Consider the following 144,179-nt stretch of genomic DNA (forward strand, 5'->3'; position numbering starts at 1 on the left):
ACCTTATTTTCATTCAAGTGATTTCTTTCCCAAACTTTTTACGTCCTACCTACGACAGGTGCATTCTGGATATGGACAACCGACTTGCTTATCAGGGACCCCCTCAACCTTCATATAAAAAAAGGGGGGGGGCAAGCAGCAGACATATCGCGTGCGCGACGAGACAGTTTCGAACATCGGGTGTGGGGGGTGGTGGATTATTTGGTAGTTTTCTTCCAGAAGACAGGTTAGGAAGGTACATGAACAGTAGCGTGGGAAAAGAGAAAAACTTTTTAACTTAAGTTTTTTAATAGAAGGGCCAAGGTCCCCGATAGGGTCACATGAAGTCACGTGGTCATGGGTATATATTGGATAGTGGTCACGAGAGGGGGAAAGGACCCCGACGTGTGTGTTTATTTACATGAATGTGAGTGGCAGCAGAACAACGCCCCATTCGATACAAAATATCACGATTTAGAGTGACAGTTTTTGACAGAATATCTCTGAGTTTTGAAAATGGAACAAATTTTCTTTGATACCTGAGAATATCCGGTGTGGATACACTGTAAAAAAATTTTTGGTGCATAATTGCCGCCATTTTTGGTGCTGTGGTGAACTAAATACATTTTTAAATACGTAACTGTAGTTTGCAACTGAAAGAAGTAGAGCGAATACATTGCTGAAAAAGTGCTTGTTTTTTAAACGAAATGTTTTTGCAATTAAGCACTTAAAGCGAATCTAATGAGCATGAAAAAGCTTGTCGTCAGTAAATAAACAAAAAATAAATAAATAAAATTATTTAAAGGGCAAAAGTAAATAAAAACTGTGACTATATGCACTGTAAAAAATTTTTTAAATTACCTCAGCACCAAAAATGGTTGCAAATATGCAGCAACATTTTCTACAGTGTATGACTAAGATATTTTTTTTCGGTATGCCAATTTGCAATCCAATGACCTTTAACGCCTCCCTCTCTTCTTTGGAGATTTTTCTTAGCTGTAGTTGGTTGCAAATATAATCCATGGTTTTAATTCTTTTAAAATTTGTTACCTAAACTTTAAAAAAAGAAATTCTTTTTTTTTTTTAATTTATTTATTTAGTTACTTATTTTTCATTTTAAAAACGCCAAACAGGAGAGGGGGTAGTTAAAAGCTGCTGGTTTGGGAAATCGCTTTCGGTACAGGTATGATTATGAAGATGATGCGGATCGAATTATTTTTTAGGGTAATATAAACCACTAATCTTTATATCGTTAATAAGGCGGTTTTTAATCTACCACTTTCTATTTTGAAAATGCAACAAATCAAGAAAACTCCCGACCTGTGGACTTACATACGATGACCAGAATTCTTACTACCTTTCTTGACTAAATTTTTGAAATAGAATTTTCTACACCGCATAAGGGTTAACTCTTGAGAAGAGCAGATACATTTGTATGCATATACTTCTCACTTTCAATCGTTGTCTTTAAAAAATAAATCGATATGAAAAATGAATAAAAGAGCATTGTAGCACTAATAAATAAATAAGGCTTATTCTCTACGTCACAAGTAGTCCATGCTCAAACTCAGTGCTACCTTACTATTTTTAATTACAATGAACCCTGGTACACATTGGTATCTTAATATACCTCTTGACTGATTAATATTTAACTTTAAAAAAACGTGATTGTATGATGATATTAATAAATTGTAAACATATCAAGCTTTTGAAACAATAATGAATGTCAAGAGTCTACTACAATATGTCAACAACAATAATCAACGTCAATTTTGAGTACCACCCATGCTATACCATTAGAATTATTAATAGCGCTCGAAATTTCCACTCGCCATTCAATAACAAATATTTTGAAAGACAATTTTTATTATTATCATTATTATTATTTATTTGCGTGAAAGCTTATATTAAAAAAAATTAACAAAATGCAGTGGCAATCTTTAAATTCGTATTAAGAAATCTTTGATGTCGAAGATAGTTTCCTTTTCTTCTTCTTTTGTAAAGTCGAGATGAAAAGGAATAACTTGTTTTATATAGAGGAAAAAAATATAAATATAATGGCAAGAATGCGTATTTGAACATGATTTTAAAATATGATACGCTGTAAAAAATTCCTTATCAAATTACTTCATGAAGTACCGTCACTTTGGGTGCATGATCTGTAAAATCCATTTTTACAGTAAAATATTATACTGTCATTTTTTTACAGTAGTATTTATTTAATTAAAATGATTATGCTATTTCACTGTAATTATTTCTGTAAAAATCACGTTATATGAGATTTTTTGTGTCGTAGCATTTTCCGGTAAAAATGGATTTTACGGTATAAAGTACAGACACCCTGAGTGCCAATACTTTTTAGCGTAATTTGAATTAGAATTTTTTACAGAGTAGCCTTTTTTTGTATTACGCCCAGAAATGTTAGGAATTTTACAAGGTTTTTAAATTAAAATTACTGAAGAATTTAGGCCTGGACGTTAATGGGTTAAACTGTTACGTAGCGGATCCCTATGACTTACATATTTACAGCACAAATTTCCAATACCTTACATTCTTAAGACACATATTTCACATAACTTTCTATTCCAAAATCCGAAGTTCATTCGCCTTGAAATAAAGAAGACAAATTTAAAAATAAAATATTGTATCAAAAGTGAAACCATCTGTAAAAAAGCGATCAGGCAGCTGTGCACCACTCCGGAAAAAGTGACCACCCCACGAAATGTCAGAAATTCCGACCTTTCTTTCTGGACGCAATCGTGACGAAGTTAACAAATCCATCGGATGAGCCTCAAGAGTGAATGAACAAGACCGGTAAACAACAATCGAGGAGAAGATATCGTTATCGATGAAAGGTGATAAAGAGCGTTATTAAAGGTAAACTTTCTCTCTGTTTTTCTATAGAGTTACTCTGGACAGCTCGAAACTCTGGCCGGTATTGATTCCTTTGTTCCTATCGGAAGCCGCTTCCTTATCATTCTAAACAGCTGTGAGAAAGTTCTGCAATCGAACAAGAAGATGGCCCCTTGGGCAATGTTCTTGTAAGCGCCATTGGGCATATCTTGGGCAACTTTTTTTCCGATCTGTTGCGTGAGCTGTAACAATGCCAGCAGATATCAGACACTCAAGTTGCTTGGGTCTCAATCTGATATGGTAAATACCGCCATATTTGTCTCGGTCAATGGTAAATTAAAGATTCGACGGAGCACTCCGGTAATGAAAGCTTTGTTTGAATTGACACTGAAAATGGACGCGTTGCTGGAATGATTATTCTCTTTAAGTCATAATGCTTGAGTTTCCATTTTTCATAAATACATTTTAATCTTTTCTTTTCAACAGATTCCGTGAACAAAATATAATGAACATTACTTTTGCAGCATGAATTTACAGCATGAACAGAAATTTGGCAGCGTGTTGTAGCATATCATTTAAATTTACTTCAACCTGAATATGGCGATAAGTTGAATCACACTTATTTAGCCTCATTATGGTTCAACCCAAATGGAAACTTGATTAAAAGCCTGATTGCAAAGTAAAATAAAGCATTCCCGTAACAACCAGTTGTGGACCAGGGAATGGCAGGGGTCTGTTCAGACATTTTGTGAAAGGTCCGTTTTTGTAAAATTGTGAAAAAATTACTCTTAACTTGTGAATATAAAATAAACGTTAAGTCACATTCTTTCAACCAGGGTCCGCTTCTGTGAATTTGTGCAAATAGGGTTCGTTATTGCAAAAAAAAAATTTCAAGGAATTTTTAAATTGTAAAGACATACAAGATTATGCTTAAAACTGTAAAATTATAATTAGAAAAATTCAATTTTAAAAAATAAACAGCAATTGCAGCTACTAAATTAGCGATGCAACATATAAATATTTGGTATTTAGCCTATACTGCCGAACGCAGAATATTCATTTCGGACGAATAAAGGAAGAAGTGTCTGCCGAAGACAAAATTTAGTTCGTTTACATCTGTCTTTCTTCCCCGCCCCTTCCTGGAAAGGGTTCATTCGATTAATAAAACAATAATGAAGATAAACAAATTTGTGAAGGGTCCGATTAAAAGATAAATTATTTTGTGAAGGGTCCGTTTTTAAGTTAAAATATTTTGTGAAGGGTCCGTATTTATGAAAAGATATTTTGTGAAGGGTCCGTTAACGGACCCAAATTTCTTCTAAACAGACCCCTGAATGGTCATAAAAGTTATATTTTCGTATCCAGTGGCATAATAGTAGCAATATAATTGTAATATTGCGCATCGACCGTCTTTACTTCCCAAACTAACCTGGTACCCATCCCTCTGAAGGTGTGTGACCTGCAGGTATCGAACTCCGGTTCTTTACAATTAAGTTTCGTACTTAAACCACTGAGCCATCGCAACTCAACACTTACCTATCAAAGCTCCAGTAAATTTGCACCAATGGTTCAACGTTGAACAGAATTTTTCTGAGAGTGCACTAACATTGCTGGATATAATCTTAATTACAACAATCGGTTTCAGAATCAGTGAAAGCTATTTTCTTTTATGATTAACTTTTTATAATTATTACAAACAATTTCCTATTCACTTCTTTTAATGAAACTTTTTTTAACTTCAGTTTTCAACGCATTATGATTAAGCGACGACCTTGTATTTCGCGTGGTTTTAAGTATTCTGCCAAGCATATTGAATATCTAACATTAATTTATTTTCGTGGAGACGGGGAGGGAAAATTCTAAATATGCTTTTAATCCTTTTCATTTAATTTTCACAAATAAAGTGAGGATAGACACTTACTCTACTAGGCACTATCTTTCTATACATAAAATATATAAGTCCGTCATCCAATCAAAATTTAAGATATAAATCCTGCTGTATTTTAGATTTTCCGTAAATTTTTCCTCACAAAACTTAGCCAATACACTTCTGCAATCAACAGTTTTTGAGAGATATTTAAACAGTAAACTGTTCTTAGTTCTTAGATTTTTGATAAGTTTTTGTTTTTGTGCAATTTACGTTAAAGGAAATTTTCAGTGTGGATTAGTTTTTAAAAATCTAAAAACTGAGAAACGTGCAGTTTTAAATTATTTACCCAAAACCACAAATCGGGTCATTTAATTGTTTTCTAGTTTTGAGGAAAAATTCAGAAAAAAAAATTATCAAATCTAATAAAGCGATCCCTTTTCTTCGGACCTTTTTTGAAAGGCATTGTGTTGTCTAAAAATATTACATCATTAATAGTTAAATACAAGAAAAAAATATATCGAGGGCAAATACCGAGAACTCTAAAAATATTGAGGACTTTTAAAAACCTATAAGGGTTTTTAAGAGGCCTTCATTGTCTCACTATTTTACAAACAGACCTACAGATGTACAAATGGAAAATAGCGGAAATCTTTTCTTCCTCATATAAAAATATAACTGTGCTAATTACAAACAACAAGTCTGTAGAACTTTGTCAACATTTACAAGCCATTGTTTCGAAAACTATTCTCGTTTACGTAACTTTTTTTTAACGCGGCTTAATTGCTTGTAATCGAATATTAATTACATCCATAGTAATCAACCGCAATCAATCTAATGATGGTCTTTCTATGCAAATGATCTCAAGGACTTAAATTCTCACTGGTCCTGTCTTCCGGAAGATATAGTTTAACATGTTAATTAATTGTTAATTTATTCATGTCCGATAGAGAATGACATGAATCATTCAGTCTCATGCCGATAAAGAGATAAAAATAATTTACTAATTGAGTCGGTAAACTATACATCAGACTCTTAACTACCTGTCTGTGAAATCACCGTGGAAATTATATCTATAATGTCGTGGGATATTTATATTGTACTTGATTTATATATAGAATATGCTTGATTCTGAAATGTATATTTTTTAAGTTTAATAAAAAAGGCAATTTTTAGCAGCTTTCAAGTGTACAATTTATTTGTATTCAGTGCATAATTTATTTGTATGATTTCTTAATGCATTTCAGTTTCTTGTAATGACAATAGTCATGATTTTTCTTATTATACACTGAATGGTCAGCTAATCCCAGGGATGGCAGAATCCCAGATCGATATGAATTCCGCAACCGTCTCACATCGACCACAGTGCTGATGTAAAATATCCTTAGTCGTAGACGGATTATGGGTTCGAGTCCCCTTGCTGTCAAGATAATCATGAAAGATTTTCATGGTTTTTCTCTCCTTGTAACGCAAATGCGGGTTACTTCCATCAAAAAAGTCCATCAAAAAAGTCCTCCAAGAAGACATATTTATCCCGCTATTTGATCCAGGAGTTCCCTTGTCTTTTGGATTGGGTTCAAAATTACAAGGCTACGGAGTTGAGCATTGGTAATATAATCTCAAAACATAAATTCAAAAAATTGTGTTGATTGTTCGATGATGTTTATAAAATAAAATAAAACCGAGTAAAAAAATTTTTTATAAATATATTCAGAGTGTCGTAAAAATATAAAACGATTTTAGAAATTAATTAAAGATAGAAGTTTACGGTTTGCGGCAATCTGCTTTGGTAACAAGAAAATTTCTTTTTTCCAGGTTTGAAAATTAGTTTCAACGTTCTGCAATGGATGGCGCTGTTAACTAAGAATAATTATTCACTGATACCATACCACATAGATTCAGAATCATAAACTATATCTCCTTATATAATATATATTAAGATCAACAAATTGAAGAAATCAATAAATCATTTAGCCAGAAATATAGTTATATAATAACTTTTTTTCTAGTAGAAATTTCACAAAAAATATTTTTTGAAATTATTCACTTCTGTTCTAATGAAGAGCTCATTAGTATAAACTAATTTAAATTAATTTTTTTAATTGGTTTGGGAAAAATCACAATTTCAATTTAATTAGATTTACGTAATTTTTTTTAAATTTTAGGAAATTTTATATTTTACTTTAACACGCGTAACGAATAATCATTTTCAGAGATTTCAAATCTCTGTAAGAGCTGTGATGCAGTCACTATATATTGGACGAAATCCTTCCTGTACCATAAGTATCCAAGAAACATAAGTACCCAAACAAATATTTCCAAGAAATTTTGGCAACCATTCTCGAGCAGCAGAAGACCCATTCCTCGTACCTTATTATACTCAATAAGAACATTGCTGAGCTTACGTGTTGCTATGCAACTAATATCCCAACGTCGTGACAGAGGATTCAACAGATAATTGCCGATGCATCCTTTTTTTTATTGCGTATTCCCTTTTTCAATACAACATCCGTAGCGTCACATTCCTAAACAGTGGAATCAGGGACCTCCCTGGCTTATGCCGCCTCGCAATATAATTAAATATTGCCCTGACTCACAAATAAAGTATTTGCCTATAAGGGGTATTGTTTTATAACATCTTCCTCCAACTGAATCTAATATTAAATAAAAATGTGGGTTTTATGTGACACAATCATTATATTTCTGTTTTTGCGTGAGAGATTTGGTTTCTAACTGGCTTTTGACAATTTTTTATTGCCAATCGTTATTGTACATTTTTCTTCGAATGAATTCGAACGAAATTATCATAATAATTTGTGAAGAATAGTGATGTTCGTTCCTAGGAGTTAGTAACGCAATGTCACAAAACGATTGTACATATAACGTTTTTCTTAATGTATTCCATTCTTATTCCTTCGATTATACCTTGTAGCGGCATGGTCGTATAAGTGACATGACACTTTTCTTTTCTAACTCTAATGCCGACTATAGGGCGTCAAAAATCACTTATTTTTATCACTATTATTATTGACATAATTACAATATTTTCAATTATAATGAATAACATAATTCTTATTAGTTATATAATGAATGTTGTAATTAATTAATAATTGCAAAACGTTTATTAATTACAATCTAAATTAATGCATTTTTACTAAAATGAAAATATTTTTTTCAATTGTTAATTTTCACTTTGTAGGAAAAATAGCTTGGACCTGGCATGAAGTAAGCTTAAAATACTTAATAGCAGTAAAAAGCTACAGTTTTTTTTTTTTTTTTTTTTTTTTTCTTCTTCAAAAATAAAATATTGCTAATCCCTTATCCTCCTTCCTTTCTTGAATAAAATTTTAAAGCTAGAGCATTTCTTTTCTTTTATGTTTTTTTTTTAAATTTTTAATATTGGTGAATGGTTATAGAGAAAAACGTCAAGCGGTTGTTTCATGATTTTATTCTAATAAGGTGGCAGGGAAGTAACATCAAGGGTAACGTAAAATATTGATCCTAAACAAATTTAATCATTATCGATTTTGAGTAGTTAAACTCGAATATATTTTTTATATCCGTCGTTGAACTGCCAAACCAATTTTCGGGTTTACGACTACTGATGTTCAACTCCATAGCCTTGTAATTTTGAACCAATCCAGAAGACAAGGAAACTCCTGGATCAGTAACCCCAAAGGTATTGATTTGTTATGGGAGCATGAAGGACTTTGCGACTCGACGGATTTAGCGTGCATCAGTCACCATTTACACGGGGAGTCTTCGGCCGATGGGGATCAAACCCACGAAAGCTTGAACATGGGCCCAGTGCCCTACCAACCAGACTATCCCAGCCTACTCGAATATATTATTATTTTGTGTCCACTGCGTTTTTCCCTAAGTTATTTTCGAAAATAAAGCAATAAATAAATAAAAATAAAAAGAATTTCTGCCGCACGACAGGGAAGAAACAATGAAATCATTGTAATGCAACGGTAAACGCGTGCTGTTCTCACAAAATGTTAAGAGGACGCTAAGCCGAGGGAGAATCTCTTCATAGCGAATTCTCTTTTACCAATATACATTATAAATTATTGGAAAAGTGAATCCAAGTATCAAATGTTAAAAAAATGTTTTCAAAATATCAAAATGTGAACAAATTAAGGCATTTTATGCAGACTTTTTGGCTACCAAATCTCTTTTTTTGCCTTTCATTCTCGATTTCGTGTTTAAGGAATTGATCAAAATATTTGAGATCCAGTAGATTTGATAAAATATGTTAAGACTTTTATTGTATTTTAAAAATGAAGAGACGATAACAGTTAGTAAATAATATTGGGGGAAGAAACATCGAATCTTACATAATTTTTAGGTTTTGATACTTTTTGAAATTTTGGGTTTGGATTCTAAGATTGAAATAGATAAGAGATTATTCAAATAAAGCAATAAGTTCAAAACAGGATTTTTCTAGTATAGATACAATAATGAAAGAGACACTTTCACATTTTTTAAAATTTTTTCAAGAAATATTCAGAGGATTATTTTGTAACTTCAGAGTTGTTTAGTTTATGCTAGTTCTCATACTTTGCAATAAGGTTTAGAGATTTCAGAGGTTTGAGGGGCCGACAGTAAATTACAAAAGAAAATTAGTATTTTTAAACACCCTAAGCCAGAAATCAAGCAATAAGCTTGTATCGATTACTTTAATTGTTATTTGCTACAACTGCATAAAATTCGAAATTCTAGTTTAAATACTTATAGACATTTTTGTAAAAAACTAATTTTTTTGTCTAAAGTTTATTTGCTGCAACTTTAAAAATATTCAGTGAAATGTTTGGAGCAATTTAAAATTAAATATATATGTAATGCTTTCTTTTCGAGTCTTCTGTTGTACCATAATATTGCAGAGGTAGTTTATTATCCTTTTTTATACAGAGGACAACATAATTTTTACTAAGCATTTATTGAGGAAAAGAGTAAAGAAAAGCTATTTACAAAATTTACATGGAGCGGAGCTCCTGGACACAAATTCACTGTACCATTTTCAAAAGACAAGTGTGCGCTCTTTTCACATGTAGCATATAGTTATTCTTTCATGTCATGTGATCTATAATATACAGACTTCTTTGTTGGAATTGACGCCGTAAAATGTAATCATACGACCGGATGACGATGAATTAATATCTCAAAATATTTGCTAATTTGAACGATTTTCTGCTTCATAAAGGCATTTCACTACGCAGTATGGACTCATTTTATAAATAAAGATTACATTTCTATTCAATTAAAGTTAATATATACGCGAAGAGTTTAGTTTATTATGTGAAAGAGATTATTTAAAGTTCTCAACAATCAGAAAGGCTAGTCCGAAATTAAAATATAATTATTTGAAGTTTAGTTTTAAAATCCTTCTAATTCTATTAAGTTGTAATTTTAGAGATTTATATATATATATATATATATATATATATATATATATATATATATATATATATATATATATATATATATATATATATATATATATATATATATATATATATATATATATATATATAATATTTTTTCCCACGCAAAAACAAAAACAAATCAGAATTGTTTATACCGCACGTTTTTAAAATGCGAATAGCAAACACAAAACACATTTGAAAGTTAAACGTCAAAAGCACATCTAATAGCGGTCGTATTCCATTGTAATCCGAAATCCTATTTTTTTTAAAAGGGAAAAAAACGCATAAATTCCCTGCTTTATAAGGAATGTAAAGAAAAAGTAATAAAAACTATGCCAATTGAAGATGAAAATGATGCAGATATATTTTTACGACAAGAATCGAACTCGGTTTATCATCATCAGTTCGTCGCTTTTGTTGATGACCATCAACTTCTGTGTTACACCTTCTTCATGACTTCCTGGGCAAAACGGTTTCTTTTCAACCGAAAACTGAAATAATGGAAAATATGATGAAAACTCCAATTTGGGTGATTCACCAGAAGTCCAGATCACGAAAATTCAAGCGCAGTTATGAATTTTGTGAATCTCATATTCCAATTCTCACGCCGAAACGTGACTTTGTGCTGCGCTGACCTCAGTGCTAAACAATGCTCTCATCCAAATTCATTCTTCATTTTCGTTGCTATTTAGCACCTAGCTACTTTTATTTATTTATTTCAGTTACTTGTGAATAAACTTAAACATTCTTGCAGAGTATTGTTTCCACGAAAAAGATTACTTTTAATAAAAGTAAATAAAATATCAGATAAACCGAAGTTAACTTAGAGTAATGCAGAAATATTATCTTCCCAAAGTTATTTCATGTATTTTAAAAGACATTGAACTCTGTATTAACAAATTTTTTAGTTCAAAAACGCAAAAAATCCCAACTTTTTGAGCATTTTTTTTTTCAAAATAAAGTGTTAAAATTAATGTGAAAAACTTTTTTTAAGGAGATTATATAAAATTTAGAGATTTTAAAAATAAATGCAGTTAGGAACAAAATGCGAAATAAAAAAAATAAGAAATTAAGAATATTACTGCTCACAGAAATGTAACTTTTTTACCACCTATAAAATATCAAAATCATTTTACAGAAGTAAAAAAAATAAATTAATAAATAAACATTAATTGAAAATTCAAGTAAATAAGAATAACAGAAATAAACAAATATTTCAATAAAGATAAATAAATCGTAAGTCTTTAAGATTGTGATTATACTGATTCATAATACTGATTGATAAATACTATCTTTTGGTAAATAATAATACTGATAAATATGATCTTCTCAAATTAATTTCCCGTATTTTAAGTGGTAATACGGTTTTAGAGTATAACAAAGTAAGCTAAAGTATAATTAATTTTCTATTCTCATTAATTAGAATTAGTTTATAAAAACTCCAAACACTGGAGAATAGTGACCAAACTTTTGCCCAGTATGCACTTCCAGTTTAATAATTCATCACCATCTGATGACTCATTCTAAAATTCTCATTTAATTGGAGAAAAAAAAATTATATCATTTGTTTAGTTCATGTGAGAAACAAAAACAAAAATTTTGCGACAAAAAAAGAAAAGAAATTTTTTTAAAATTTATGTTCACTCTAAATAGTTTTCTATAACCTTTCTCTAAAATAAAGCTTAAAAAATGCACATTAGAACGGAAGTCACTACGGAAATCAATCGAACCCCATCGATAAAAACAGTATAAAAACAATAAAACAGGTTTCATTGTCAAATGAAATTTAGAAAAATTTCCACTAATTAACTGTCAATACTTCTTTGTTATCTCAGTTAATCGAACAGATTTCATTGTTTTCTGTCTTCTTCTTCAGTAATAATTCGCTAAAAATGCTTGAAGCTGACCAAGTTTCAGATCGATTAATACAAGCTTGAGGTCGATTTATACAACCTTGAGATCGGTTAATACAAGCTTGAGAACGATTAATACAACCTTGAGATCGATTAATACAAGCTTGAGAGCGATTAATACAAGCTTGAGATCGATTAATACAAGCTTGAGAGCGATTACTACAAGCTTGAGATCGATTAATACAAGCTTGGGAGCGATTAATACAAGCTTGAGATCGATTAATACAAGCTTGAGAGCGATTAATACAAGCTTGAGATCGATTAATACGAGCTTGAGAACGATTTATACAAGCTTGAGATCGATTAGTACAAGCTTGTCTGGGAAGTAAGGACAGTGTCAGTGAGCAATGCTGACGACATTGTCTCCGAAATTTTGGAGAGCTTTAACCAGGGTCGTACTCAGGGGTGGGTGAGCTGGGCAACGGCTCACCCTGAACCAGAGAACGATCTATCGCCAATTCAGTACCCCCAGAGGTTTTGATTTGCTATGGGAACATGGGGGACTTTGTGAACCTACAGATTTAACGTGCAACAGTCACCAATTATTACACGGGAAGCCTTTGGCCAGCTGGATTCAAACTCCCGTTCTCAAAAACGTGAGTCCAGCTCCCTGCTAACCAAGCTATCCCGGTCTGGACTGATTAATAGTTTCATTGCACGCTTTTCTTTATATTTGCTAAATCTTGAATATATTTTTTCTATTCCCTGGAATTGAAATATATTTATATTTCCAAATGTGTATTTCATTTCAGTTAATGTTCCTCTATATGAGGAGTATAATTTTTAAAATATCAACATGGAACTTTTTCACGAATTTCAATTTTTATGTCACAGAAATTAATTGTATTAAAAATTTCATCTGTTGCTAATTTCCGAGTGTGCGTAAAAAGCAATCCCTAAGAACTTCTGCCAAAAAAATAAAAAAGCAGGGTTGGAATAATTTAAAAATATTAATTGAAAAAAAATCATTGATTTGAATCCCATTAATTTTTTTTAAATTCTGGATTTATCTAAAAAAATATTATTTATACAGTGCTCCATTAACTAATATATTATACTAAAGGCTGTGATAATAAAACATAGGTATCAAATCCCATTGATAATAAATGTTTTATTCATAGAATCAAGAAATAAGTTAATAAATTAAGAAAATACCTTTCTTTTTTTAAAGAACTTAAATGTCGATAAGAATGTAGCTTTTAAATAATAATTTTTCATTATTCATTTCATATCATTTTCCTTTTTTAATGTGTTTATTGTAGTCTGTAATATAGTTTTGCTGCTCTATCATCAATAAATATATTTCAATTCTGTCTATTTATATTTTATACACATTTATTTTACTTCAACTAATTTCAAAATTTATTAAATATCTACTTATAAATAAAGACTTGTTCTGCCAAAGATAATTTAGTTTCAAGAAAGTTTTTTGAACTAAATTTTATTTATTTTTCACGTGACAAATTGGCTCTCTATCTTTGCAATTTATTAATATCTTTAACTCCATAAAAAAAATAACTGACTTTATTCATTCAGCAATTAGTTTACAGTAATTAAATAACAATATTTAGTTCTCTATTATTATTAGAGACATTAAGAATTTTACTTGCAGTATTATTGTTAAATGGTATTGATTATTATTTATACATTTTGTCAGATCGTTCAACTTCAAAAAAAATTTTTTTTTTAAAATATGATTGAAATTTTAAAAAAATCCGATGTTTAATGTATACTTTATTAAACAAAATATGATATATATTAACCATGACAAAATGCCTTAATGTTCCTCCCAGGGTCGCTGAAACCCTAAGAACGCCCTTGCCCTTAACCTCCATGACCCGCCTGTCCCATAGCAGGCTAATTAGCTTTTTTTACCATATGATTATAAAGTATAGGGAAACGGTACACGGATTGTCTAACATTTAAAATTAAAGGTAAATTTAAAGTTAAAGTAAATTTAAACCTTACAAGACTTATTAATTTTGAGTTAGCAAACAAAGCAATCGTAATTTTTCTAACAAACTATTTAATTATCTATTTTCCGCAATATTGTCTCCAAAAAAATTACAGGAATTTTTAATTGATTTTTTCAATTATGAAAACCAAATCAATGATTTGGTGTGTCAGTAAAGTGTCGAATCAGTTTATTAGAAAATAAATAAAAATTGTTATAAACCTATTCTTTTGTTACGGCAGTTAACAACTACGATTCACTTATTTGCTGTACCATATTCTTTCTAAGACAAAACATGTAAGTAAAGTTCTATATTTTATATAACATTATTCACCCTTAATAACTAACCACCCAACCGTATTATTTACTCAAGTTATTTTGTCCTGTGGGCAGCTTTGAAGGGTGAAACATAACAGTCTTAAGTTATAAAAAATTTATAGTAAAGAAGATAGAGTATGGATAATAAATAAAAAATTTTAAAATTATGTTAGAATTAAATTCTATTCTTGTTATGCGTAATGCGTTAGTAGTTAACGCCTAATAGCTTTATCAAAGGAAAGAAATCCAATTCGCTTTAGATCTATGTTTTCTTTATCCCTTAACTCATATTTCAATAAAAAACTGAAAAAATAAATAAATAATCATAACTGTAACCTTAAGAAACTTTTCAGATAGCTTTATGATTATAATTTAGGTATCACTTGGTCACATGGAAGCACAATATCCCTTTCTTAATAACATTTTTTTGTTGATTTGAATTTGTCGGATTGAAGGTAAAAATCGAAATTTTATTCTTATATTATTGAATCCAAAAATAATTTTTTTTAATTTTCAGATTAATTTGTTTTGTTCAAAATTGTGTTTATTGTGTCATTTTATGAAAAAAAATAATAAATGATCCATAGAAATTAAATTTCCTAATTTTCATTTAATGAATTACTTAATTAGAATCATTTTCCTTTTCAGTATAGAAGTAAAGTTTTTAATATTTTTAAAAAATCATTAGTACATTATTTAAGAAACATAAAAAATTTGCCGTGAAATTTCCCCATGCCTTTCTAACGGCGTTTATTAGAACCGTTTCTCCAATTTCTGTGAAGCGCCATCTATTAACAAAGTACGACACTAAATTTCATGGCAGTATTTGAGTCATTAATTACAAAATTAGTAACTTTTTTTTAATAACTCTCTTCACTGTGCTTCATTCAGTAAGCTTTTATTTAAATATATTAAATCACAAAATAGTTCAGAATATTATTTGGCAAGCTATTGTTTTTTTTTCATTTAAAATACATCTTAAATAAAGTTTTTTAATTAATTGATGCGTCCGTCATTATTTTCGTTGTACAATGTACAAAATATAAAAAAGGAACGTCTTCATAACTTTTGATTTAATGATCAGAGTTTCACGTGAAGTTTCAATAGTACAAGGATCTAACCTTGTTTTCTATTGTAATTACAATAAATAAATAAATAATTCATGAACTATTTAGAATTATGTAGTTTTAAAATACGTACTTCCAAGTTTATCGATCATTATTGAATTAAATAGTAAAAAAAATAACATTAAATTCTAATTAATTATATTTTGTGTGAATAACTTTTGAACAATCGAATTTTATGCAATATTTTGTTTTAATTCATATAACCCTTTGACGCAGAAATTTTTTTAAACATATTTTTCGTACTTTTTTCATTATTTTGTATTAATTTATGTCAAAATAAGTGAAAAATATTGTGTTAAACATTTTAATAATTTATGGTTTTGAAATACAGCTTGAAACATCAGTGTCTTTTTCTGCGCTAAAGGTGAAATTTTCCAAACAAGGCTCGCTTCCAAATAATAATTTTTCGAATTTGCAGTTATTTAAATCTAAGAGAAACAGTTATTCATCATTGAAATTTATTTAATTTACAAAATCAATTATTGATAACTTCTTGAACATGAAAGGAAAGAAAAAAAATAATTTTTAAACTACTTTTTTCTGGAATTGATATATTAGTAAAAATGTAGTTAGTTCCAATAATCAAACAGATTTTTTAAAACAATTATTAGACTGTTAATTATTAAAAAATACCAAAATATATTTTTCATTAATTAAAGAATCAGAAAAAAATATATATAAATAAAACACTGGTGTCCCATTAGCGTCAAAGGATTAAAGGGTCTAACTAGCAATAGCAAGGCAGTAATTATAACCATGCCCTTAATAAGTATGACTCTTAATTTTGAACCATATGATTAATAAGGTTATCCCAAATAATATGTTAAATTGAGCTACAATGCCATTCAAAGTGAATCATAGAATAGCATAATAAAGTTTAAGATGTACCATAATAAAGTTCAACTTACAACCATATTAAGGTTGTAAGTTGAATCATAGAATAACATAATGAAGTTTAAGATGAACAATAATATAGTTCAACTTAAAACCATATTAAGGTTATAGCAAGTTTGATAATATTGTGGTTCAAAAGTTCTAATAGCATACTGATATTTTTCCCTATATCTTTAAATGTGAAACAGTAGGCGTACATATATTATTTGTACGCCATAGTGCAGCAAAGGTTCAATTTCATTAAAATTAAAGAGGAATTCTGCAGCTGTTGGTATCAGAATATCAAAACTTATATGCATAAAAAGAAAGAAAAAATGTAATGGAAATTTCCTTTTTATTCCCGCACTGCAAGGTGCGAACCTTCCAAGCATTGAATTATCAAAAAAAGACAGATAAACTTTTTAGGGCTCTTTAAAATTTGGCGCCAACAAAAAAAAGATGGGGTGCTATAACCTAAAGGGTCAAGTACTCTGAAAGTAACAACAGATGCATGCGGCTCTCCAGTACACAGGAAAGATGTACTTTCAAAGATTAAACGCAGATGGCGCCAAAGTTATTACAATGATGCCGTGTTTGATGTATGAAGTAATAATCGTATCGAAGGTGAGATATCAGGCTGATTTGATTTCTGAAGAGTTGAGGAAAAATGGCTATTACCGCTTCTCTTGTTTTTTTAACATCTAAAAAAAAATAGGTGAATGGGGGCGTTAAAGAGCGCCCACCGATCCATTCAGGTTGAAGTGCTACTTCACTTGCGCCGATGTTGGATCAGGATAAAGGTTTGATAGGATGGTACTGATTTATGGCACGTTTTAACGCTTCTGTTCAGATACCTATCTTGTATATCGTTTTCATTTCAATAAAACTGCTGAAAATGCCTCTTTTATTGAAAAAAAAATCTTCGCATGGTTTTAAACCTGTCTCAATCCATTTTCAGATGTGTTATATCAGTGATAATAAGCATCAATCAATCAATCAGAAATTAAAAGTTGAGTTGGCTTTATCTCCCCTCGTATTTCGGTAAGGACTTTGATTCATAATTATTTAAACTGTTAAAATTATTTTAATATAGATTGTAAAAGAATTGGGTCAGTGCAGGCGAAATGGCTGGAATTGACCATTAAGTGGCGATGACTTAAAATTGATACACTAAAAATTGATGTCTTTGGTATCTACACAAACTGTAGCTAATTGCTTTGAAAGAAATTGTTTTCAACAATGAATATCATTAAATCAAAATATAGATCACGTCTTACAGATGAACACCTTGACGATTGCTTGCGAGCAGGAATTTCATCATATTCTTCTAATTATGAAGCGCTGGCTAGTGAAATGCATTGCCAAAGATCATATCGACTGTATTTTATATATTTAATAAAATATTTTTATACTTCGTATGTTTTGCAAGCAATTTAGTGATAATTTATTTTACACAAGAATATTAATACTAATTATATTCATATGTTAAATTAATTTGTAAAATTACATTTTTCGTTCATTATATGTAGTGTGTATTATAATCTATGTCTACCAACTATAAATTTATCTTGAAAAATTAAATGGTGCCCGCCATTCGACCGATATTCTTGTATTTGCTCTTAGGTGCAAAAAGGTTGGAGATCTCTGATCTAAAGTTTGTTAAATACAAGAATATCCAAATCAAAAATTTAATTTAAAATCCAAAAAGATGAGGGTAGAGGCCGATTAAATAAGGTTGCGATTTCAATCGGAGGTCTAAAAAGAAGGGATAAAAAATAAAAATAAAAGCGTCAACAAATCACAGAAAAGTCTACATGTCAAATAATTTTAGAGAAAACGACACGTTAGGTATTTTAAAAGATTTTTTTTTTCTCTTAGCCGAGAGGAAATTTTATTAATGTCTAGGTGAAGGTCGGTACCTGTATTTAGTATTCGAATATACACCTAAAAATAACGGGCGAAACAAGAAAACAAGGTCAGTTTGTGATCGTAAATGCGGGTGCGGACATCTGTGACTGTCTACAGTTGGGCGGTGTAAAAAAAAAATAACTGTCATGAGGGCACAACAATTTAACACCAAAAAAAAACCTCAAAATAACAGTTTTTAAGAGGAGATATTATTTTAGAACGCAGAAGACGTAAGAAAATGGTGTACGTAATTACACAACATTCAATGCTTTTTCAAAGAACACATAAATTTAATTTTTTACTTTTTTTAAGAACACTAGCTGAATACCCGTTCTTCATACGTTGTGGAAAAAAATAGTGCGTGGAGTCCCTCCGCGCGGAAGAAGTTAAACTTCGCAACCTGTGACGTTAATTGTAGAAGGATCACTAGTTCTATTCAACGACTCTTTTTCCTGCTCCTTTCGCTTCCGTGCTCTGTAATCACGGTAATATTGTGCATTTTTCCCTCGTGGACCTCTTGAACCAGTGGAAGTGCTTGTGGTTGCCTCACCGTCTCGCCCTGGAAAATGTATTTGTATTAATAATGTATGTGAATGCGTCATAATGTAATTTCAGAAGAGAAAATCTAACAATCAATTGATATTCACAAGAGACGTACCTTGACATAACCTAAAATCCGTCGCATTATCCGTGGGATTGTTTCCACTCATTTTTTGCAATTGTTATAATTTGAAAACTAACTAAATTTGAAAATAAAAAATACTACCCTATTAAATTATATGTGTATCAAAACAAACTAAAAAAATATTTATAGAAAAACAATACTTTTATGACTTTTATTATTTTTATGCTAGTGAGAACCAAAACAATATGGAAATGAATAAGGGAAAACTGGATCCCACCACGCGATTTCCCGGCCAATAAAAATGTAGCGTTAAACGTTTAACGCAACCTTGTTGGAAGTCGCATAAGAAGTATAACTTCAAAAATATAATCAATAACTGAGTACTGAACAAAACTGAAAGACATAGATCAATGCAGTTACTAAAGCTAAAATAATTCCAATATTTTTTTCATTTTTTTAATATTATTTTTATGCCTTCCCGATGACCTCCGGTACTTAGCCCTTCTCGAAGAATCTTTAAAAACATCTTTCCACAGAATCTATGATAAAACCGCATCAATTACCATAATACCAATAGTATCTATTACTAAAATTAATTAAGCATCATTGGCGTCGATTTGTAACATGGTGATTTCTTTTACCTCTTTCATGAACGAATTAGTATCATTTCTCTAAAAATTTTACATTTAGCATATAGTTTTTCTTTGTTTTAATTATTACCTATAACTAAAATTAATTAAGCATCATTAGCGTCAAAAATAGTATGGCTTTTTTACTTTTCTCCTAAATGAGTTATTACCTTTTATTAGTTTTGCTTTTCAGTAGATAACTTTTTTTTTCTATTAATACCTATTACAAAAATTATTCAAGCATTTTTCGCGTCAATAACAGTGGGGCAATTTTTTACCCTTCTTCCAAACGAATTAGAAATATTTCTCCAATAATTTTGCTTTCAGCACTTAATTTATTATTTTCTTGTTTATTATTATCAGATGATTCTTTAAAAAAAAGTTATAATTAAATATAACGGAACTTGCAATAAATTCCTATTATGATCAATAAGATCTATAAGCTAGAAAACATCACAGATGTTATCTTTAAAGCCTTTAATAAAAGAGAATCGTCTGAAGTTTGATATATCAGTGTTACTACATCAATGGCGTGAGCTAAGTTTCTCCATATAAGTTAGAATGTTGATTAACGCAAAGTTGAAATTGATTAAACACAGCGCCTTTTCGCTCATAGAATTCGTTGAAATATTATTCTTTCTTTGGAAGAAAAAAACGGGAGGACGAGAATTTATTTTTAAAATCTTCTATATTTTTTTCCGAAAAAAAGCTGATATTAATAGGTCGCCTCTTGTTTTCCATGACATTTTTATTTTAAAATGATAAATTTATTAAAAAATTAAAATGTGAAAATTTTCTATTTTTGATTGAACTTTTATAATGAATAAAATAATGAATCTGAAAATATAATAATTAAGTAAATATTCACCTTATACTGATTTTTTAGTAAAGTTTTTTTTTAATGGAGATAGTATACCCAATATATTATTGCATTTATAATGCTTACTTGAAAGAAATGGCAGCATTTCAAAATATATTCAAAAAATCGTAAGAAATACATTTAATCTAAATGTATATTTATTGAACTTGTAGCACAATGCGATTTCTTACTGCAAATATCGTTAAAAAAAACTACTAAAAATGTCTTTTAAATTAAATAAAATTAACAACTGTACATGTAGTCAATATGTAAACACAATTATTTTACACACTGAAACAAAAATGCATAAAATTCTCAACCATGTGAAAATGCTAACCGTTTGAATAAAGTATGTAAAAAAAGAAATAATGGAGTTACTTCAGTCCATATTCGAAAACAATTATGAGACTTTTAAGTAATTATAAAGTCACTCTTTCTTTTATTAACCGCTAAACATACATTTATAATATCTACTAGGGAGAAATGTCAGTATTTAAAAAACATATTTACAAAATCAAGAGAAACACATTTAATCTAAAGTAATACTTATTGAACTTTTATAACAAAACCATTTCTTACTGCAAAGTTTGTTAAGAAGATTACTAAAAATGTCTTATTACTTAAATGAAAGTAGCAACTGAAGCTGCAATCAATATGAATAAAATACTAGCAAAAACATGTTTTTAAGCGAAAAATAAATTTGAAAACACAGTTGTCGTATATGGAAATTATGAACTTTTATAGTATCGAAAAGAAGCAAACTTTATTTTTAATAAATTATCTTTTTTAAGGATAACAGAAGACAAAAGAAAATTTAATTTTTAAAGAAGATAATCTTTATATCATTTTCATTTCTGTATCATTTTCATCAGTAAGTGAATGAATTAGAGTAAGTAACATTAATTCATACAATTCAATAAAATATTTTAAATCAAGAAGAAAGGAATTTTAGAACGAACGTATTTATTTAGAAATAAAAAAATAAATAAATAAAATGAAAAAATTTGAATTTACTCTGAATTTTGGACAATTATGACAGATGATATTTATGAGCTTATAAGAATCAAAAAATTGTCAAATACTTCACTAAATGTGAGAGTTTGAATTGTGCAACACAAGGCACTAAATGTGAGAGTCTGAATTGTGCAACTATAATTTTTTTTTAAAATAGAAATAAGCATTACAAGAGAAATAAAAAAAAAATTAAAACTTTGTTTCATAAATCCTTATATAGATAATTAAATTCAAAAATATTTAGGTTTTATGAAATATAATCGATTTTATTTTTTAATTATCTTCGGTGCTCTTGATTCGCAGCTTCTAAGGGTTTCTTCAAAATTTGGGGGTAAATTAAACGATATTTTACGATATCACTGAATATTTACATGCTTGGCCGGGTTTATAAGGGTAAAAAATGCATGTCACGGGCACGTCGGTCAATTTAATATTCGAGGTGTGTTCATAACAGTATTTCCCAAACTCAATTTTAATTTTACGCTTTCATATTTAAGGTGTGCACTACATTGATAAATACAAACTTCAGAGACCAAACAACCAAAATGTCGAATAAACTAAACTCTTATAACGAAAAAAAAAGAAGTCGAAATTGAAATAACGAGGAACACTAAGAAATATTCCATTCCATTCTTTATTTTAATTCAAACATTTGACTAATATAGTGACAGTTTAGATTGAATTTAAGAATATTCATAGTTTATTATACCCTTTTATTTCTCCCTTATGTATCAATTATTGTATGATAATAAGTTTCTCTCATAAAAGTTTTAGCTTTTGAGGATTTTAATATAAATTTTTTATGACGATATTTATTATATTGAAAGATAAGGATTTTATTTCTTCCCAAACATCTGTTAGGTTATTCTTTCTGCAATTATTATAATTATTTACGCCCTATTTTGCTTTGATTCAACTTCTGAATTCACAACATCTATTAACTAACGTTTTATCCAGTTAAAATTAGTAAGTATACCGGTAAAAATGACTAGCTAAAAGAGGTAACTATAAATATGTAAACTAAAATTATTTTTCATTACCAGACATTAATGTAGTTAATACAATTTAAATAAATAATTTTTCTGTAATCTTAAAATAAAAATATTTCACTTACCTTAAGAGAAATGCAATTTTTTTCTTAAAAAATGGGGAAAAAAAAGAAAATTTTTAAATGGATCTTTTTCTTCTTATTAAGAGTGTTAAAATTCATATTCTAAATGAAGCAAACGATCTTGTTTTGAAAAACTAAACTTATGGACGAGTACATTTCCAGAAAATGGGAGCATTACCGAAGTCTTATAATTAATAATCAACGATCCCTTATACCCTTTTTAAAAAATGACAGCTATCCCCTTCACCTGTTTTTAAAAACAGCTGCTTTTACCAGCACCCACGAGATAGTTCATGGAACAAAAATACCATAAAAGTTTCTTGAAGCAAACGATTATTTAATAATTTAAAATCGCTTTCTCTATTTAAAACTGACCTTTTATGTTTGATGAATTCCAACTAAGTATTGAAGTCAAACTAAGTAAAAATAATAATATTAATAATAAGCGGGAGAAGATTTGAATAGAAAAAGTGGGATTGAGGGAGCACAAATCCCCTTCCGACACTACGCCTATATTCTCTTCTGCATCTTTTACTTTAGATTTATTAAGTGTTTTCATATTTTGTTGCAATCGTAATATAGTTTTGTTTTGTGTACCTGGCAACTTCGATTCCTTATTACTTTGTTATGTTCTACATTGCTTCGTACCTGTCTTTGTGTTAAGTAAGAAATATATAGTGAAAGAATTGAAATCTTTGTGAAAGAATCTTGAATGAGTTACTTAAGATAATTGATACTTGACGAGCTTGGCTTACTCGAAATATAATGGAAAGAACAATTGCTTTGTTTTTAATTTTCTCTCAGTACATTATTTCTTGAAGCCATTTATAAAATAATTTTTTAACCTATTACCTATTATTACTTCAAGTAAATTAAAATTTCGTGTGACACGGAACTGTGCTAAGTCGTCCAAATTTAAAAATGGACGAATGAAAAACACAAAAGGGAAAAAAAAATCAATTTTTAGAGGGGGGGAGAATAAGAGATTAAAGTACATCCGTACAAAGAGAGGGAGTTGTGCATTTCCAATAACAATAGAATGATATCCCTTTTTCCTTCTAAAAAGTGAACCCCGAATAACAAGTGGGTGGTTTTCAGACCATCTGGACTTCGAATTAATTCTATCCACGACCTCTGAATTAAGGGAAAAAAATTGACATCGATCCATTATTCCTAATATCGATTCCCGATATTTTCCTTTATTTAAAATAAAATAGGAATTTTCCTTATGTGGCTTAACACTTTTGCCTCAAAATCATAAAAATATAATATTCATAATTTTTAATTCATTTAGAACTAAAGTGCTATTGAATAACATTTTTTACATAATCGCCTAATCATATTTATGCCAAATTTAAGTTCAATTAACAGAAAATTCACGTTAAAAAATTTAAATAGAATTAAAAGGGGATACCAATGTGGCGGACTCAAATAAAAAACTAAGGGGAGTATTGTTTCGATTTAAATTTATTGATCACTTAATAATAAATAAATATTTATTTGTTGTATTATTATACACGTTTTAATTGTGCTTAAATTAAAACGCGTATAATAATAAAAAAATTAGTTAAACTGTAAAAAACTTGCAAAAATTTACAGCCTATTATCAGAGTAGTTTTCGTTGCATGTAAAAATCTCTTTACTTTTATCTTATGTCGCTAGATAGAAGAATGCCTTAAAAGTTAGGATTTATAACTGATGAACTGAGCTAATAAAGTTTCTAAAAGATATTTTAGTTAATTTAAATATATTAACTTTTAAGTTTATTTATTGACAGTAGAAAATAAAGATTATGCCTGACCTTTGTTTGAATCAGCAAACTTGCATACAGCAAAATCTAAAAACCTCATTAAAACCAGAGCCGGATTAAGGTGTCTACTGGGACTGCAATCTCAGACCCCGAATTTTTAGGACCCTCCCCTCCCAAGGATTCTGCAAAGTTTATGACGGTAAATTAATTTTTGTGATTTTCGAAAAATTTATTAGATATTTTCAAGTATGGTTTAATCAATCAATCAAATCAATACCTCTGGGGGTACTGGATTGGAGATAGATCGTTCTCTGATAGATCGTTCTCTTTGGATGAATGAATGGTCCGCCCTATAAACGGGTGTGACAGAAGTCGAAATCTTGGCCATAGATGGCGCCACTGGAAACCAGGAACAATTGCACCCCTCAACCTGTACGTCAACAAGTATGTTTTACTATGTTCCTTAATCATTAAAAATTTATAATTTTTTTCTTTATAAGTAGAAAATAAAAAGAAAAAAAAATTACATTTAATCCTTTCCTTTTACTCCTCCACTCAACTCTCAATTTTATCATTATTTTCTTTTGCTTCAAGTCAAATATGCTCGAAATTTCTAACTCATTTTCTATAACTGTTTCCAAAATATGTAAAATTTCCTGAGATATTTGTTTAAAAAACATAAAAAGTTTAGTAAAAACGAAGATTTCTAATTTGTGTCTTTCTATTTTTAGAGTTGCTTATTTTATAGTTACTACTACTACTTAACATTCATAATTTCGAATAGAACGTTCTTCCTGATATAGACGCTGAATCGTATTTTAATGTAATTATTTTTGTAAAAGACAAGTTTCAAAAGGGTTTTTTTTACCATAAATTTCTGTAAAACAAGCTTATCTGCAGGGATGAGATTAGCCAAAAGGCAAAAAAGCTGAATTTCCACGATAGTAAATTTTACGCAAGCGCAACCCTTTAATAATAAATTCCAGACAGTTTAAGGTAATAAATAATGTGTTGACATACAATTGTGTACTAATCTATTATTATATAAATGATTACATTGATACTTAACATTTAGTGAAAACAAAAATTACCATATGAGAAAATAAAGCTGGAAATTATATTTTTCCTCAGTTCACATAAGAGATAATTATTACTTGAAAAACTACCTGGTTTAGCAAATTAAAACTACTGAGAATATAGATTAATATTTCATTTCTTTTAATAAATACTGTTATGTGATTTATAGCAAATATATCAGTAATATTACTTTTTAAATTATATTGGAAAAAAAAGTTTAACAATGGACCGAATCATTATGTTCATATTATAGTCTAATCTAACTAGAGCCCTTTGAAACATATCAATAACAGTGAAGTAGAAATATATAGTAACTCCTTAACATACTGAAATTGCTATTTTAGTTTGAAAAATTACATGACAATCAGCAACTGTTTAGATAATTGTTTTTTATTTGATAAGAATTTTTTTCCAAAAAGAAAAATTAATTAAATCCCTTTTTAAGTGATTGCTTTTGTTTGCTATATTTAGCCGTTAGTCCATCTTCAAACATCTTGTGACAAATCCTATTTTTTCTTCTTTGCAAGCATAGAATGTAAGTTTTGAATATATTCCCTTCCAGTTTCTCTGATGTTGTAACACTTACATATATTATTAAATCGTCGTTAGAAAAACAGTCTTCTTTATAGTAACTAATTTAAAAAAAATTTACTTCTGACAAGAATCGCGATAGTTGATCTTAAAATTGCGTGAATATGAATAACAATTATGGATTTTGAAATCACATGAATATGAAACTAGATATACGATTTTGAAAATGTGAAAATACAAACTGGGATATAGAATTTCTAAAACGTGTAAATACAAATCACGATTGATAATTTTTATATTGCGTAAATACGAATCATGCTGTGTAATTTTTAGATTGCATAAATAAGAATCATGATGCATAATTTTTAGAATGCAAATCTTAATGCCTTATTTTAAAATCACTTAAATACGAAAATCAATGTTTGATATTATAAACCGCATGAGCAAATCAAGGCATTGAATTTTAAACTTTCGTGAATACGAATCGCTACATAGGTTTTTAAAAAGGTGTAAATACGAATCACAATATCAGATTTTTAAATCTCGTAAATAAGAATCGCAACATACAATATTCAAATTGCGTGAATAAGAATCGCAACACGCAAATATGAAAAGCTATGTTTGATATTAAAATCGTGTGAATAAGGATCGAGATATTAGCAGATTCCAGGCTTGGGACCTCTAAAAGGCTTGTCAGAAGCAGTTTCGTTTGAACTACAAAAATCGGATCTATCTGGAGGGCGGGTAAAAAATTCGGAAAATCTTATCTGCTGCAAGTAAAAGGGGAGAAAATAGCTAAAATAAGTAAAAATGAGAAAGGATTGGTAGCTATGTAGTTTGAATTTTCCGTTTCTCTTTGAAAATCGGTGATTTTTCTGAAAAAGCGGCATACTTATGAAAAATAAGTGAAATTTTTAGAAAAATCTGAATTTTTGATTAAAAAAAAAGCTGAAATTCAAGAGATAAAAAAGAAAAAAGCGGAAATCCGCTAAAAAGAGGAAAAATCTCATCCCTGTTATCTACACTTGAATTTCATAAAGTTTTAATATATCTTTAGTATAAGTTACTTAGGCATGCAAGTTACACATCAGCTCCAGGATCCCATCACCTTAATCCAACCCTTATTCAAATTGTCAGCACCCTAGTATTCGCACTCATGGCATTGAAATTGTAGCCAGCAAGATTAGGTTTGTGATTTCGCGACGGTTTTTCTGCCCAATGCCTTTCTTCCACTTCAAAAGTATTTTAGAGATTATCACTTATTACCTTCATCCACTTAAATCTCCAAAATTTAATAATTTAGCAAAATATTTAGTATAATGTTTCCTAAAGTTACTATTTTCCGACAGATGGCATTGTAGCTCTTTTTTAAGATTGTTGCGTTTCGATGCATGCAAATTTCATTCTTCGATTACGATATGTAACAGACTACTGGTAGCCATCTTGATTTCATTTATTGATTGCGACAATTTTAGTAAAATTTGTGAACTAAAAGCACAAACTAAAGAAAATTTATGTTCTGCCACATGAACTTCCTGCGAGCATTTTTTTTTCTTATCTAATTTCAAATAATAAATTTTTAAAAAGTCAGTCAGTCTATTTTAGGATCATTAACGTAATCACTGCTGCGGGATCCCAAACTCACTCGGACAACATTTAGAAAATTGAAGTTAAAAATATACAAAAAAAAAAAAAAAACATTTCCCCTCCCCATTATACTGTAAAGATGTATTATTATTTAACGAAAACTCAATGTTACGGTAAATCATTTTCTCTGGGATAATTGAAGCACAAAATTTATTTAAATTGTATCCTACTGGCTATGTCACTGTTATCATTATGATATAAAACAGGGGTTTCCAACTGGCGGCCCAAGGGCCGCACCCGGCCCGCGAACTAAAATAGATTAGTTGTAGTTTTTTTGCTGACAATTTTCGTAAAAAATCTATATGGATTTAAAATAATTTCTTCGTTTCTGTAAAATTTAACATACCAACGGTGCAAAAAAAAAAATTATTTCTCGGGTTTTGCATCCAAGAAAATATTTATTCAATTACAAAAATAAACGTGTTTTTTCTTTTTTTTAATTTCATCTTTTGTATATAAAGTTGCGGCATGCCATTTGATTTGTGGCCCCCGGCTTCATGCAAGTTGGAAATACGTGACATAGAATATAAATATTTTTCAATATTTAACCAAAAAAATTCACGCTATGTAATACCAATTGGATTTTTTCTTTTTTTAATGTTTTATATTATTTTAGATTTGCAGTGAAGAGACAGTTGTACTGTCTTCAGGTACTAATGTTCAGTCAAAATTTACTAGTTTTATTACTTTGTGTTATTTAGTAGACTAGGGCTATTTTTGTATTACCTTAGCAGTTACAATTAACAGAAATCTGGATTTTTGTAAGACTAAATATTCTCAGGCATGTCAAATCTCTGTGAGAAATGATTAACATTGCCAATACGCTGTATTTTTTTTCTTGTACCTACTTAACATATTTTGTCCTGGTTTTCTTTACCGCTCTTTTGGTATCGATTCTATCAAAAGAATGTCTTTGTATTATAAAAAAGCACATAACTGTTTCTAGAAAATCAAAAAATTAATTTTATCTTTTTCAAAACACACAGAAAAATTCATTAAAAACAAGTTTGTTAATGCAGTGCTCTGTATATGCCTAGTTAAAAGCAGTATTTAGTTTGTCACACATTTAAAATTTTCATTGTTCTGACTTTTAGGCACTCCAACGTATTATTTTCTTATTATTTTGTTTTTACCCATTTTTGATCAATGCATGTTTAATAATGAGTGACATGGCATTAATATCATAAATTAAAAAATTAACACAATACACAAGATTCAATTTTTATCTTTATTTTTTCGTACATAAACTGAAATTCAAGGAGGTAATTAATTTTAAGTAACCAAGTTTAAACATATCGAAAAAGTATTTCAAAGTGAAATCATTATGATTCTTTTCACTTCCTACAAAGTAATTTAAAATCTGATCTGTTTTTTTTTTTTCAATTTTGAAAACAGACTCATAAGACCAATAGAATTTTAATGAATAAAATTCACAGTAAACTTACGATATGATTAAGCTGGAAAAAAAATAATAACACAAGTCGATTTAAAGAGGCAATAAATATTTACATCACTATAAAAAATTATTCCAACTAATTAGCAAATACAATCATGCAATTATGAAGAAACATTGCTAGTCTTTATTTAAGGTTTTGAATAATTCAATTGACACAGTAAACTACATTAGAAGACAGTAATATAAGTAATAAAAAAATGGAATATGTCACATAACCATTCAATGTTAAAAATATTCCTACATAAATTTAGACCAGTGGCTCCCAAAAGGTATTTAATAGAACCTAACTTCGGAACAATTTGCAAAAAAAAAAATAATTTTTTTTTTTTTTTAAATGAACAAAAAATTGCTTTCAATAGCTGATCTTACATACACTATTACCAACACAAAGTTCTGTATAAGGGGAATCGAAGAATTTTTCAAAGCAAATAGTTGAAATTGTTATCAATCAACACTCTTTTACATCTATTTAGAGATTCAAAATTTTAATTTTAACCTTAGCATTAACTTTTACTTCTTAACTACAATAAAGATGTACAATAATAATTATAAGTACAGATTATTGCATAGGAATTTCATTACATAGATATTATTGGGAACCACTGATGGTAAATAGCATCAAAGATGCAATGAACAAAATATGATACATCCAGGTGTTAAAATAAAACCAAATCAATTTTTATCATCAGCAGAATTGCTAATATCATCATCTTTTTGAACTGGGGAAGGTGAGCGTTTCTCAGATGACTTTGAGCGAGATCGAGACGGACTCTTGCGTGATTTAGATCGGCTGCGGCTTTTGCGATCATTCCGATCTTCACTTGGGCTTCGACTACGACTGCGAGACTGCTTTCTGCTGAGGGAGCGGCTGGATCTTGCTTTAGTGGGAGATTTAGACCGTGAATGGGATTTGGAACGGGACTTTGACCTTGATCGTGATTTAGACATAGACCTAGACTTGCTACGACTGCGACTCCTGCTCCTACTTTGAGAACGAGAATGGCTCTTGGACCTAGACCTTGAACGAGAACTGGAAGAAAAAAAAATTAAATAAGTTTAATTCCTTGATTAATAATAGATTCCACAAAGATCAATGGGTATCTTTCCATTTCACCAGCACAAGTAGTTTCAACTATTTCATAATTAAAAAAATAATAATAATTAAAAACTTCCCCGATTATGCTGAGTGAACTCTGGTATGTATATATTGCAAATATTTATAATCCCGAGTAAACTCACACAGCAGAATTCATCAATATGTTTTGTTTTATCACATTTTTACTTTGTCGGTAGCAAAACAAAAAATAATAATTTGCCGTCATTGTAAGTTTGCCAATTTTTGTTTGGGAGTTTCATTATTTGTGGGACTGCAGGCGTGTTTTGTACAATTGGATATAAGACTGTTGATGAATTTACATAGGAAAAAGAAAAAAAAGTCAAAAAATGGCATTTGCAAGCGAAGGTAATACAGATGATTTTTCAGATTATGAAGATGAAAACAAACAAAGACTAATATTTAATTTTTTTAGTTTGCCTGAGATAATTTGGGATAGTAAACTTATGGTATGATAACAGCAAAGCATGTATAGAAGTAAATGGAGAATTAACTGAATTCTTTTTGGTAAAAACTGGCGTAAGACAGGGATGTGTTTTATAAGGATTTTTATTTATACTGGTGATAGACTGGATTATGCGAAACAGCTTTGAAAGATGAAAAAAGAGGAATAAAGTGGAATTTTACAACTACTTTAGAAGACCTTGATTTTGCTGATGACATCGTACTTATTTCATACAAATGTACAGACCTTCAGCTTAAAACAGACAAATTCAACAAATATTCAAATAGTGTAGGTTTATTCATAAACAAGAAGAAAACTTAAGCAATGAGAATAAATCAAAAGAAAAATGACAAAATTAAAATCGAAAATCACAAAATAGAAGACATAGAGTCATTTAGCTATTTAGGTTCTATTGTAGATAAAAAAGGTGGAAGTAGTGAAGATATTAAACAGAGAATAATCAAAGCAAGAACATGTTTTAAGGGATTACATAGATTTTGGAGAGAGTCAAATATTGAAATAAAGACAAAAATAGTTGTTTACAAAGCTATTGTTAGAGCAGTACTATTATATGGCGCAGAAACCTGGAAACAGACTAACATCGAAATACAAAAATTAGAAACCTTTCAAAACAAATGTTTAAGATTTATTTTTAAAATTTTCTGGCCTTACAAAGTATCAAATCAAAATCTATTAAAGAAAGCTAAAATAAAAACAATAGAAGATGAAATTAAAAAACGAAGATGGAGCTGGCTCGGACATATCCTTAGAATGCCCAAAGAAAAAATTACATCTGTTGCTCTTACATGGGCCCCTGATGGTAAGAAAACAAGAGGAACACCCAGACTTACTATCCAGGGCATGTTTTTGGGCGAATTAAAAGAATGTGGAATATCTGGCTGGGAGGAAGCAAGATCTATTGCTAGAGACAGGAGGCGTTGGAGGGATATGCTAGAGGCCTTAAGTGCCCAAAGGCACGTAGAAGATAAGTATAAGTAAGTACACTGATGGTAGATAAAATATATTTTACACACACAAAAAAATTACAATCTCAACCTAGAACTTGTGTATTATGTTTTATTTTAATTCCTTGTATTTATTAATAAAATACAAAAATATGCTGATTTTTGCATTTTTTTCTCTTCAAAAAAATTGGTAAGGGAAGCGGTTAATTTACTTGCACTGAGTACATTTGCATTGGTGACTTTATCACCTGCGTCAGTGAAAGAGATAATCACTGAATAATGAAATGAAAAACTATACATATAATACAAGCCAAAGATGAAAGTTCATTATATACGTGCAATGATTGCTCAAGAAATAAAATTGCCAACTAATCACCTGTGGTAACCAGCTTAGTCAACCTCAAAACTTAACGCATAATACTTTTTTCTCAAAATGTGAACTAGAATCGTCAAAAAATATGACAATTCAATAATTAAAAGGAAAAAATTATAAGTGTGACCAGCATGATTTTTAACTGCTTTGAATGTGGTCACTTATTCTTGAATTTAAATAACAATAAAAAATCATGAAGCTGCCAGAATGATAGTCACAAAGTGGAATGAAAGAGTCAAATCTAAAAGTGGCCTGGAAAAAAAAGGGGACAACAATTGGCAAAACGTATAAGACTTCTCTTTGCTACAGCATATGCATACCAAACTACTTTCATAAAAAGCAAAAACAAACTTAAAAAGAGTACAATTTTCACTTCTCAAGTACAACAAAGGCAGTTTTTAATCCAAAAGTTTAATAAAATACACAATTTTCCATTTCCAAGTCACTTTGGTGAGGAACTAAAAATTTTATGCTTTCATAATAAGTTTATTATGAAGCATTGCACGACTCAATTTTAGATCAATATTTTAAAAAAAAAAAATTATAGTTCAATATTGGTTAAAATTCTTCCATTTAATTAAAATTTATATTTAAAGCTCCCTTAAAAAGTTTTAAAGCAATGTCTAGTCATAAAATTTAAACAAAGTGAATATGCCATATTCCTTTAACATTTTTGTACAAAAGTAATTTTAGTGGATGATCTCTTAATTCAGCATTTAAAATTTTTCTTTGATTACTGCATTGTAAATTGGGATTATATTTTTACTAATATTTTTAAGATCAGATAATAGATTTGAATTAATAATGATTTAACAAAACAATTCTACCCTATAAAATTTTATACCATATTTGTTGGAAAAAAAATCAGCCTTTGTTAATTGAATTACTTTTTCATAAAATGATTAAGTTCTAAAAAGTTAAAAAACAATGAATCCAGTCAATAAGTTAATATATCCGAACCCAGTTTATAATAATTAGACAGTTCTAAGATCAATTACTGAATTTTACGACATTATTAATCGAAATTAATGCAGGACCAAAAATTTAGATCTTTCATTTCTTCAAATTTATTCTTTTAAAATGTGCATTTGCATTTATTAACCACATACAAAAGAAGGAAAACTATGATAATTAATTTTAAGGAGAAAGCTATTTTACTTTTTTAATAAAGAAATAGAGAAAAATAATCATAGGGATTCTAACATATTTTAGAAATAAATAAAAAAAAAAAAATAATGAAATTAAAAAAAAAACTATGGGGACAATAATTTAAAGTTTGAAAACAAAAGTTTAAGCAAATGACAAACTAATTACGACAAAATGTGTTGGAAAAACAATAACTTTCAACTATGACAAATTTTGCACAAATAGTACTAGCATAAATTCTACTTATTTGCATACTAGTAGGATAGAAATCATACAGTAAATTTCTTAGCTCAGTAATTTACTTTATTTTTAATACAATTCTTTCAGTTATAAAACCCAACATTTTTCATAAACAAGCAGATTCACCAAAAAAAGTTTTTAACTCACGCGTAAATTCTCATAACATAATAATATTGCACATATTTAAGCCCTGCTTGCTATAGAAATTGCATAATAAATTTTTAAAAAAGAAACATCATGGGTGAGTGATTAATCAGGGTAAGTAATCAATCCAAGAGTACTTTCTTTTAAAAGTCATTAGAAGTAATTTTTTAAGATATTGCACAATTTTACATTCAAGATTCCCTTTAATAATTGACATCAATCCTTTGCAATTTTTGCATAAACAAAGTATTCAATAGCTAAAGCTTTCTGCAGCCCTTTTTTTAAAAAAAAATCAATTATTGATTTTTCTGAATTGACAAAGACATGCAGTGACTTAAGCACATAATAAAAAGCTAAAAAAAATAATAATTTACACGGCCCATGTTGAAAATTAAATTGTTTATTGGATGCAATTACAATCATTAATTGAAGACTCAAAACTGTAAAAATTAGAAAGTTAGGATATTTCTAGATAAAAAATGCATTATTTAATTATACAAAATTATTAATTTCAATATCTTTAGGTATATGGTCACTCAATTCAGCACTTGGACATATTGGATGGATAGTTTCAATTGTTTTTAATATAATTATAAAAGATATTAATCAGACTTTTTGAAGTGATAAATCTAAGTAATCTTAATTAATGTATTAGTTATTATGTATTAGATAAGTGAAGGGTTCCTCAATTCGTACTTTTTAAAAATTTTCATGAGTACAAATTATGTAAGCATAAAGAATTCAATAGTAATTAAAACCCTGTTTAATCAATTAAATAAAATACTTCGAAAAATAAAATATAACTGGATAGGATTGACCTCAGTGATTAATAATTTTTCCCATTTCTTTTTGTATATTAATTTTGCAAATTTGTTATAAAAGTAAATTACCGCTGATCCTTTATTATGAAGAAAAATAAAAACATTAACATTACAGAAAGAAAAACATTAAAGATTTATGTCTTTACAATACAAATGTGCTCGAAACAAGAAAATTAATTTTAAAAATAAAAAGAAACTAAGCCCATTCGATAGAAAAATTATCAAAAACCTAAGCTGTATCATCAAATTTCACCAATAGGGCATACATTAAAATATAAAATAGATAACAGAAAACTAGAATAGAATATTTATTGTCTACAATAATTTTTAAATCAACTTAAGAGTTACTATCAATGTAATCTTCTTAACAAAGGATGTAATCTCTCAGCAATGAATGTAATTTTTCAAAAGTATAATTTTATAAATCATTACAAAAAATTGTAAGGATTTTACACAATATGAAACACTTCATAAAAACAACGTTTTTTTTAAAAAAATACACAATAAGTCCAGGGTTTGAAAAAACCCGGGGATTTTCGAAAAAACCCAATTGGGGTTTTATTTGAAAAAATCCAGGGAAAATTGGGTTTTTTCATTTAGTGCTCATAAACTACATACTGTGAAAATATTTTTATGTATTAAATAGTGATGTATAAACTTAAAAATGGAAGTAAATCCAAAAAAGTTTATATAAAATACATATATTATAATTAAAATAAGTTTAAAGAATGCACTATCCCTAATACATATTTGAATCTTTATTCTTAAATACATAACTTTTCACAATTTTTAACTGAAGCACTATAAAATATAAATACAACAGTAATATAAAAGGAACAAGTTTATTAATCTTTTTGCTTTCGTCTGTTGTTTATGTTTATATATACATATATTACTTATTACAAATTTATAATCAGTGAAAACTAAAATTTCATCTAACTTTTACCTTAAATAAAATTAAACTGGAATACATATTTAATGTTCTTCCATGTTTTTATAATACGATTAATAGAAAGTGAAATTAAAATTGCGTATAATTATAAAGAGTATCAGTTACTTGTCCTATTTTTCAAATATTTAACCTTAGATAAAAGACTGCATTTTTAGATAAATTTTAACTTTATAATTTTAAAAAACAAATCAATTTAAAAATTACAAAAAAGCATATATAAAAATTTTTAGCTTATTTTTTTAAAACCAGAAAATAAAACTTTGAATTTGTTGATTGTTGTTTAATGTATCACTTAATAGAAAATGTTTTTTTCATTTGTTTTCAATATTTTTAAACATGATTAAAAGAAAAGATATTCAAATAAAATCTTGAAAATAATATTTAAAAAATCTTAAAAGTAATATTTTAATTTTTAACTGTTTTTTAATTGTGATAAACTTCCTCCAAATAGTTAAAAATTGTCACCAGATGTTAAGAGTTAACTTAAAAAAAGATCCATTTCTCTCTTAGATGGTGATACTTTTACGAGTTTTGTAGCTTTACCTATTCCTAATCTATTTCGTAGTTTACTCTACACAAAACTGAAAGTTGAAAAGTGTCTTTCGATAGAGACAGAATGCTGGTGCTGAGTGTAAAGAAATTTCGTGGAAACCTGGAATTTTTTTATTTATTTATTTATTTTTTGCCGTAATCTTTCACTATTTTTTGATGAAAACTGTAGAATAACGGTGTTAAGCATCATTGATTTTGGAAAGTATTCAGGATTCGTAATTTTGAATGCCATAACACCTGGCAGAAACTCTGGATGATGCTTACACAGTTTTCTGCTAATTGCTCTTGTTCATCATTTAAAAATTGTTCCCTTATTTCGGGATCAAGGATGCATATGCTAATAAATGAGGTAGCTGAACAGCCTGATGGAATCTTTAAACAAAATGTTTATGGGGTTCCAATTCATCACACGATAGTAAGTTAATTCATAACAGCTTCTGAAATTGAAAGGTTTTCTAATTTAAGCTTTTTTAAAGCTTCAGAAACAATTGATATCTGTTTTTCCAAATTGATAGTTTGGTAAAGCCCAACATTATTAAGTATTTTTGACGTATAGTTATTAGATTCATTTTGATGTTCAAGAGCAATCTCTTGATATTTATGATAATTATTGGCAAAAGTTTTTACGCGGTCAAACTAAGAACTCCACCTAGTATCATTTGGTAAATGGGGCACCAAGGAGTTTTTTTCATTTGCCCATCCATGTGCTTGATGCATATTTCTAAAATATTTGTTAACTTCCACGATGTGTCCAATGACAGTATTAGGAGATAATTATTTTTCAACCAAATTTTAAAAAAACAATTTGAGAAAAAACCCACCAAGTGGGTTTTTTCTAGGTAGGCCCACCCAATTAAACCCGGGCGGATTTTTTCAAAGTGGGCCCACTTAGCGAACCCTGAATAAGTCACAAACATGCATTAGCCTATAGATATATGTTACCGTAAATGTGACTAATCCGGTGATTATATATAATAACCAGTAATTTTGTTTAGTCACCACTAAATTTGATTAATTTTTGAAAATTCAAATTAACCGGTTTGGCAGCATAATTCCCAACTCATAATGGTAAATGTGATAATGGTACCCAACAATGTAAAAAAGAAGGAAGTCTTTCAAACTTTTATACCAAATATCAATTAACAATTTGTGCAGAAAAATTTATTTTGCTTTATTATGTTTCAAATCTAGCAATATCACTTCGAGAATGTGTTAGAAAGACATTTCTCTCTGGAGGTCAGAGATATTAGTGATGCGTTTGCAAGGGACAATGCGAGTAATAAAAGTATGTCAAACTTTTTCATTCTAAATGCCGTAACAGTTTAACAAGCTTAAATAAGTAAACTTAAAATATTTAGTAATTTGTAGTAATAGCTTTAAAAGTTATTTGGAAAAAAAATTTTCTCTCTAGAATATGGGCTAAATTTTTTTATGTAACTGCAGTTTGAGTTTGTTTTTTGTGTGCAACTGTTTTGTACATGTCCATGTAAACTGTATTTTTTTATTTTATGTCAGTCCCCTTATTCAAATTTTGTTCAGGCTAAATAAATTTGATTTAAAATAACCATTTATTGACTCTTTTTAATGTTAAAATATAAAATATTGTAATCCGTTGCCGCATACGCCATAGTGTCCAATGAAAAAATATCTTGCCAAGTTTTAACCACGAAAAAAAAAACTGCACTCTATTTTACCGGCCCAACCAGTCATATTTATTACATTTTCCATTACGAGTTAGGAATTGCGCAAAACGGTTAATTTGATACATTTTTAAAAATTTATGTATAATTACCGGTTATTATATGTAATCACCAATTTATTACTTTTATTAAAAGAAAAACTGCTTACCGGCGACGGCGAGATTTATCTTCAACTAATTTAATACGACGACCACTCAAGTCTGTATCATCCAGTTTATCAACAGCATTCTTCATGTCAGAATAACTTGCAAATTCAACAACACTATAAAGAAAAAGGTTATTAAGAAAGGTAACTATTAATTTTTTTAAAAAAAAATAGCTAAAATTAGCAGTTAAATACAATTTAAACAAATAATTGGTTGCAGTCTAGCTTAAAAATAATTTCTTAACATCTATGCATCATTTTTTAACAATATGATTAAGATGTCAGGTACTTTTTTTTTAATGAGTGACCTTAATTTAAATAAATCAGCTTTTTAAATGAATAGGGTGGCCAAAACAATTATTAATAATTTATACATTATATTGCATATTTTACTTCAATTAAAAAATATAACACCATACTGTGAAACAATGATAGTTAAGACAAAACATATCATATAACAGAGAAAAAAAATATTTTTAAAAATAATAACGCTTTGTCTAAGTTAGCCAATACAAAAAAAAAAAATTTTTTTATTCTGCAATTTGGAAGTCAAAAATTTTTTGTTTAATTTCATTTTACATTTTGTACCTGCAAAATGCAAAAATGAACAAGATAGTAATTTTTAAAGAAAAAAAAGGGCATATCTCGAGTTATGTAAATTAATGTAAAATAACATTATTGCATATACTTAAAAATGAAGAGATGAAATTATATTAAATAATCCCTAATAAATCCTTACATTACATAAACATACTATTAATATTAATATGTAAAACTATTATATATATTAATATGTACTAATATATAAAATTGAATAAAAAGTAAACTCAATTCATATATGCTTCTTTCCAGATTTGATAACAAAACTAAATGCTTAAAAGTTTAGACCTTAATATATTTATTATTAGTAGAATGTCTGCAATACACAGCAGATACTAACTCATTAAAAAATCATTTTAAAAATACTAAATCATCTCACAAAAGAAACAAATGTATAAGCATTATTCTATGTAGCATAGCAACTCTGTATTAAATGGAGACAATTCAATTTAAGGAATTAAGTTGGAAAATTTTACAATTCCTTTAGATTAAATTTTTATATAATATTTTTTAAATCCTTTCCTACCACTTTTCAGAAGCTATGATCCAAACAAATTTCATGAGAAATGAATTTAATCCTTGTGAATTAATAATTTCTTATGAATAAATAAAAGCTAATTTTTAACACTTAAAATCATTACGAATTAATAAGAAAAAATCAAGCTTTACTATTTTTCTTTACCGAAAAAGCAATGTGAAGCTATTCATGTGTGAAATGACACTATTCATGTGTTAAAAAAATTACAGAACATATAAAAATTGGGAGGTCGAAATGTTTTAATTTTTGAGGATATCAAAAAGTTTATAAATAGTTCTTTTAAAAGACACTAACGAAACACTCGACTTATGGCAACAAAAATAAACTCTACAAAAATTGGTAGAAAATTGCAACAAGTATTTTACTAATTGCAAAAAACATACATTAATTTTTATATTAACATGTTGAAAAAGATCCAAAATCACTAAATACTTTTTAATTTATTATCTGATACCTCTGTCCTTTAGGGTGGTCTTGCACTTAATGACATGAATAAATTTAGACAACATGGTGGAACAATGTCATTATGTTACAAGTTAAGCAGAAGGTTTTATCATTTTACAAAGAATGTTTAAAGACAGTAGTGAATAGCGACTTTTTTTTAAAGAATAAAACTTATAATTTTCCTTTATGTTAAATAAGTTGAAATTTCTTAATATTTCTTAAAAACTTAACAAAAATTGTTTCACAAAAGTAGCTCATACACCAGTAAAACACTTATCTACATCTGTGGTGCTATTTAGGTTTATTTAACACTAAACATACCAGCACTTTACAATACCATAACTAGTCTTTTGACCAGTTATGGTAGGCTTAGTGTTAAATTAAAATATTTTTCCTAACATAGAATGGAATTTTTTTCCCCAATTTAGATGACAATTTACATAGATGGTAAAAAATTGCAAACAATAAATATATTTTAATAACTATAGCTTCAGATTTATCAGAAATTTAAAACACAAATAATAAAATTTTACTACAATACTTTAGTTATTTGAGATGGACGATTTAAGATTTGATTAAAAATTCCACAAGCAACATGCTTAATTTTATGCAATTTTTTAGAGGTAAATAGCAAATGCAAAAATATATTTATTTCTAAAAATCGAAATGTTCGTACCCATTAAAGATGTTGACACATTGAACCAACATAAATGTTATCTTTACAGTATGCAGGGAATTACCTAAGTCTATTGAAAGAGGTATGGTACCCGTTGCATAAAAATTTAAAAAGTATGCACATCTTTGCTTCACTTTAAAAACAATTTACTTTTTACTAAGATATAGTTTACAATGACTAACAATTTTATAATTATGAGAATATAGCTTTAATATGACTTCTTATGGCATTCTTGATATTTTTATCAAAAAAAAAAAAAAAAAAAAAAGATATAGGCTTGGTTAGAATAAACTCGAATTTTAAAAATTCATTCCCCAATGCATATTTTACATAGACAGTTTCCATTATACATTTTCCGTAAACATGTCTCCTCAGAACTTGTGCTGTCTTGATAGTTTCAACATTTTTCTGGGTTAAAGCCAAAAGTTAGCTAGAAATGAAGCATAATGAAGCTACTTCCGAAAACATTCAGTTTTTTTGTCACTTTTTCTAACACAAAATTGGGTACTGTCTTGAAATTTGAATTCAGTTATTCTGATTGAACTAACTATGCAAGTTCTCCTGGTCAAATGACTGGTTGTGGTAGGAATAAGTATACGACAAGTATTATTGGAAACAAATAAAATACGAAGAAAAAAAGAATATTAACTGTATATAATCATTAGAAAAAGTCATGTGCAAGTTAAATAAGCATAAACAATAAGGTGATAAACGCATTTTCGACGCAAAAGTTCTTGAACGGTCATTTGATCTGTTACGGTATGTTTAGTGTCAGATAATATGCTTTTAAAAAGATAATACCCTTTAAAAAATATTTTAATGAAGGTACTGTTTTCCTTAAAGCTGAGTTTGTGAAAGAAATGTTCCATCTAGTGATTAATTTCTGACTAATGCTCAATGGCTGTAAATTTACCATTAAGAAATTAAAGATCTAATATCAGCAGACAACAGTCAGGTCCATTGTCATATAATGAAAAAGCATTGATAGTAATAAAATTTACAATAAAGTTTTCAACTTATGCAAGCATACCCTTCATTGCGTCTTTGTTTATGGGCATCAGCATAAGTCACTTCACCAGCTTGTCTCATATAATCTTTCAGATCCTAAAATTAAAATTCTATTAATACAATATTTTGCAACAAAAAAAATATTAAATTTATATATAAGAGAATCACAAACTATTTTAATATAATAGAAAACTACATTTTTTAATTCTCTTGATCAACCTTTGAACATATGGTCCTTTTTCTTTGAACATATGGTCCTTTTTCCAATAATTTTTACAGTGTTTAACTTGAAGATTTCTTCTTTATGCTTTTGAAAATGATAAGGTTTACTTCACATTGGCAATTTCAAGTAGGCAAGATGTTTATAATTCGAATTTAGTTCTTTTAAAAACAGTATATTTGTGACACACATTGTGAATGGAAATTTTGGCATCGATTGTGGGGAACTTAGCATAATAAATATGCAAATTTTGAATACATAATTTATCATTTATAAGTAAATTAGCTAATTTTTAATGCTTTACTTCAATAAAATTTTTCTCCTTAGAAAACAGTGAAGAAATATTAATGTATAATTAAAATTACACGCTAATAATTATTGAGAAAGTAAAATTAGAACTTTTAAATTTAAAATTTCTTATAAATAGGCTAAAAATAAGACTTTAAAAAAAATATCAATTAAATATTTCTCAGAACCAGTTCCAATTTAAATGAAGAGATCACCCATAAGGAATTTTGCCAGCATTTTTTTTTCATTCGCAAAATTCTTCAAGAAGTTCCATTCATCAAAATCAATTCCATTCATCCAATATTACAAAACCATTTTCCTGATCACAGCATCCATATATCTATTTGCATACAACCATGTTCCTGAATCAAGACATCAGTATCTATTTTTCCAAGATATTAGATACTTGGCTCTTATATTTTTCAATCAGCATTCCATAGAACTTTATAATTTCACCATTTGGTTTTCATCTTCATCATCAGAGCAATTTCTTTCGAACATTTCTTAAATACAGAGATGTATAAGTTATCCACTTGAAACTTTTTTGAGGATAAAGAGGATAAGCACAATGGAAAATATTTTTTTAAAAAAATAAGTAATTTTATTAATATTCAAAAATTAACATAACCGTAAAACAATGTGTTACCTGAATGAAAAAAGACTTCAAGAGAAAGAGGGTAGGTAGATTTTGCATCAGTATCGACCACCACACATAGCGCTTGCCCACCACCACGGGCCGTGACGACAACCAGAACTGTGACTATCGTGCCAGATAGGGCCAGGACCCTCGTGACTTAGGTTCCAATGTGTCAAATAAGGTTTTATATGGCAGTGATAAGCCTCAGGCTTGCCTTTAGAGTGCCCACTCAGTGGGTTCAGGCACTACATCCAACTTGAAGAAAGTAAGGTTGTGCCACAATGAGCGATCCCATCGTTAAGTGGATGGTGGTTGCAGAATAGCAGGCCTACGTTCTACTGGCCTTTGCCACTTTAGCGCACATCCACAACCCTCTACCAGACCTGGGGCCGGATGGTAACTTATGAATGAAAGAAATGGATAATTTTTAGACAGCTGTGCTGAACAACTAGTTTGGAATCACTGTAACTATCATGCACACTGTTAAAGAAGAAAAATATGAAATGATAAAGAATGTTATGGTGAAGATTAACGATGAAAAATTGCTTTTTAATTTAAAACTAATCTAACTTAATTATTTTGTAAATCATACCATCCCATAATCCATTATTTTTACTGCCAAAATTACATGCATCTTTTAAAATGAAGGAATAAAATTAAATTTAATACTTTATTTACCCGTTAGTATAAAAAAGAAAAATTGCAAAAATATATTGTTAAGAATTACACTTACTTAAAAAAAAATCTTATTATGACACTCTGTGAAGCAGCTAATATTAGATGGGAAAAAAAATCTAACAGGTTTTCTTTCCTTTTTTTGAGATATAAGCTAAGAAAAGTGCTTTTGCTGAATATGAACTGATAAGATCGTAACACAAGTTTCACACAAAAACAAAATTCTGGCAAAATGATCAAATGTGAACTGCAAAATATTTCTAAATTAATGTTTCTAAGTTCAATGGTGCAAAAATTAAAAACTATTTAACACACTAAATTTCCGAAAGACCTTTTCCCGAATAACTCTAAATTGCATGAACATTGACCAGGCAATAAATGTTCAGTTTGAAGCAAGTTTATAATTTACAATCATGAATAAAATATTGACATACATAAGAAATCTTACTTACATAGAAAAATTAGAATTAAATATTTAAATAGATAAAGTTAACATACCTGCCAGCTAACTCTACTACTCAAGTTTTCCACAATCAGTCGGTACTCAGTCCTGGTGGGTGGCCCGTATCTTCAGCAAAAGGGAAAAAGATTCAAAAGAAAAATCTCTCAGTTACACATAGAAGCATACAATTTGCCTTTGGCAGAACTATCAGAAGTTCTCATCACTACTTTCAAGAAAATTTTAAAAACCATAACCCACCCAATTAACTGCCAATTAATTCAAATTAAAAGTTAACTCAACATAAAAACTTCAGCAGGCGTTGCATTTATTTCAACACTAAATTAGTCCAATGCCAAAGCATGAGGAAACAAAAAGTTGACTTACAAGCACAAAACAGCTATATAAAATTTCAGAAATTTTTTTAGACTTTAGAATTTGTTTTCAATCAAGTAAATAACTGTAGCATTTGAAATCATTGGTGGACTAAAACCCTTAAATCCTTTGGTAACCAACACATCTGTCACTAATCAAGCATAGAGCAACAGCAAGTTTGGTTGGTTGGGATAGTTTAATGATTAAAGAAATGCCAACTTGCTTCAGTAGATAAATATTTTTGGGGTGTAATCTTTTGATGTAAGATTATTGGTATAATAAATTTGATTAATAAGATTTTTACTTTTCGCTACTTTTAAATTATTCAAAGTACTATCTGATAAGCCACTTTGTCACTGTTTGACCTTGTAAAAAATTTGAAAAATTAACCAAAAATTTATTTAGTTTGTAATTTTGTACTGTATTTAAAAATATTTGCTGTATCAATCTGAAGCAGTATGAATCTCTATGACTAGGGTGTAATGGAATAATGCAGGTTTAAGCTTATCAAAGAATTGATTTTAAGATACAAATTCAATTTTAAAAAATGTAAAAATGAATAAATAAAAGGATTTTATATTAAATAAATAAATAGAAAGATATCCTGTATTAAAAAATTAAGTCAACATGAGTATTTTAGAATCAATGACAGACAAATTTCTAGTTTGACGTGTAACAAATCACACATATTATTAAATATCCATGTTTATTTTTCCAAATTCTAATTGAAATAATAACTGCGATTTTGAATATTCTTTTTATAAGATCCATTTACTAATTTATTTAAATTGTTAAGTAAATTATATCGAGTTTTATTCAAAATAAACTAATAAATGTGATGGTTTTTATGAAGCATAAAAGTGGTTTAAAACATTTATCAAAAATAAAATAGAGAATACAAAAAAGAAAATAGCATTCTGGTGAACTTCAACATAATGTTAGATATTGATTCATGTAAAATTACTATTGACCTCAATATAGAAAACAAATTTAACTTCTAATGATAGCTATTGGTAATAACTTAACATTTCTCAGAAACTAAGATTGGAATGAAGGAAGGGATGCAAATATTATGTCATTACAGAAATTAAAAATTTTTTAATTTTTACTTCATAAAAAAATTACTGTATTTTTCCAAAGAAACTGAAAAATTAGATGTCTGTAGTACGAAATACTTTATTTTTTAGAATCTAGAACATTTTTCATACAAGAGAACATAAGAGTCTCCATTAAAAATAAATTAACACCAGAATTTTAAAAATGATTTGTAATTAAAAAAAAACACTAGTCATTAATATTTAGTAGAATGTATAGGTGGCAGTTTAACAACAAATAGTTGGCATAACGATGTTTTTTTAACAAGTTTTTTCATTAAGTTAACATATTCATGTTACTGATAATTATGATTTTAATGAAATATTAAAACTTCTGTTTGCGTCAAAAAATTAGGAACAACAGATAAATATTTACTTGTCACGTCCTCCTCCTCCTCCGCCACCACCTTGTCGACGCCTCTGCATTTGATTATTTCGGTAACCTCTATTTCTATCCCTATACATATCATTCCCTCGAGGAGAGCCTCTAGCATGTTCAATGGTAACCCTAAAGAAAGAAAAAAAATTAATATTTCAGTGTTACATGATGTGTCTTAACTAATATAAAAACTTTATGTCTTTATAAACACACAAATAAAATCATTTGATATAATTCAGAAGGGCATAACATAAAAACTAAACATATTAATATAATTGATTTTAATATTTTGTTGTCAGATCAGTTAATAAAAAATAAATTTTATTTAAAAACTTAACTATATAAAACAGAATTATTCAGACTAACTTCCTTATCTCAATTAACCATGAATTGTATATTGATCAGTATTTATGTAGGTTCTTAAAATGAGTTAGTTACATGTAAATTTATTATAAAGTGACAGCACCTATAAAAGTAGGTAATTTATTTCCTCTTTTGCTAAGAGGATAAAAAATGCTTTGATTTTAAAGTCTGGTCTGGTAATATGTAAACTAATATGTAAAACATACACCATGTTTAAAATGATTATAAAGCATGCTACAATTTTTATTTCATACACATGGAAAATACCAACTACTTAATCCTTATAATTCAGAACACACTGAGCACTTTTCTCTACATGGTTTAATTCAAATAACAGAGGTTCATCATCATCATAAGGAGTTACATTAAAATCTGAATCAGATAAATATTTTTATTTGGTTACAAAAATAGTTATTAAACAACTAGCATAACCATAACTGTTAAAACAGCTTTAAAAACTCTCAAAAATGGTGTATATAAAATTAGACTAATAAATATTAGGTTGTAGAATAGCCTTGATGATTAGGCCTTAATGTAATAGTTAAGCATTTACATAAAAATTTATACAAAATATTGTACATTCATAAAGAGGAGCACATAATGCTGTGTGCACCTAAGGACTAAAATGAGCATATGTATAAAGTGCACCTCCATACATACTAAATAAAAATCTATACGTATTTGCTTAGGTTGTGAATATTTCTTTTTAAAATCTATTTCAAAAATTTTTTACCAAAAATAGGTGGCTACAAAAAGTTTGAATCTGGTAACAGGAACTAATTAATTGCTTCCCCACGAAGTGTTTTTGAAATGAGATTATGTGTTGACAGAAAATCTTTCATTCTTTCCATAAATAATCTGATACTGTATTAACAATTTTTACAGTAAAATAGTGAAAATTAACTTCAAAAAAAATATATATCCAAATCCCTATTTTATTGTATGTCCATAAATTTATTGTAATTAACCTTGTAAGCTAATATGCATATTTACTTAGGTTAATTATTTAACTATTTACATGGGAATAAAAGTAAATATTTACATGGGAACAAAAGTAAATTTGTAACTCATTTATAATGCTTTCAAACAAAATCTAAATAATTGATATATTTTTATAACTACGGCATGTTATTGTCAGATTCCCAACATGTTTTGCAGATTTTGAGCTTGAAAGTAATTGTACATTAACGACATAGAATATATAATATTGTATAACAATATGTTGCAACTTACCTTTCACCTAATAGTTCTTTGCCATTTAATTCATAAACTGCATCATCAGCATCCCTGTAGTCATCAAATTCCTGCAATATTAAAATGAGATCAAAAAAAATTTAAGGCAAGCTTAGTTTACATTTAAGCACTTAAATTTATTGAATATTGATCAAAAAATTCTTAAACAGATTATACAAAGCAAGATCCTGTAAAACAAATACTTATTAAATCATCCCATTGCTATTAAAAAAATTACAGAAATAGCAACAAAAAAAAAGCAGCAAAAATTATTAGAAAGCTAGTAATGGAATTACAGTGATTCACCTCCTGCAGAATTAAGATAGCAGTTCTTGCAGATAGATTCTACAATTGGAAAATAAACTACTTAGATTTCCTTCTTCACTTAGTTTATACTTCTAGGTTTCCTTTCATATACATAAGGCATTTATATTATAAGTTTGTAACCATATAATAATTAGTTTTGAAAATATCTCGCTTAGAGATCATCAAGTTTGTTAAGTGATCATCAGATTTGTAACAGAAAGATAGAAGAAAATCCTTTTACAAATGTAACCAGTGTATACAGATTTTTGGGGTAAATTTTATTGTTTCCGTGAAGGAAACACTAGCACTCAAATTTTGGCTGTCAAAAGCAACAACTAAAAATTATTTTATTATTCATAAATATATATAAAGGTTATAAGTTCATATCCATATAAAAATATGAATGGGTGTTTGAATTATAAGCCTTAATTGTTTTTTCTAGGAAACTTAATTTGTCATATAATTGAGCATGCAAAACTAATATATTGGAAATTTTACATACCACAAATCCAAAACCATTTTTAATAAGAATCTCTCGTATTTTCCCATATCCTTTAAAAAACCGTTCTAAATCTCTTTCTCTCACTTCATAGCTCAATCTTCCAATGTATATCCGAGTACTCATTGTGTAGACCTAAGGCAAACAAAATAAAAAACATGGCGTCACAAACAGAAAAAGTTAAAAATTGAGAATATAATTAAAACCAGAACTAATACTACAATCGTTATTCATGAATATATGTAACACATTCTTTTCTGACTTACTTATATGCGTTCAATAATACTTATGAATTTATTAATTCAAGTTGAAAAGAAAATTTTCACACCGGTAACAAAGACATTCGTTCAATATTTGGAAATAAAAACCTACGGGGTCTTCTAAAGTGATGCGTAGATAAATTGAAATTGTAGCTTCCGGGGATTTATTTCTTCTTCTTTAATAAATCATATTTTGACAACATTTTAAATTATTTAGGTTAGAAAATTTAGTAAAAATATTTATGAAAATTGAAAAACTGGCTAATCAAATTCTTGATCACATTTCAGAATTCGCATATTCGATCTTTCCGCATTTTGTCTGAATGGCCCTTAGGCGAACGAGTTTGCTATAGCAGGAACTACCTTTCCCTTCCACTCAGGGTGCATTCACAATGCAAATGACAGTCCTAGACGTGCGTGCGAATGTTTAGAAACCACATGTGTGTAAAACTAACCGCTGTGCATGTCTGAATCGCTTTGGGGTAATATAAAATATTTGAATCACAGGGGCGTGAACCCAATGCAGTGAAAATGGCCCTTCACTCTCTACAGTTAGTGAGCAGTGAACTTCGATCAACTTGCGAAGGGACCGAGGATGTGTGGTATCATTTCTCATTAAACTCTTCTACCGTAAAGTGCTCGACTCCACGCACTGGTTGTCGGGCTACCAAATTGAGGAATCCACCCCCCTAACAGAGGATCAAAATTGTGATGTCACGTCATCAGTTCATCCTTAGGTATACTTCCAGGCTTTTATCAGTAGCCCATTGTGCAACTCTAATGCGATGTAAATGAAATACTACTAAAATTCCTGAATTCTATTCCTTCTGCAGACAATTTCAATACAACAGCAACGACAAAACATTGTTCCTGGTTTGTGATCCAATGGTTACATTACAAAGACATATACAGGGAATAAACAATTCATGGATGAAAAGATGCTTACTGTGAAGAAATTGTCAGCACAGACGAAGTCAGTCTTAGAAATATGCACTAGCCTAAGGCGTTATCCAGGTGAAATACAGCGTCTGGAATGTATCGAAGAGTGGGAAGGATCATTGGCTCTACAATTTCCTTTACGTGCTGATCCCTGTTGAGGTTGCCCGCAATTTGCACAAGATGGAACCGATAATTATACCCAATAGATACCTTCAACATAATGCTAGGTATTTGTGAGGAATGATGCTGGATAATACAATGTGTCTGCAGACGTTCCTTTCTGAAAGGTCTGGCGCGTTCTCGTTCATCATTGTAATCCAGATTATGGTGAGATTCGCTGGTCGGAGAAAACAACTTGTTACCAATGGGCATGCCAAGGACTGTGTTCCTGAGCCCATTGAACAATGAGGCCGGAGGAGTTTGTGATTCAGAGACAGAGGAATCCTTGCACGCAGTTGATGCTGCAGCAGGCAGGCAGTGACTAATCATCGAGATAGAAAACAAAACCAGTGTAGCCATGCTCATACTTTGTGTTAACACACGAAAGCACGTTTTCGATCCTTCCACAGCCATGCAGGTAAGGTGCCTGACGTCCCGAATTTTTGTCCTATTGCGTGCCCCACTGCCAGGTTTTCGCCTTGTTCTTGTTTGTTTCGCCTGTGTCCATTTTTTCCAAACCCGCATCCTTGTTGCGGTATTACACAGCGTGCGGGCTGCGATTTCTCGAAAAGAAAAATGTACCCTCTCCCATACCGACATTGCGGCCTCGTACGAACTTCGTCAGCTATTGGTATGGCGCTCTCCGCTTTTGACGAGGCATATTGACAACTAATTAAACGTTTACCAGAGACAAAAGACAATAAACTGATTTCAGTTGATCTTTACAATCCTTTATATACATAGAACAAGTGGTTGATAAGGAATCTGCTCACGTTCCACGCATGCGCAATTGCTTTGTAATTCTAGTCATTCATATTTCTTACCTCACTTTATATTTACGTTAGTTTCTTGATTTATTTGTTTATGTTATTAGCTTGTGGTTACATTATGTTAGCTTTGTCCAATTTGCATAATTTCTTCTCGATGTTTCAATTTTCACAAACATGATGTACTTTACAAACAGCTAGTTAAAAATTACAATTTAAAAGCTTCATAACACTTTTATTCCCATTTATTCTCCTTTTTATTTACCACCTTTATATCAACATGCCTTCGTGTATGTCTGTTCGGGTGGAATTTTGCAATCGATTTTAAACTAACTTTCTGACTAGCTACAGACTTCAAATTTGGCACATAGTTCAGAATTGGATGACAATGCGTGAAAAGGAAGAGAAAAAAGACATACAATGTAAAATAAAATTAAAATTGAAGAAAAATTAATATTTTCGCTATTGTCTTTTGTTGTCGATTCGATTATTTCAAATTAGTGTCACATGTCAGGTGAAAAGTTTTGTGTACAGTGAGTGAAAAAATTGAGATTTTGGAAGTGAGTACAAAAAAAATCAAAATAAAAATAATATTTTTAAAAAACACGTTTTTGTAGTGGAGAATAATAATTAAAAAAAAAAAAAAATTGAAAAACGGAAAACGTGGGGCACATGAAATTCATAACAGTATATATACACACACCTACATATACACCTTTTTTAACTGATACACGTGCACAACCACATCCTCATACACAAACATATTCCACATTCACATTCAGATACAATTACAGATATACATACTCATATTATTACTACACTGTTACTGTTATGTATTTCATGCGCCCCAAGTTTTTCGTTTTTCAAATTTTTGTTTTTTAATTATTATTCTCCACTACAAAAACGTGGTTTTCAAAAATATTATTTATATTTTGATTTTTTAATTAAAAGTCTATTTAGTTAAAAAAATATTTATATTAATTATTCTTTTAAAAATAATCAAGTGATTTAAATAACACGAACCACGTTTTGTAATATTATATTCATTAATCGCTTAAACATTTTTGAATTGTTACAAACACATATTTACCCATAATTTTAAACCATGTATTTTTAATATTAAATATATTAAATGACAAAATCCATAATTTCTATGGAATCTGTAGAATAATTCTTTAGAAATGAATAATTAAAATACGACCTTTTTTAAAATGTCATTGATCAGAAACCTTTCGGCCGATTTCGCTAACATTTTATATCATAGTTATTTAAAACTTCATTGTTTAAAGAAGAAGTAAAAATTTGGATAAAAGATCTTTTAACAGTTTAAAAAATTTTTGACCACAAATAAACCATAAAATTAGTAATGAAATTATAAAAAAGCGATATTTTAAATGTAATTAATTGCCTTTGAATAAACAAGTTTCATAATTGCGTAAAATTTTTTTTGATTTGCTTAAATGGCTTCAGAAATATTGCGGAATTCTTAAGAAGTGCCACGAACCTTATGGAGTTCAATTTATCGACCAATCTCCAAAGTTAAGCATTTGATTTTAACTATTTTTATTTTAAAGTGCTTTATGAATATTTATAAAAATAGCTACATTTGTAATTTAATAAAGAAAATATAAAAATGGAGCCATTTTATTCAAAAAATTACACGAAATGAGAAATCCGCTTTGTCATAATAAAACGATTTAGAAGCAGGAACAAATATATGCTAGCTGAAACTACAGCGACAAAAAGTAGTTTCATTTTCTTTAACTGTAGCGTTAAAATAAAAAGAGTGGATCAATATTTGGGATCCGTAACTTCGAACACACCTGGTATAAAGTGGCCACACGTGCGCCAATGGGAGGTTGGAAAACGATTTCATCATGGCACCACTGAGTCTTCCCCATACCTTGTTGGCGCCACCTTGATGATCAAGGCATGAGTGTTTAATAATTGAAGATTGATGTGGAAAGGTAAGGGCAGAGCACTACAAACTTGTCATTTTCGTCCGTGAATCTGAAAGTTTGGTAAGTAGTTTCGGTTTCATTTTCCTAATCGAAAATATTGATTGCGTTCTTTTTGTTTCAAACAGGAAGGACTTAATTTTTAACAGGACTTAATTTTTTTTACACACAACAATTCCTTTGCATAATATTTGAATTGTTGTCCAATAAATATATTATAATGTAATGAAATTGCTTTGCACCTGTTTTCTTTTAATGAGGATGTTACTTTTAAATGATATTGTATAAGAATATGAACACTTTTCGATCATAGTTAAATGGTTTGATAGTAAATTTAACATCGAGGCATTTTAAAAAATAACTGAAAGTTCTAACTAAATTTTACCTTTTGTTTTGATTTATTATTTTTGGATATGAAAAGTAGTTTCCATATGACGAGTAATAACTGAAACGTTATAAATAAAATAATTTAATTTTTTTGATAATAAACAACGCCTTATTTGTGGGTTTGCACAAAAAAGTAATGAATAATATATTGTGTGTAGCGTATGAAAGTTGAGTTTATATAGTATCGGCTAATTTTCTAAAAATTATGTTCATTTTGTTAAAAATTATATAAAAATATGTTGCCAGGATTTCTAATAAAATTTTTTCAAAAAAAGCAGATGAAAAATCGATGGCTTATTTGGATTTATTATTGTTATTCGATAATCACCGATTTTTTTAATCTGATTTCTTTAAAATTTTTATAAGAAATTCATGCAAAGCATTTTAAGATATTTGAATTTATTATTGCGATTCGGAAACCACCGACTTATCATCTGTTTTCTTAAAAGAATTCATAAGAATTTCTTGAAACACTAAGCTAATATAAACTGAATATAATCCCTGGAAAATTGGCACAGTTTATACTGACTCGGCTCAATTTTTATAAGTTTCATGCCATACTTTATTTTTTACTTTTTCGTGCGATCCTAAAAAAAGTTGCTAAAATTTTGTTTTCAAAATTTTTTAAAATTATCTTATTCTATACTTTTCTATCTCAGGAGCCATCAAGTCTCAGGAAGAAAAAAATGTCACTTTATTTTTTCTCCAGCAAAATGTTGTAATAGCACACATATAAACAAAATAAACACGTAGTATCAGATAACTTCAGAAATGCTACTTCGGTGACGTAGCACCGATCCGTATGTAATTTACGCAGATGACTAGATTTGTGAGAAATAATTAAAAATTAAAGAACGTTCCATTAAATCTCAAACAGAATCGTTAATTATTTATTTATAAATTATTAATTAATAATTATTTATTATTATTAATTAATTATTTATTTAAAAATTTTATTTATAGCAAAGGCTAATGTTGAGTTAATGCGAAAAAATAATTTTCAAGCATTTTTCCTGAATGAGCTAATTGAAATTTAATCGAAAATAAATAAATTAATTAATTAATGCAAACTACATCGTGAAGGCAACATTACTTTAACCTGATTTTTTTGCAGCAAAAAACTTGTTAAACAATTAAAATCCATAAATTTTTTTTCCAAATTAGCATGTTGATGTCATAACGTACTACATCAAGTGTAAAAAAGGCAATTTTTAATTTATGTTTTTTAAATTTTTGAAAATAAAGAAGTAAATATAATAATACGCTAAAAATTACGCTAAAAATAATTCAAAAATCTAAAATAAATGTCTAAGAACAGAAGGTTTTCTTTCTACACTTCATGCTTGTTATTATTATTTAACGAAACTCATTTTAAATACCAATAGATTCAAAAGGTTTTTGGGTAAATCGCCTTGTTTGCCTCGATTCTCTAAAAAATTTATCGAACTCTAACCCGGTAGTTTCAATTTCCGCCCATAAAATCGTTTCAAATGTCTTCCGTTATCATACCGATCCTCAATTCTCTATACTAAATCAAAATCAGTAGCTGTATTGAAAATGTTGATATTGTTCGGGACAAAGGGTGGATAAACTACTTAGTTTAGATTTCAGCTAGATACCAACCCCTATCTCAATAAGTTTGTTCTTTAATTTTATGATGACGAATTAAATGTTAACTTACGTCTATTTTCTTGTCAATAATCTTTACCAGTATCAATTTCATGATCTTAATTTGATAATTTTAAGACTATTTTCAATTTTATGATGATGACAGCTGAAGGTATCTGGATTAGTGAAAATCGTGTACTTTGCTTGTCTAATAAAAATTGTGATCCGAATTTTTTCTCCATATTTTTCAAAAATTGCGTAACCATAGAAACTTTTGGATTAAAATACTTAAGATAAAGGTTTAACATATCTTGCAACTGCAAAAGCTAATAGCATGGTAATAGCTAATCTTTATGTATAAATGCATGAAATCCGCAAATGGTGAAGTACATTTCGCCTTGGAAAATTCGCTGTATTAGTGGAGTTTTAAGAAATAATTAATACAGATAAACCAATAGTCACGCGTGAGATCACAGTTCAAGTTCATGATAAAATTGAATTTCTAATGAAAAATACAGGGTTATTCATAATTCCCTCTACCTGTAAACGCCATTTTTCTTGACTACAACTGGCTTCAGTGGTACATGTTACTGCCATCTACCGACAACTGCTTAAATTAAAACTTAAATACTTTCGGAATGATTTCATATGTTCTTTTTTGCCATATTCGTCTTCGTTTTATTTTTACTATAACGCTTCGAAACCCCGGAGGGAAATATGAATAACCCTGTAGGCATAAGGTAGAGATGATAATCGAATTCTAACCAATTATCAGCAGTGGTTGATTTGACTGGACATGAGCATTGTTAATAATACGTCTAACAGATGGCGATTTGAGCAGTGATGTTAAAGATAATTAATATTCAGACACTGTAACGTCAACATTAACTTTTTTACTGTTATTAAATATATTCTGTTATAAAGCGTTTTGTTATAACTTATGCAACTCACTCATCTTATATGGATTAAGAATTACAAATTCCCGAATAAATGAATGAATGAATAACCATTGACCCGATATTTCACAAGTATGAGTTCTCAACTAAGAACAAGCCCTCAATATTAAAACACGAATTAAACATTAAGTTTTAAATAGAAAACAATAATAATTAATACGCATGTTAATAAAATATATCGGTGTCTGACTATGCATATTGAAGTAATTGTCCAATTGACCACAAGAATTAGCTAGGACGGCTGACATCATTAACAAACTACTAATGTCCATAATAATCTGTGGTAACATGTTGTGATATAATCTTAGATAACAATAGAAGATTACTCAGAAGCGTGTAAATATATTTTTTTCTTATGGTTTTGAAATCGTAGGAGGAGGAAAGTTTCCAAAACTACATTCCTAATTAGCTACATTATTTATCATGTAGCAATCTTAAATGTGGAATATATGAAGGTGCATATTCAGTACACGGAGAATCTCACTTTCTGAAATCAATTTTATAAGCTACAGAAAACGACTTTTTCATTTCGAAGAAAAACAATTTTTACCAAAATGCCTATAGACTGTGTAATTTTAGATAACAACTCCTCATTTTACAAGTGAAAGCCATCTCATTTCCTCTTTTTGCTTATCTCCAAACTGCGTCAACACTCGTCAAAAAAAATAATGAAAATAAAAAAAAAATCGCGAAGATCTCATTCATCATCACCATAGCAACTACAATAAAAATGGTGCGGAATCCTTCTCCATTTAAATAAGAACCCACTCTGAATATAAGAATGCGATGCAGAGAAACGCATTTACACGTATCTTTTGTGTTATACACAAAGGTTAACGAGTGGGAGGGAAAGGGTGTTAAAAGTAGGAATGAAACAGAGGCTCCGCAATGTCTGAATGAATCGCATCCGCTGTATGTATTCTCTCATGAGACGTAGATGACGGAGCATGAAGAGCAATGCAAAGTGACACTTTTTTGTGCGTACCGCTACTGTGTTTATTAGTCATCGTGGGCGAGGGAGTATTTGTGGAGCTTCTGTCTCGGATTTTATTTATTCATTAGGTAATCTAAAACATCTGTGTGGATGATTAAGCATAAGTTTTATTCCGTGTTGTAATTGAAGTTCACAGGAAAAAAAAAGAAAGTCTTTCCGTTTAAATCCATGAGGCTTATAACAATCTCGCAGAGGAATCAAGCAACATGGATTTAAGAAGAAACTTTCAAAAAAATAACAGAATTAATTATTTATATATTTAAAGAAAATTAAATTTCAACATTTTTTGAGAAATGATTGTAATATTTTATCAACATGCCTAAACGGGAAAATTTTTCATATACGATGCCAAAAAAAAAAAAAAAAAAATAGTTTAAGGTATTATTTTATCTTTTAAAGTGAATACAGAAGAATATAGAAGAAGATACTAAAGAAAATGTTTGCAAACATTTGGGTGCGTGCTTGTTCCGAGAGAGCTTGGGAGTTTGCATTGGTAAAGCCTGTGTCACGTTCAGAGGCGTGCTTAGGGCTTTAGCTGCCCTAGGCCATATTTAATAAAAATCATGTTTTGCTTCACAAAGTATATTTTAAACATTGGGGGTCGGGATAGCCTGGTTGGTAAGGAGTTGGACTCGTGTTCGTGAGAACGGGAGTTCGAACCCAGAAAGCCGAAGAATGCTCGTGTAAACTGGTGCACCGTGCACCGTGTGATTGGTACACGTTAATTCTGGCGGTGTCACAAAGTCCTTTAAGTTCCCACAATGAGTCAATACCACCTGGGGCACTGATCCAGGAGTTCCCTTGTCTTCTAGATTGGGTTCAGAATTACAGGGCTACGGAGTTGAACATCGGTAGTCGTAAACTCAAATTTGGGTCGACTGTTCAATGACGGTTATAAAATTATAAAACAAAATAAAATATTAAACATTGGATTTTTTTATTTTATTTCAATCAAATTTTTAAATTTTTTTTTGTTGCATTTAGCGTACAAAACTCTGACAAAATGTATAAATAATACTTAAATTAATTTAACAATATTATTGCAGCTAAAATCACTAATAATGGAAAGGTTAATATTGTTAATTAATTATTTCAAGCTAATTACTGAATAAACGAAGTCATCAATTATTATTTTTTTCCAGCTAAAAATATTAAAGAACTGCAAAGACAGAGAAAAACTGACTTGTCGAATGAAAGGATCTTGTCGGTTAATTTAAATCAGAATAAAAAAATAAAAAAAACATTTTTAAAAAATAAATAATTCTTGGCAGAATAAGTCTTTATTCTTTATTTACAAGTAGATTTCTTAATTTTATATTTAATAAGTTTTAAAATTAGTTGTGTTGAAATAAATGCGTAGAAATAATGTAAAATTAACGGGGTATAAGTGAAATATATTTATTGGTAATAAGACAGCAAATTATTTTACATTCTACAAAGAGCACATTAAAACATGAAAATGATAGGAAATGAAAAATTATAATTTAAAAGTTATATTCTTATCTACTTTTAAACTTTTGAAATAATAATAGCAAAATATCCATTCATAATTTATTAACTTATTCCTTGATTCTATGAATTAAACATTTTTATCAGTGAGATTTGATATCAATGGTTTATTATCGCAGCTTTATATATAAGTATAATGTATTAGATAACTGAGTACTGCATAAATAATATTTTTTTTTGGATAAATCTATGATTTAAAAAAAAAATCATGGTGATTCGACTCAACGATTTCGTTCAATTAAATATTTTTAAATCATGTCAACCATGCTTTTTATTTTTCTTGACGATTTCTGCAGCAGTTCTTTGGGATTGCTTTTTACATACTCTCTACCAAATCGGCAATAGTTGAAACTTTTTATTACATTTAATTTCTTTGGCACAAAAGTTGTAAGTAAGAAATAGAATTAATGGTGCTTGTCATCGATGTTAACACGCTTTTCAACGTTTGAAAAATGTAAGAACAATAAAAATGATGAGATATTAAAATATTTAAAATAAATCTTAATTTACTCAATAAAATGTACTTTTCTCTTTATTAACTCATGATATTAGAGGTTTAATATCTAAGCAATTCCTAAAATTAAAATAATACAAATAACCAAACGATTACCAAGAACTTCATAAAATCAATTAAAAAGAAAACGATAACTCCTCCATTTAACTACGCTTTTTGTCGTAGCGTGGCGCTAAAAGCGATATGTCTAGGTGTTGCTGTTTTAACGCTCATTAATAAAAAAACGTGTCACCTTTTTATATGCTCTAGCATTTGAGGGAAAACTCTTTATATATTTCTCTGTGGTTCAAAACCATTAATGAAAATAACAAACAGGTATAGTTTATTTATTTTCGAAAACTTTTGGTAAACAAACAAATTTAATTAATTTAAAACGTGTTTTGAATTTAAAGATAAATACTATTTAAGGCAATAAATATTTTAATCAATGATTTCTAGTTTTGGTGGATTTGACATCGGAACGGAAATTGTGTTTAGATCTCGAGCTCAGTAACCATGGAAACAACTGCAGATAGGTCGTTGTCTTGCTGAGAAACAAACATGTTTGAAGCTATTTCTCATTACTGTTTCTAAATTCATTCAATGTGAAAAAAAGTATGAGTTTAAAATTCTAATCTCAAACAATTGAACTACTTAGTGATAGTTAAGCATTATTCGCCTTTAGGAATTCATGTAAGTAATTTTTTTTTTATTTCTTTTTGCACAGAAACATTTTTGTTATCATGTACAAGAATGACTTTGTTTATTATGTACAAGCTAATAGAAGGAGAGTATTTCTTTATTTGATTTTTTTATTAAGGTATTTATTTAATCTACAACATACCTGTGTTTTGAAAAATTTTTGCCTGAAAAAAGTGTTAATAATTCCGATTGATTTTAGTGCGTCTTCATTGTCTTAAAATTTAATATTCAAAGAAATCAATCCATTAGCTTTAACTACTTGGTTTTCTGTATATATTGGTAACTTTTCAAAATTTGTGGAAATACATTTTGTGGGAATACATTTTGTGGAAATACATACATTCAAATTTCAGAATTTGAATAAAATCTCTGAATCTACTACCAAATAGCACTATTTAATAAGAATATGGTAAAATATGTAATGCTATTGAAACAAAGAAATTCCAAAGTAATATATTTCTTTTTTATTTTACTTATTTTAAGAGTTAAAATGTGTTATTTTCCACCTACATTGGATAAAATATTATTAATTAAGAGGAACTTATAATTGTCATTAAAATATTATGATTGTCTTCTTGATACTCGTTTTCACTATTTTATGTTTACTTCAATAAATTTATATTTTATTGAAGTAAACATAAAATTAATTACATAAATAAATATGAATACAAATATGAATATTAATTACACAAATAAATATAAATTTATTGTCAATATAAATTCTGTATGTCAGTAATTAATATCTATCAAACTTTCCTCTTTTTTACAGCAAATTTACGTGATTATTAGGTATTTATCCGTTAACCGGGTGCATATGAATTCAACAATTTTTTTTAAAAAACTTTTTTATTTAATTTAATTTTTATACATTTAAAAAATAAATAAAATTGAAAAAATTAAAAAAAAAAAAAAGTTGGTGGAGGTCTACATTTTTCGGCGACTGATCTTTTGAGTCCAACTAAACGAAAAGAGCCAATTAACTATTATCAAGTATTTTTTTCAAATATTTATTAACACCTTGTATATTTTTTAATTGTAAATTTTTTGTGTGTATAATATCTAGAAAATTCTAGTTAACGAGGTTATAAATATGCACTTAACTTTATGCATATATTTTTCAAAAAAAAGTTTAATAGTGCATGTTTTAAAAAATTGAAGCAAGAAAATCTTGAATAAAATATTTTCAATTAATTCCTAAACACCATTTCAAAGAGCGTATAAATCATGAAATAAATACAAAAAATTTTATTTTCAAAATTTTTTGATTTTTTTTTCATTTATAAAAACTTTATATTAATTCTTTATTTTTCATTAACCAAATTTCTTAGAGTATGTCTGTTTTAACCTAAAGAATATTTTTGAATTAAAACTTTTAATATTCTGATGCAATTTTTTTCTACAATATTTAGAGACATTAAGGAAATTTTCAAAAAATTTAGTCCTTATATTTATTTAATTCAATGGCAATCACATGTGCAAAAATTATTCTAAAACTTTAAGTCGTAAGTTGAATTTAAAAATACAGCACTTATTCTTCATATTATGATATACTACTTTATTAGTTTTTTACAATGTGTTAAAATTTTTTTAACACATCGTATTAAGAGCAGTTTATAGGGTAATTACTGTAACAATTTCAAATTATATTTTTTTATTCTTTCTCATTATATTTTTTTATTCTTTTTTATTCTTTCTGACGCAGTCAGAAGTGAAAACATTTTCAGCAACATTTAAGTCGAAACTTAAATAAGAAAATACAGCGCTTGCGCTTTTTGTATTTATACGCGTATGCATAGCATTATATTTTGCAAACTTTAAAATGCGAACTAAAAACAGTGGTTTTTATGCTGATTAGCAACATTCACAAAGTGTTTACAATTAACTTAGTGAAAGTTAAATTTTTTATTTTTTATTTCATGCTTAATTTTTATTAATTAATTGAATGTTGAGGTGTAAACTATCAGGGCATTTTTTATTTAATATGACGTCATTTTGTTATATAAATAATAAATGCAACGTGCAACGGTAATTACAGTTACGTCTTTTGAAACCGTTATATATGGCAGCAAATTTTTTTTTCAAAAGAAAAAAAAGAAGAAAAACGGAGAATGGATTTCTGTTGCTGTTTTCAAAAATCTCAAATAGGAAGTTGAGCTTTATCGTCAATTTTGTTTCGCGTAATTGAATTGTAAATTAATTGCAATTCAATTCGCGCATTTTCGCGTATTTTAAGCTGAATTCAAAGCATGCAAGATAATATAAAGGTTTATGTTTTTTCTGCATAATATATTATTGCAAGGAACTTACAAATTCCCTTATTTACGATAGTTTACTGATTTGAGAGGAAAAAATGCTTTGAACTGTTGGTAGGGCTCTTATGCATTAATTCTTTCCTCTCTCATTGATATTCATAATTGTGAATCCATTGTTTCTCTCTTGTACTTAATAATCATTGCATTTACTGTCATGCGAAACGTTTAAAATTGAAACAATGAAATAATTTTTCGGTGTATTTGTAATGTACCTATTCCTTATCCATTTTTAATTAGTTTAATTGTTCTAACTCAAGCTATATTTTCATGTATGGTGAAGCTCTTTTTTATTCGTTAATCGTTAGCCTTCCATAAAAGAATAAAATTAAATTCATCGATTCTAAAAAAAGTGCTCCATTAACCTGGTATAGATTTCTGGATGTTTACTTATTGTTCCATTGTTAGAATATTGCTTATCTTTATCTTAAAATTTTGCTGATAGATAAAAATAGTGAGCTAAGCGAAAAATGACTCTACTTCCTGTTTCAGAATAATCCGCAGGAAACTACGTCACAGCGGCTGAAGTATCGTGATATCTCGTCTATAAACGGGAAAAAGCGAAGTGAGAAAACGAGAAGATGAGAGATTGGAAGATGGCGGAGTTGTCCGTCGAGGCTCCGTTAGCAATGACAGAAGATTGGTCAGATTTCAGCGATTTTCAGAGTTCTGATGACATCGAGAACTCAAATAAAAAAGGGAGTTTAAAAAAGGAAACTAAGGAAAATGGATTATCGAACAATTTCAACGAAACATTCTCAGCCTCTTTGGAGGATCTAGTCAACACCTTCGATGATAAAATTACACAATGTTTCTGTAATTATGAAGAAAAAGTGGAAAAATTCGCTCCTGTACAAATAAGAACTCAGGAAGAAATAATGAACGAGTGCCAGTAAGTGTAATCTTGTTAATTATTTATTATCGTTTATTTTTGCTTGCACATTAACCATCATGTCCTATTTTCAAAACATTGATTTTTTTGACGTAAACATGTGTTTATATTTTTTATGATCGATTAAGCAATAGGTATCTTTCTTAAAACAGAGTAAACTACTACTATTCCTGCAAATTATCTTATTTTATTTTTAAATATAGAATATTAGTTCAATGCGTATATGTTGTGTTACTTGAAACACAATGTTTACATTTTAAAAGAATGTTTTAATTTTAAGTGTTAAACATAATTACTATTTGTAAATTTTATTTGATGCTATATTCCAAAAAAACGTTACTCTTTGAAGCTCGCATTTTTTCCTAATTATATTTATAAATTCAATCTTGCTTTTTCCACGTCAAGCCATAAGTGTGGGTGTGTGTTCTTTATATGTATCGATACACTCTGTTTTAATATTTTAAATTATTAGAATCTGATCTTATTAGAAATACTATAGAATATTTTTTTGAAGTGTTATTATATTATAATTCAGAAGGATGAGGCATTAAAATTGCTGAGAAACTTTTTTAATAGTGTATTCCAGTAAAATACTGTGTAATTAATGCTTGTAATTTTAAGTGATCAGTTAGCTAATAGTACAGATAAGTCTGGTTAATAAACATTTTAAGAAAATAATTTTTTTTGCGTGCAGAAATTTCTTTATTATTTCACTTTTTCTTCATTGTTTTTGCATAATAACATAGTATTTAGCAGGCATAATTTACTTTTTATTTAAAATATATTAATATGTTGTGTTAAATGTTTATTTTTTTACCAAGTATTATATGTGTTTAATTCTAAATTGCTTAGATTTAGCTATTAAACTCTAGTTGAAACAGCAAGAGTTGTTAATTTTCTTTGAGAGTATATTTTTAAAAATTAGTCGCTATCTGTGTTGACATTATACCTATGCAATTTTTTTTCAAGCTACCATCAGTTTTTGTTGTTGATTATTTGATATCTATATGCTGCAGACTTACCAGGCAAAATTGAATCTTTTACCTGGCTAAATCTGGGTACTCGACAAAAATTTTATTTGTTACCTGACCAATTTCAGGGTACCCATTAAGATATCATGGATCTATATGGATGTATTATCTGGCCGGGTATTATTCTTTTAAAACCTGAATTTTCTTACCAAAATTAAAAATTGGAGTTGTTTGATTTTTTTTTATAATTACTGCAGTTTGTAGACTACTTCGAAATTTTAGTAGAATCGTAGATTTTATTGCCTAAAATGATTTTTAAGTTAAAAAGTAGTCAAGCAACATGAGAGTTTCTTTTTAAATTAATAATTCTCTAATTTTTACTGCTGTTAATGTTGAATATTTTTAACATTTAATAATTTTAGTTAAGTATACTGGTAAATATTTAGTTCGATAGATGATAAATAATTTTTACTAGTTTTTCACACATGGGTGACATTGATTGACGACTGAAACCACCTTACTCCATGTACAGCGCAGAATAGGGTACAATTGTAGAGTACAAACACAGTATTTTAGTGGCACTGGGCTAGGATAAAAATTAGGGCCTCTTTGTTAGTTGCCAGATATTATGGTCTAATCACCATGAAAAATTATGCCTGTAAACCCTGTTTTAAGGTTGTTCAAAGCTTTACATGTTGCATTACATACTCTCTCTTCTCTTCAGCAAACAAGAATTGCCTTGTCTGGCTTGCCTTTTCCTCGCTGGTCAAGGCAACATGGCAAATGTATTGTAAATAATAAGTTGTGTATGGTGCAGCTATTTGGTGATTTTTTTGAGCTATTTGAGAGTGACGAGTGTGTTTATTTGTCATTCAACAACGACGAGGAGTGTAAGAGAGATGTGTGTAACGATGACTATATAGAATTGAAATAAAGACAATTGTAGAATGCTCTAACATCATGATGAAAGTTTGTGCACTTTATTCCAGACTGTGTTGGGAAGTGTTAGTACTATTCAAAGTTCTTACGTATATTTGCATAATTGTCTTTGTTTTATTTTCTTGTGTTTTAAAATTATCATAATTAGGAAATAAAAAGTTTTTTTGCTTGATTTTGTTTCTTTATAATAAAGCATTTTAACTTTTTTTTAAAAATTAATAATGTAAAATGTTACTTTTAAGGTTTCTTTTTTTTTTCTGAAAAATTAGAGGTGATTTTTGAAGTGAGAGACTGAATTTTGAAAGAGAATTGTTTTTAAGTACAATTTTTTTTAATTACATTATTATTATTTAAAATATTTTTTCTTCAATATATTTTTTACTTTTCTATGTTTTTTTAAAAAAAATATCTTTTAAATTCTCTGTTTTTTTTACTTGAAATGGGTTTGTATTTGCAGTGTTAACCAGATGATTAAAATATATGAATTTGAATGTTGTGTTTCATGTAAAATTTAATTATAATTTATATCGCTTTGTTTAAGATCTTAATGTTTTAGTTACTTTAATTTGATTTTTAATTAAATACTAATTTTATTTATTTCGATGATTGCAATATGATGGTGCTATAAACTTAATTACAACCATGTTAATGTAGATTTTGATTCATCTACAAAAAATAGGTATCTAAATTATGTATTGTAAATAATTTGAATTAAATGCTAAATGTTTAACAAAACATTGGTTTGTTATGATACATTTACAGACTTAGGGGTCCAAATTTGGATGGTCTAATCACCATTGAATCAGTGGCGTAGCGAGGGGGGAGCAAGGGGGGGCATCATGCCCCGGGCGCTACTCACAAAGGGGCGCCAAATGGTCAGCAAAACAAAAAAAATTGTTGGATAATTTTTATTTTTATTATAATTTATTTCTACAAAATATATTTTAAATTTAGTGCCAGTGAAATATAATAAATGTTAATTCGTAAATAAAAAGGAACACTAATCAAACTGTAATACTATATTCATAATAGAAATGACACGTCTTTTTTAATGGCTAGGCTGACTCGACCTGTGTCTGTCAGCACTTCCTTATGGCATCTACGCTGTGTGGTTACGTATATTATCTCCAAATATTTGCAGTGTACAAAGTGTTTGTATGTTTGTGCAGTGTATAATACAGCTTTCAATGGAATATAACTCTTTATCGAAGAATGTGACTGCAAAATGTTACTCCGTAGTAGAAAAGAAATTGAACTTAAAACTCCATTAGAATCTCTTACTTTTATAATCTTGTATGGAGAAGATGTTTTTCCAAACCTGAGAGTGGCACTTCAAATACTCTTGACTATCTCAGTATCAATTGCTAGATGCGAATGGTCATTCAGCAAATTAAAATTAATTTTGACATCTCTACGATCAACGATGGGACAAGATCGCCTAAGTGACGTAGCATTTTTAAGTGTGGAAAGAGAAAAATTTGAAATGATCAACTTTGATGATATTACTGATAAATTTGCTTCATCAAAAGCGGAAAATTTATACATAGTAATTAGTTTTATAATTGTATTATAATCATATTTTTAAATATATATATCTCCTTAGAGATAATAAATATTTACTTTTTTATTGTTTTAAAACTGCGTGTTTTTAAAATATTTCTCTATAAATATGTGAAATAAATAATAGGTATCTTATGAACTAATTCTAGATGATCATATACATTTCAAAATCTAGTCTTGTTTTCTTAACTACATTTTTTGTCTCAAATTTAATGCCTAACTTGAGTCTATGACTTTATTTATTTAACTTTATTTATTTATTACTTTGCAAGTATATTTTACTTATAATATTAGATGATTTTCGAATGTGGGGGGGGGGGCGCTAAAAGGATATTGTGCCCCGGGCGCGAGTTAAGCTCGCTACGGCACTGCATTGAATTGCATATAAACTAAAGATTTAAAAATTTTTTTTTGAATAGTACTAGTGTTAAAAAGTTTTAAAGTCAGTATAAAAAGTATAGAATTATACCTTCCAGTGTCCCACCACCCTCAAAACCATAAATTGTCCATCTTTTAATTTTATTTTTTGCTTTATTGAAATCTGATTCAAAATTTATGTCATAGTTTATTTTAAATAGTAAATAATTGGTACCAAACCCCTTTGTGGACTAGGGGGGTAATGAGGTTAAGATTCCACAATTTCATAACCATAAAACAACATGTTAGCAATGTAAGCAACATTGTGCTTTGACTGACCCTCTTTACTTCCAAAACAGGCTGCAACCCATCATTATATAATTTGTCTATGGTAAGAACTCCCCCCACCACAAAGTCTAAGGCGGTCTACTGCTGTGGAAACAAGAATAGCGCATTTCAGGGAGGTTGGCTTCTCTTTACTCTAGGGCTAACACAATGTACCGAAGAAAAAGATTCCTTTTCTCTCGCCGAACCGAGCCGAAAACCTCTCCTAAACAGCGACCCCACACCCCTACTTGAAATAGTTGTACCTTTTTACCATAGTCACCGCCACGGGTCCAGACAAATGACTAGGGGAGTTCTTACTTTCGACAAACTATATCTGAAGTTGTTTGGGCATCAAGCCACTTCATTTCTTCACTTGACAGCACATTAGCTACTTAAATTCAATTGGACACATTTTTCTTGCTTTTTTTTTCATAAATAATTTTGTCATTTTCTGGATTGTTTATTGTTATATAATTATATAGTCTATCTTATTACAAATGAGAATCCTGATAATAACTAATTTATTTTACCTAAAAGGAAATTTTATTTATTTAAATGAATATAGCTGTAATGATGTAATTTAAAATGTTAGCATTAATTAAAAAAAAGGTACACTACCAGTTATTTTTTTCTCACACGTAATAACTATTTTTATCTATTGCTTTTGTTTGACAGCAAATAGTTCTCAGGATTATCATGACACAATATAGGAGCATCTGTTTAGTTGTTTTTGAATAGCTTCCAGAAAAATGTCCACTCTTATTTTTAACTCATTCATTGTTTGTTTACTTTCCATTCCTGTTTCGGTCGTAACTCATGGAATATTTATGTAAAGAAAAAAAAAGAAAAAGTTCTGGTTGAAAAAGTTTAAAGAAATGTTTGTGTTTCCTATATTTAATACATTGTAATCATTTAAATAAATTTTGCTTGCATTTGATTAAATATAATTAATTCGATGAGCGATTTTTTGATAATGTGAAAACTTTAAGAAAATGCAAATTTTCAAAATAAACAAGAAATTAAAATAAATAAATCAGCAAAATTTAAAAATAGATTGGAGGGGGGTGGGTGGGTGGGTGAGAGACCTTTCTTATGCAATTACTAAATAAAAAAGTTCTTTTTTTTAAGAATCTGGCGTGGATATTTGACATTTTTGATTTTGTTGAATTTTTCAGACAATGTTTTTTTGAAAAACTGTTTAAAACACGTTTTATTATTATTTATTTACTTTTTTTATTTTTGCGAAAATATTTTAAGGATTTTAGGGGGAAGGTTAAAACTAAGTATATTCTGGAATTTTGAGATACACACATCTAAATAAATGTGATAATATTTTTTGTGAAATGAGTGAACCTTGGAGCTGACCATTATTTTGTGTTCTCCTTCTTCCACTTAAACTATTATTATATAAATACTTACAGTGGTCATTTGCCTCGTAGGTCATTCAGAAATCATTTTAATAACGATATTTTCTTTGACTTTGATTGTCAAAATCTACTTTTGTCAATTATGAAGCACAAAGCTTACACATCTAAGGTTATTGATTCAACTTTTATATAATATGACCCTAAACTTTGAGGCTTGTACCTGAGTAATTGAATAAAGAAATAGTAATGAAAAAGCTTTAAACAGTTTATAAGAAAACTGTGATTTAGGCAAAATATGAATAAATAAAGTTAACACCCTCTCCTCGAGGTGAGTTAAGTCTATATCAAGAGCTTACTGAGGCGGAAAACAGGCCGAGACATTCGTGTTTCTATCTAGGCAAATGATATGTTTCCGATGCAATATTTTTCGTTGAGATTTTGCTCTGTTTCTATATAAAACCTAAATTAACTTATTAACTATTAGTTAAACCGACTTGGCTGTGATTCCTTTCGATGCAACGTAAGAAATTACATTGGATTTTTTTAAAACAATTTACAGCTTTCCTCTAACTATTTCTGCATTCAATTACTCAGATGCAAGTTTCGAACCATATTAAATAAAAGTTGAATTTCGGTGTACCGTCGGTCGTTAGCGTGTGAAAGCGCCAATCATTTTACATGTTTGATGAAATACTTGCGAGTCCGCATGTGCGTCTAGTTTCGGTGAGATTATTGCACTCTCATGTGCAACTCTACTGCATTTTGCAAGATATTCTCCATTTCAATCTGCATTTTCTACCCTCTGATATCGAACCAAAAAGTCTCTTGATCATTTTATAATGGCTAATATAATCAAGACGAGTTCTTTGTCCGAAACTAGCTATTTTATCATGATTATGTTAAGTCTTTGAAAATTATTTTGTTATTGTATATAGTACGTAAAAATATTTTCTGAGTGCTCAAAAAGTACTTAAAAGGTGCTTATTTTTTGTTGGAAGATTTGGCTACTCACCCTGTGCGAACTTTGCAGAGAAAACATGATTTTGATTTGTTAGGAAAACATTGAAAGCAAGATTTTTTTAAGAAGGGTAAAGTAAAATCCGGGATAGCTTAGCATGAACGGTATAAGCAATTTACAAGGACTTGCAGAAAATGATGTAGGATGCGGTATATCGTACGGAACTGACAACTTAAAACCGGGGTTCCACTGTATTTACCTTTGTTGGTTCACTTTCACATTAGTAGATTTTGTCGAACAAAATAGCTTTATTTCGAAGATATTTTAATGACTTCGATGCAAATGTCTGCTGAAAGTGTTTATGTCTTAGTAGTTAGTGTAGAAGTAATAAATAGAACACAAAATAAAGGTCTGTGTCATGGTACACTCATTTCACAAAAAGTATTACTTTATGTAAATAGATCCGATTTTTTTCTCAATATTCCAAAAGATCTTAAGTTTTGACTTCCCAAAACCTTAAAGTCTTTTTTCAAGAGAAAAAAAGAAAAAAAAAAAGAAAAGAAAAGTGTTTAATACCGATTATTTATTTATTTTTAAAAACTGTCTCTTTACTCTATATAAACAAAATTTTCATTTATTTGCGCTGCGTATTTCTATGTCAAAAATCCTAGTAAATTTTGAAAATTTATGATTAAAACATTTAGAAAGGAAAATATATACAATTAAATTAAATGTGCTTTGTTGAATAGTAAATAAAAAAGGGAAAAATACAAATTATTATTATTATTCTTTAATGTAACATATTACACTTAAAATAATCATATAGACTGCCAGATTAAAGTTTGTACTCATTGCTATGTTTACCTTGGTGAAAAAAAAAATCATTCAGCTACGTTTAATAAACTACGCAAAAAATTTCTATGTCATAAATCCTAGTACACTTTGAAAATTTATGATCTTTGAAATTTACATTATTTAAATTAAATGCATGTTATGTGTACCGCTAAATGTCAAATAAAAAAAAAATGCAAATTACGCGTAGGCATCTTTTAATGTACACACAGAATAAAGTTTAAATTCGCTGCTTGCTGTATTAAAAGTTTCGACTAAGAATAACATTTTTATTTATATATTCTGTTTAAAATTTTAAGAACAATGTGATAACTCAAGAAAGATGAATTAGGAGAGGGTTTTCTAACTATTTTACTACGTATTAGTTTCTTTCGTTTTCTTTTCTTTCAATTGTCAACAACTAATTTATCATTTGTTTCAAAAGTACTATTGTTTAAAGTACAGTTGCTTCTATTGTATAATTTAGGACTCACTTAACACTGCCCAAGTCCCGTGTGATAGTTAGTGTTACATAAGTGTGAATATTTATTTTGTAACTAACATGATAAATATTCAATTTTTTATGTTTATTTTGCTTTGTGTTCAATTAAAATCTGCACAATTGAGTTTAGCCTTGAGTTTTAATCGTAACAGTTTATAAACTGGTTCTATATTAAAAGGCATATAATATTAAATAAAAAAAATAACCAATTTCGTTATAAATTTATAGTTTTCACCTTTTCTTTTAAATTGAGTAAAGTTTGTCTTGATTCTGCTACGCATAACTTTTTAAAAAAACATCTCAGGAAATGAAGTATTTTCCGTAAATTGCCTTCTTTTATGTTCCTTAGAACAATGTATGCTAAGATAATTAACGTGCATAATAAATGATAAAGAAACTATTACGGAAGTACTTGCTCTTGTTCCATCTTTTCTGATGAATAAGCGTCTGGAGTCTGTTCAATGTTTTTTGCCATAAATATTTACTTTCCTTGATTAAGAAGTGCACCCTAATGCCCTTGACCATGTTGAACTATAAATTTCCCATTGGCGAGGAAGAAAAAATAACAAATATGGGATGCCTTAAATTTAAGTTGTGTGTTCCTTATCTTTATTTATTCTTGGCGAACCAAAGAAAATTATGCCTAGATTTATGTTTTGTTTTTCGACAAATATTAGGTTCGCTGGAAAAGTTTTTGGTTGGTATGGGTAATAAGTTTATATTAATAACTATTTCGCCATGTAGCGTATATGACTAACTAAAATTCGATTGATTATATTTGTTTATAGCTTTATTTAGTTCCTTCAATTATATTTTTCATTTTTTGAGACACATTTTTTATCAATTAGATAAGATTCGAGTGTGTGAATTTATCTCGTACATCGAAAATGACGTTGAAAAAATCAATAAGATATTGCACAAGAAAATTTTCAAATATTAATTTTTTCTTTTGCGATTCATTTAAAATAAGGAACTAGACATCATTTTAATGCTAATTTCTAAACACTTGGACTCTCGGCTTTTACCAAGATTTGCGATGTTGGAATGTGACCCAATAAAGATAATCACTTATTTATATATATTTTAATAAATATTTCCTTACACTACGTTAATTTGTTTCATGTAAATAAATGACTAACTGATTTTTAAAATCAAGGGTTAAATAAAATTTAATATTTCCTACAGATTTTAATTTATTTACTAAAAATAAGTAGCTTATTGTGATTACTTTTCGTTATTATTCTTATTAAAGCAAGTCCTGACATTTTTAGCTAGTTCCCTGTTGTAAATACTTCATTTTAAAATCTAATGTATGTGTTATTTTGTTGCCAGTTTTTTTTGTTGACAATTTTTAATTTTTTCGTACCTTTTTTTATTTTTGTTATCACTATAAGTTAATTTTAATTGTATTAAACTATTTATTTTTCCCATTATGAGTCATAATCATTTCATGAATCGTAAATGTGTTATTTTGCTGTCGTCAATTTTTTCTTGACATTTTATTTTTTATTTTTACTATTACTATAAGTTTATTTGGATTGTATTAAACTATTTCTTTTCCCATTTTGTTGAATCATTTTACTTATTAATGAAGTAAGTAATTCCTAACATATTAAGTCTTCTTGTGATTTGAAAATAAATGACTAAAAAATACTGAAAATAAATAAATAAAAACATTTCGTTTTATATATGTCTGATATTGCGGAATTACTTCATTTCTGAGTTTGTTAAGGCAATGAAATTATTTCCTACTAAAACATAATTGAAAATAATAAGCTTTGGCATGGTTCATCTAATTGACCTTCATGGTTGAGTTGGCATGTACGTGTTGAAAGAGATACCTCGATTTTATGATTTGTAACTCTCAAACATGATGCAGCATTTTATTTTTTTTTCTCAAGATTTGTCTTTTTTTTCTATGTATTTGTCATGGTTCTATTTTTTTTCTTCCTCGAGTCTATCATTAATAAAATACTCGATTTAAGAAATGTCTAATAAATCTGAATTTTAAAAAAAAATAAATTGAAACTTTTGTTATTTTTTTTTGTGCGTACTCTGTATGGTAAATTTTTTGATGAAATAATTGAAGCTATTTCTTTCCCCTATTCTTTCTTGAAATTTATAACTAGTTATTACTAACCATATTATTTTGTAGATACTTGTAACGATTTCTTAAATTCAAACAATAAATATGTTCATTAAAATAGAACATTCATAATGCAATCTTAAAGCATTTAATTTTTTTTAAGCCCTTAAATGAAACTTTTATTTTAATAACTGGACAAGTAGTTTCATTACAACCTTATATAAGTTTTCATATATGAGATGGTTAAAATTTTTAATTTAAACTTCTTATGAATAAAAATTTCACAAATCATTATGAGCATAAAAATTTCATTTAGCTTAAAAATCATTTTTTTTAAACTTTGAGGAAACGTTTTTTTAAAAAATTAATTCCAAGAATATGGCTACTTCTAAGAATTATCAATTTGGAAACACCTGACTTAAACGTGCAGCTATTTTAGAAATGTTAAATTTGACATATTATTTATTAAATAGACTTTTACATATAATTTGTCGCAAAAAATTTAAACCATATTTTGTTTATTAGGTTTGGATTTAATTTTAATTTGAAAGAAATGAATATTATTAATTCCACATAATTTTCATAATCAATATCAACCAGATTTTCTTTTCATAATTTTATGCCTCAAATCACGTTTGGCATTTTTATCGTCTTGATCATTAGTTATTTTTAGATCAATCTTTAATGTTGAAGGTCACTAAGACGACAAAAGCATTAATCCGTCTACATACATTAGAGAAAAGGAGAGCAACTTTCTCCTTAAAATTGTTTTTCACTCTGATGAGTTTCTGGGTTGCTGTCTTTAAGGAAAAAACATTTAATATTTTAGTCTTTTCAGAATAACATATGAATTGTTTTCCATTTCTGCCAATTATTTGATATTGCTTCACTGTAGTATTCTTCTGATATCTATAAACCAGGGATGAAAACCTTTTTTTTTTTTTTTTTGATTGTGCACCACAGAAACTAAAACATGCCATGTTGAGAGCCAATATAAGTAAGGTAAATCTGTAGGGCTCTCGTCTTCCAATATGGTGAACTGGGTTCGAATCCTACTGATGGCTAGTCGATACGCATTCTCAGCCCGGCTTGCACTTAACACAGTGCTGACGTAAAATATTTTAGGTAGTAGATGGATTAGGTGGTAGACGAATCATGGATTAGAGTCCCCTTGCTGTCAGGCTACCCGTGGGAAGTTTTGGCGGTTTTCCTCCCCATTTAAGGCAAATGCGGATTTCCACCAAAAAGTCCTTCTCGAAGGCAAATTTGTCCCAATATTTGTTCCAGGAGTTCCCTTGTCTTCTGGATTGGGTTCAAAATTACAAAGCTGTGGAGTGAGTTGAACATTAGTAGTCGTAAACCTAAAAAATAGGATCAGCTGTTCAACGACGGTTATAAAATAAAATAAAAATAGTTTATTTTTAATGGTAAAGATTTTTTTGCCTCATGAAGGTTGCTTTTTTTCTTACAATTTATGTTATATATTATTTATATTATATATTATTTATATTATATATTATTTATATATATAAAAAAGCACGCATTCCGTAACAACACGTTGTGGAGGTCCAGGCTCCATTATTTCGTGACCAACTGCATGATTGTGGCAATGTGATCAGCACTGCTCACAGACCACCTTTATTTCCCAGACTGGCTGGTACCCATCGATCTGAAGCTAGATGGGCTTCAAGCCGCCACTGAGGATCGAACCCCAGTTCTTCACTATGACAGTTCAGTGTCTTAACCATTGAGCCATATTTATATACGATAATATGATATTAATATTATTATTTATGTTATTATATAAAAAAAACTAAGTGTAATTTCTCTCTAAATTATATTAACATTTTGATTAACAAAAGCATCTTGATATGAATTACTACTGCTACACTACTACTACTACACTACTACATGAATTACTACTGCTACTATCTACACTACCATAATTTGAATCAAAGGGCAGATGGTGTAATTACCCGGCTTTGCATCACGCACTCCTACTGCTCAACCGTACGTTTTTTCCCGGTTCTGAAATCGAGGGCATTACATTAAAGTGAATTCTAGTTCAACGGAAAAAATGCAGTCCGATCAGATGCCTAGCTTTTTACACTGGGAATCGAACACCGGTCTGAGCCCATGTTGGCAAGAACAAAATCCACTGGCTGATCTTTAATTTTGTAAGTTCTTAAGTTTTTAGTTTCTTAACAGAAGTTAACAGAATTAAATGACTTAAAATGTTGAAATTATTTGCAAGTATTCTGAATCGTTGATTGTAAGTTGGAGCTTAGTAATTTTGTTCTTCTCTATACTGTATTTTTTGTGCTTTTACTTATTTTATTTGGCTATAGTTTAGCTTTGGCGTTCTGCCTGATCTTATTGCTTGAACATATAATATTATTCTCTATTTTCTCTTGTTTGAAGCTCGTTATCTACAATGAAAAAGAATTCGTCTTTTTGAACAGTACTATAAGCTGCAACTTCTAGATGGGGTTCAAGTTTTAAACTTTGTTACGAATATAAATGGTCGTAAACTTAGGAAACGCGGATGCATAGTGAACTGCTTTTTTTCTTTTTAATTCACGCCACTGGCTTTTAGATTGATGGCCATTTGGAAATAATATATCAGTTCGTTGCTTTTTCGCCATTTTCGTGTGAGCCACTTGGAATTCGAGCATGCGTCGAATTTTTTCTCTTGTTGGCTTCTATACTAACGCATTTTAGTATTCAAAAGAATTTTGGTTCACTTTTCTCGTCACATCTTTTGAAAAGTGCTCTCTTTATCTGATTATTATTTTTTTTATGTTGTTGGCACTCCAAAAAGAACCTGGAACAAATTGGTTAACTGAAGCAGCAATAAGTGAATTTGGTACTTGAGATCTTCTTCAGTTCGAATTACCTTCAGTGCGCTCGTTTTTATGGGCGAACGTGTTGAAAAGAACTACTTTACCTCCGCAACATAATTTTATTCTGCATGGCAAGGGTATTTTTATCTTTTCTATTTTGTATTTTCTGTTTTATGGGCCATAACAGTCGCGTGTTGAATTTTTAAAAGGTTTTGCTTCTTACATCAGTAGTCATATTTCATGCTTAGCAAGTTTTTAAAAGTATTTACATTTCTTTGAAAGTGACTTTAGTAGTACTGATTTCCTTTGGTGTAGTATTATTGATTTTATATGTTCGATTGTGTTTTCAAAGAAATGTCCTCGTTGCATCTTTAGAAGGAAGACCTAATATTAGGTAGGGGAGGGCTAAAAGCAACTGAGGGCCTGACAGTTCGCTATTTTTAATCATAAATTGTGAAATTATGTATAATTTTTTGAATGTTGACTAACTGACTGTATTAATTTTTTAAAAGTTTTATAAATTTTCTCTTCAGGGAAAACAAACTTAATACTAATTGTAGAAATCTTATAGATCTTTCTATTTTAGAAGAATACGAGGTTCCAATTTCATATTATTCTTTCAAATTTAACAAAATCTTTATCTTTTATCATCGAATTCAGCAGTGGAAATAGTCCATATAAATTGTAAACATTACAGCACTATTTTCTCTTATTAAGAAATTAGCAAAAATTGCATATAAAAGTATAATATTTGTTGATGGTTATTTATTTATGCCATTGTGTGTTTATGTAAACGCGCTGATTTTTCCTAAAATATTATTTATAAATCTTTATTTCGTGAAGTTTTCCTTTTCGAATGATGTTTTTTTCCTTCTAACTGCCATTTTAGCTTAAATGGCACGAAAATAAACGCTTAATTAACGTCAAACGACAGTAAGGGCGAATCGTAATTATTTAATTACACTTCTTTTTCATTTTTTTTTCATTTCTCAAGATATAACAGTTACTGAATTTAATAAACAATGGAAAGTTTGCAAAATCAAAATGCATTCTAAACAAATTAGCAGTGTCTTTTCATTTTTAAAATTGTCTCATATTTTAATGCGTCACTGTATGTTTTCTTTAAATATTTTTTCATTTTACAAACAATAAGTTTATGTACAGTGCGCAAAATAAAAAACACACCACCCTAAATAAGAGACCCCATTCGAGAGAGTGACCTCAAATATGCTAATTAATTAGCTCAGACGATATTTTAAATTACGAAATCGGACACAAAAACGTACTTTGTGAGATACAGTCCCAATAGTTTAGTCAGTTGAGCGGTTAAGTTAGTTTACTTTCTGCTTATTTCATCATATCTCGAGAACTTTTTAAGTGAATTGAAAAATTTTTGCGCACAATTATAAAATAAGTTTATTCAAAGATAATTCCATTCAAAATATAACGTAAGTAAATATCTATAATTTTTCATTATTTTATTTAATAATAGTCTGCATAATTTTGAATTGTAAGGTATACAATTTTTACATCATTTTAAAGTGTGTACTTTTAAATGGCAAAATACAAGATTTGAGCGAAATCGGTCGAATAGTTTTTGAGAAATTAAATTTTGAAAAAGTCATTTTTTAAAATTCGGTTTCTTAAGAACTATTCTATCGATTTCGTGAAGCCTGAGATCTACAAATTTAACCTGATTCATATTAAACTTGAAAATCTGAATATTTCTGGAAAACGAATTTTTTAAATTTTTTTTAATCCACTGTAAGAACGTTCTTAAAATCCGCCTTTCCTACCTATGCGTGCTTTGCATGCCATGATTAGTCAGGCATTTAAAAAGTATTTCCACTGGAAAGGTTAAGATGAAAAATACCAGAGAAACTGTTTAACGTAAAAGGTATATTACGCATGGTATGTAATGTGGTTTTCAATTGTATATTTGTCTGTATTTAATATTGTACTGTACCTTACATTTTGCCACTTTATTTTAGATAATTTGATTATTGAATTGAAAGTAGAACTTAATTTTCTTTATTTAATACTCTTTATTTAATTTCATAAAAGCAACAATATTTTTCATTTCTTACCATGGTGGCTTCTATAAATTGATTCTAATTGTTTGACCGTTGGGGGTGGAGTCGTTATAATCTGGAAAATATTGTCTAATTGGTTTAGCCTGGAAAGCTGTCGAAAGTTTGAGCTTTTTAATGTTGAATAGCATTGAATAGTAGTCCACAATTAAAATTGTTAAAAATTCAACTCTTTAATTTGCACGAGTAAAAGAAAACTTTTTTTGAACGAAATGTTAGAATTTGTTGATTTGAATTGTATTTTTATTTTTTTAGTTAATTAATGTTCGAAAAGTTTTTGAGTTGTAAGGAAGTATATATATTAGAAATCATTTTTAATGCTGTAATTTTTAATAAACCCATAAAAATAATTTTAAAATCATGTATTTTTAAATTTTTATTTCTCCAAAACTATTCAATAGATTTCTTGCAAATTTTGGATAAAGTTATTTTAAATTTACATTTGATAAGTACGTTTGATTCTGGGCGTCATAAGATGATGATTTTTTTCGGCCTTTTCCGCACGGTTTTTCTAATTCCGGTATTTGTAAAACGCTAATTCGAAACGCGAACTTTGATGGCACTTTCGATTTACGACGATGCCGTCGTAAAATCATGTCTTTTTCGGATCTTTTTTCTTTTCATGTCTTTTTCGAATCTTTTTTCTTTTCATGTCTTTTTCGGATCTTTTTTCTTTTTAAACTGAAAATTCATTCTAGAACAATTTTGTACGGTCATTTTTATAAAGGAAAAAAACTTCGTGAATTTGTCGTTTTTACGAATTTAAATTTTTTAAAAGAGCTTTTTTTAGAATTTGAATTTCGTGAATTTCGTCCCCAATTTCTGCCTTGCGATCCTTGCTAATTTTAAATTATATATATGTGTTTGCAATTTTAAAGTGTTTGTGAATGAGAAATATTTCTAATTTATGTTTTGTTTTATTTATATTAGAATGTGGTGGACCCTCACAGGGAATTTTGGAAATATGTTGCCTATTGATTGGTCAAAGTCTTATGCTCGAAAAATGCAAATAAATTGTCTCAATTTAAATGAGAAAAGGGTATGTAAAGTTAAAAAAAAAAAAAAAAAAGCCAAGTTTTTTCTATTTATGTTTTTTTACTTGTTTTGGTTAAAATGTATGTTGATAATGAATTCTTTTAATTTTTAAATCAGGATAAGGAAACAAATGAAGAGTTGGACGAATCTGATGATGATGTTGCAAAAGATTTGGATCTCCATTCTTTGATAATTTCCAGTTTACAGCAAGAACCCATGTTCACAGCTGAACAAGTATTAGAAGAAATTGATGAAATTATGCAAGTTAGTGATAAATTTGAAAATTCATGAAATTTATATTTTAAAATTCAACATTGGTATTTTAATCTGTAAAATAAATTTTAATAAAATTAATAAGTTAAAATTAATGTTATTATCAAACTGTATGTGGTTGACATGTTTTTAAAAACATGTACATTCATAATACCAACTTAGCTTTGTTGCAGGCACTACAGTATAAAATTGTTGTTAATAAATCTGAATGAAAACAACAGATTTTTGGTAAAATTTAAAATTAATTATTTTCTCAAGAAATATTCCAGTGTACCAGAATTTTCCATTCTCATTTAATTAAGAAATATTATTCTAATGTAAGAAATATTTCTTCTATAAGAAATATTATAATATTAAGAAATATTAATTAATAAGATATATTAATTAATAAATATTCACCACACCGAATGATAAATCTTATTGGGTTGTTTGGAAAAAAAAAATTTCCTATGAAAATGAAAGACTTTTTTTTTTTTTTTAATAGTGAATAAATATTTTTTTGGATTATATACTGTCCATTCTGGTCCAATACCTTTTGAAATCTTTCTGGCATTACCATGATTTCATGTTCATAAAATTTTTGTTCTTTGCAGGCAAAAAACTGATTCAGGTGACTTTTGCCCTCGTTTGAAGTAAAGGTTTTACGGTCCAAATAAGCATTGTATAATTCGATTATCCGGGTTACTCGATTATCTGATATGCAATTAAGTAGAGATAACTGTTCAATCTTATTTTGATTTAATATTATTATTGCAATAAATATGTTTTAATTTTGAAATTTCTACATTCTTTATTGGTTTTAGACAGCAGAAAGTTTTTTCTGGTACTGGAATATTTTAAAAATATTTTCATGTTTTTCTAGAAAGTAAACTAGTAGCGATCAAAAATTTTAATCCAGCCTGTATTTTTAGAACTGAAATTTCATTCTCGGTATTATAGCATTAATTAACTCTAAATGGTGACTGTTTAGGATTTTCATTACTTTTAATCTTCATGGACATTAGCTTTTAACAGTTGCAACCAGGGCAGATTAACCTATAGGCACACTAGGCACGTGCCTAGGGCCTACAAAATTCAGGGGCCTACGAAAAACTTGGGAGAAAAAAATTTGTTGACAAAAATAATTTAGCTTTAAAAACAACAAGTGTATTTTGCACAAAATTATGAAGATACAAATAAAAATATAATATTTTTCAGTAATAAATTATTTTGCAAAATCTTATGATCTAATATATTACTTTTTTGCGATTTTTGGATTTAACGAAATCTTGTATTATGCTGTCGAATTCCAAACTACGCAAAATGTCGTATTCAATAGACATAAGTGCCAAACGATCTTGATTCATTGTTGAACGCAAATAATTTTTTATCAATTTTAATCTGGAGAAAGATCTCTTTCTCCTTCTGCATTTGATCCAAGAATCGACAAATATATTCTTAATACAATGTAAACGTTAGGAAAAGTATTCACAAGTTTATCTTTAATTTTGGCCTTCAACATTTCTTGTGCAGATTTATGTTCATACAAATTTGAAAATAGTAAAAAAAAATATGCAAGAAAATTTTAGCATATGTTTTGAAAAGAGGGGAGGAGTGGGGGAAGGAGGGAAGGGCCCAAAAACAGCTATGCCTAGGGCCTACGAAAGGTATAATGCGGCTCTGGTTGCAACTGATTTTTTTTATTTTTTAATTATGCTGCAAAACAAGCTATACTGCAGTAAAAGAAGTTATGTCATATGGAAAAAAAATAATACTATCCCTGATTAGCGAATGTGAATCTAATTTTCATAGTATGCAAGGAAACTTGTGTAAGACAGTAAATATATGCAAGACATTAAAAGAAAAAAAATGATTTTCAAATGTCTGGAATTTTTATTATGTTTTTTTTTTAAAAATCTTAGTTATAGTTTTGTTACATTTTATAATTTTGTTTTTTCCCTACAGTTGTTAACTAACTTTAAATTATAACCTTTATTATAACTGTTTTTTCCCCAATTTGTTTATAGCAAGAGGAAGTACCTATGGAGGAATCTCAAGAAGAAGTGGTAACAACTTCTGAAGAAAAAGAGAAAAATATAATTTCTTCCATACTTTATGAAGAAAGTAAGCATTTTATTGGATTTTTTTTAGTATTTAAAAATACAACAATATCATTTCTGAGAAAAATAAGATTTTTAAATTTAGTATTTTCTTTATGTATTTCATTCATTTGTATATCACATTTTATTTTTCCTTTTATTTTCAAATTGTTTCAGGAACTTCTTTTTGTAATAAATGTTCTACTAAAAGTTTGATAAAGAAGTTTTTTTATTTTATTTTAATAATTATGTAAATTTTATTCACTCTATTATAAACTAAAATAATTATAGTACGAATATTATTGTTACAAACACCTTTTGCCTTTCAAATTCCTATTGTGTTTATGTTCCTAAGCATATAACAAATATTCAGCCTTTCTGCCCATTATTCGATAGGTTAAAATTATAAATGCCTAATATTTAGTCAAATATTTTATAACTATTTAGCCTAATAAATCTAGGAAAAAAATTTTTAATGAAAATTTATATTCAATAAAGAATAATGAAAATTTACATTAACCAATATATCATCATAGACAGAGCATAATCTTTGACAAAGTTTTTCGAACTAATAATTACTCATTGTGAAATTGCAAAATTTAGATGAATTTATGAGAATATTTAATGATGTCATATATACAGCAATACTTACCACATTTTGAATTAAAGCCATATAAATGATTTTGTTTATCAACTCTTGATTATATAAAAAATGCATAAATAAGTAATTATAGATAATATAGAATAGTTAAAACATAGTTTATTTTGAAAAATATTTAATAAATTATTTAAAAATAGCAGGTAGACTGTTATAAGATGGAGAAAAAAAATGGAGTCATTAAAATTTTTTAATTTATGCTGCAAAAATAATATTTTTTCAGCATTTTCAGGCTCATTACAAGCATCTTAATATAAAAATATCGACTCAGAAATCTTCAGTTTATGAAAATTATATGATGTTTCAAAAAATAGTGTATTATTGAAAACCCATCACAAATGCTTAGACATTTTAAGCATACCAATTATATAGTTAATTTTTATTTAACTTTAATAATAAATTTTAAATTCAAAAAAAAAAAAAAAACATCTGTGTACTAATGATTTAAAAAAAAAAAAAATTTACTCAGTGGGTTTTAGCTTATAGCCGAATATTTTGTAATCAGAAATTTGGAAAAACTTCTAATCACTATGAGACTCATTTCTCCCTTAGACGCTGAGCAGCATGACTTTCTTTTATTAATTCCTAAATTTGTTTTATTGACTTCTGCAGTCTTAGAGATTGAGGTCAGCTGGTAGTAAATTATAAATAAATATCTTCATACTTCCCATCTTAAAAGTAAATAAATAGTTTCTAAAATAATAATTTCAAATGAGTTACAAATGTGTTTGCATTGTATGGAGTCTCATTGTATTGTATTTTTTTTTTGTAAATGTGTTGAACTGAGCTATTACAACTCAATATACATTTTTACATTGTAATTATAACATTATTTCTTTGCTGTTTCTATACAATTAAATTTATTTGAAGTAAAAGTTTTTTTTTAATAAAATATTTATAGTTAATATTTTTTTCCTTTTATAGAAATGTATATTAAGGTTATTTAAATAATGAAAACAGGCAAAACATATAAATTTTTTTTTCTTAATAAAGATAGGACTTTTGCAGAAATAAATGTTTGCTGCTCAATCAAAGTTGGGCTTCAGAGGTTGTACACCTAGCTTAAAATAAGCCTTAATGCAAAATTCAAAAAATAATAATTTCAAATGAGTTACAATCAATGAGTTAATAAGCCTTAATGCAAAATTAAATATCTTCATACTTCCCATCTTAAAAGTAAATAAATAGTTTCTAAAATAATAATTTCAAATGAGTTACAAATGTGTTTGCATTGTATGGAGTCTCATTGTATTGTATTTTTTTTTTTGTAAATGTGTTGAACTGAGCTATTACAACTCAATATACATTTTTACATTGTAATTATAACATTATTTCTTTGCTGTTTCTATACAATTAAATTTATTTGAAGTAAAAGTTTTTTTTTAATAAAATATTTATAGTTAATATTTTTTTCCTTTTATAGAAATGTATATTAAGGTTATTTAAATAATGAAAACAGGCAAAACATATAAATTTTTTTTCTTAATAAAGATAGGACTTTTGCAGAAATAAATGTTTGCTGCTCAATCAAAGTTGGGAGGAACCAATATATATATATATATAGCATGATAAATAAATATATTAAAAAACGAAGGAAATTAAGAAAAACAATACGTTTCATTTACTGCGCATAAGCTGCAAGTAAATAGAACTCATAAAATAAGTTCAAAATGTAGAGAAAACATGGAAAAACTGTAATTTTTTCCCTGTTTTCTCTACATTTCGAACTTATATGTATATATAATTTTACTCGCTTTATAAATTTTGTTTTATTCTGCTTTTTCTTTTTATTTTATTTCCTGTTTTTACGTGTTATTTTTACTTATTGTGTTCTATTTTATTTGTTGTAATTCTTGTAAAAAAATTTTTTTGAGTGCTCCTTACGCTATTGTATTATTATATTTTGCTTTGGCTATATTGATACAATGTCAGAAAGCACACTTTTTTACGGATATAATCGTGTGGGCTTATGAAAAGATTATATCTTTAATTTTCCGGATTTTTTAAAAAAATATTTGTTCTTTTTTTTCCAGTTTGTTATTTTTTTCATTATAATTTTTCTTTCCCCCTCTTTTTTCATGTATCTATAATTTTCATATATATATCCTAGCTAGGTGATAATTTTTTTTACTCAGCTGATTTTGCATCAGAAACTCAGAACATTTATAATGTGGGATGTCAGTAACATGGTATCAGTGTAATAATATAAGTAAAAATTTATTTTTCAAATTTTTCTGAGTGTAATGACCAATTTTGCTTTGATTACTATACATAAATGTATGTATTATGTTTTACATAGATATTATGTGTGTTGTTTAAAGGAGTAACACTTTTTTTTTGTAGCATGGAGATCTATATATTTTTATAATTAAAAATACTGCATATTTTTTTTCTGTGTCCAGCTGCTATATCTAGCCCAATATAGGCATTACATGTTTCCTAACTTTTTAATTTCATAAATTAAATTTTTTAAAAATCATTCTTAATCCTGTTATAATTAAATTATATCAATTATTTATTTTTTTCCCATTTTAGCTAATGCATAAATACTTTTGTTTTTTTCTTAACAATCAATGTAACGACTAACTTTTTATTCAATAGGATTGTACTCATTAATTCAGTGTTGGGACAAAACACTGTTTTGTCGTGTTTTTAACAAAATCTATTTTTTAACTTTATTTTCTTTAAGCGGCTTTATTCTTTTATCTTAAAAATAACTTGATTACACAGTTATATAAATTTCTAATGAATGGATTTTTCGGTGATTAATTTGTAGCCAGATTATTTAAAATTTAATCTTGATAATGTGGGGTCAGGTTTATTTTTGGCTCTATTTATCGATAATTTACCAATTCTTTCATCTCTTTTGATGCTCTTAAGCATAGGTTGGCAAGTAAGCATTCACTGTTAATTGAAATATGTTTTGAGGACTGGGGATCATTGGGCTGCTTCATGCTATGCTGCTTCAGTGCAGTCATTGAATATTTTTTAAAAAGCAAAAATGCTTTCTATTTTAAAAAAGTAATATTTGTTTTAGAGCTCTAAGGAAAAGATTTGCCTGATAATCTGTTAATATAATATTTTTGAAGTTATAAATGTGGCCATGTTTGTAATTTTTAAAAAATCCAACCTAATAAAGGATGTTTTTTTTTTGTCTACAACTAAAGTGATTTCTTTATTTTTTAATCATATCTCATCAATTTCCCTGTTTTAATACAAAGGTAATATACAGAGTTACACTATTATACAGCAAGATATGTTAACGAAAATATTTGATTCATTTTTCTTTCATGTCTAACTTTTCTTCCCCTTCTTTTGTAGCTAAAAATTCTGTTGATAAAAATTGTCTTCTAATGTTAAACATTTTCTTTCAGAGCTGAAAACACTTACTAATTCTCAGTTAAATGAACTCTACTTAGAATTAGAGATGATGATACAAGAAAATTCAGAAGTTTTAATTCAAGAGTTAGCTTTAAGGGATGAACTAGAATTTGAGAAGGAGCTAAAAAATACATTCATTTCTTACTTACTCACCATACAAAATAAAAAAAGACAACATAGTACAGAGAAACGACGAGTACGCTCATCAATGGGAAACAACTCCGATGCTAAAGTAAGTTTTGATTACAAACCATTATATGAAATTTTCATACTAATATTATGTATATATATATGTATAAAAAAATTTACTTTTTAAAAATAGAAATTTTTTCCATGCATTATATTGAAGAAAAATATCAAATATTTAAAAAAATATATTACATAAAGTCCCAAGGTTGATCGAATTTATTAAATCTACTGGTCTCTCTCGTGCTTTTATATGATGTATTTTCTCTTATTTTAATCAAAGTGCATTTTGGAATTAATTATCTTCATCTTTTTTCAATACTCTTTGCTTCCACTTTAAAATAAGGGATCTGGTTTTTATTTAGCTCATATTTAACTTTTACTTGTCAATAAAAAACTTTTTTTTAAGTTTTTTTTTAGTTGGATATTAATATTAAAAACTTGTAAGGATGTCATAAATGTAGATATTGGATTGTTATGGGCAGTACTATAATTACTACTTTTACCTATTTCATCTTCTAATGCACTTTTTTTTAAAATAAAAATAATTAAGTTTTTAAGAATTTAAATAGCTTTTATGTTGATAACATTGTCCACTTGAGATTAAGCTTTAAATTCCTGATATGAAATTGGATTGAAAATTGCTAGCGATTAGGGCTGTTAAAAATATGAAAAATAATTATTTCTGAAATTTTAAAAGAGTATAGAACTAAAAACTTTTTCAAACATTTTTTTGTGAAAAAATTACAAGTTAAAAATGAAATGTTTTAACATAATTTTTAATTGTATTAGAAATTTAAAGTTATTTTTAATTTATTATTGCCTGATATTTTGGGGAAAACATTGAAATATTATGTTAAGATTACTGTGTTTACTTTTCTGTAATTTCGCTTAATTTTGTTTCCAATAACTTGTATTAATGTTTTTGAAGCAGAATCTCTTTCTTTATAATTTTATTATTACTATATTCATAGATCAGGTGTTAATAATCAAATTCAGCCTATTCTGAATCATCTGAAACTTGGGCTGATAGTCATCATGGCACAAATTTGGTATAAAGACTAATGGGGCAATCAAAAGAAAAATTTTGTTGCTCCAAAACTGGGCGCTGGTGGTTGAAAACAGCAGTAAAGATAAATTGCGCAAATGTATAAAAATGCAAAAGGGTTAAGTGTAAGAAAAATGAGTAAAACAGAAAACGTGAAGGAGAGTTTAAATAAAAATTTTTATTGTAAAAAAGTATAATCAATAAATATGGTCAATAAATAAAAGTTAAAAGATTAGTGAGCTAAAAATCCTTTTGATATAATTGTAAATGCCAGCTGGGGTGCGCAAAATTATAAGGGATACAATATAAATATATTTCCCCTGAGCATAGCTTTCTTGGTTTGAAATTTCCCCCATACCCAAATTAAAGCCTTTTTTAAAAAATTGCATTAGCATTTTAAAATCATCTTTAGAAAATTTATATACTGTTAAAATTTGTTTCACAATAATTTTTTATTTAACAAAGAAAAGAATCATTTGATTTTACACAATTCTTAAATGTGCTAAAAATAGAACTCAAAATATATTGAAATAGTAATTATTCATAAAACTAAATTTCAGGTCCCACTTATAAACTTTAGGAATTCAAACAAGTAAGGAATTAGGAATTAAAATAAAACACTGAATTGTGATATTAAGTTATTCACATTATATTTAACATTACAGAAAATATTCTTTTTCTTTTAACTTAACAGGAAATATTCTTTTATTTACTTGAGTCCATCAAGGTAGTTTTCTTTTTTTTTTAAACGGAAAATTCTTGTGAAGTAATTATTATTATTTTTTTTTAACACTAAAAAGTTTTGTTGCAATATTTTTGAATTAGACTAAAAATTCCTTGAATTTCTAGAAAAATGTATTTTTAGTCTTTGAGTGCTGTAATTTTCATGAGTCTTCTATTTTCCCTATTGTCATTTGAATCATAAATGTTCTCCAATTCTCTCTTGTGTAATACTCAATTCATAGCTGATCTAGAATATATTTAAATCAATTTTCGATGTGCAATTCATTTGCATACTTCTTATTCTTGCTGGAGCTCTTCAGTAGCATATTACTAATAGATTTTGGTTCTTCTTAAAAACATACTTATTACTTTTTAAGTTGCATTTTTGAATAGAACTTAATTGTGTCGTCTTTTTGAGATTTATTTGTATCGGATTCGTAAGTGTAACTTGGATGCAATTAATAATGCTAATATATTGTAGATATGATAATTAACTAATAAGTTGGATTTCACTTGCCCCATCAATTAGGTTTAGTAAGAATGTTGTTTTATATTGTAAAAATCATAAAAAGCAAAAGCTCTGATTGTTTTTGACTTGTGTTGTGAGATAATTGCATGTCATTGTACTCTTATTTTAAAAATGCCAATCAGGATTTTTAAAATGCTAGAGGAAGATGCTAAGTGAAATATTTGGTAGTATTAAGAATTGTTGGAATCATTCAGAAAATTAATTGCAATACACACAGAGAGAAAAACTTTTGGATGGTTGCAGCTATGACTAATTTAAGAACAAAAAGAAATATTTTGTACAAAAATATGTAATAGACAATGTAAATAAATGAGAAATAAAACAAATTACAGTCAGACCCCTATTAAATGAAGGCGCTAAATCTCGACAATAAGTTCGTTATATGGAATATTCATTAAATAGAAAATCATCTTTTGAAATATTTAAGCATCACAGAACAGGTTATAAATTCATCAACTCTAGACATAATAAAAATAGCAAAATGGTTCTCCTTGATGTCGTAAACTAGTATTTACTATTTATTTTAGAAATTTTAACCATAAAAGTAATCTGCATGGAAAGCAAGAATAGAGCAAAACATTATCCAGTGTTACACTATCATGCTACATACATTTTCAACTAAGAAGAAGCTAAATTTATGTGTAAAATTGTTGCTGCATTTATTATAAAAGTAATTTTAAACATACATTACCATATGTGTTCTTAAGTTTAATTGCTACTGATAAAAAATCTGTTAATTTTGTTTGAGTTTTTCGTTTGAAATGCAAGCAAGAAGAGAAAGGGATTTTACTTCATTCTCTAAAAGTTAAGAGGCTTCGAAAATCAATTCTAGGTCATTTCCCCCATAAATTGCGTTAACAAGTTTGAAATGTTCTGAACTATTTTGGAAAATAGGGAAAGTGGATCTCAAAGAAAAGTTTGTTAAATAGAGCATTCACTTCATTATCTAGAAGTTATTTTTATGAAAAAATTTCCAAAATGTTCTTGGTTTCTAGAAAAAAATCACAAAATAGAGAAGTTCGTTAAATGGAAGTCCAACTGTATAAATAAAATAAGAATAGGGAAAACTTCTGTATTTACACTATATAACTTCCGTTAAAAGTTAATGGTACTCACCAAATTTTATGCATTCATTTCTTAAAACGAAATTTTTCCTCGATTAAAAAAAAAAGGTTCAAGTCTGGGCTCTGAGCAGCCCAGTCCATTCCATTAACCCCATTGCCACCATACCAAGCCTTGGTGACTCTTGCAATATGACAGCTGGCATTGCATCTTGGAAGTAACAGGGGTCCACCTCGTAAAACTGCCACAGGGTAGGAAGCACATTGTCATCCAAAATAGTGCAGTAGGCATCTTGCATGGGACTAATGCCGATGTTGTTCCCTACACGATATACATCGGCGGAGGGCGTGACATATCTCAGAACCGCAGATATAGTCATTTGCATAGGTGTCCAAATACTTATTGGTAGATTGTGTATTAACTATGTGCATTTCAGTTTAATTGGTTAAGTTTATGTATAGAATAAGTATGTAAATAAAATGTAAAGGGAATTAAACATTTTTCATTGTTTATTATATTGATTTTATTTTATTATTATTATTTTTTTTTGTTGATTTTTTTAATAAATGGCTAAAAAATTTTAAAAAATTAAGTAAGTTTTATTACGGTTCCTGACAAAAGTTATTAGTAATTAAGATAGCTTGTAATTAAAAATGTCTTCTTGATATACATTTTGTTACATTTCCTGACTAAAATTATTACTAATAAAAAAAATTTAGCCAATAAATTTTTTATTAATTCACATTCATTTTATTACATTTCATGACCAAAAATAAGATTAAAAAATTAGCTTTAAAAGTCATTAATAGACATTCATTTTATTACAGTTCCTGACTACTGTCATTCCTTATAGTGTAGAAAATGGACCGCCTAACAATCAGACTTTACAGATTTTGATAAAAAGTAAGTCACTGTGTGCATGTTGGGCTCAAATATTTATTTCTATTTGCTATTATGAAATGCATTCATCAATTTAAGCAGTTGTCAATCTATTGTTTTGAAAAGCAGCTTTCTTTTAAGATACCAAAATTCAAATTCAAGCTCATTCTAATCTCTTCACTAGTATTTTGATAGAATGAAAACAAACTTGTTGCAAGTTTACATAAGATCTTCTGAAGTCGTTACAAATTTGAATTAAAATCTGTTATTGTTTGTGTTCTTATCTTATTTGACCTTTGAAGATAATCTGAAATCTGAGGTCCTGGACATGAGAGACCATTTTGGAGAAATATTTCTCAAATTATTTCCTCTCGTTTAAAAAAATTACGGACAAGCCTTATATTTACCATTCAATAACAATGATAATCACTTTATTATTTTTTTTAACATTTCTTTATTGTTCTAAGTTTATAGAGAAGTGTTTTTCAGCAAATCAGAAAGTTTTTAATATTTTTTTTTTTTTACTACAGTTCTGCCAAAATTTATTTATAACTTTGTATTAAGTTGTATTAAATTCATAACTTATTGGTCTATTGTTAATATTTTGTTAAAATGTAACTCTCAAATTTGGTGGTTTCTCAATTTTTATTATTGTTTAATAAATATTACCTCGTACTTCACAAAGGGAGAACGGCTGAAAGGAAAGATAAAATTTACTGTTTTATTCAGTAAGATTGACAATGTTAACAGAGATGAATTAAAAAAGTGAAACAATCGCATATGTTTGTGTTATTTCTTTGTTTAATTAATTATAGTTTTAAAAATATAGTTTTTTTGTATAGCTTTTACATTACTGGTATTTCTACTTTAATTATAAAAAAATAAGTTTTTGACATTCTTTTAAAAATTATTTTGAATAGATTTTTTTTCTTTAAAAATACAGTTAATTTAGTAAGATTATTTTCTTTTGTGTTGTTGCAAATGTAACTTCAGTTTTTGTTTGCTGGAGAAAAAAAAGGAAAGCTGTATTAAAATATCACATTTTGAAGCTTAAATTTTATAAATTCTACGTATTGGTGTTATATTATTATTTAATATATTATATATTTTGTGAGTGGTTTATAAAATAGTTAATTGGAATGATGTTGAAAAGGCATTGAACAGTGAATTTTTGTCTTTTCATTCTTTAAATTATTTCAGTAATTTTCAGTAAAGCCACACTGACTGACATGCCACACTTTAAATTTTTGCTATGATAGATTTTAGTCACTATTATGGAAAAATGAGGCATTTTAGATACAAAAAAGAAAGAAAACAAAACAAATTTTGGCAGTGGCACATCATGTATGAAAGTGAACTCAAAAAGTTATAACGTTAAAATGTGTGAACACAAAATCCCTTGAGCAACTTTAGAAGCACTAACTATATGGTGTAAAAGGAAATTCAAATCTGTTGAAAGGATGGGAACGAAAGTGAAACACCATGCATTGATCATGTGCTGCTGGTGACTTCATCAATTAGAATGGCAGGAATGTTTTTCTCTCTCTTCTTTTTTTCCTGACTGACATGATTCTCAATAAACCTGCTTTACCCTTTCCTTAGAACAATTTCTTGCAGATGTGAGTTTGAATTTCCATTCAAGCGGCATGTCTTTTCTTCGTCATGCAATTTTTCCCAACTTCCCTCATTTATTTTAACTTGTAACACATTTTTTCTATACCCCCAGAACATAAACAGACATTGTAAATTGAATTTTGTTGCACATTCATAGTTGACATTGTACAGTCCTGCGTCACTCAAAATCTTGTCTTACCCCACCATATTTTAATTAAAAAAATATTTGTTAAAAATGAGAAAAATATACCTTTTTCCAAGCGAATGATATTGGTTCGCTATTTTAGAAAATTTTGCAAACTTTAATTTTTGAATAAATAAACGTTGATTGCGGTATTCTTGCTTGGAAAAAGCCTTTGGAATAATAAAATCTCCGCATAGGCCGCACAGAATTTTAAGTACAGATAGGCAGTATCTTATCCACCAGAAATCGCTAGTTAACTATTGGCATAAGTCAATTATTTTATAATAAGAATTTACATTTAGATACATGAAAAGTATTTTTTTAGTATAACCTAATTAATGTATAATAAATTTGAAAACCTTTAATTACTGTTTCAGACTGATAACTTAATTCGATTTCGGTAAAAAAAATCAAAAGTCTAGTTTAAATAAATAAAGATAAATACACTTTGACTAAAATAAAACCCCCTTTGATTTGCTTTTACTATTTTTTTTTAAAAAAAAGGTTTTTTTGACTTTTTATGCTGCAACTAAAAAACTTTTAAACCTTTGGAGCACAGGGCTCCCTCGGGTAAGGGAGAGCAGGGAAAACCTGGAATTGTCAGGGAATTTTATTTTAACTCTAAAAAGTGGGGAATAGTTAGGGAAAATAAAAATTTTTTGCTAAAAACCTGGAAAATCTTCAGTCTTAGAATTGTCGGTAACAGTGATAAGTTATTGAGATTTGAGTTAAATAATTAATTCTAACATCTATTACAAGTATTTTATAAATTTTCACTTTTTAGTGAAACTTTTCTATGTCTCCATTCACATTCTATTTTATGTTTTTGCTCACAAAACCTAATTTTTGACCTTACTAATAATAAAAAATAAAAACCCAAGTTTTCTGATAAAAAATTGCATGGTAAGCACAAAATATGGTATGGATTTTCATTGAAATTTTCCTGATAAACCTGGAAAAGTCAGGCGAATTTTTTTTCTGAAATTGAGTGGGAACCCTGGAATAGGGACATTTGTTGAATACAATGCCTGTTATACTTGTCTGTTTGTTATACCAGTTGTAATAAGCAAAAGGTTGCTACTACATTAAAATTTTATATTTACTCATATTTTTAAATTTAAGCTTTCGATTTACAATTTTCAGATTTTTGAAATTAGAATTATTTTAGGGATAATTTTTTAAAAAGTAGATATTTCTTTTGGTAGATATTTCATTACAAAATATATTTTCACCAAAGTTAAGAGGAATTTTAAGTCTTGTCATTTTATATAATAAAAACATTACAAAAATATATATGAATAATTTAGAATGTATTCAACTAAATGCAGTGTACTGTATTTAGTTACATTGAGCAAAGTTAAAGTTTATACATGCAAAAGTAATGCATATTCTTAATAAATACAAAATAATATTCTGTCCCTCCTTAAACTATTAATTAAATTATTATGTGTACAGACAATTATTAAAACTCACTCTAGTGATTTTAGTACATTTAATTTTTCGAGAATCTCATTTTAATATTTCAATTAAAATGTATATAAAAGGAAGCTTATACAATTTGAAATTGTGTATTATACTAGTGTATTGAAATAGTCTATTATACTTATTATACTAGTGTATTGAAATAGTCTATTATACTTATTATACTAAATAATTATAATACTTTTAATCAATCACAAAACGGAATATAAGTTTATTATTATTTAGGTCAACTAGCATCTGAAATAAATTATTAAAAAAATGTCTAAGCTTTTATACATTTTTCAGATTATAAATGTCTTGATTTTCCTTCTGCAAATCTATATACAATTTCTTAGGAAATCTTATTTATATCATAGTTGGTTGTCATTAGTGCTTAATCAGTTAATTTTTCTTAGCTAGCCTGGTTTTATTCCTATATTTTTAACCACCTCTAAGTACAAGATAAGCAGAGTAGTTATTTTGTAAAAAATTACTTTGTATTTTGAAAACTATTTAAAAAAGAAAAGCGATAATAAACCAGTGGGTTAAGGCAAGTATCGAGAATTTGAAAAGTTCAATTTTTGGTTCCTGGGCTAATTATTTGTACTGACTACAGGAAACCGAAAACTGAATTTTGAGTTTGTCACCATTTGTAAGGGAAAAATAAATTAATTGCTTAGCCATGACTACCTAAGGGTTAAGAATTATTATAATCAATCTATGTTCTCATTGGATATTAATATATTTAAAAACGTTTCCTTATAATCGTTGATGTTTTTAATGTTGTGTTTTTATTTCAGTTCTCAAGGCGATAAATGAAGATAATCCAGCTGTACCTGCACTTCTCACAGATTATATTCTTAAAGGTAATTTACGTAGTTTGATATTTTTAAATTTATTAATTTTTTTTATCCAAATTTTAATATTCCTTATAAGAAAAAATAAAATTATATATGTTTTATTATTATTTTTTATAGAATATCTAACTATGTGGTAAAAATTTATAAATTTATTTTTAGCTATCCATATTTCGACTTTCTAAGCTGAGAATATGTACTTATTTTAAATATCTGTTAATTCATTTTTATTCAATAAAATGTAAATTTCATTTCTAGTTTTTATGTAGTAATGTATTGTTCAAATTTGGAAATGTAAAATTTTGTAGATGTAACATTCTTTGTGAGAAGTATTGTATATTTTAAAATACCTTCGTAATTTTTTGATTCAATCTTATTTCTAATATTTATTTTGCATATTGTTAAAATTTGTTATACATATTTTTCATTTAATTTAAATATATTGTGTTAATTTAAAGTTATTGCTAAAAGTTTCTTGTTCTTTCTTTAAGTTTCAATGTTGTTAAATGTTCTCAGTTAAAAATTTTCTTTTATAAGTCATATTTTAAGTTCTTTTCTTTCTTTTACTTTGTTACTTTTTATCTTTCTCTTATTTTTGCTAATCTTACTTGATTTGGCCAAACAAACAAAATCCTCTATTTTTTTTTTATTTCTAAGAATTTTCTCTCTTGTTTTTAGATATAAAATTCATAATTACATTGCTGGGTAGTTAGGGAATTGCTTTTAATGTTTTCTTGTTAGGAATGAATTTTTACATTTGAAATATTCAATGACAAAATATTCATCAAATTTATCTGAGCAAATAAAAATGATCTTAAAAAGAATATCATTTTTTGCTATTTTTCAATATTTTTTGTTCTGCTTAAATTTGGAACTCAAGTGTTGGTGTTATTCTTGATTTATGTAAATTATGAAATTTGCCTGTATTCAATCAATAATAACATTTTAAGAATATTTCAATTTTTTTTTAGCATTTTCTAAATTTTTTATGAGGTGTTTATGAACGAAGACCATTCATCTGTGAGGCATAATTTTGATTGTTATATTGCGAAGATGAAACTGCTTTGTTTAAATGCATTGTTTTACAAATAAACTTAACAATTTTTAAACGGATTAAACCTCTGATGTGCTGTTTTTACAAGAAATTGCTGCTCTTTTGAGTTTTGGATTATTTTCTTATATTTTCAATCTACTGTGTTATATTGTTCACTTGCAATCCTCAGAAAATTAATTTTCTTAATAATCTTATTGTCAAAAAGTTTGTTTTATGTTTTTCATTTAGAATTAAGTTTTTTTAGTTTAGAACTATGTTTTTTGAGGTCTTAGCTTTATATGTTTCACGTTATAATTGAGTTTCAGATTTAATAAATTATCTTACATTGTTCATGACTGACATATTTTTATTTGAAATGTTTACTTCTTGTTGAAATTTTTCTGCTTTGTCATCTTCCTCTTATGCTATAGGATCGGAGGCTCTCACCTCATTCTTTTTTTTCCTTCTGATTCTTCCCTATCATCACATACAGTAACAAACTGCTTATAAATATAGCATTTTTTGTAAAAAAAAATTCAATAAACCTACAAACTTTCCCCAGTTTCCATGTAATAGAATAATTTTTGTGTGTTTTTTACTGCAATTTTCATGTTACTCATTATTCTATGAGATTGACTGAGCTGCATAAACATAACCTAAAATATTTACTTCTTTGGAATGAACATTTCAGGTCAGGAGTTAGATATTGTGTTCTTTTTTTTATTGAAATGGCAAAGAATGGTTTTTAAAATTAACACATGGCAGCTTAAGAATTCTGTTTCAAAATAGCATTTTAAAATCCAAAAATATTTTGTAAAACAGTGATTAATGGAAAGTTAATAAGAATAGAAGGGCAATAGAAACATTTAACTAAGAGTTTTTTTATTAGTATTGTTATTGTGAAGAAATTTTACATTTTTCATTATGAGGGAAAAATACTCATGATTTTGAATTTGTTTTAATAAGGGCATACTATGTACCAGAAACAACTATTAAAGATGACACGTGTTAAAACCTATATTAATAAGTGATTTATGACATAAGACATTGACGTGTGCATAAGCCCTGGCCTTTCAAACTTCCGAGTGCTTTTTTACTAAAATAAGGCCACCATTTAAAATAATACAAATCTCTCATTTATATTCTTCAGTACATACACAATTTTATTCTTCTTCACTCTGATATAATATTCTTCAGAAATAGCAGTCTGAGCTGATATCACCATAATTGTTTTAAATTTGTCCTCATATATTCTGTTTCTTGCATTAGTATTCATCTTTTTTGTTTGCATTTTTTTCTAGTACCAAAAATTGTTATTTTGTTTAATTATTTATTCTTTTATTTATTTATTTTTTCTTTTCTTTCTTTATTTTTTCTTTTATTTATTTATTTTTTATTTTTTTAAACGTTAATTTTGCCTACTTAAATCTGATAATGCCCATTTTTTCACCTATCACTAATATTTTTCAGTAACAGTCTGAGCTAAATTTATCATAATTATTTTAAATTTGTCTTCATATATTCTGTTTCTTGCATTAGTATTCATCTTTTTATTTTGCATTTTCTCTAGTACCAAAATTTTTTCTTTTATTTATTTATTTTTTTCTTTTATTTATTTATTTTTTCTTTTTAAAGTTTAATTTTGCCCATTTTTTTTACCATAAGAATTATATCTTACAAATGATGTATCTTAACTTTTTTCGCATCCTCTCAGCGACTTTTGATGTGTTTGACATGTACGTAGAATCACTGAATAATATATTTAAAAAACTATGTTGAATATATTAATTGTATTGAAATTATATTGAATTAAGTATTTAAAAAAAATCAAGTGGTGTTAGTTGGATAGAAATATTAGTGCTGTGGAATTGTTGAGGTTTGTAATTTCAAAAAATTTCGGCAATTGTTTAGTATGATATTTATTTTTTATTCTAGGAATATTTATATAAATTTTTTAAAATTTATTTTCTTTTTCTTTCAGTTCTCTGCCCGACATGAACAACTCGTTTGTTGCTGAATTTGCTATGGCTATTCGTTGAATTCACCACATTCTCAGAGGAATAATGTTTCTGTTTATCTTGATGTTATGTTTCAACATTGTAGTATATCATCATTTTTCTCAGACGGGGAAATGCTTCAAGAATTGTAGTTAAGCAGCAATTAAGGATTTAACTGCATTGATTACTACTACTTCTAGTACAACAACTTAATTAAAATTGGAGCTTATGGTCCTAGAATTTTGCACCAGTTTTGACTTAATTAAATTTTACCTCAGATGCGTGGAAAGTATTTTTCGATTTAATTAAAGTGCTATGTGTATATAAAGTATTTATTTGAAATGATGTAAACTATACAATTAAAATTTTTCCAATAATTGATTTGACGCAGATGACCAATCTTCTCAATGAAATGCTGTTTTATAGCATCATGTCTCTCTTTAGAAATTATTAGCTACTTATAAGCTACTTAATTGCTTATAAGCTACTCATATAAGCTACTTAATTGCTTATTCATTGAAAAATATTTCATGTCACAATGATTAATGAAATTGCTATATCTATGTCACAATGATCAATTTTGTAATTGTAATAGGCATTAATTTTGACAATGTGATGTAAAGAATATTTAAAGTAATGCTTTTGTATGGAAAGACCAGCTTAATGTGGTTAGTGCCTGTTAATTTTATGTATGAATATAAATATTAAGTATTGCATCCAGCACTATACATCATTTTATTCTAAATTCATTCTTATTTATTATTAGAATAATATAATCATATCTCATCAATAATTTTATATCAGAGGGTGTAAAACCTGTTTGATTGAAGAATCTCTCTTCCCACTTTCTCTTCATTTTGTGGCCTTTTTAGTATTGTATAGAGGAGTTATATTAAGGATGTAAAAAATATTGTTAGAAAGCTTTTATTTCTTTCCCTATTAAAAGTTGTGACAAAATGATAGTGTAAGAAGTAGGTAAGGCATCCCATGTTTTTAACAACTAGTGATTTATTTTTTTAATTGATAATACATTATGCTTAAAATAAAATGAATTGATTTTATTGGCTAAGTGTTTGGAAAAATTAAATCATTTTTATGTATGTATTAAAAGTAATTAACAGAATTGCTGTTTTGCTCGGGGAATTCTAATTTAAAAAGCACACCTTTTTCATTTTGTGCTTCGTTAATGAAAACTTGAATTATCGACTTAATGTTTTGATCTTTTTATTTTGCAATTACAGTTAAACCCTGATTACCTGACACCCATTGAAGCAGATTTTTTTCAGAAATTTAAAGTTGTCAGAATCAAAAATTTACTTTTAAATGAAACAAATTCCTATTTGTTACTAGTAACAGATTAATCGCTTGTACATTTTTGGTCGGTAGGTGAGTAAAGTAATGCCATCTTAAACATCTCAATTGTCGTTTTCCAGTATTCAAATTTCATTATCTTCATATCAGTAATTGAATAGAACTAATTTGAATTGAATGTGGTGTTTAATGACCCAATTTCAAAAATAAATCAGTAATTTAGTAATATTAGCTGCATTAATGCAATGTGTGTTGGGACGCTTTTAATATGCGTCAGAAAAGGTGTCAGATAATCAAAGAATCGGATGATCAGGCATTATTCTCTGATTAGGTTTCTACTGTATTGAAATTGTACAAAATATTTTATTGAATTTTTTTAATCGGATAATATCTTCTTTAATTTAACTGATTGTTCGTATTTGTTAAATGATTTTTATTTAACCCATTCGTGTATAACATGTATGATTATACTATGATTATTGTGCTCAATTACTTATGATTTTATTATGTATACGCTATTTTTTTATTGAGTGTTTGTCAGTAATTCTGAGAAATTTGTTGAAAATTTAAATTCCATGACTGTTGTTATTGTAAATGCTAGATTAAATTTATATAGCATTCTAAATTTAGCTAAAAGTGAGTCTAAGTCGTTTTATTAATTTGTTTATCTGATTCTATTTTCTAAGTTATAAGTGAAAATTGCAATGCTAATTTTATATTTATTTGTTTGCAGTAAAATAAAAATAAGTTAAATTTATAATAATGTTAAGTCATTAAATGTTTTAATAAAATTCATTTTTTCGTGATGATTTCTATTGAAGTTTTCTTAGTTGACAAGTTTCCTAAAAAATTTTTTTTTGCTGGGATGTTTCTATCTTACTATTTGGGATTCTCGTAAAAAATCTTGAATATAAATTAAATTTGTTGAAAAAAATTGAAAGTTAAAAAGAAAATTTAATCTTTTTCCTTGCAATCAAATTATGTAACTCATTTACTAGTTTTAAAATTATTTTTATCGTAATTATATTTAATAGCAACCAAATGTATAATGGTATTTTAGAATACTTCTATTTTAAAATGTATTTATTGCTCAGCGATTTGCACATATTTTAATAACTAAGATGTATTTTGATATTTGTATAATTTAGAGTATTAAAAGAAAGTGCTCAAGTAGGAAAAAAAAATTAAGATGAGTCAAGGGTCGCTCCCTTAAAGTATAGCTTTACTTTGTCACTCAGTAAACTGTAAAATATTTATAGCTAAATCTCAGTATTTGCAGTAGATAACTTCATATAACTTAATACCTAAATTATAAAAATATATAATAATTAGATCGTATTTTAGTATGCCTAAACATATTGACATAATGTTCATTACAAGTTCTATTTTCCAAATACATTTCTTTTGGTAGAATACTTATAAGTTTCTTTTTATTGTTTACTACTATGCCTAATTTAACAATTATTGTAATAAAGGCTAGTTTGTTTCCCAATATGTATGTTTTTTTTTTTTTTGTAAAAAATTAAAACTCCTTGTTTTATGATTGTTTTTTTGATATTTTTAATTTATCTTCATAATTTGTGTCTGATTTGTTGTTTTACTTTATTATTTAGTTTTTTTTATCTTCTGCAAAGTTTATATTAAGGTGTTGTATTACTAAGTTTTTGTATTTGTGATTTATTGTCTTTCAACAATGTTTTAAAATTAGTCTTCTGCATAAACAATTACTGCAGTTAATTCATGCCTTGAATTATCTGGTTATACTTTAAATCTTTATGCTTTCTTTTTATAATCTTTGTTTATTTTATATTTGTACATATTATTAAGCATAAAATTAAAACCAAGTTTTTTTAAAATTAATTTATAGGAGAGTTAAAAGCATTTTTTTTTTCTTTCTTACTTTAGCTTAAAATTTCAAAATTTTTTGAAAATGATTTTTTCTTTTAACTAAGCTATTTTAATCTTTTATGCTTTAAAGGAATTCAAGGTACAATTTAATTAGTAATGTTTTCAGATATTAGAAAATATTAAGCCTTAAATTTTAGGCTGATTTATAAAATTACTGATTACTGATTTGCTCAAAATTTTATTTTGAAACAGCCATGTTTGGTTTTACAGAATGCAAATGAAACATGCTTTTTTTTCTCCACATTTATATGATTTTATATAATCATCCATAAAAAGTATTATGTAGTTTTTATTTCCAGCATTTACTTTGAAGTTTTATTTTTGAAAGAAAATAATAGTTATTTTAGTTTTAAAATAAAATAATAAATCAAATTAAATAATATAATTTTTTTTATTTAGTGAAAATTAAATTATTTCCAATGCTATTTCATTAAACGTGGGAAAAAAATTTACAGAATTTAACCACTGTTATTAAGATAAATTTTCTTTGTCATAAATTGGGTTTATAACAGGATGTTTAAATTATTTATACTGTATGTAGCTTCAGAGAAGCCAACTATGAAATTTCGAACAATCTTTCAAAACTAAGGAAAGTTTAATTATCTGAAAAACAGATTGTCCCTTTTTTCTAAAACATTTTATTTAAAATTTGTGACTAGACACTTATTTTTACTGCCATTTTTCAATTTGAAAATTATCCTTTATTTTATTATTATCAGACAAATTTTTTGTTTACTAACTGAATTTGAAGCTATATTTTGAAAAAATAATTTTATTGTTCATCTGTATACTATATAATATACAATATATGAGCAATATACAATTATATAATTGTATATTGCTCGGCATGTAATTTAGGTAATATTCTTTTTTTTCCTCCATTTTAATGCAAGCTGTGAAAATTATTTTTGTTACTATGGTAAAGCTTCATTACAGTTTGGTAACTCTGAAGTTTTCATTATCTGTATACCATGTGTCCCAAAAATAAATGGCTGACCATTTGAAAATTTAACATCGTTTGCTGCGTTTTGATTTTAGAATTTACGGCAATCTACTTAGTAAACTAGGGACTTATACTAACTGAGGTTAAAAACTTAGTTTCAAAATTCATCAACTGATTGTGCTGTTGTCTAAAGTAATCTATAAATAAATGTTTTAAAAACATTTACTGTTCAATATAGTGTAGTGTAACGGCAAATTTTATGTATACACAATTACAAATGTTTTCCATTATAGATTTTCTTAATCAATTGTGCCATCTGTTGACTAGTTTTGTAATCAATTTCGATTTTAGAAGAGAATAAATGAACTGGTTTTTGTAAGCTGAATGCAGCAAACTGTACATTTCCATCTTGTTTGATTTCTCTTTAATTGGTTTTATGAATTATACGTCATTTTTGGCACACCTGGTATTTTACATTTTAAATATAACTTTAGAATTGATACTATATATGCCATGTGTAATTGAACAATGAAAAGTATTTAGTAATTAAGATTAGACTTCATATATAAATTGCAATTGCGTTAATTAAATATTTTTGTATGCCTTTAGCCTAAAATCTAGTTTTTAGCAAAAACCTGATCCTAAATGTAGGTCCAATTACACGTACTGTGACTTTCCCTTTAAATTAAAAACTCTTACTGTTCCAACCTGTCAGAGAGAGTTCTAGAGTGTATAAAGTAATTGTGATATAATTCATGTTAATTTATTTCATACATTAGATATTAGTGATTATTGTCTGTCACGTTTGATTGTTTTCATCAAAGTGTGTGTTGTTTGCACTAGCTGAATCTTCAGATATTAATTGAACGAGCGCTCAGCAAATTAGTGTGTATTTGCTCATTATGATTTAACCTAACCTTGTGCCAATTTTAACGTGATTTGTATTTAGAAAAACTTTTTCTTTTATTTACCGATAATAGGGATGGCAATTTTAATTTTTCAATAAGTATAAACTGAGAATAGTTTTTTCTTTGTTGTGTATTTATTGAAGAGAATTACGTTTATTTGTGTGATATGTAGTATACCATGACAAAGTTGTGTAATATGTATTATATTTATTGATAATGACTCTTATTTAAGTTATGGAATTATGTTATGTATAAAGATATGTTGATAACAGTTTATTAAACTGCAATATTATTATGAAATCTGTTTATTAAAGATCCCTTTATCATGAGTATGTTTCATTATTTTTCTTTTATGCACTGTGGACTGATGATGATACAAGATTTTATCACAAATCTTATCGTAAATTTTGCAATATTTTTATTTAGGTGGTTTTTTTTTCTGTCGAGGAAAATGAAAGCCACTGTTTTCATGGCCTTAAAGGTGAAGCAAAACTTTAATTTTAAATTATTTATACTTGATTCTTGAGAAAAATTGTTTAGACCTTAAAACAGACTAATTCCTTAATTTTTTTTTTTAAAAATCACAAATTTGGCGAGATTTTTTCACTTAGATTTAAATATGTAAAATATAAGACCAGTTTACAACTTATACATATTTTTATGAGCCTTAACAATGCAGCTTAAGAGTAATTTTTCAAAATTTAAAAAGTATCACAAAATTTTTTTTAGTTTTTTTTCTTCATGTAAGCATTTTGTGCAATATCAATTATTGAAATAAAGGGTTTAAAGATGGGCTGAACTAGCATTCCTGAATAACTATTACAAACTCACAATAGTTCATGTGAACTATTACAAACGTACAATTGTTCCTCGAAGAACAGCCTTAAGGTCTTGGAAGAGGTCTAGTTTTGAGGATAGCTGTTTTTCAAATTTGTTATTGCAGCTTATATTAAACAACGTTTCGCTAAAGGTGTTCCTCAGAATACTAGGGTTCCGTGGAAGAGTCTTGGGCTGCAAGAGTTAGGATTTTTTTTCTTTCTTTTTAATCAGTTCTGAAACTTTTAATTACGTTAGTATTAAATCAATAATCCATTATTTATTTGTTTTTTATTTTTAAGACATTAGTTAAGAAAAATACCAATGGGTAAAAAAGTAAAATTTCAAATATGTATGTACAGGGGGTGGACATAAAATGGAAACACTTCTATACTACTACATTTTTTTCCTATTTATTCAGAAATATTTTACGAATTATTTTATAACTTCAAAAGTGTTTATATCACGCAATTTCTCATACATATCTCTGAAGTTTCCAACTCTTAGAGGTTTGAAGGACCGACAATAAATTACAAACGGAAAATGTTATTGAACATCCTATGTCAGAAAGTTAAGCAATAGATGTGTAACTTCTGACAGCTATTTTGGTTATTATATGTAGGTTAAAATTTTGTAAGCTTAGCTTAAATATTTATGGAGATATCGACATTTTTATAAAAAGCTAATTTTTCTGTTTTCTGTTGCTTTTACTTTTAAATTATTCAATAAAATTAAGCAACATTTTTAGAGCAATTTTAAACTTAAGTATAAAATTTTTGCTTTGAACTTTTAAACTACACGTGCACGGAAAAAATTAAAAACGTATTTTTTAAAATTTTGTGAATTGTATTTGGCAACTAATAATTTAGAAAAAAAAAAGCGATTCGAATGTATTAAAAATTTAAAAAGTTTAAAGCAATTTTCTGAGTAGTTTTCGTACTTAATAAAAGAATGCTCAAAATGATAAGGGCTTTTTCACATATTTTATTTTGTGCTATTAAACAAGATTTAATAAAAGTGACACCTCATTGTTGTTGATCATCCCCCATAAAAGTATCTTTTTCGCCCGTTTTCTTTCCTTTTTAAATCACATTTTGGTGTATGAACGTTTATTGTATGGTATTATCATTTATTATTGAATTCTGTCTTATGATATAAAATAATATTTGTAGAAAACGCCTTGTCATATTGACCTTTCTTTTTAAAAACACGATAACTACTTTGAAAATTGCTTGAACTTTTAAACTACAAAGCGGTCTTTTTTCATTCGTTGCCAAATACGATTCGCAACAAAAATTGAGATTTTTTTTCTTTTTAAATTTTTGCATGCGCAGTATAAAATATCAACTTTTATAACTCATATTATTCACAGTTTTAAGCAAAATTTTCTCAATTTTTAGGCTAAAATTTTGTAATTAATTTTGAATTGCTCTAAATTTTTTTTTAATTTTAATGAATATTTTTAAAATTGTAACAAGAAAAAAAAAAAAAAAAAACTTAAGGCAAAAGAATTTTTTATAAAAATGTCCATATTTTCATAAATTTTTAAGCTAGGCTTACAAGATTTTGTGTAATTATTGAATATAATAACCAAAATAACTATCACAAGTCTATTGCAGCATTTTTTGGCATAACGTGTTCAAAAACATGTGTAATTTATTGTCGTTCCCCCAAGCTTGTGAAAGATTTAAAATTCTATGATATGTACGGCAAATCGTATGATCTAAATAATTCTGAAGTTATAAAATAATTTGTTAAGTATTTCTGGAGAAATATGTATTTGTGTAGAAGTTTTTCAATTATTTTGTCGCCCGCCATGTATATTTATTCTAATAATATGAGTAATAAATAATGAATGCCATTAAAAAGGGCAAGAGCTTTATTGGTTACCTTGCATATCATGTATTACCTAGTATTTGTACTATCATTGAAACAATTACCGCAATATTAGCAACTAGTTTTGACCCATGATTTGGTTGCTACTAAGTGATCGATCATTAATATAATTCCTGTAGTCAGGTAAGTGAAGTGACGTCAGCTTACGCATCTCTCTAGTTCAGGGTTTCTTAACCTGTGGTTCATGGACCCCTTAAGGGTCCGTGAGTCATATTTTGGGGGTACGCCAAGTACTTTTAAGACGATGGGATTAATAATATTTAAATAACATTGATCTTTTTTTTTCTAAACGATGAAAATACATACAAATTTGAAACTAGGTGATTGAGATACCCCGAATTCAGTGCGGACCCTCTAATATTCCTGTCATATTTTTAACATTCAGCACCAACCGGCTTTCCGTTTGAACCATCCGGGGCAATCCCCTGATTACATCCGATTTGCTATTTTTATAATCCTCCATCAACCCCTCATTTTTTATGAGCTGTCCCTTTGCTCTTTTCTCTTAGATATGCCAGATATCCTCCACAATATGAGGAGCCACATTTGCAAACCATATAAAAGTTTAAAATTTTTAAAAACACATAGTAGCCTTCAAATTTTATTTCAATTGAAAATAAAGTAAAGTAAAAATAATTGATGGTTTTTGCAATAATTTTTTCTACAGGGGGTGGTCTGTGACTTCTTAAAAAATTTGAAAAAGGGTCCATTAAACCAAAAAGGTTAAGAAACACTGCTCTAGTTAGATTACGGATAAAAACGGAATTGTGGTTATTGCAATGACTAACAGAAGTTGCTGCTACGCAAACTAATTATCTCTTGTTGGTTGTGTGCCTAATATATATGCCCAATTGTTCGTTAAAAGCATGTTTTTGATTGACTCTTCGTGTATTGAATGAAATTTTAAGATGAATTTAGTAGAGAATGAAAGAAATTTAATTATAATTAATTTACAAAGAAATTCTTTTGAGACTTATGACGAATTTTGAGACGATGAACGACTTTTTTTTTTTTTTTGTTGTTGTTAGATGCAAGTATCTTTCCTAGCAAAAAAATACTGTGCTGACCCGGGAGTACCTAACTCTGAATGAATTTACAGGTACAATCCCGAGATACTCTACTGAATTAGCTTTTTATTATTTGTTTCCTGTCGTTTCTTTTTGTATCAGACTTAGTTTATGCCACATTTTGATTCTTGCTTTCTTGACAACAAAGTTGCTTGAATTTGATGTAGCTTTGTCTTTCCTGCCTTTTATGCTATGAAATTTTGACATCTGTATAATGTAATCTCTATATGATGGTTGATGTTAGTAATATACAAATAAATTGATGTTTGTACTTAAATCTAAAAGGTTTTGGGATTTATGTTGAAATGATAAATTTTGTATGCTATTTTAGAAAATTTTTCTGTTTTTGAAATTTGAATTTCATTTGTCAATTATTTTTTAAAGTATTTAAATTAACAATAAGAGAGCGCACATGCATCAAATAAATTGCAAAATAGAAAAGTTCCTTTTTTTTATTAAGCGCTTACAAATTAAATACACGTACTTAGATGAGAGAATAATTTCACAAAGTTTTGTTGAAATCTGTTAAAAAATCACGAATCTCATTATTATTATTTTTACAGAAATTATCAAGAAGTTGGAAACTATTTTTTTGTACTGATAGATTGGATTTTGAGTGAACAAATTTGAAATCGTGATTTTTTTTCGTGTTTTGCACCTAAACGTTTTAGTAGTTATTGATAGCCAAACTACTAATTATGATCTGATTAAGTTTTATAACTTCATTCCTTCATTCACTCATTCGTTCACTCATTCACTTGCTATGTAAAAAAAAAAAAAAAGTGCATGTAAGGTATGTAGAAAAAAAGGTGAAAATTGAAATTTTTTCTAAGAACTTTTAGGATAGAAATATACATGGTTACTAAGTCAGATTTTCTGTTTCAAAATCATCCCTAAAAAATTAAACTTGCGGCAAATTATGTTTATGATGATTGAGACAATTAATTGTACCCTTATAAGATTATGTTCACTGACGTGTATAAAGTGTATTCTAATAAATAAATATATAAAATTACCACTTTTAAAAGAAACTAATAAAGTGCTTGAAAAATCCTGAAAATTGTTCTCTCATAAAATGTAAAAATGAACGGAAATTTTTAAATGATTCACTCTATTGAATGCCTTTTTAAAAATGAGTCACAAACTTTATGAAATAGTTAAGACACGAAAGAAAATTTTTAAGGCTATTTCTTTTATTGATCGTTGTGATTTTCTGGATCCTCATTTGAAAAATAGGGTGCCGAGTTAATGAATATGATGTGGCGTTAAACTCATGTAAGTATTTCCCCCCTTGAAGTTGATGCAAGCAAACACAAGAATTTTAAACGTAAAGTCAAAGAAAATGGGCTTATGATCAACCAAAATAAAACTAAAATTTTGAAAATTAATCCTAAACAATTAAATGACATATTCTTAGAAAATAATATACCAGAGGAGGTAAGCAGTTTTACATATCTTGGAAGTATAATTAACAACAAAGAAGGAACTGATGAAGATGTACTAAATAGATTTAACAAAGCCCGAAGCAGTTTTGCCAGTCTCAATAAATTCTGGAAAAACAAAAACATAAATTCAACAAAATCTAATCTAATGTTAAATCTATTCTAGTTAGAATCTAATGTTAACTTTGCTGTACTATATGGATCTGAGTCATGGCTCTGCAATAAAAGGAACATGAAAAAACTTCAAGTATTCATTAAAACTGTTTAAGAAGAATCTTGCATAATTAAGTGGTTCTATAAAATTTGTAATGCAGAAATTCTTAGAAAAGCAGAAACAGAAACCATTTGATCTGGAAATTAAAAAACGTAAATCGAAATGGATTGGTCATGTTTTACAGAAACCTGAAAAATTTAAAGTAAAACAAGTTTTTGATTGGAACCCCCAGGGCAATAGAATAAGAGAAAGACCGAAAAATACTTAGTGCAGGAAGATTGCAAACAAATTGTAAACAAGAGGAAAGACATGGAGAGAGACAAAATATCTGGCCATAAATAGTTGTTGTTGTAGTTCATTTACGTCGCACTAGAGCTGCACAATAGGCTATTGGCGACGGTCTGGGAAACATCCCTGAGGATGATCCGAAGACATGCCATCACAATTTTGATCCTCTGCAGAGGGGATGGCACCCCCACTTCGGTAGCTCAACGACCTGCACGCTAAGTCGAGCACTTTACGGTAGCACAGTTTAACGAGGACCAATACCACACACCCTCGGTCCCTTACTCAGACTGATCTAAGTGGTCATCCACCCGCACACTGACCGCAGTCAGTGATGCTTGACTTCGGTGATCTGCTGGGAACCGTGTCTCAACGATCAGTTCACTGCGGGATCTGGCCACAAATAGAGTGAGATGGAAAGCTATGATAGAATCTCTATGCTCTGATTCGGAGTGAAAAGGGATATGTATGTAACTATTTTTTCCCCCTGTAGTTTCTTACTTGGATTTTCTCAATACTATTTTAAATATTCCGATCACTAAAGTGACTTATTAAACTTGCATAATTTCTTTTGTTAGCTATGCGTTGGCAGGGAACTCTGCAACTTTGCATTCAAATTGTTTATTGAAATCACATACATTTGCAGGCTTGTTTGCTCAATTTAGGCTTATAAACCTTTGTCAAGTAGAAGGACAGATAGAACAATTTAGAGAAGGACATCGCAAAGAATACATCCAGGGTTACGACGGGATTCGAACCCGCCCCCTCCACGCTTCACATTGCGTTTGATGGGCGATACCGCTCTGCCAGGGAGACCCCAATGATGTTAAAAACATTTATATTCATATTTTCTTATTCGCAGAGCTTGGTGTAAATTTTTGTTTAAAAATAAATATAAGCGAGGCTAGAAAGATGAAAAAAAAAAGAATAACCTCACCTTGTTAACAAAATTCTTATTTATATAGCTAAATCCAATAATATTTAAGCTTTATAAAATACAGTTGACTCGCGTTATAACGACCCCATCGGGACTGCCCCAATCTGGTCGTTATATCAAATGGTCGCTATATCAAAATGAGCAAATTTCCTTTGAAAATCGGTCACATAATGGTTTCAAATGTCATAATGCATGCATATACTATTTGTGGTATACATGTTATAAACTAAAAAAGGATAGGATGCATACATTAATAAAACATAATGACATTTTAACAATTGAATTACAACTGTTAACAATTAAGAATTTTATTTTAAAGTGCAGACTAAAAAACATAGTATGACTAAAAAAAAAATCTAGTTTCTAATGAATTAATTTTTTGATGTACATAATTTGCGGTATATATAACGAATTTTTTTTTATGTACATAATCTGCAGTATTATAAAGAAGAGTAAACCGAGGAACATAAACGAGACTTCATCAGACGAAGACATTAATTTTTTGATGTGCATTAATTTGTTGAAGTTACATATTAAGAAGACTTAACATATGTGTGCTTGTTCAAGGTCAACCATTTAACCCCACTTTCCAATAGGAAGTTAGAAAAGAGCGGTGTTCAAATTCAGAGAGGGTCGTTATATTAGGAGTTGACCTTTTTTACGGTCGTTATAGCAAGAGTAAAATAACGTTATCTTTTATGGATGTGAATTGGGACTCCTTCACAGGGTCGTTATATCATGTTGGTCGTTCTATCACAGGGTCGTTATAACACGAGTCGACTGTATATGTGACTCCCGGTGGCTGAGTGGTAGCGCCTCGCTCTATCGCGCTACAGGTTCTGGGTTCGATCCTCGGGCCGGGCATGGTTGACTCAGCCTTTCATCCCTTCAGTGGGTCGATAAAATGAGAACCAAACATGCTTGGGAACTCATCACTGCGGGTTCCACTCTCGGCTGACCACCTAACCGGAATATCTGCTCCTCTTGCGCCGCAGAGCGTGGGTACAGTAGGCCTTGGCCCTCTGTGGGCTGTCTGAGCAAGATATAAATGCTTTTTGTTTATATTTATTCCTTTTATTCAATATATTGGGGATTTTCGTCAAAATTGGATGGATGATTAATTGGAAAATAACGTTTTATCTGATTGAATATTTACATGCCTGGTCGGAAAAAGTTAGTTAAGAAAATTCAGGTTCAATCGAAGTTTTTACATGTTCCGGCCATGTTGTGCAGTATATTTTTCGAGCTCTGCATTGTACCACGAAGAGAGCACTGACTTCAAATTAGAGCCTCAGTTCTTTCGCTTATCGACTCAGTTATTCCCTGTCAAAAAAGCATTAAATTAAAAAAAAAAACTTACTTTGTTTTTGACCAGACCCCTTACTTCAGCATGTTTATATTTATTTATAGATTTTTTTAGTCTCTTATTACATACATTCCTTCATTCCTTAAAAACTTGCCTACGGATTTTTTCCCCCTGATGAATTTTTGTTGTAATACCGAACAAAAGCTTTAGCATCGCGAAAAAAAAACTTTATTTAATTAAACAAAAAAAACAAAAAAAAAACAGAACAGTTTTTTTCCCTGTTTTTTTGGAATATTTTTGTAATTTGGTCCTTGTGCTCAATAGGGAAAGGAAAAACTAAGAATAACGGATTTGATTCTGGCTCTTTTATGCTTAAACGGAATCCTGTTCTTTTGTCTGCAAAAATAAAAGCTAAGTGCATAAGGAAAAGGCTTCTTAGGATTCTTTCAATTGTAATCATTCATCGTCTGACAACTTTTACAACCTACTACCCATTAACTAAAATGGATAGGTCTGATAGGGCCAACAGGGGTTAATTCTTTCACTTTTTCCTTTCTTACTATCCAGAAAAAGTGATTTATATTCATTGGAGAAAAAATACTATACCGACCTCATTTTTTTCTTTATAGTATTGAATTTTAACTAGAAGGAAAAATTGCACTGAAATTAAAGTGGCAGAATGTAATTTCTATTATTTAAAATATGCAAACTGACTTCTTTTTCATTTAAAAAAAGATTTTTTTTTAAATTTTTTTTTAACTAGTATTCTATAGCATTTGAGAACCTAGTATCTCAAAAAGAATGAGACATTTTAAATATCAATAAAAAAGGAAGCAAAAGGATAAAGAATGGATAATTTGATGCTTTTTGTTTAGGGAACAAGTTGTTTCGTCCCACCAAGTTTTAAAACCAGGTACACAGTTTGTGAGAAAAATTATAAAACAATATTTCTAAAATACCAACTATTTGTAGCAAACACATGGTTTAGTCAGAGAACAAAATTTACAGTCGTCTGTGAGAATCATTTAGCTGAAATACTCTGACACGCAACTGAAAACATAGTTTTTATTTTTTATTTTTATTTTTTAGTTAGCAGTGTCCTCTGTTAGTGAAATACGTCAGTAATTTTGAACTTTTGGTAGAAAAAAATTGTTAGTTTCCTAAGCATAAAGCTGAAAATCACTCATTTATATTTTCTTGCGTTTTTCTTTATTCTATTTTTTAAGTTGTCAGTCATATTTGGGATCCCCGTAAAAATGTCTCCATGTTCACAGCAATACGTTTTCGGTTGTCTGTTTCCAGCAATCTTTTTTTAAGCAATCGCGCCAGTAATTTTAATTATGACACAGTTGGCGTCTGAATCCTACCTCCTAAGTTTCGTTTCTGCGTTTCACTAACCAGTTGTTTAGCGTATCTCATTATGAAGTCGTAAATGATTTTTTGTGACATTAAAATAATTAGATTAGAAAATTTAATTTTAAGGCGTCAAATACAGACAAAAGTATTGAAAACTAATTTATTGCCCACTTTAAACTTTCAAATGATTTCAAACACACTGAAAAAAAAACCATTACTCTATTTGTACTTTTCCAAAAAAGACAGTGGTTTTTCCGGCAAAAACAAAACTTTTTTACATGCATGCTTTTTTGATTACACGTTAATTGAGTCCCTAGTTATATTTTTTCTGTTGAAGATAGAACTTCGAAGCAATTTTTTTCACAATCAGCATGAAATAAAATTGTGCTGCGAATAAATGTTTTGAAAATTAAAATGTTTTCAGCATGTTATTCATATCTGCTTTCGATAATTTCTGGAATTTTTTTTCTTATTAATCTTGGATGTAGGGAGCGCTAGAAAATGTTATAACTAATATACAAGTAAATAAATGTGCAGATTTACTGCAAAAACCATAATGCTAAAAAAAGGATTTTTTTCCTTGCAAATTATTGCTGATTATTGTTGAACAAAATTTTTGCTATATTACAAAATTATTGCTGAAACTTTTAGCTCTAAAGATTTAAAAATTGGAAAATTGGAAACGTGTTTGAAAACTACATGCATCGTAGTTGCTCATAGAAAAGTTTCGGGATTTTAAATATATATATATATATATATATATATATATATATATATATATATATATATATATATATATATATATATATATAGCTTCATCTAGCTTCATTTGTTAGGCTAAATGTCTCGTTTTCTCATTGTTGAGTGACGTGGGGAGTTAGTGAATTTTCCAATTAGTCTGTAACATGCAGATAGCGTTCATTTTTCTACGTGAATCTGAACAAAATGATAAAACTTCTAGTGGAGGTAGTAGGGAGGAGTATTTAACAATAATGATGATCTATATGGCAAATAGTTTTAAATCATAAGGATAAAAAATTACTGATTGATTAGCATGATTAGGAATATCATCATGTGCCGCTAGGGGGGCCACCTTATTATGAGCTTTTTTTACGTGCGTCTTTGAACAAGTGCTTTTATTTATCTAAATTATCTTGATTTCATGTTTTCTAATACTTCTTGTCGAAAATGGCCTTTAAATTAATTCAGTATTAAATACTTAATACAAAGTTTACAATACAAAGAGATTAACTAATACAAAGAGATTTGGTCAGCTTGTCAAGTGAGTCCCAAAATTTTTAAATTATAATTAAAAATCTAATACCGAACCAATTTCAAGGCCACTTTCGACATCAATCTTCAGAAAATATAAAATTAAGATAATTTAGATAAATAAAAGTATCGATTTGCAGACAATAGAAGAAAAAAGTTCCTAATAGGAAAGAGTCCCTAACGGCGTACGAGAACGTTTCTAGTCATGATTTCAGATGCAATTCTTATGATGTGCCCTACCATCCCTAGAAGTTTTGCCACCTTGTTCAGTCTCACCTTGAATATAAGAGCAATTTTATAAAAAGAGAAACTGCAATATTTCAGCAATGAAAGTCAATCAGCTTTTTTCGGTAAGGTTTTTGTGTGTTGACACAATAAATTCTTTCAGGATTGGGAACCCAAGAAGCAATTTCATTGTCGCCAAATGTTATAGTCTCACATTCGAAATTTTCTATACAGATACGCATTATTGTGACATATTTAATATTCTCTCTGTTAAATGGATAGTTTAGAATGCCGTGTCAAATCAACCGATGTATAAGCTTTCGATGGATATCAGTCGTACTAGTTCCCTAGCGAGTATTTAACAATAATGCCAAATAGTTCACTGCAGTAGGAACATATAAATTCTCTATAGTTCGAGTAGAATTATAACAGTGCTTATTAATGAACAAGTTGATCATTCGTGGTTTAATATGAGTGTAATTAATGGAATGGAATACGGAATAGTTTAGAAAAGATAACTAAAGCATTACTAAGTGTAAAATTTCATCACAAATATATGAGGAAAATAGTTATTAACAAGCATACTTGCTGAGGAATTAAAACATTTATGTTATAAAGCCATAAAAACATATGTGTTACAAATCTATAAAAATATATGTGTTAAAAAAACATAAAAAACATGTATTCTGAGGCGTAAAGAGCAAAATTTGTTTTTTAGAGAATTTAATAATTTTATCGTGCTTTTGCGTTTTTTTGTGTGTATTGCATGAATGCCTTGGTGTATTTTTGTCTTTAATTTAAACTTAATGTTTGAAAGTTAATTCAGATATTTTTTATCTCCCATATTTGCACAATTTTAATGTTGCAAATTAATAAGCCTAAATTAATGATCATTTATTTGCCTTTCTACTTTTCGAACTACCCAGTTCACATTTTCAACGTGACATCATAATTCTTATTTGATTATATTTTTCAGTATATAAAATAATTCTATAAAAAAGCTATTTTGGTACAAGTTAAAATTTTAGCATAGAACAATACTCATTTTCAGAATTTTAAGATATATTTTCACTGGTTTAACAACTGTGCTCAAACTACAGCAATCAAATTCTCAGTTTTCGAAATGCATATTTTATGATTTTTAATTTTAATTAAAAAACTACATTGAAAAATACAGTTTGCATTATGTTGGATATTATTTTCCATTGAAAATAAAAGTTTGCTATTTTAAAATATTTTATTTATCACCAAATCATTTGTTTAAGTAAAAAGCAGGGAATTAAGAGATCCGCCCTAAAAAATATAAAGGTATCAACAGTCTTTATGTTCCTTTTTTAGCGTTTCAGCGAATTGAAATTTTAAATCGCTTTACGTACGGCAATGTTTTTTACTAATTTTTATATATTGCCTTTTTTTAAACAATATATAGCATGTTCCATCGGTTCTGTATTACGGAATATACCAATTCTTAGATGAAAAAGAAAAGCAATTTGCATTTTAACTGCGGAGAGAAGCTTAAAATTATAATAATTTAAGAATAATTTTTGAACAAAATGCATTTTTTAAAAAAATACTGGAGAAAGTATTGCCACTTTCTAATCATTTATCAACTTACATAATTTTTTAAGTTCATTTTTTTGTAGAATTATCACCGGGGTACATTTTCTCAGAAATATAGCAAGTTATAATTCATAAATTAATTATCGATATTCTAACATTTTTGTAAAATATTTTCTCTACAATAGAGAGCTTTTGCATAGTTTTGGTTTTACGTTAGCCATAGTCCCGCAGCGGACTGATCGTTAAGACACGGTTTCCAGCAGATCACCGAAGTCAAGCATCACTGGCTGCAGTCAGTGTGCGGGTGGGTGACCACTTGGATCAGTCTGCGCAGGGACCGGCGCTGTGCGGTATTGGTCCTCGTTAAACTGTGCTACTGTAAAGTGCTCGACTTCGAGCGCAGGTCGTCAGGCTACCGAAGCGGATGTGCCATCCCCTCTGCAGAGGATCAAAATTGTGATGGCATATCTTTGGATCATCCTCCGGGATGTTTCCCAGACCGTCGCCAATAGCCCATTGTGCAGCTCTAGTGCGACGTAAATTAACAACAACGTTAGCTATAACTTTATTTTCTTCCCCTAATGAACTCGGTGATTGGTTGGGAAATTTTTACGCATGCACTGCTAAGTTCAAATAGCGTTAACGTTAGCAACCATAACACTACGCAAAATCTCCCCAATATTAGTCACGTTTTCATGCTAACTCTAACGGTGATGCTACTTGCGCTTTACAGCGCAAAATTTTCCTACGAATCTCAAAATTGCTGTAATAGATAGAATATAGCATTGACGAAAAACAAATGCAATTCTAAGCATAAAAGTTTCAGATATCTGTTCCTGCACCAACAATGGCAAAATGAGTTCTTAAAACGATTTTATTTCATAGTGCTCATGCCTTCGTTCATGAAATGCTAGATCTTCAACACATTTATATCAGGTTCAATTAATTTGGAACTTTATTACTTCCTAAGTATAATGCTCAAATATAATTTCAGTCGTGACTGAAAAAACATCATTTCCTCATATATATATATATATATATATATATATATATATATATATATATATATACAGTCAAACCCAGCTATAGTGAACCTTCAAGGGACCGAAATTTTGGTTCACTATAACCGTGAGTTCACTATATCCGCTATGCGGGCAATTTAACTAATGGCTCCCAAATTCCTCCCTTTTATTACACTTCAATCAAATAAATGACTGAAAAATATTATGTAGTAGCAAAAATTTGTTATTTTTTATTACTCTTCGTCCTGCGTACAAAAAAAAAGAAGAAAAATTAGTAATCTTTAGCTGTTGAGCAGTCCTCAACATCAGATATGGAAACATTTCCCGACTCTGAGATAATTTTTCCTGAATTTCTGTTAATCCACTTTTTAAACTTGTCTAACCTGCCATTCGAGAACATAAAAGTAATCTCGTAAAATCGCTTAGCAAATTCATTGACATTTGTCCAGATACTGGAAGATTGCGGCTTCTTTGAATGCTGAACCACTTCAGTAATGCTTCTTCAATACCCTTGTGATCTGCTTTTCTCAACTTTTTTTTGCCATCTAAATTTTTTTCATGAGTAGAAATTGTTAATTGCCTATTTTTCCATATGTTACGAACTGTAGGTTTGGATAGTTTATATTCCCTGCAAATATCTGCTTGATTACATCCATTTTCAATTTTTCTGATTATGCCCATTTTATCATCAATGGAGAACATTTTACGTTTACTGCTCGCCATAGTTAAATTTGAGACACTTGTTTGCAGGCTTTTTTTAATTGCACTGAGAGCAAAAAGGAGTTGAAATGAGGACCTTATCAACACACATTAGTGTCCAACTCTTGGACCAATAATGAATAATTACTCATTCCCTCTGACAAAAAATGCATATTGATCCCACTGACACCTTACAGGTGCATCATCTGCCTGGTTGGAAACATCTACTTGATTTGTTTAGGGATGGGAAAGTAAGATAAAAGAAGCAAACAAGAAAAAAATGCTTATCGCTACCTATAGATGGTTTTAAAAATCGGTATATGTATTTATTTTGAAGTAGAAATTTCAAAATTATTACAAAAAAATGAAGAAAAAAATCAGTCGAAGACAGAAAAAAGTTCATTATATCTAACTTCATCACTTTTTTGGTTCACTATATCCACAAAAAATAACATTATACGGGTATAGCAAGGCACGGGACCAACATTTCGTTCACTATATCCGGGAGTTCACTATAAACCGTGTTCACTATAGCGGGGTTTGACTGTATATATATATATATATATATATATATATATATATATATACAGTCAATTCGCTATAACTCGAATATTACTATAACTCGATTTTTTATGAGGTCCCGACCCTTTTATCTTCAATTTCATGTTAATTATTCTCGATTACTCGAATTTTACTCCCTTTAACTCGATTTTTTTTGGATCTTTTAAAGTAGAAAAAAACAACAACCTAGGAGCTGATATCTTGCCCCTTCCTTTGCAACACACACACAATGTCTTTCGCACTTATGGGTTAAATGAAACGTTACCAAATTTACTTAAAGGATACAATTAAAAATAATGTTTTCAATATTGATGAAATGGGTTTATTTTTTAAATGTCTTCCAAATAAGACTAGGATGCTTAAGGATGAAAACTGCTCAGGGGGTAAAATGAGCAAGGAACGTTTGACTGTCCTAGTTAGAGGAAATGCGTCTGGGACTGAGAAATTGCCCTTAGTTGTTATCGGAAAATACCGAAATCTCCGATGTTTCAAGAATGTAAAAACGTATCCTTTGGATTACAAGTCTAACAAAAAGTTTTGGATGACATCAGTTTTATTTGAAGACTATGTAAGAAAATTGGATCTGAAATTCTTCGCTAAAAAAAGAAAAGTGATACTCTTTATGGTTAAATGCACAGCGCATAGTGATCTACCTAATTTGAAAGCAGTAAACTTGCAGTTTCTCCCGCCAAACTCAGCAGCAAAGTTGCAGCCGATGGACCAGGGTATCATAAAGTGCTTCTAACAGTCTTATCGTAAATGGCTTGTCAGAAAAATGATCTTAAATATTGTAAGCATTTAGAAGATTTGTAATTAATAAATAAGCATTAATTAAATAATCCGACAATATTTTGAAAGTCTAAAACCGAAACTAACGGTAAGTCGAACTTCCGATATGTCGAAGTTTTTCGTCAGTCCTATCAGATTCGAGTTATCGCGAATTCACTGTATATATATATATATATATATATATATATATATATATATATATATATATATATATATATATATATATATATATATATATATATATATATATATATATATATATATATATATATATATATATATATATATATATATATATATCCAGTCAAACCTCGATATCTCGAACTTGAAGGGAGAGGAGAAAAAATTCGAGATATCGAAAATCGCATGTTATCGATGGTAGAATAAAGAAAAATACTCTTTACATACCTTATTTACAATTTCATATTTATTCTAAAAATACTTTTTACACTTTCATTTAAAAAAAGATTCATTTATAGTTTGCTTCAGAGAGGTGTAAGAAAATTTGTCTATAACACTTTCTAAGTGGACTATAGCTTTAAATGTCTCCTCTGACATATTCGGCTGCCTCTCAATGAATCTCTTTACAGTGTCCACTGCAGAAAGTGCTTGTTTGTTAGTAACTTTGGGCGGTAAATCTTCGATTTCCTCATCCTCTTCTTCTGATAGTTCACAAGAAGCTTTCGTTTGAGCGATGATATCATTGTCATCCCACTGACCACACACTGTTACTGCATCATCTACGTATACAAAGTCATGAAATTCCATGTCATCAAGCTTCATGAGTCCGGTCAGTCTGTCCCAATCATTTTCGTTGTAGTTTTCAGCAGAATTAACGATATTGATTGTTTGACTACTTTCGTGATCTTTAATGAATCCAGACTTCTTGAAGCCATTCATTATCGTAGAGGAAGACACATCATTCTATGCCCTGTCAGTCAATCCTAAATTGTTTTTTATTGGAATATTTTTTCAATTTTAGAAAAAAAATGTATACTATTTATGAAAGAAAAATTCAAGTTATCGAGAGATTAGAAAAAAAAAATTCGCGAAATCAAGGTTCGAGTTAGCGAGGTTAGACTATATATATATATATATATATATATATATATATATAACCACTAAAGCTCGAAATCCTTCCTTTAAAATGAATGCACAAAACTTACATCATCTGCAGATTAACAAGGGTAATCCGTTAAAGTGCGGAATCAAGTGCTTTTCTCAATATTTATAGGTAATATAGACATTAGCAATTCCCACATCGTTAAAGCTTATTTTTCGCATTATATCAACTAATTTGTTGATTGCTTAATTTTATTTATTGATTTGATTCTTTAAATATTAAAAAAATAAATAAGTGACATTATGATAATTTCCTTAACTGTATATTATTTAAAACCGTTTTGTTATTTGCCTTATGGTTTTTAAAGCGATTTATGTTTGATTCTTTGAACTAATGTGTTGATTGTTTTATTGTAGAAACTTAATCTTTTCGATAGCTGAAAATAAATAAACATCATTATAGTTAATTTCAGAAAACAGAAACGTTGCTGTGTTTTCAAAAAAAGATTTTATTTTCACACTTTAACAAAAGCCTAAGTGCCTAGTAGGTAATATACAGTACATGTAGATAGTCTGATACTTCGAAGTTTACCTAGGTAATTCGGTAATTCGAGAAAAGACATAGTTTTTTTGAATCTATTTATCTTATCTTTCTCTCTCAGTATATATATATATATATATATAATAAAAAAATACAAGAAAACACTAAGAAAGTTAAGAAAAACAATAAGTATCATTTATTGCGCTTAAGCTGCAAGTAAACAGCACTCATTAGATAAGTTCAAAATGAAGAATAAAACAAAGAAAAATTAAAGACATATGAAAAAAAGGGGGTGGGAAATAATAAGTAAAAAAATAACAAACAACATTTTATTAAAAAAAAAAAAAAAAAAAAAAAGTGAAATGTTAATTAAAAAACCGGAAAAAAAGCCGGAAAAAAAAGATATAATCTTTTCTTCAGCCCACACGATTATATCCGCAAAACAGAGTGCTTTCTGATATTGTATCAATAAAGCCAAAGCAAAATATATTAATACAATAGTGTGAGGAGCACTCAAAAAATTTTTTTATAAAATAACTACGTAAAAATAGATCATAAAAAGTAAATATAACATGTAAAAACAGATAATAAAATAAAATAAAAAGAAAAAACATTAAAAAGGGGGGGACTATAAAGCGAGTAGCAAAATCATAACAACTTACATTGACGGATATTTTTCAAGAATGATTTAAAAATGTTTTCGCAGAAAGATTGCCAGATTACAAAATATGAAAACAAAAGATGAAAACAAAAGGGCAAATAGAGTGTAACAAAAGGGTTTTAAAGTGTCGTTCTTACTGCACTGCTGAAGTGATTTGTTATTCTGAGTTTTGATTTGTTAGTTACCAAGGATGGGCCCGAAATGGATGTGCGCAAGGTAATATTATACTGGATAATTTTAAAAATTGATCATAAATAGTTTCAGAAGATAGATGTTTATTTAAGAAAAATATAAAATAGAAAAAAGAAACATAAATTGCCTGCTTTGCAAATAATTTTAGCCGCGGATTTGCACGATATGGATTAGCACATAGAAAAATTATTTAAATTATCAAAGAAAAAATTTTAATAGATAATTTTTAACACGGATTTGCCCGAAATGGATTTGCACATGGAAAAATTAGCAAAGAAAAAATTTTAGCAGATAATTTTAACCACGGATTTGCCCGAAATGGATTTGCACATGGAAAATTGTATAAATTAATAAAGAAATTTTTAGAAAACAATTTATCCACGGATTTGCCCGAAATGGATTTGCACATGGAAAAACTGTATAGATTAACAAAGGAAATTATTTAGCAAAGGATTTTTTAGTAAATAATTCTAACCACGGATTTGCCCGTAATGGATTTGCACATGGAAAGATTAACAAAGAAAAAATTTTAGTACATAATTTTAGCCACGGATTTGCCCGAAATGCATTTGCACATGGAAAATTGTATAAATAAAGAAATTTTCAGCAAACAATTTTATCCACGGATTTGCCCGAAATGGATTTGCACATGGAAAAACTGTATAGATTAACAAAGTAAATTATTTAGTAAAGGAATTTTTGGTAAATAATTCTAACCACGGATTTGCCCGAAATGGATTTGCACATGGAAAAATTACATAAATTAACAAAGAAATTATTTAGTAAATAATTTTGGCAATGAATTTTGGCCTGAAATGGATTTTGCACGTGGGAAAATCATAAAAATTAACAAAAAAAAATGTTTAGAAAATATATCCACCAAAATATACGATTAATTCAATGATTTTATATAAAATTTTATTACATTAGTTGGGTATCCATTGTTTTTTATCAGATTTTGAAAGAGTTTATCGATTTGTATTTTGGATAAATAAATATTACTACATATTCTTTTAATTCTGTTCATTTCATTAAAAGTGGTATTTAAATAGATGCTCCTAGAAACATTAGAATTCCAAGTAACTAGTTTATTAATATTAAAATTAAAATCATTTCTTTTATCGTATAAATCAACAAAGCAGATATTTTCAACTTTCATAATACCCAAATCCAAAAAATTGAAATTAATATTATCATCATGATTACGAAGTAAGATTAATTCCTCAGGGTATATATCACTCAATAAAACAGTAAAATCTTGGAAATTAAAGATAATTAAGTCATCAATATATCTAAAAACAAATTTAATACTCAGAGTAAAATTTTTTTCATAATAATGTAAAAATAAGTTAGCTAAGAGAGATGAATAATTAGATCCCTGTGGTATTCCATTAATTTGAAGAAAGATATCCCTTCCATTGTAAAGATAATTACTAAAAAGACAAAAATTAATCAGAATTTCCCAATAATCAAAATCGCAACAAAGGATATTTTTAAAATCATGGTAATAATTCAAAAGGACATCTTTTAGTTTAGAAAGGGGAATGCTATTGAAAAGATCCTGGAAATCAAAAGTCGCAATAGAATTAATTTTATTATGTTTAATGAAATCTAAAATCGGTTGATTATTAGTGATTATCCAAGAGAAACCTTCTTTAGTAATATAGTTAATAATCTTATTTAAATAGTTAGAGAAAATGGTGCCAGGTTTAGTTAAATAAGTACTAGACCCACATGTGATAGTTCTAAATTTTACTGGAATTTTATGAAATTTAGGACTGATAATTAAGTAAGGAAATTGTATATTGCTAATTTTAATTTTTAATCTCTTGTAAAAAGCTAAAATTTTTTTAATGGCAATATTATTATTGAAATTACTAAGTTCAAAATTTTTACTATTTTTTAATTCCGTATTTAAAAGTTCAGCATAGAATTTTTTACAGAATATAGCATAATTATTGTTAGCTTTGTCTATGGGAGTAATTACAAAATTTTTTTGAAGTTGCTTAATTGATTGAACAATATTAGAAAAATTTGTTGAATTGTTATTCTTATTTAAATTATCCTTATTATTGAAAATAAAGTTTTTAAAGTAATAATAAACTTCCCATTTCCATTCTGTTAGCATACCTAAAGGTAAAGAGAATCTATTTGATATCTTTAAACAAAAACTATTGAGATCATTAAGAAAGTATTTTAGAATCTTATTGATTGATAAATGGTAAATGGGTCTAAATTTCGTGCCTTTTATCATTAGCTTCCTAAGTTCCAAGTTTTCTATAATATTTAAATTACCAGTGATAATATGTTTATGATATTTATCAACAAAATCAAAATATTTATCCTCCTCACAGTGACATTCATAATCGGATATATTAATACTCCCTAAATTTTTGCTTATATCATTATAGTTAAAAATGGTTCTACCAAGTGATTTGTTATATTTAAAACTTTTAATTATGTTAAAATCTTTTAATGGAAATAAAGCTTTAAAATTTTCAAAAATGTTGTGAAATTTGATCTTATCGAAAATAGGATTTTGAAAGTTAATAACGAAATATAATTATCTAAACTTTTCTTATTATTAGGCAAAATTTTGCTCATTTTGGCTTTTATAAGATCGAAACAAAGAATTTTGAAATGTAAATTAATGAAAGAAAAGTTAATAATAAGATCGTAGAACTTATATGTTTCATAATTCTTAAGGGAGAAGACAAAATCTTTAATTGGTTTAATGCTATATTGTTTATTAAAGTCTTTTTCCATATTAGAAAGAAATTTTATATTTAATTTGTCACTATTAAGAGAGTTTCTATTACTTCTTGAACCCCGTTTACCTCGATTTGTACGCTTATCTTTAATATGAAAAAGTGAATAAGTTGATGAGTTATTGTAGTTAATCTGTGTATGTTGGAAGGTATCGTTTAGCCCATACGGCAGAATTGTTTTATATAGAAGCATGTAGTAATTTTCTTTCTGTAGTCTTAAATCTAAATCCTCTATAATATCTAAGATATTAATTTTGACTCTGTTAAATTTATGTACTCTAAAATGATTCAATTCCAGGTTATTGATAGCCTTACTACTGTTAATATCAGAACGGTGTTGATTAATTCGAATGTTAAGTGAGTTACTAGTTTGTCCAACATATTTCATATTACAGAAACCACAGGTTAACATATAAATAACATTTTTAATTTTACAAAAAGATTTGGAGCTAACGTTATAAGGAACAGTATGTTTTTTGTCAATATTAGGGCAAGTTTTGCATCTTTTATCATCACACGCTTTATAGGAAGGTAAAGTTTCGGGAATAGAATGCAATTCAAAAAATCGTTTGCTTTCGCTTTTGCTTTCAGAGTAGCAGGATGTCGATCCGAAGTTCCCCTCTGATTTAGGCTCTCCGTACCGGGTACAACATGAAGAATAATATAAATATTGAACACATTTTTTACCAGGCGCTAAATTGTGATAATTGTTTAATTCCATAAAAATAGGCTCAAAGAGCAACATCCTAAACACACGCAACGTCCTAAAGACTGGAAATAAAAACGAAAACAGAAGGAGAATGAAAGAAAGTTAATAGTAGATAATATTAAGCGCTAAAGCTGCATTAAATATGATCACTATAATAATAAAAAAATACAAGAAAACACTAAGAAAGTTAAGAAAAACAATAAGTATCATTTATCGCGCATTTATTATCCATCTTTTTTAATAGAATGTTGTTTGTTATTTTTTTACTTATTATTTCCCACCCCCTTTTTTTCATATGTCTTTAATTTTTCTTTGTTTTATTCTTCATTTTGAACTTATATATATATATATATATATATATATATATATATATATATATATATATATATATATATATATATATATATATATATATATATATATATATATATATATATATATATATATATATATATATATATATACATATACACACAGAGAGAAAGAGAGATAAAAGATATTTTATGTATAACTTTTTTTCTGGAAAAAATTATAACACATGTGAAAGATTTTTTAAAGTTTTATGATGCTATCCTGAATGTATTAAAACACTTTATGATTTATATTTTTAAAATTTATGATGTGTATTTTTAAAAATAAATAGATTTTTATCTTTATAAGTAAAAGCTAAAAATGTCAAATAAGTTTGACAAGTTAGAACTCTCGTACGATTTAGCAGCCCATGGCATCGACAATTCTTGGCGTCCAGATCTGTAAAAATCATTGATTTTTTCCAGATTCTTGCAGAGACAGAAGGGGCTTTCTGAGTGACGCCCGTGGATTTATGCCTATCTCTACAAAGAATTACATGACAACTACGATAAGGGAAGAATTAATGGGATGCTTTGCCTTACGCATCTCGAAAAAGAGAAAATTTCTTGAATTTAGTTGGACATTTCTGCCTAGGCTAGTAAGAAACATATTTCATTCAATCCATCTATAGTGGTTTTGAGTTAGATGGATTTCCAACATAAAAGATGGAATTTGATCGTTAGGAGTTAAACTTCGAAGGAAATGACACATTTTTTGAAAAGAATTTGTATTCTGATCCAATGTGCTAACAAATTCATATTTCAATTTTGATTTTTAAATAAATCTGCTAGTTAAAAAAAAACATACATTAATATGTGTAGTCCTTAACCATTGTGCATTACTTTTTTTGTGCAAGCTATTTTTGAAAACATTTAGTAGTAAGAAAAGAAAAATAAGAGCTTGTTTTCTGATAAAATGCACGAACAAATTTATATTTCAGTTTTGATATTTAAATAAACCTATTAGTGGAAAAATAAGTATTTATCCTAATAATAATAATAATACTCTAACGTTACGACATGGTACTTTTATTTACATAGCACTAGCGCTGCAGAATGGGCAGTTGGCGACAGTCTTTGAACAACAAGTTTACGTCATGAGACAACAAACATACGTCACATGCCGTTTTACAGGGAGGACACATTCACACTTCATCCATCCGCAGATAGTAGTTTTAACCTAAGCCAGAGCACAATCAATCTCTAATCTAGTACCCCAAGAGGTATTGATTCGTTATGGGAATTTGGAGGACTTTGTGACCCCGACTGATCCAGCGTGCACCAGTCATCTGACATAAAGTATCTCCACTGGAAGACAGATCCTATATCAAACTAAACGATGCAAAGCAGGTTAAGAAAAACAAAAATTCCTCTCCGTAGGCATTGTTTGTTCTGATCTTGACCTTTGATTTTCTAAGTTGGGTTCAAAATTACAGCATGTATAGTTTTTACATTGTGGGAATGAGTTCCGCGATAAACTGATGGTAAAGACACAGTTTCCAGTAGAACTCCAAAATCAAGCATCATTGGTTGCGATTAGGGAGCGGGTAGGCGATCACTTAGATCAGCCTGCGTAGGGACAGAAGGTGCACAGTATCGGACTTCGTTAAACTGTTCTCCAGTGAAAAGCTCGACTTTGCGCGAAGTAGTCGGGCAACCAAAGCAGGGAAATCATCTCCTCAGCAGAGGATCAAAATTGCGATGTCATGTCTTCGGATCATTTTCATGAATGCTGGATAGTTCAAATACTGGTTAGTTCCATCAAAAAGTCCTTCACAAAATTTGTTCTTCCAAAATTTGATCCAAAAGTTCCCTTATCTTCTGAATTGGGTTCAAAACTACAAGGCTACGGAGTTGAACATTGGTAGTCGTAAATTCAAAATTGGGTCTGCTTTTCAAAAGCGACTGTAAAATAAACTAAAATCCCTCTCTACTATGACTTGACGTAAATAAACTACCAATATTGCTGTAATGTCGATGAAATTTTAAGAATTTGGAAAAATAAACTTTTGATACAAATTTGATATATATATATATATATATATATATATATGACAACAAGTATACGTACAAGTATATATATATATAAATAAAATCCCGAAACGTTTCTGAATCCATCAGCAGCTACGATGCATGTAGTTTATATATATATATGCTAGCTTCATTTTTTAGGCTTAATGAAATGAATCTCGCATTCTATATATATATATATATATATACATATGTATATATATATATATATATATATATATATATATATATATATATATATATATATATATATATATATATATATATATATATATATATATATATATATATATATATATATATATATATATATATATATATATATATATATATATATATATATATATATATATTTAGCTGAAAGACAGCATTGAGACTGAAATTCAAATTTTTTTTACATTTACATAAGTGTTTACCGAAAACATTTATATAAATGTTACGTAATATTACTTATAACACATAAAAGTATAATATTGGAAACACATTTTATTACACGAAGATTATACGATAATGAAAGAATTCTTCCGATTTTATAACAGCAGTAATGAGTTCTTTTTATTTTGAATATGCTTGAAATTAGACGTTAACGAACAAATAAAGCTACTACTATCTCCCAGTAGCAAAGAAAGAAAAGTTGCCGTTGGCGGAGGGAAAAATTGTCATTAATCCAAGTCTCTTGGTATCTTGTGGTACAGAGAAAAGGCCAAAAGCGTAGACGAAGCAGAATAGTAACTGAGATAGATATTGGGGGTAGTAGTCTACTTAATCCTTAAGATAGATGAATTAAGACTTGCCTGATGCTGCTTCTGAGTTTTATTTCTGGCCATTGTTAGTCCAGCGAATTGAGTCACAGGAATAAAGCCATGGGCTTCGGAAATGGTTTATCCATGGGAGGAACACAATGAAGTGCGATCTTGTTTTATACTTCATAAATGTCTGCTATTGCAGTAAGGAATATGGAAAGAAGTCAATCTGTCAAAGCGTTGGTTCACAATCTTTTATATTTAACAACGCTCTTTTAATTTTTTTTTCGGTGCACATTTTATTTCTTTTTTACACTACAACTATTATGCATTCTACTGTGTCAATTCTTCCATATTTATTCCAGGCAGACAATTCAATAATGAAGCATTTCAGATAATCATATGACCTAAAAAAATAAAGAATTCCCTCAACGGACAGTTGTAGGCCAGGGGGTCATAGAGATTAAAGCTCCACAATTTCGTGATTAACAGCCTGATTGTGACAATGTGGTCAGTATTGCATGCAGACCATCTTTACTTTCAAGGCAATTGAGTACTTATGGATCTGAAGTAGGATCTGCTCCAAGCCGCCATTGAGGATCGAAACCCAGTCCTTCACATTTACAGTTCAGTGCTTTAACTACTAAGCCATCACAGCTCAATCTGAAAGTCTTCATGGTTTTAATAAATTAACGAAATTTTTTTTCGTACTAAAAATTACAAAATAAAAATAAATTAACAAATTAAAAATATATCGTAAAATTGCAAACACAAATACACAAATTTTTAACATTGAAGGTAACTTAAACTTCCGTTTTTGCCTTTTAATTCAACCCTGGTATTTTGCCCCTTTCATTATCTTGTTTGTGGTCATTTTCTTGGTCATTTGATATCAGAGGGATGTTAGTCCAATATGTTGTAAGTCCAATGAATGTCAGCTTTCTAGTTGTATGGTCAGTCAATAGTCATTTTAAACGTTTAATTGTCCTGGTTATATCGAAAAGCTCTTTTTTTTGTTGTCTTATCCATTTTGCACACTTTCGGTCTTTTTTTATACAGAGTGAATAAGTATTTTTTCATGATTTTTTTGTGTTGCTCTTTGTTTCTGTTTTTTTTTTATGAATCTTCCACTGAGAGTCCACGTCTGTGCCCAATAATTGCGTTTGATTCGTTTGATAATTTCATACACGATGTTATCTATTGCTAATTATTGTTCTAAATAAGCATAACTCTGCACTTCTTCAATTTCTTCTTTTTGAGTCGTGGTCACTCAGATAGAGTGCTAGTTTTCAATGAGGTGACCCAGGTTCGAATCCCAGGGTTGGTCGATACGAATTCTGCTCCCGGCTCGCACCAATTTCAGTGCTAACATAAAATACCATTAGCGGTTGACGGATCATAGGTTAGAATCCCTTTGCCGTCAGCCTAACTGTGGGAGGTTTTCGTTGTTTTTCTCACCATTCAAAACATAGGAGGGTTAGTTCCATAAAAAAATCCACCACCACGACTAGTTTCTGCCAATACTTGATCCAGGACTTCCCTTGTCTTCTGGATTGAGTTCAAAATTACAAGGCTACGGAGTTGAACATTGATAGTCGTCAACTCAGAATCGGGTCAGCTGTTCAAACTCCGGTTATAAAATAAAATAAAGTTTCCTCTCCTTTTATTTATTTTTTTCGATTAATGAAATTTACAATACACCCGACTTCTGTGTTTTGAAATTTCATTTTAAGTTTCAGTTGAATAAATACTAGTTTCTAAGATCTGCGAAACATTTGTAAGAAGATATTAATCTCTTTTTTGATTTTCCCTTAATTGAATTTAAATCAATAATGATTGATGAAATTCCTTTGTTTGTCTGAAATATTGAGAATTTTAAGGAAGGAGAGAATTGAGAGTCTTTAGAGAATTCTATTATTGAGAACGATTTATATCAACCGCCCCTACAGCCAACGACTCTCGTGTATCTTTATAATTTCTTGGATTATTTTTTAAAAATAATTTTTTGCCCTTATTTGATCGATATTAATTTATCTCAATATTTTGAAGCAATTTTTTTTAAAAAATTCATCAGTCCACCTTTTATTTTTTTCCATGTTTCAATTTTAAATTCAATATGTTGGATTCACACTCTCTGAAAAGTTTATTTAACGTTGAACCAATGGAGTATTTTATATCATATATGGAGTATCTTTTACCATACTATATAGTATCTTAAACTATATTATATAGTATCTTGGACCGTAATATGGAGTATTTTGAACCATAACATGGGGTACCTTGTAACATAATATGGAGTATCTTGGACTTTAATATGGGGTACCTTGTACTGTAATATGGAGTATTTTGGACTAAAATGTGGAGTTTTCTAAGCGATAATACGGAATATCTTTTACAGATAATTTAATATGGAGCAAATTTGCTGTATTTTTTATTAGGTGCCAAATTGTAACTATAAATTTTTAATTGAAACTATTAATTGCAATTGTTATGGTCCCATTTAAATTGATCTATTGTCTCGCGTAATCAATTTGAAGAAGTAGGACAAAATGGTTCATATCCCTGACTATATAACATATGTAAGGTTGTGGCAAATTTCGATATTATGGCTTAAAACGCACTAATAATTTAGACAGTACTAATATTTCAGATAGTACCAGTATTTCAGACAGTACCAATATTTCAGACAGTAATAATATTTCAGACAGTAATATTTCAGACAGTACCAATATTTCACACAGTACCAATATTTCAGACAGTAATAATATTTCAGACAGTACTATTATTTCAGACAGTACCGATATTTCAGACAGTACCAATATTTCAGACAGTAGTAATATTTCAGACAGTACTATTATTTCAGACAGTACCGATATTTCAGACAGTACCAATATTTCAGACAGTAATAATATTTCAGAAAATGTAACCGCATTAATATTTCAGACCAATCCAGCTCGAGATATATATTCCTTTTAAAGTCATATCGTTATTTTCTTTTTTTCTCTCCCTGAATAAAATAGTTAATGATAAATAGTTAAAACTTCAGTAATTTATTTTTTTAAAATCTGCATATTTCATTTATTATTCCATTTGCAATTCGCATCATTATTAATTATAATAGTTTACCATTTCATTTTTAGGAAAATATTTTCGAATGTGGATACTGCGTTTGATAAAAGTATAGATCATTTATTCCTGCTTATGGCATTTTTGTGTGTTTTATTATACTAAATGCAACAATGTTTTGTATATTCTTCAGAAATATCAATTATTTGTCTGATAATAAGGAAGAAAAATACATGGTTTTAAAAAATCATTGCCATACTTTTGCAAAATGCGATATTATTTCCGAAAACTTTGGCATTAAAAACTTCAACTTATCTTAAACTATGCATGAAGAACAGAATAAGATGAAAAGAATGCTAAATCCGTTTTAAAATATTCAGCGAGATTGATAAATAGTTAAAATAGAATAAATAAATACCAAATAAAATGTCAAAATGTATTCGAACAGAAACAGTTTTGAAAGGGTTAATCGATTGTTTTGATTCCTCTGCGCAACAGAGAAGCTAAATCTTAAAAAAAAAAAAAAAAAAAATTCCGAAAAATACGCATTGCAATAATTTATACTTGAAATATTTCTTTTGACATTTGTATAAAGATAAATGTATTTTCTTGATGTTAGCTCTACATTTTAACGAACAAGCTGCACAAAATCCAACATCTTATACCATCATTAATTACGTTTCTGTTTTTCTTCAAAATCTACATTTTGAGAATGCGTGCAGAAAAAAACTTTATTATGCATCCATTTTTTAACGAATAGTCCTTAGTGTATTTGTACGAACTTTACGAAGCTTGTGAAAAATTATTTAAAAATATCCTTTTATCTTTTGGATAAGGAGCTCACTTTATCTTTTAAGGCTTACTTTGTTTAGACGATTTTTTTGCTTTTAATTAATGAAATCTCTCATAAAAATATTTTTCATTGTGAAATGTTTGAAGAAACATTTATTTCTATCTAATGTCTGATGTTTATTTTATGAAATGATGTATTTTCTTTCATCTTAATTATTCTGCAATTTATTTTTATTGAATGGGCTAATTAAATTGATTAGTTATTTTCACAAATTAAAATAAGTTAATTAGATATTTTTTGGGTATTATTTAGATTCTAACATTGATTGAAAAATGTTAAAAGGTGTATATAATGGTGTAGTTGAGCGTAAATTATTTGTATGCGTTGTTTATTGGTTAAAAATAATCGCTACATTTCATCTTTTTCTGCACATTCGATACTTCATGAATTCGTTTGATAACTCATGAAAAATATTTTTTTGTAAAGATTTAATATTTCTTTTCTTTCTTTTAATAATAGCCAAAAAATGATTGAATTGTAAGGTATACAATTTTTTTATGTAATTTTAAAGAATGTAATTTTACATGGCAGATTACAAAATTTAAATTTTAAAAATAGGCCTTTCTAAAAATTCGATTTCTCAGGAATTATTTGACCAATTTCTCCCAAATTTTGCATTATGTTTGCATTCTTTATTGCATTCTGCATTCTTTATTGCATTCTGCATTCTTTATTGCATTCTGCATTCTTTATTGCATTCTGCATTCTTTATTGTATTCTGCATTCTTTATTGCATTCGAAATTGCATTCTTTAAAATGATGTAAGAAATTGTATACCTTAAATTTTCCAACTATTCCTAAATATAATAATAAAATTTTTTAAATATTTACTAAAGATTATGTTTTTCATGGAATTATCTTTGGATAAATGAAATTTATGATTGCGTGCAAAAATGTTTCAATTCGCTTGAAAAGATCCCGAGATGGGATCAAATACGAAGAATTCGTCTTCAGACACACACACGTCACACCCGTTTATAGGGCTGTCCGCCCATTCATACATTCATTCATTCATCCACAAATCTTTTTTTGACCTGAATCAGAGAACGATAGATCCAGTATCCCCAGAGGTATTGATTTGTTATGGGAACATGGAGGACTTTGCCACTCGACAGATTTAACGTGCATCATTCATCATTTACTACATAGGGTGTCTTCGGCCAGCGGGGTTCGAACCTACGAACTGTCGGACATGGATCCAGCGCCCTACCGACCAGGCTATCCCGGTCACATTATGTATCGTTATTATAGAATTAAGTACGCTGTGAAATTCTAACAATGATGTTGCAAATTTTGTAAAAGCAGAAATTACATTTCATTTCATTCTAGTTAAATTTACATGTGTTGCTAAAGTTTAAAACATTTGAAGCATAAAATTTTTGTCACATAACCTTTGTATTTTATAAAAAATAATTTTGTTTCGGTGATTTTTGCAAATTATTTTGCATATACCTTTACTACTCATAATTTTTTTACGACTCATAATTTTTTTTAATAAGAAAGTAACTAACAAATGATTAAAAACCTCATTCGATTCAAAAATATATAAATATGAAATGACTGTCGATATGCTTCAAGCGCTCAGAAACAGACGCTCATTTTCAAGACTTGCTTGACTTGAATAAAGAGAAACAAAAATGATTTGAATTATGGAGCACAAAGTTGCCAACTAAAAATGGAAAAATAAAGGTGTGAAACAAAACTAGAAAAACCAAAGTAGCCGAGAGAGAAAAAAAGATTAAAAACAGAACAAGAAAGTTTACAGTTGCCGAGAGGGGCGAAGCAGGGAAAAATGCATTCCAACGTTCTATGGGTGGTGAGGATCTAATGTGAGGATCTAACAATGGAATCAGCATTCGTCTATACATAATAATAAACGCGGCTGTGTGTGTGTGTGTGTGTGTGTCTGTAATCACAATATATCGCCCCAGAAGCCTCGCCCGGGCACGAAACTCGGCCCATAATTGTGTTTTGACATTATGAAGAAGTATTTTTTTTCTTTTTCAAAAATTTTGATTAGTTATTTAGTTATCAGTCATTTTGTAAGTCTATGCTTTTCGTCTGCTTTTTCGTCTTCAAAGAGCCATATTCAAAAAACTATTAAAAAATGCATATACTTTTCCCCACTCTTATAAATGTATGCTAATGCGAACCTCACAATTTAAATATTAATTTTCGACAACTTAAACCAATAATATACGAAGGAATTAATAATTTAATTGTAAAGTTCGCATTAGTTTACATTTATTAAAGTGGAGAAAAGTTTAACTTTTGTATTAAAAATATGGCAACATATTCGATACGTAAATAGAACGCTTCGCTTTGATATATTTGTCGCTGTTCATAATTGTTATAATAAGTTTTTCTTCTTTTCACGCTCTATTTTTTTTTTCTTAAGCGAAGACGATAATTTTTATAGCGATATTGTAGTACTTTGTACAACTAAAAATTCTTTTCACAACACTTTAAAAATATTTACTTTATTTTCTTTATATATACAGAGAACAGTCGGCAAAGAATTCGATTAGGTTGAAAAACATTTCGCTTAAAAGGAACGAATTCCAAAAGAAAAAATAAACAACTTAAAGAATAAAAATGCTGATGCCAGCCAATTTTTTGAAAGTTAACTTAAGGCCTGGTTTCTTAGGACAGGACGCCGTCAGCTGGAAATCGGCGCTAACCTCTGATTTGTCCATTTGTGAGTTTGATAGTATACGTCATCGAACGCTCATCTTGAACTACAATTGCCGTCCAACTCAACTGCAGTTGGATTACAACGTGACGTTAACCACAGAAGCAATGGTGGACAACATCCAACAGCACATTGAAATCAACCAAGATTTTGATTTTGACATTAAACATAACTTCTTCATTAAACATAGTACTCTTCATTTAGCTCAGCTATAATGTGTTTTTTCTTGGACAAAGTCATTATTTGTTCTTTAAAACACTGGTCGACAATAACGAAATCAATACAAATTCAAAATAAATATTTGTTTACGTTATTAACGCATGCGCAATTCGAGATAATGTCTGTGTTGGACCGACTGCTCACGCTGAGCTAACGAAACTTTATTTTTATGGCGTCAAAATGATATCAACTTCACGCTGACGCCCAGTTAAGACGCTTCTCCTAAGAAACCAGGCCTTGAGCTAACAAACCAGTATTTTGTTGGCGTCAGGGTAACGTCAACTTAACGCTGACGCCCAGATAAGGCGCTTGTCCAAAGAAACCAGGCCTTTAGAAATAACAAACCAAATGATGTTAAATAACAAACCAAACGATGTTAACAAAATGACGTAGAAAGCGCAACTAGATCAAAATTATACAAGCACAACTAGATCAAATTATAATACCTGAGTGCTTGACGTAACAGATATAGAAATAGAATTTGATACCATAAAAAATTATATAGAAATAGAAATTGATACCATAAAAAATTTATTCGTTTTCGTGTTCTTTTCATGTATTTAGCATTTTAGTTTTTTTTTTCTTAAGCGTTGTAGCTATATAATTTCAAACATCCTCAAGAGCTATAACACATCTGCAGCAGAACTGGATATGAAGACAAAATTGCTGGACAGGATCACTTTAATTGTCCACTAATCTTCAGATTTCCTGCTATGTTTTAAAAAACTTTATTTGTGAAAACCTTCAGCGTGGCGGACAGCTGGCCGCCTTAGGCGGCTAGTATTGAATAAAAAAGGATTCCAGGGCCTCAAGATGAACTGGTGTGACTGGGGTAGAAATAGATCTTGTCCTGGAATTCCGTGAAAATGCATTTCTCCCTGATTTGCCCCTCTCGGCCACTGAGGTCTTTTTTGTTCTATTTTTCATCTTTTATCTCTCTCGGCTACTGTGGTTTTTCTAGTTTTGTTTCACAGCTCTGTTATTTTCATTTTTAGTTAGCAACTTTTCTCTTTATATATAAAATTACTTTTCCTTCGCATTCAGGACAGGCAAGTCTTGAAAATGAGCGCCAGTTTTTGACCGCTTAAAACATATCGACTTTTAGTTTCTATTTATATATTTTAGAACCGAATGCTGGTTTTTATCAGGCACTATCTAACCTCTTCAGTTTCTTGGGATCATTTATTTAAGAAAATAACTATGTTTGTTTCTATTCGTAAAAATATTATATATTGATAAAAAAGTTTAATTCAAGGAACAACATGAAATTTTTTTTTTTATTATAAGTTTTAATCGAATTATTAATTATTTTAATTTAAATATTATTGAACTACTAATCTACACTAGATGTTTGAATTTGCTTAATTGACGTTTCAAGCTAAAAGCTTGCTTTGGCGAAAAATATGTGGGAGATGAATGAATATAAAGTATCGCATAGTGGTTTGAACAGAAAAAATTCTGGCCAATATTCCAAGCGCATTTATGAACTGTATTTTGCTTAATTTTTAGGGTTTTGGTTACAAATATGCAGCCAGATATGCAAAATTGATGTGGTTAATTCGATATGTCACTTAAAAAAGTTACTATTGGTAAAGGATTACTTGAATTCAACAATGTTTCTAAAAAAATCAGAAACTGAAATGCATATTTTTAAGTAGTCTGCATGTGAAGTAAAATATAATTTTAATTTTATAAAGTTAATCGTGTTTTCAATCATTTTAGCAAGCTTATCATAAAGAAAAATACTATTTTAAACTTAACAAAAAGCATATAAAATCGGCTCTTTGTTATCATAACAATCAATCACTCATTCCGTAACTTGTTATTAATGAGAATTCCATTGCAAATGGTTTGTTTATTTCCTATTTAGAACATGATTAGTGTTACTAAACTTTTTGTTCCTTTCCTTTCTAAACTCGCACTACCTTCGACTTTTAAATTAATTACGAAGTTAATAAATCATGTTTTGTTGCCTGACATCAGCCCAAGCTGCCAGGGAGCATACAACACTTCATTAATAAGAATCAATGGCATTTCTGACATCCAGAACATCATTCACAAAAGCGATCGGATTGATTGTCTTTTGCTGAGCTCGCAAAATATTGATCATTAGATTGATGCAGCTTTTATTGATGTGCTGTAGAAGCACGCGACATAGCAATGCGAATTTCGCTCTCTTTATCACTTCTTTGGCGTTAATTTTTAATTTGGAGAATGTCTGGTATTCTCTTTAAGCGACGAAGTCTATGATGAAGATTCGTTAAGTCATTGATGTCTGGGTGATAAATGCAAATAAGCGTCGACCTGTATTTGTTTCATCTTTTTAATTGTAAGTATTATGGGAAAGGTTTGAATTAAATAGGTTGCATTGAAACTAATTTTAATGAATTGTTTGGTTAGAAATTCATTTCATAACTGAATGATAGCTACTCTTGCGAGAATATTTCAATTCTTTTCAGAAAGTCCAGTTTAAATAGTGACTAAATACATGATTTTAAATTTAAAAATTATGTTTGATACTATCAAATTTCATACTATTTGAAATCAATAAATATTTTTACTAGTTCAAATGGTGCACATGTATCAAACAAATCACGTTGTTTGAAATAAAGAGTTGTTACCGTTTTTGTTATATCCCCGGTATGGTTTATTTAAATTATATGAAATCTATAAGTTCAAAAAGAAAAACAACCTCGTCTTTAAAGTAAAACATAAACATTATAGCGTGTATAGTATAGGCCAGGGGTGGCGAACCTTTATACACCAACGTGCCATTTTCTCTAAAAAATTGCTTAATGAGGTCATAGACGTGCTGTCAAATAATTTGGACTTCGTGATTATTGGGTAAATAATAATACTAAATACTATCAACTCAAAATTCTTTATTTACATTGAAAAAAAAAACATTTTGCAATGTCTCAGTTATACTGTGGGGTTGTTTGGTATCTTTGTTAGAGTCCCCACTTAAACTCTAAAAAGAAATATAACTCTAGGAAAACGTTCCACATGAAAATGTTTCCGAGAACGGGTTATAGGTTTCTTCATAAATAACACTAAGTTAAATAAATAAATATCTTTATTAACATTTAGGAAACTTGTAAATTTAACTAAAACATTTTAACATATATAAAACTTAACCACTTTAACATGGAAGCAGCATAGAAATAAACTGCGAAAAGGTAACCGGCGAGAACATGCCGGATTGCTAGCTAGAACCGACGGGGAGAGAGAGAGAGAGCAAGCTGTGAGGATGCGGCCAAGTTATATCCAAAACATACTGTGCGCATTTTACTGATTTCGCCCTTCACGCATATCTCCATTCAGGTATGAGGTTTACGTCAATTACAGGCTGCAAGCTACGTAATCCAACGTCAGAGATTCGTAGTTCGGACTTCGCATTTCAGACCGCAATGCCACAATACAAGTAATTCAACTTAAAGTATCATCAATGTGACTTCTGTTGTTGCAGATTAGATGACCAATAACTTATATTAGGTTCCAAGATGTTAGTTTAAGCAGGACTGTTGATTTTTTTTGCTAGTTATTTCTTGTTAGCTTGTTTTTTACGGTTATTAATTGTTTTTTAGCATTAATTTTTAATTTTTTTATTAACAATTGTTTAATATTTTGTTTGTTTTTTGTGAATTTTAATTTAATTGTTACATATGCTTCATAGCGTAATAATATTTGTGTGATAACAATTCATAGTGTAACAACAATTGTGATCGGTGGAGTGCCCAACATATTGTGTCGCGTGCCATAAATGGCACGCGTTAGGCAATACATTAGCAGCCCTAAATTTGGTGCAAGTCCTGAAAGCATTCTGCTTCTCTTCAAAAGAGAGACTCTTCTGCGGACATAACGTGGGATGCAAGTTGTTGTCTTTTATATCCCTCTAAAAGCAGGTTGCTTGAGTATAAATTTGGGAACTGGAGGATCATTTCGTAGACTTTTGAGTGTTTCCTTTCACTCGGAAAGGAAAACACCTCAACTCACTATAAGTGCAAAGTATGTCCGATTCTCCGAGAAAGCCATCTCCAATCCGCTATCTCCTTTCTACCTGAGAGGGTACACATTAGATGTATACTTCCGACGAACCTACTGAAAGCCTAAGTTTTGTATTTGTGTCTGTCCACTCTCCGATATTTGTTCAATTACCTCTGCAATACTTATGCAATAAATTAAATTGCATAAAACTTGGCATTTTTATCATTTTTATTGTTATCTAAAAACATTAAAATGTATCCAGATCTACATAGTAGATCCAAAAAAATAGATCCAAAAGTAACAATGCTAAACTAAGAGATATCTTTTCGAACTTGCAAGTGCAAAGCTTTTGTTACTGACAAATGCTGCATTGCAGTATTATTTATTGTATTGTAATGTTGTATTATTTATTGCAAAGCTGTCAATGATATACAAATCAAGTTACTGTACATTTATGTACAAATCAAGTCTTGTGACGAAGTTTTGTATTTGTGTCTGTCAACTCTCCGACATTTGTTCAATTACCTATGCAATACTTATGCAATAAATTAAATTGCTTAAAGCTTGGTATTTTTATCATTTTTATTGCTATCTAAAAACATTAAATTGTATCCAGATCCAAATAGTAGATCCAAAAAATAGATCCAAAAGTAACAGTGCTAAAATAAGAAATATCTTTTCGAACTTTGCAAAGCTTTTGTTACTGACAAATGCTGTATTGTAGTATTATTTATTGCAATTGTAATGTTGTGTTATTTATTGCAAAGCTGTAAATGTGTGGGTCAATGATGTACAAATCAAGTTACTGTACATTGATGTACAAATCAAATCAAGTCTAGTGACGAAGTTTTGCATTTGTGTCTGTCCACTCTCCGACATTTGTTCTATTACCTATGAATTACTTATGCAATAAATTAAATTGCACAAAGCTTGCAATAAAGAATATTTTTACCATTTTTATTGCTATTTAAAAACATTAAATTGTATCCAGTTCCAAATAGTAGATCCAAAAGTAACAATGCTAATATAAAAAATATCTTTTCGAACTTTCAGGTGCAAAGTTTTTGTTACTGACAAATGCTGCATTGCAGTATTATTCATTGTATTTGTAATGTTTTATTATTTATTGCAAAGCTGTAAATGTGTGAGTCAATGATGTACAAATCAAGTTATAGTAAGGCTATAGTCACGATAGTTAAAAAAATTAAATGATTTAAAGCAATATTTGTACATACATTTAAAAATTAAGGATGCATTGAGCAGTAAATCTTAGCCGATGCAATGCTAAGATATAGCATTCACTATGGTGTCCACCGAACGAGGTTTGTTTCTAATGCTGTATCTTTAAAAAAAAAATTTAAATTTATTTTTGAACACTAATTTTTTTTTGCAGACTGCGCGTATTTTTCTCATATGTACCTATTATGCATGTGCATAATGTTTCATAAATAAAATCTTTAAAATTTCATCTATAAATCTATAAAATTAAAAACAGTTTTCTTTTTAATTCGCCTCCAGCACTACAATTCTTTTTTAATCAATATCAATATTTTTTTATATATTTTTTTGCACCAAAATGTTATTTAAAACAAATATTACAGAAATTTTTTGAAATATGTATGCATTGCCAGTCAGTTAAAAAAAAAATCTTAACACGGTCAATTCAACTGCAAGTGCAGATTTTTTTTGGTCTTCGTGTAAGTCAGCCCTAACACTAAATTTAATTCCCCCATTTTACATTCTAATCATTTATGAAGATTTTTTACTATTTCATAGACTTTCTTTTTAAAGCAAATAAAAGTAAAGCACCGTTGTTTGATTTTAAAATGAACCAAAGTTCAACTCAAAATATTGACATAAGAGTTTTATTACCCTTATTATAAACGTCTAAAGATGCGAAAAAAACCATTCAATGCACAAGCAAAAAATGCTAAAAGAGCATCATAAAAAGTGTTAAAAGAAATATATTATCTTCGTAATACGGTGCTTCTAAGTGAAAAAAAAATACTTAAGGTGAAAAAAAATTTAAGTTTTTCTTGCAAAAATCCATCTTAGCTCAGCTTTTGAGAGCCAGGATTAAAGGCAGGAATAGCTTCAGCTTCGGTGGTGGATTTAATCCTTTCTGGAATATGATAGCCCACGTAGAAAAAATTTGAGTGAAAGAGGGAAAGATAAAACTTTATTTTGCCCTCTAGCTCGGCTGACTTTTCAGCCATCGATTCGATGCCAAAACTTTTAGCTTTTGAAATTTTGCTCAGATTTTGACGTGTACTTTTGTTGAGTGTTTAATATCATTGATTTTATCTCAATGGTGTAAAAAACATATTATTAAAAATTTAGATGCATAAATATTTTTTGGATTAATATTTCTTATACGTCATTATTTTGGTGAATTGTTAAAAAGCCGAAATTGAAAAAAATATATACATTTAAACATTGCGTGTTTTTTTAATGAAACAAAGAAAGGTAGACAAAAAATTTTTTAAAACGAAATATTGTTAAAAAAGATTTAAAAATTAAAATAATTTTCTAGCTAAATTTAAAAAAAAATGACGTGATTGTTCAGTAGAAATTTACCCACATCAAACCTCTTTAAATTTTCTTCTAACACTATTCTAAACTAAACTAAACTCTGCGGCGCGAGAGCCCTAGAGGGCCAAGGCCTACTGTGCCCATCTCAGTTTTCTTGACCTTGGGCTCTGGGGTGCAGGTCTAACACTATTCATCAAAATGAAAATAGGGAATACTTTGTATTACGTATGTAAGCGTTCGGGTGGCGCAGTTGGTTAAGGCGTCGCTCACATTTCTGGTTGGAGAGCTGGGAGTAATGAGTTCGTTTCTGACAGCCGGCAAAACAACTGACGTGTATATGCACTATACACGTCAGTATATGCGTGTACGTTAAATCTGTATTGTCTGAAAGTCCTTTCGTTGGTTGTGGTGTGGGAGTTTGGAGAAAAGTGTACCTGCTCAGACCCTGACCATGTCATCTGACCAGGTTCACATTTACGTGGCATTTCTACCATAGGCGTATAGAGAATGAACCCTAGAAATGGGGTTAGATGCTTGACCATGGCTTTGTGATGATTTGCTACCCATGTAAAATGTTAAACAATGTGAGAAAAAACATTTATTGAAAAGAGAAAAAAAAAGAAAATGCAATTGTTTTGGTTTCATAAACAAGAACTTGCTTATAGAACTTGTTGCGACCTTCATTTTTATGTTTTGTAGTAATTAGACCATTTTGGGTAAGTTTGCCTTTTTGTGAATTATTTTAATTCTTCTCCGTGTTGGTTGTTGTTTACAGAACCGAAACTATAGTATGTCAATTTTTTGCTATTATCTGTGTTTTATTCACAATTTTTAACTTCACTCAGTGTTTCATCGCCTTATTTTTTATCTCATCTCGCTTTATTTAATTATTAAAAATTTAAAATATTAAAATATTTTATATTATATAAAATAATTATTATATATATAAAATAATTATATTATATTATATAAAATAATATTTATATTACATAAAATATTTCATTTTATTTTGGAAATATTCTTTGTTTATGTGACTAAATATCTCAGACGGACCCTAAGTAATCCATTTATTAGGAAGAATTTGAAAACAAAATCACGTAATTCTAACATGATTTAGAGAAAAAAAATAATGCCTTATGTATTTTCTATGGACAGCTAGGCACTGCGACATTTGTCGACCATTTTGTCAACAAAATGATAGCTCTGGAAATTTCAAGTTTCAAAACGCAATGTTCAAAATCAGGATATTAAGCGGTCTTCATTGCTCTACTTAGTCGGAATTCTAATCATAGGTTTGACTTTTCTCCTGCTAAAATCATCCAACAGTGCTCTTCATCTACCGAGCTTGATTTCAAGGAATCATTCCATAGTCTTAAAAATTTAGTCAATGATCTTTATGGTACCCCACTCTTTTCCAATGTTTAGAAATCTATTCTAATTTATTATTTTTCACCTGATAGTTCCAGCTAAAACTTCTCTCATTTGTTTCTTATCACCCTTCTTTATATTATTTTATTCAAGTTTGTTTCTTTGTTCTTATTGGTTAAACCATTTTGCGAGAGTTTATCTCTTTGCTGTTTTTTAAGGTCAATTGGCATTCACTAGGGCCTCTACTTCAGCTTTTTTACATGGTGAATGATCGCCTTTTTTACCCATGATGAAAATGTTCCAAATGATTATTTATACCCTGCGCACAAAATAAACAAATAACTACGTAGTATGAAACTGCGAAACAAATAAACAGAGTGCATGAAGTCACAGAAACACGTCTGCAACTGACGCACGCGAGAACGCGACTGAATCTGGTTTGCACTTGCTTACGTTCGTGTTTCAATTGGTTAAAGGCCTGTTTAGACGATCCAAGTTCTTGGACGAAGATTGATTGATTTTGATGGAAACTAGTTCTGCTTTGAGCTTGGATTGTGTTAACGATCATCCAAGTACTTGGTCCTAGTCTTTGGACGATAGTAGAACATTTTCTACTTTCTATCCAAGTTTTTCCTCCCTTAACCAATCAGCATCTTAGGTTTTGTGACGTCAACAAGCAGGCGGCATCAGATTATGTCATTTTGTTGTCTGTTTTCATATATTTTAGTCCAAATAAATTGATCTGTTACTGTTTATTTGTGTTACAATGATTTTATTTGAGTTTATTTTGTAATTTCAAACTTTTGTAGGTATTATTTTATAATGCTGAATATGAACAATGCGTATGCGCAAGTTTTTCTTCCGACCAATCAGTGACATTCAAGAACTTTGATAGTGTCGACGAATCATCCAATTTCTTGGACAGAGAAATTCCACCAATTTCTCGGATTCAAGAACTTGGACAGTGTAAACAGGCCTTAACATTGTAATGCAATACGTTAAAAATAAATACAAATAGGGAGTATATAAAAAAATCTCCCGAATAAAAATCCATTACATTTATGTTTAAATATAAAAGTACTGCATATAACCTCGTGCAAAACATGCAATTATTAAAAAACTACTACAGTGCGTCTAATGATTTGGTCAGGAATTGGTTTGAAACTGAGCAAGAAATATGTTCAATAAACTCAGTATTTCTAAATATTTTTAGATATCGCTTCAAATTCACGAGTGTTTTACTATTGAAAAGTCTATATAATACTTTTATATAGCTAACAAGATTAATATTATCAAAAGGAAAAAATTTTACGTTTTCACAGATTTAACCTTAAATATTTATGGACCTTAAAACTAACGGTGAAGTATATTTATAACCATCATAAGGCTTTTCTTTTAAACAAGGATTTGATGAAAAAAAAGGGCTAAGAAACAATTTTTTTCCCTTCCTTCTCAAATTGTTGTATTGGAATGAATTTGACATTTGCTTCTTGGGGATTGTGTAAGAAGAAAAGAGAAGTCGGTTGGCATCCCTATTTGTGAGAAAAACAGATTACTGGCTTTCAACACTCTCAAGCAGTTGCGAAAACAAACTGACAGGAAATGAAAATAAACAACTTGTCTGTTCTTTATGGGTCTTGGAATTCGCTGCCAAACAGTTGAGAATCACAATCTCTTCACAATGCCATTCCCAAATATTAGCCAAGAGAATTTATCAGAAGATATATCTTGGAGTATTTGAAATTCTGGAATCGAGATTTTAGGTGTTTACCGTTTTTGAAAAGCGATTCATCTGCATTGATATCTTAGTTGGCACCAAATATTGTAATGGAATTTTTTACGTACGCAAGATGAATTTTTTTCTTTAAATGTAAAAGCCCTTAAAAGATTTCTGAGTATAAACTGGAGGGATATCTTTTACACTTTTTTTTGGGGTATTTTATTAGTCTTTGAAATATAAAGATGTTCTTTTTTGGGAAAAAGAATATGGTAAAGTTCTTTTGAATAAAAGCAGGATAAACAATTTGCAAACATTTTAAAAAATAAAGCCCGTTATGGGCTAATGGAGGTAAAGTGTCTTAACCATTGAGTAATCTCGGGAAACATTGAATGATTTTTTAAAATTGACATTTTGTATCGCTTCTTTTTGAGTTAAAGCACGTATTTCATTTTTTTTTGAAATCTTGGCAGATATAGGGATTTTTGTTTTAACAATAAGGCATATCAATAAGAATAATAATGTAACTTATAGTAATATAATATATAATAAGAATAATAATAAGAATTTAACTATAAGAATATGGTAGATTTTATTTTTGTAAAACTTGCAAACATTCATTATTTTCATTTTTTCTTAGTCACATATACAGATATAGGTGATATTTTTAGGAGTAAGAAGATGGTGCATAAAAAGGTACCAATAAACAGTTTGTAAAAACCATTTGCATTCTTTATTTGTGCTTAAGTAACACTTTACTGGCATTTCATTTTTCTTAAAAATACAGGTATAGAGTTTCTTCATAAAAGTTAAAAATAAGGCATTTGTGAAAGAAACCAAAACATAAATGTCGCTAACATTAACTACCTGAAATGATTTCCGCTATAATTATGTAGGTATAGTTGTTTTTTTCAAAAGTAAGAATATGATGATGTTCATTTGAGAAAAATCATCAGGGTAAAAGATTTGCAAATATAGACTGTTTTTTTTAAAAAAAAAATATTATTTATATTGTTTCTTAGTGTTCCAGTTTGTTTTAAACCGCTTGAGCACATTCACCTTCTTCGTATTTGGGCATAGGTTTTAATCTGTAAAATCTAGGCAAACGATCGCAAATATTGTATTATGCATTATGCAACATGGTATATTTTTTAAAAATATAAAAAAGTATGAATTGTGTCAAACTGTAACATTAAATTTTTTATATGCTAGACTGCACGGTACAAAAAAAAAAACAAATAAAAATAAACGGAACACCCTGAACTTTTGATCTAATGATCAAAATTTCTGATTTCCCAGTTTCACTCTTAATGGTTTGAGGCGATGGTCTCAAATGCTCTAATTAGTTGGTGCAGAAGGTATCTTATATTACAAAATCAGACATAAAAGTCTGTTTTTATGAATAAACATACTTTATTTTTGACAGATTATGATTTCTGACCCCCAAAATATAGAGAGTAGCCGTAATCTGGGAAATATGGTTTCAAGAGTTGGTCAGGAAAACTGTCCGAAGTTTGGACCCCTATTGTTAATTTTACTCTCTGCATACTTCGCCATTTCTCGAAAATCCTTTAAAGCGAATTGGAAATTCTTTGGATACAATTATAAGATTCGTTTATCAAAATTTCAATTCAAAAATAATTTTTAATAATTATTTATTATTTTCATTATTTTATTTAATATTAGTCAAACAATTTTGGACAGTAAGATACACAAAATTTTACATCATTCTAAATAATGTAATTGTACATAGCAAAATCAAAATTTGAATGAAATCTGTAGACTAGTTCTGGAGAATTAGAATTTAATAAAGTTAGATATTTAAAATACAAAAATTGAAATTCGAGTATTTTTCTGTACATTTAGTAAAAATGTTCTTAAATGTATCTCCCTACATATTAAATTCATATTGAAGCATCTTTTCATATTAAAGCAGGGTTTTCATATTAAAGCATCTTCTCATATTAAAGCAGGGTTTTCATATTAAAGCATCTTCTCATATTAAAGCAGGGTTTTCATAAAGCATCTTCTCATATTAAAGCAGGGTTTTCATATTAAAGCATCTTCTCATATTAAAGCAGGGTTTTCATATTAAAGCATCTTCTCATATTAAAGCAGGGTTTTCATATTCAAGCATCTTCTCATATTAAAGCAGGGTTTTCATATTAAAGCATCTTCTCATATTAAAGCAGGGTTTTCATATTAAAGCATCTTCTCATATTAAAGCAGGGTTTTCATATTAAAGTATCTTTTAAAAAACTTATCGACTAGTTAGGTAGAAGAGCAAGGCAGTACAAGATCACATAGGATCATTTGGACATAATAAAATTGTTAGCATCTTTTCAGTTTTAATATCTTGAACAATATTGTTTCTTAAACCTATGAGACAGATCTTCTTTTCTTTGCTTTTACTTGCTTGAAATTTAGTTTGCATCTCTGTTTTTCTACACCGAAGAAAGTGTTTTATATAGTACTAAAAAATCATATGTTTGTTTATGTGTCATTATTTATCTTTTTTTCCCAAGTAGCTTTTGGCTTTATACATAAACAGCACAAGTTTCTTCCATATGCCCATAATATTTTTGTAATTTGTATCATAAAGTGATAAAAATAAACAAATGAATGGAAAGATGCATTGCAATTTTGTTTATTAAATGGAAATGTTTTGGTTGCACACAGTGAAGTGAATATTATTTTAATGGAAGAGGAATCCCGATTTCGTAAGTCTTCGGAATATAATACTATGTTAAAAAATATTTTATTACTCAGATTAAAAGTTCAGCTTCAACGATTTTTGCTCAGACACAGCGTAAAAATAAAGTACTGGTCATAAATTTAAGTTTTATCTCAATAGCTTTCTGTATCACAGCTTGGAGCTAATTCCTTCAGAACACCATCAAAAGCGATAACTTCTCGTCGATAGCGATTTACTTCTTTTTCATCGTTTATTCAGTAATCGATTGAAGGCAATAAAAAATTATAATAATAAACTAAAATGCTTTTTGAAACTGGCCAGCTTTTTAATGCAAAGGAAGACTTGGCCTGAAAGTGTTTCAGGGAACTGCTTTTAAAATACATTACAAAAAATAAAAATTTTTAAAGAACAAAAAGAAAATTG

At 28.6% G+C, this 144,179-nt stretch overlaps 2 protein-coding genes across 4 annotated transcripts; one reads left to right on the forward strand and one right to left on the reverse strand.

The window, feature by feature from the left end:
• Window positions 1-28,678: 28,678 nt before the first annotated feature.
• Window positions 28,679-48,074, reverse strand: LOC107453793 (serine/arginine-rich splicing factor 5). Of its 2 annotated transcripts, none has more exons than XM_016070743.4 (8): window positions 47,558-48,074; window positions 47,295-47,426; window positions 46,487-46,557; window positions 44,888-45,019; window positions 43,102-43,171; window positions 40,806-40,879; window positions 37,521-37,634; window positions 28,679-29,950 (listed from the first exon to the last, which is right to left on the reverse strand). In XM_016070743.4, exons 2-8 carry the CDS (start codon window positions 47,415-47,417, stop codon window positions 29,593-29,595), a joined length of 942 nt encoding a protein of 313 aa, XP_015926229.1. In that variant the 5' UTR covers window positions 47,418-47,426; window positions 47,558-48,074; the 3' UTR covers window positions 28,679-29,592. The 2 variants fall into 2 exon arrangements, with proteins under 2 accessions (XP_015926229.1, XP_015926228.1); XM_016070742.4 differs by having other exon boundaries at window positions 43,102-43,174; window positions 47,558-47,708.
• A 3,225-nt stretch (window positions 48,075-51,299) lies between these two features.
• LOC107453792 (fasciculation and elongation protein zeta-2) lies at window positions 51,300-100,452 on the forward strand. Of its 2 annotated transcripts, none has more exons than XM_043040895.3 (9): window positions 51,300-51,437; window positions 60,825-61,224; window positions 76,986-77,094; window positions 77,208-77,354; window positions 79,370-79,466; window positions 83,474-83,712; window positions 87,856-87,931; window positions 91,967-92,032; window positions 95,038-100,452. In XM_043040895.3, exons 2-9 carry the CDS (start codon window positions 60,914-60,916, stop codon window positions 95,052-95,054), a joined length of 1,062 nt encoding a protein of 353 aa, XP_042896829.1. In that variant the 5' UTR covers window positions 51,300-51,437; window positions 60,825-60,913; the 3' UTR covers window positions 95,055-100,452. The 2 variants fall into 2 exon arrangements, with proteins under 2 accessions (XP_042896829.1, XP_042896832.1); XM_043040898.3 differs by lacking the exon at window positions 51,300-51,437 and adding an exon at window positions 57,867-58,014.
• Window positions 100,453-144,179: the final 43,727 nt, after the last annotated feature.

Source organism: Parasteatoda tepidariorum, chromosome 7, assembly GCF_982258835.1.
Source record: "Parasteatoda tepidariorum strain Cologne lab strain chromosome 7, Ptep-v5.0, whole genome shotgun sequence".
Lineage (NCBI taxonomy): Eukaryota > Metazoa > Arthropoda > Arachnida > Araneae > Theridiidae > Parasteatoda > Parasteatoda tepidariorum.

What these genes read in the sequence shown, in the direction of transcription:
- LOC107453793 (XM_016070742.4), bottom strand. Translation starts at nt 47,417, where the DNA reads ATGAGTACTCGGATATACATTGGAAGATTGAGCTATGAAGTGAGAGAA. An exon ending in GGAGGAGGAGGACGTGACAA is followed by an intron (nt 43,175 to 44,887) that starts GTAAATATTTAT and finishes TCCCTTTTGCTG; the next exon opens with AAGATACGGGCCACCCACCA. An exon ending in AAACAAAGACGCAATGAAGG is followed by an intron (nt 37,635 to 40,805) that starts GTATGCTTGCAT and finishes TTTTCTTTATAG; the next exon opens with TGTTGTTGAATTTGCAAGTT.
- LOC107453792 (XM_043040895.3), top strand. Translation starts at nt 60,914, where the DNA reads ATGAGAGATTGGAAGATGGCGGAGTTGTCCGTCGAGGCTCCGTTAGCA. An exon ending in AAATTGATGAAATTATGCAA is followed by an intron (nt 77,355 to 79,369) that starts GTTAGTGATAAA and finishes ATTTGTTTATAG; the next exon opens with CAAGAGGAAGTACCTATGGA. An exon ending in TTCCATACTTTATGAAGAAA is followed by an intron (nt 79,467 to 83,473) that starts GTAAGCATTTTA and finishes ATTTTCTTTCAG; the next exon opens with AGCTGAAAACACTTACTAAT.